Below are 142,999 nucleotides of genomic sequence, written 5' to 3'. Positions count from 1 at the left end.
CTGCTTTGATGTGGAGGTCCTTGATAAACTTCAGCAAAGTGGCTGGGTATAAAATTAACTCAAATAAATCAGTTGCCTTCCTCTATACAAAAGAGAAACAAGCCGAGAAAGAAATTAAGGAAACGACACCCTTCATAATAGACCCAAATAATATAAAGTACCTCGGAGTGACTTTTAACAAAGCAAGTAAAAGATCTGTACAATAAGAACTTCAAGACACTGAAGAAGGAAATTGAAGAAGACCTCAGAAGATGGAAAGATCTCCCATGCTCATGGATTGGCAGGATTAATATAGTAAAAATGGCCATTTTACCAAAAGCAATCTACAGATTCAATGCAATCCCCATCAAAATACCAATCCAATTCTTCAAAGAGTTAGACAGAACAATTTGCAAATTCATCTGGAATAACAAAAAACCCAGGATATCTAAAGCTATCCTCAACAATGAAAGGACTTCAGGGGGAATCACTATCCCTGAACTCAAGCAGTATTACAGAGCAATAGTGATAAAAACTGCATGGTATTGGTACAGAGACAGACAGATAGACCAATGGAATAGAATTGAAGACCCAGAAATGAACCCACACACATATGGTCACTTGATTTTTGACAAAGGAGCCAAAACCATCCAATGGAAAAAAGATAGCATTTTCAGCAAATGGTGCTGGTTCAACTGGAGGTCAACATGTAGAAGAATGCAGATCGATCCATGCTTATCACCCTGATTTTCATGTTTTAAGAATACAGTTACAGTTGTTTGAAGGCTTTGGATTATGGTTATGTGTAGCTGTGTGCACATAAGACCAGCTGGGGCGGATACCTTGAAGCTGAGTCACTGGTGACTGATGTCAGTGTTGAGAGGGCAAGCCAGGGTTCACTACAAGAGCAGTGCATGCTTTTACTCACTGAACCATCCCTCCAGCTAGGAGTATGATTTTTAATTATAACCAGAGAAGTAATTAGTGTGTGTACCTTTCATATAAAGTAGTCCATTTTAATTCTCTTAAAGGAAGAAACCAGTGTGTGAACCTAGAAAATATGTTGGCGTTGTCTTTGCTAGTGAAAGAAAATGAACCATTTGGGCTGAGTCACCTAGACCCAGTTGTCAGGAAGACTTCACAATAAGGAAACTCAGGTGTGGAAGGCAGGTTTACCTTTGAACTAGTCCAAATTTATGTGGGCTATCCAGGACAAAGTTTGGGGATGTGTTGCATGTAATAGTTTAAAAAATCAACTCACGCTATTGCCAGCTACTCTCCAGCCGTGGCGGTCTCCTGCCCTCATGGCTATCCCAGTGCTGGGGTCTGCCCAAATTCCCACGCCACAGAACCCACTCATATTCCCAGTCATCAATCCCCTGTAGATAGCTGTCACAAATCCCTATAACCCAGTAAAATCAAAACTCCAGAGGCTTAATAAATTATCAGTCAGATTTACGTCAGTAAATTCTCAACCCACAAAACACCCACACCAGGAACTCAAAACTCAATTGATATCCATACAATCTGCCCTCTTAGATTGGACAAATTGCCCTGTGTCATTCTATGTTCTTTGAGATCCATAGTCACCTGTGGCTATTACAAGCCATGTGGATTGGGTTTGTCCTCTTCCTCCCATCTTTCATCTCTGACCTGCCTGTCCCCTGTCCTTTCTTTGAAGCTCCGTCCTACCTTCCTTCATTGCCCAATCACATGCTCTAGCCTTATATGTTACCCGCCCTTGCCTGCGTATTAATAGCAGTCCTAAAGGCTACCATAGCAACCCTGGGCTTGACAATCAGCTCTGTCGTTGACAGTGGTTTGGCCATGCTACCTGCTGTCTAACCATACCTAAGCAGGAAGGAATTCCTTCATCCATGAACAGTGATGGCAAGGGTTCCTCTTCAGTGTGACAGACTTACTGTACTTCTGACCTGTTTCTGTGCTGAGGCTGAACCCAGAGCCTTGGGCAAGTGCTGTGCTATTGTGCTGTATCACTAGCCCGAGTAAAAGTAAAATGAGAAAATTACTTAGAATTCTTAGTACAAGGCTTGGCCATGTAGAGGCTAGCACGAGTAGCACTTACTATCACAGATATTTTGCAGAGATCTCAATCTCCCAAGTTATAAGGTGGTATTTTTTTTCACCTGGCACTAGTGATGCTGTGGACTGGATGGTGCTCGATTATAGAAAACGTAGTCATAGAAAACACCAGGCCTGTTGGTTACCCGACAGGTGACCATAGATGGCTCTCCTCAAAGCACACTAGAGATTCTCACAGTCTTCTCCAGACGTTCCCTGGGAAGTGGGCAAAGTCGCCCTAATTAAAAGCCACTGCTCTGAGGATTTGCATCTCTTTTCCTTTGAGGAAATGAGAGATGCTCAGCCCCTGAACACAGCTAAGATTCCAACAGACCTGTAGCTTCCAAACTCTCACCCTCAACCACCGTTCTGCAGTGGGCACCACTTCGTTACAACACGTTGAAGTTTTGCATCTTGTTCCAACGTTTCTGAGGACGTTCGTTATGGGCAGTGAGGCCAAGATGGGTAATTGCATTTACTTTTCTTTCAAATCACATTTCCAAAATGATATGCGCGTATCAAGGCTACTTCTGTAAGTAGAGAGGTCAAGTCTCGGCTCTGGTTCTTCGTCGAAGCTTTGAGTGCTGAATTTATAAGTTGTTTCCAAGACTGAATTTTATGGACTGGTTTAGAGTTTAAGTGGGATTCTTGATATTGTTGGAGCTCCCAGAGAGAAAGGCCACCACGGCAGTTAGCAGAGGGGTGGGGTGTGGGGGTTCAGTGGGTTATTCCTCTAGGTTTGGAATGCTGTTCAGTGTCAAACCAAGTAAATTATAGCCGGGAGCTATGACACATTTGAAAGGACAGAGCAGGAAGTAAGTGTTCATCGAGAATCGTCTGGTGTGGGAGATACAGGACAGAAAAGATATTCATGGCTTGAGGAAAACAGTGTGTAGCTCTGCATCCTACATGTATGCTACCATTTAAAAATATGCTATTTTAATTGTGTGTGGGTATGTGCACACTCGTGAAAGTCAGAAGAAGGTTTCAGATCTTCAGGCATTGGAGTTAAAAGTGGCTGAGGGCGCTGGGAATGACACCCAGGTCCTTTGCAGTGCTCTTTTGGGCCCTCTCTCAACCCTGCTTGCATATTTAATACATCAGGAGGATACCAGTCCAGAAGTTAGAGCGAAAGATTCGTAACTCTCAAATGCATGTGATCATGGTATCAGCTGTTTTCCCTCTTAATTTTTCTTAGTCTTTGTTGACATGAGGGGGTTAAACTGAGGACATTGCTTATGCTAAGTATGTACCCTAACCAAGAATCAGACTGTCTAAGATGTAGCCCATGGTGTATAGACTGGGTAACATTTAGAAGTGATATGACTTGTCAACCTGCAGTCCTGTGTCATTACCATAGGAACAGCACAGTGGTCAAGTCCAAAGTGCTGTGCCAGTCCTGAAGAGCAGGTGTTTTGGAAGGAGAGGAAGTAGTTCAAAATACATACTTAGGTATGTGGACTGGGTTATGAATAGCCTGAAAGTATGGCTGGGAAAAGGATATGTTTCAGTAAAAAATTAAAATAATGGTTTCTTTTGTCCCATGCTAGTGTCGGCCCTGTAGGGCCACATGGCATCTGTGGGACAGCTTCATCTCAGTCAGCAAAGCGCCTCACCTGATAAGCTCCATCCCATCTCACACTGCCGACAGCTACTATCTTAGCCCTGCAGCAGTCTCTCTACCCATCTAGTTCCCAAGGCAGTCACTACCACGCCAGTTTCATACAGAGACCGCCTGTCTCTCAGTTCACTTACGGTGGACTCAATTGAGTTGTTCAATGAAAGAACACACCACACGATAACCTCTGATCCAATTGGTAAGATATACTTTGCCCATCTAGACAGCACAAAATCCCGTACACACCCACCCCTTAAGAATAGTCATAACAACCTGTACCTATGCACAGAGAAGAATCTTAACATCCACCACCATGTTCTCCCAGCTCCTCATCCTCACTCCTTTCCTCTCTCTCCTCTTCTTCCTCCCTTATAAAACTTCTGTTCCCACATCCCTTCCTTCTCGGCCAATGACAGGCCTCATTCTATCCTGTACCTGTCTTCCTGCATAATGACATCAACCTATAAGCATATATGACTATCTTGTCCTACACAGGCAGGGGCCAAATCTATGAGCATGAAGGCTTTACATGCATCTGGGAAGACCGGAGTTGGCTCAGAGGTTAGAAACACCAGCTGCTCTTCCAGAGGACCTTGGCCAATTCCCTGCCCCCACTTGGCAGCTCATAACTGTCTAACTCTAGTCCCAGGGGATCCAATGCTCTTTTCTGGCTTCCTCTGGCACCAGACATATATATATGTATATTTATATGTAGATATGTGTGTGTGTGTATAGCGAGAGAGAAAGAGAGAGAGATGTATATGCATGCAAAAACATCCACATATATAAACTAGCTTTAAATTTTTAATGAAAAAGTATATATATTTGGAAAACCCTTTCATTGCCTTAAAGTTTGGAAAGACATCTCTAAGGTCCAAAGTATGCATTTTCACAAAAAAAAAAAAAAATAACCAACAAAAAAAAAAATCAGGTTTCTTCCTGGAGAAACAATGTGCTAGAGACAACAGCCAACACAGAATACTGACTAAGATAGCAGAAAAAGAGCCAGTCATCTAATTATGTAAGAAATCAGTATTTGAACAAAATAGAAAAAAAAATCTAGGCATTGTAATTAAGATGGGTTATTAAAAATCTATTCAAGTTAATATTAAAAATGTGTAAGACTATTCATAAGTGAATCAAAACCATAGTGATAGACTATTTTTTAACCTAGAAAATAGAAGAAAATAATCAAAAATTTCAGTTTACTTTTTAAAACCTTCTTTTATAAAAGAAGGTTATTCTTTTATTATTTGTTTATAGGGGTTGCACACATGGAGGTCAGAGAACAACTTACCAGCATTGGTTGTCCACTTTCATTATGTGTGACCCAGGGATTGAACTTGGGTCCTCAGGCTTGGCTGCAGATGCCTTTACCTGCTGAGTCATCTCATAGGCTCTCAATTACATGTTGAACTCCATAACGATGTATGAACCATCTTTTCCTTTTCCCACCCCCTGTTAATTCATTTGTGCTGACAGCAAAGTCAGACTCTACAAAGTCAAAAACACGGTGCACTGTTAGTTGACAGAAGAGGAACAAATTCTCTTGTCCCCAAGAGACTGGCATAATTTAATTTATTTTGAAACTGGGAGATTCCATTACTGAGGACTGGAGGTGAATAGACAGACATGGCACAGTATTCCAAAGTGAATCTAGATTTGGGCAAAAGCATTTTTCTAGGAAATATAGGAAGCGTGAATGGTTCAAAGGGTTAAATGACAAAGGGGAATTTTTATCCCAAACAAGGGGTAAAAATCAGACAAAAGGTTAGGACAGTGAGTGTCCCTGCTTCTCTCTGCTTTGTTTGCCAGATATTTAGATGCCTGACTCTCAAAACCCTGCTAGTTGTCAAGTTTGCCCCCACCTTAAGGAAGGTGAAGTCTGCTTGGAAATGAGTCTCCCACCCCATGCCTGCAGCTGTTGCTTTCAATTCCCTGCTGACTGACGAGTGATTCTAATCAGCTGAATACTTATAAGAACAATGTGCAGGGTATTTTTAGCCATGCTTAAAAATAGCTCATACCTCCTCGCTCTGCACTGGGCCAACGGGCACCGTGGGGTGTTCTTCCTTAACATTCAAAATGTATCAAAATTACTTCTATATTACAGCTGCTATCTTTAATACTAATTTGCACCCGGGGGTAAGAGAGAGAATGCTGACACCCTGCTTATCATAAATAGGCCTTTAATAAACATTTTAGTTGTGTGTTAACAAAATGAATTTTGATATTAAAAGTCTGTTGGAGGGGCGCTTGCAGGGAGGAGGGGTTGGATGAAGTTGGGGAAGCCTGATAAGATTGGGTGGGACTAGGACCAAAATCCACTATGCACACATATTAAGTTGTCAGAATAGATTTAATTTTGGAAAGCTAGTGGTAATCCTAGGTGTTACGTAATATTCATACAGATGATGACTAATTGTAGTATTTTTTTCTATTTACACGGTTTTAGAATTATTTTCTTTTTATGAGTGTTTTCACCTGCATATATATCTGTGTCCCACATGTGTACCTGGTGCCCTGTTAGGCCAGAAGAGGCTTCCAGATACCCCTGGAACTGGAGTTCTAGATGGTTCTGAGGTAGCATGTGGGTGCTAGGACTCAAACCTGGGTCCTTAGGGAGAGCAGCCAGTGCCCCTAACCACTGAGCCTCATGCTTTGTAAGTTCAACAATGTAAATGTAAGTTGCTACAGATAACACAACTCATTTCAAACACTTCAGCTCTCATGGATGTAATAATTAGTAAGGTCCTTCATACGTTAAAAACACAAATATATCTGGGCACCCGAACTCATTTAATGATAGAAACCAGGTCTACCGAGGAGTTGGTTTTATACTTATGAACACTGAGAATGGAATTGCAATATTTCCAATTTCACAGAGACAAATAAGAAGCAATAGCAGAAGCCAGAGAGATGGCTCAATGGTTAAGGACACTTGCTGCTCTCGCGGAAGACCTGGGTTTGGTGCCCAGCACCTACCTGGCAGCTCATACCATCTGCAACTTCAGTGCTAGAGTACTTGATGCTCCCTCCCGCATCCAAGCAGGCATTTGGTACTCATAGCTTCATGCGGGCAAAATGCTAATTAATACACATGAGTAAATAAAGAAGCATGGAGCAAGTCCCGAGAGTGAGTTGTACTATAATGAGCATTAAGTTATGATAGCACCCAGTTTTAACGCTAATGTTTTATTACTGCCGTTATATTTCATCACTAGAAGTCCAATGTGCTATCCATTGCACCACAGAGCCCCCTCTGTTGTTAGTTTTTTGTTTTTGTTTTTTGTTTTTTTTTTTTTTTTGGTTCTTTTTTTCGGAGCTGGGGACCGAACCCAGGGCCTTGCGCTTCCTAGGTAAGCGCTCTACCACTGAGCTAAATCCCTAGCCCCCTCTGTTGTTAGTTTTAACTTGGCTTTCTCATCCTCCTTTGGATTGTTGAGAACTGCTTTAAACACTGTCTTGAAATCCAAGTGCAATGGATAAATATATCGAGAAACCACACTAGTCATTCTAAAACGCTCAGCTAGAGTCCACGCCTCCTCCAGTTTCTTCTCTAGTCGTCTCTCTCTCACTTGCTGCCTGCCGATGGTCCCTCCTCTGTCACTCAGTCGCGTGGCCGCACGCTTCACTACCATCAGAAATACCCACTCCTCTCTATAAAGTTACCTTGGACCATTGGTTCTCTGACCCCAGAATTCAGCACCGAAACGGCTAGGCTATTAGTCGATACCGCTCCTGGCCCAAAGCACCACGACTTGGGAGGGGGGACTTTGGGTCGCTGTCAATATGAAAATTGCTATTTCAAAATCTAAACGAAAGTGAGAGAGCAAAAGACAATGGCAGCAAACAGCCCCTGGACTGTCGAGCGTGTTGCTCCATACTACATGCCAGGGGATGCGGGACTCCCCAGGACAGTAACCTCTACTGAGGTTGGCACTGAGGCCAGCGCCAAGTATTGCTGTGGAATATAATATAACAAAGACAGTTGTAGGTATGCCAGGAAGGAGCACAGAGATTCGGCAAAGATAACTTCCGGGACGGAGATTCGGCAAGGATAACTTCCGGGACGGAGATTCGGAAAGGATAACTTCCGGGACTAGAATTTAGTAAAGCAGTGTCTCCAGGTGACATTGAGTCTCAGAATGTGTGACACGCCCACTGTTCTAGGCAGAGCAGATATCAGGGAAGGAAGAGAAAATGGTCCCAGTCTGATGTGGGCTATGAACCTGGGAATACTGAGCCGGTGACTGATTATTATTAGACGACAAGGCTGGTGGAGGTGCTGAGTTTATGACTACAGAGCCTCATCGTCATTGGCGAAATTGGAGTGTTTCAGTCACACACAGGCCTTTCACAAATCTGCAGGGGATGCCGTCCATGTTTGAGAACTTGAATGTTACAACCTTCGGGCTCACTGGATTTATAAAAAACATATTCCCAATGAACTCCAAAAGAGTGATATTAACGTGTTTCATCATGACATAAATATTTGGCACTGGACAGATGTCTCAGTGGTTAACAGCACTCATTGCTTTTGCTGAAGACCCTGGTTCAATTCCAAATGCTCCCATGACAGCTCACAAGTCTGTAATTCCTTCCAGAGGATCCAATGCTGTCTCCTGACCCTCATGGGCACTCCATGAACACGGTGCACAGGAATACACGCAAACAAAACACTCATACGCTTAAATGAATGACTAAAAGTACAACATGAATTTTGGGAGGAGGGTGGAAGGGATATAGTGCTTGTGTCTAAGATTCTCAAAAAAACCTATTAAATAAAAACTAAATTATTTTCATCTACAGCAAAGCTTAAGCTGTAAATAAAAATACAAACATTATCTTTCTCTGTTCATGATCAGAGGGGCAGCTGCTCTGGCTTAATAGTGGATGAAAACACTTGACTCAAAAAAGAAACACTTGAGACCCAAAGGAATGGACTTCCCTAGAAGGAGCCTAATGGTCCTGCCTGGCAAAAGTGTTGTCAGTCTTCTTCCAAAATGACACCATCAGGTCTCTGCATTTTCTCTTCTTCCCCTTCACTTTGAATGTTTTCAAATCCTCGATGTTTTCCCTGAAAGAAATTCTCGCTGTCTTTTACTCGTGACAGTTAACATTTTACTCAGGACTGGTGACCAGAAGGTGCCCAACTTTGTTTTGGAGTACCTCTATGTGAAGGACTTGCTGTGCACTAGGACGTGAGTCGGGTGCTGGTGAGGGGGTAGAAGGCCCAGTGGAGAAGAAATTCTACTGAGATAGTTACACAGTGAAGCAATTACAGCGGCCATTACAAACCACACAGCAAGGTAATGATGAGAGACAGTGAGATCTGGGGGAGAACGTTCAAGTCGCTAAAAAAAGAGCCTTTAAAAGGTAAAATGTTCTGTTTTAGGAAGCCACAAAAGGCTCTCTCCTCTGAGAGTGCAATGGACTCAATGGTAAAAGAAAGGGAGATCATCTGAGGCAAAATGCACCTTATATGCAAAGAACATGAGGTATTCCAGAAAGGAGTCATTGTGGAAAGAATTAAGGGGAAGACCCAGGGAATCAGCCATAGAAGTATACCATAAAAGCTTATAAGGTAAGAAAATAGCAAGGATCATAAACCTAAAAGAGTTTGTGGCAACTAGGATTTTGACTGTTAGTGGGACCTGGTTGGATCTGTATTTTTTACAGAGCACTGTAGTGGCTGAGCAGTTCCATGGTGACAGAGGCCATATAGGAAAGATAAGCAAGTGAGTTTCCCAGAGATGGCCTACTGTTCTGCATGGCTGCGGTGGCTGCCCTCTGGAGAAGCATGGCCCCAAAGACTTTGTCCCAGGATTGCTTCTCACTGCTGATATGCCTTTCCTGTCATTATCACATAACCTAATGATTCCTGAACATCAGCCCAGCCTTCTGTGAAAATTTCCTGCAGATCAACATGAAGATGAACTCTGTTGAGTTAATGCTAGATGAATTAATGACATTATAGCATTCTTGATTTGAATGAGATAATTTTAGGAGGAAAGTGTAAGGAGATGGTTTTAGTTGTTTTGCCAGAAAGAAGTAATAAAGTTAGAATCAAGAATAGAATGTGGTCCCTCCTCATTGAAAAGTGATAAACACTAAATAGTAAGAAATACAATGAGGTTTCATAAATTACACTAAGAAGAGAAATAGGCATGGTACAGATTTGTGATCAAGAAAAAAACATTCATTCTAGGTCAGGTCCAAGGATGAGGCCACAGGTGTGCACTGTGATAAAGCAAGGCCATGTGAAACTGTTGCTTTGAACTTATAATGAGCTTATAGAATGAAACACTATTTTGAATTTGCCATCAACATTCTTCTGTAACTCCCCTTTTGTGTAACATTTTATCTATGAGGTAAGTTTCTAATGAACTTTTGTCTAAGAAGGAATAAAAAAGCTGAGAGAAAAAAATGTTCTGCTTCATCTCCAAATATATATGTACATATATGCATGCATATGTATGTATGTATGTATACACACACACACACACACACACACACACACACACACACACACACGCACACGCACACGCACAGGCATCCCTGACTTTCTTTTATTTTCTCTCTGGTTCATTCCAAACTTCTTGGTAACTAAGCCTTTTTTTTCTTAATCCCCTGCTGCTATCAGCAGGAGTTAAATTGCCAGAAGCCATCAGCTTTTGGCCACAGAATAGCAAAGCATTAAGGAAGGTAGAAGTTGTCAAAAGAAAGCAGGTTTTGGCCATGCAATTGCTGACTCCATACTCCTCATCTGCCTTCCTCAGGGAACTGGATGCTGGGAAGCCCCTCCAACCCCCACAGACCATGGAAACCATCACTAGGGTCCAGGGACACACTACTGACTGAGTCTTAGATTAGGTCAGAAGAGCAGGCAGTTCTCCTAAACTAAACGGGCAGAAGCCAGTTTAAATGACACAAGTAATGGTCGAGTCACAGAAAGCTGAACATCAGATTCTGCAGTTGAATTTCCTGGTGTAAGACAGGCTCTAATCCTGCCTTGACCCTTTCTGTGATGATTATCTCTAACTATGAACTTGGCACAGGGAGTTGGCCTGTCTCTCTGTAGATTACTTGATGTGAGCATTCAGCCTACTGTGGGTGGTGCCATTCCCTATGCAGGAAGTTCTGAGCTGTGTGAGAGTAGGAAGAACACAAGCATGGAAGTGAGCCTATATCTATTAATTCTCTCTGTTCTTGAATATGGATGTGAAGTAACCAGTTGTTTCAAGCTCTGCTGTGATGATTCCAGGAATGATGGACTGAAACCTGGAATTGTGAATGAAACAAAACGGAAGCAAAACAAAACAATACAAAGTATCTAACTTACCCCTGGTTGCTTTTTGTCAGAGTATTCTATCATGGCAACAGAAATTAAACTGGGGCAGCATTTATTGACCTTTGCCTTGGGGTTGTCATCTAGGTAGGACTACCATGGCCAAACGAATCTCCCAGGACTGCTGTGAGGACCAAACACTTAACAGTCAAAAGATGACCAATATATTGCTGGGCACATCTGATGCTCTAGAAAGGTCTAGTGGTATTAACTGATCCTGGACATTGTAGCAGGGAAAGGAAGAGCCTTCTATTTCTGAAGTGGTAACAGTTGCATTCAAAAATGAATGAACTTAGGAGCTTTAGATTCTAAAGGCATAGGGTCCTTTTAAACAAAATTGTAACAATCCATGAGAAGTGACTGCAGGCTTGCCTAATAGGAGAATATGTTTTTATTATTCTTCCCATAAAATATGGTGGGGGAAAAAGACACAAAATTCTACTCAAAACCTGTGGGAGCATAACGGCCTGGAGTTACCAAGGAAGCGAGCTTCAACCCTGGATGCCTCAAATGTCAGAAGTTGGCTACCTCTGCTTTCCCAACTTGGCACCATAAAGCCAGCTCCCCTACCACCAAGCCTAGTAAGAATGTATTACCGTGAGAGTTATCAGGCTTCAGTCCTTGCTTGACCTTATCAGGTTCCACACAACACACCCTATAGTTCCCGAGCTTGCAGATGAAGCATCTTCCAAGCACAAAGATCCTGGCCACGTCCTCAGGGTCAGAAATACCTCTCAACCTCCTGCACCACCCAGAAGTGAACCAGTTCTCTGAAGCTGTTCCCAAGTGTGTTCTTTGCCTGGACACTCATCATCATACTGCACTCACCTGAAGCTGACTAAGCTTCCCGTCCTCCTGTCCTGCCTGGTGTACAACTGGCCTGGCCACCCCTAGGGAGAATTGGACACATGGCAGCAGAGACCCAAAGAGAAGAGTCAAAGAAGCTACCCAGTCACCACAGAGACAAACCTAGCATTAAAGGATGCTCCTGGACGTAGAGCTTTGAAAACCTATGGTGTAAACTATTTAAATAACGACTTGAGGTAAATACATTAGTTGCTATAATTCTTGACTGTGAATGCGATATGGTCAAATACCTCAAGTTCCTGATTCTCTGGCATCCCCAAGATGGAGTATGGCCTGGAATGTGAATCAAAAAAGCCTTTCTATTAAGTTGCTTAAAATTTTTCTTTTTACATCTTGTGTGTGTGTGTGTCTGTGTGTGTGTGTGTGTGTGTGTGTGTGTGTCTGTATCTCTCTGTCTCTCTCTGTGTGTATTTGTTTCTTTCTCTGTGTTTGTCTGTGTGTGTCTCTCTCTTGCTCTGTCTCTCTTGTATATGTGTGTGCCTGTCTGTCTATCTCTCTCTCTGTTTGGTGTGTATGTCTCTGTCTTTGTGTGAGTCTGTCTCTCTGTGTCTGTCTGTCTGTCTGTCTGTCTCTTTCTCTGTTTGGTGTGTATGTCTCTGTCTTTGTGTGAGTCTGTCTCTCTGTGTCTGTCTGTCTGTCTGTCTGTCTCTTTCTCTGTTTGGTGTGTATGTCTCTGTCTTTGTGTGAGTCTGTCTGTCTGTGTCTGTCTGTCTGTCTGTCTGTCTGTCTCTCTCTCTCTCTCTCTCTGTTTGGTGTGTATGTCTCTGTCTTTGTGTGAGTCTGTCTCTCTGTGTCTGTCTGTCTGTCTCTTTCTCTGTTTGGTGTGTATGTCTCTGTCTTTGTGTGAGTCTGTCTCTCTGTGTCTGTCTGTCTGTCTGTCTCTCTCTCTGTTTGGTGTGTATGTCTCTGTCTTTGTGTGAGTCTGTCTCTCTGTGTCTGTCTGTCTCTCTCTCTGGTGTGTATGTCTCTGTCTTTGTGTGAGTCTGTCTCTCTGTGTCTGTCTGTCTGTCTCTATCTCTGTTTGGTGTGTATGTCTCTGTCTTTGTGTGAGTCTGTCTCTCTGTGTCTGTCTGTCTGTCTGTCTGTCTGTCTCTTTCTCTGTTTGGTGTGTATGTCTCTGTCTTTGTGTGATTCTGTTTTTCTGTGTCTGTTTGTCTGACTGTCTATCTGTCTTTCTCTTTGGTGTGTGTCTGTGTGTGTGTCTGTTTCTCTGTGTCTCTCTCAGGGTGTGTGTGTGTGTGTGTGTATGTGTGTGTGTGTGTATCTCTGTGTGTATGTGTATGTGTGTGTCTGTCTGTGTCTGTCTTTCTCTGTATATGTGTATGTGGGTATATATATATATATATATATATATATATATATATATATATATCTGTGTCTGTCTGTCTGTCTGTTTCTGCTTCTCTCTGTCTCTCCGTGTTTCTGTCGCTCTGTCTCTCTGTATGTGTATCTGTGTGTGTATGTGTGTGTGTGTATGTATCTGTGATGTATGTCGTTTCTTTGTCTGTCTGTCTATTGTGTGTGTGTCTGTGTTTCTCTTTATATGTCTGTGTGTATTTGTCTCTCTGTGTCTGTTTCTGTGTCTGTCTGTCTCTCTCTGTATATGTGTCTGTCTCTGTGTGTGTGTCTGTCTGTCTGTCTCTGTCTCTGTCTCTCTCTTACTCTGTGTGTGTGTGTGTGTGTGTGTGTGTGTGTGTGTGTGTGTGTTAACATATGTGGGTAGAGCTCAGAGGACACTTGTAGGTGAAAGGTTCTCTCCTTTCACCATCAGACAAGTGATGGGTTGTAGACTGTAGGCTGTTAGGTCTGGCTGAAAGTGCCTTTGGATCTCACTAGCCCTCCAACTGCTTTTTCTCAGGGTCTCTTATTACAGCAACAGGGAAATCAACTAAAGCATGAAGTGACCAAGACAGGTAGCTTTGTATCTGCTGAAGAACTAGCACAAGAGATCTTTAAAATCATCACACGAAAAAGGAAAGACAGAAATACAGGGCATTGCTTTTATTTAAAAAAAAACTTTGTTCAATTTTTTTGTTTTTATATATTAATTCATATATGTGCAGTAGTAGTAAACAAAAGGAAAGAGGCTACCAATTTGAGAGAGGGTGTGGGCTATGGGAAGGGTCGGAGGGAGGAAGGGCAAAGGGGGAGGTTATGGATTAAATTTCAGTTTAAATAGTCAATACAACTTAAATAGTCAATACGACTTAAAATATAAGGGCAAAGGTACTCTTTTCCTTACAGTATTTACATCAGAAAACCTGTAATTGTGAGTACTTTATTTTAATATAAAAGTTTTATTAATTCTTGGAGAATTTCACACAATATAAGAATAAACATCTTTATTCTTAAAGTCTAGACTTTAAAAAAAAGCAATAAAATTCACAGGGTAAGTGTGTAAATGAGACCAAATGGTAGCAGCACACACCTCTGGCCCCAGAACTCTAGATAGAGGCAAGAGAATCACATGTTTGAGGCAAGCTTGAGCTGGAAGAAGGATGAAGACAGAAATCTAAGGCAGGTTAGAATGTTCTCTTCCTACGACTCTACATACAAACCCGCTGTCCCTCCTCTATCAAGGGGCAAGTGCTTGTTTTCAATAGTTCCCATAATTTTAAGTAATTAAAATAGAATTATTTATTTCTGCCATGTCTCTCATACACTCATGCGCGTGTCAGCTGTGGAGATAAATAGGGTTTTGTAATCGCCGATTCCTGAGACCCTGACCCACTCCTAGGTCACCTCTGACTCTAAGCACATTGAGCTTTGAGCTCTGAATTTACCACACTCTTTATGTATGTCTTTGTTCATGATAGTCCCTCTATCTAGAATTCTGCTAAGTCCTGTTTTTTTTTTTAATCTCCACTCTCAACTTAAATATGATTTTCTTAGGGAGGTAATTCTCGATATTCTATATTGGCTTATTTCTATTGTTTCACATTCTCGTGAGCCTTGAATTCCACTCAATACCCTCAAAACCTGTTATGGTTTGGATAAAAAAAAAAAAAAAAAAACATGTCCTCCACAGGCTCCCATGTGGGGTATGGTTGTCCATTGATGTGTGTTGAAGAAGCGATTGGATCATGAGGTCTCTGACCTAGTCAGAGGGTTAAATCCTTGATAGAACCATGAACTTATGGAAATTGTTGCTTAAGATCGGAACGATAAATAATTCGCTTTCTTCGCAGTTTTTAAGATGTGCAGAAGAGACAATATTTTACACTCTAGAATGTGTCACTGAGATGTAGGCTTTGTATCCTCTGCCTCCAGGCATCCCGTCATGTCCTTATCAATACCGCATTTCCTACAGAGCAAACCCTTCGTGAAAGCCTTCTAATGTCATCCTGTTATGACGTGGATGAAGCCCACACTCCCGGCTTTCTTTGACTGTTCCTTTGATCTCTCTTCCTTTGGTTCATCTGCTCTCTGTCTCCTATCATCTCCACTCGACGTTCACTAGGACTTGAGTTCCAGGCATGCTGGTTTTCCTTCTGTCACTGTGAGAGTGGAAGCCTTTGTGACCACCTCTCTCAGATCTTCAGGTACTCATTATATCCTTGTTCTGACATTATTTCCTGGCCTCCACAGATCTCCCTTTTCTATCTGGTGTCACTGCTTGCTGTTTTATAGACTTCGAAGGGAACATAGTGGTGCCTGACCCACTGTGACTTACCTATGCTTCACAAGATTAAAGTCTCTGTGTCCACATGAGAGCAGAGGCTACATTTGAGTGACAACATCCTGGGCCACTGGACATGGTGGCACAGGGAGGTGGATCTCTGAAGTCTAAGGCTAGTCTGGTCTACACAGTAGGTTCAAGGACAGCCTAGACTTTAGAGAGAGACCGTGTTTCAAAGGACCAAACAAACAAACAGAACTAGAAAATATCCTGGACCACAAGAATAGCGCACACAATATATGCTTCATTAAAATGTCCTGGATCACCCAGGACATACAGGTGGATCTAATCAAGCCTCGGAAGTCCTAAAGATGGACAAGAAGATTCCACCACCTCTCAGCCAATGGTGCTTTCCTAAGTGCATCTGGTGACCTCTGCTGGTCTAGCTAACACAGAATCAAATGGAACCTTTGTTAAGCTCCACTCATCCTCTTTTCCCAGACTGGCAAAATGCTAACACTGCTGTGAAAGTGGGACTCAGTGTCTTTTGAGCATCCTGTTTCCTCTGTCTTTGTCAGGACAGTTCCCGTTCATCTGCCAGCTCCTTGTTTTGTATTTTTCATATAAACTTCATAGTTTGTAAAGGAGAGAACTTTACTTGATGACTATTCTTTTCTTTGTCTTCCTTTCTTTTTCTTTCATTTCTTTCTTTCCTTCCTTCTGTCTTCTTTTTCTTCTTTCTTTCTTTCTTTCTTTCTTTCTTTCTTCTTTCTTCCTTTCTTCCTTCCTTTCTTCCCTTCCCTTCCTTCCTTCCCTCCCTCCCTCCTTCCTTTCTCTTCTTCTTCCTTCCTTTCTTCCTTCCTTTCTTCCCTTCCCTTCCTTCCCTCCCTCCCTCCTTCCTTTCCCTTCTCCTTCCTTCCTTCCTTCCTTCCTTCCTTCCTTCCTTCCTTCCTTCCTTCTGTCTGCCCAGATTACTGCCACTCTGTGCATATATACATCTAAAAGATGAGACCTCATGTCAATGATATATATGTACTAGTGAGGATATAATTGGCAGTAATGCTTTACACAGTTCCATGTCTCTTGATCTAAGTGACAACTTTGAAAATGGCACTCACCACTGACAAAGCAAAGGTCCGGCAAAACGTTCTCCTCACATCAAGAATAACAGTAAAAACTGTTGCTCAGAGGGCAGCATTAGGACATGTCCTTGAACATGTCAGAACCTGACATGAGAAAGTAAAGGAGGAAGTGGGAATTTTTTTAAAAGGTAATCAAACTAGGGTGGGGGGGTGGCTCAGCAGTCAGGAATGCTGACTGCTCCCTTGGTTCCCGGCTCCTACACACAACCTGTAACTTCAGTTCCAGTGGATCTGAAGTACTTTTGGACTGTGTGGGCCCTCTCATACACACACATCAAGCCACAAATAAAAACAAAGCAAATGTTTTAAAAGTTCAAAACAGCATGAGTGGAAACGTTAAAACAACCATGAGATGCTGCCATTACACTTTTGAAAGCTGTTATGTTTACTTTATGTACCGTGTGTTTGCATGTATAATTTGCTGAGTTCAAGCTAAAAGGCCATATGTATTAGGCATAACCAGGACCACTTAGAGATAATCATTAACTTTGTCACAGAGCCTCCTAGCCTGTTGGTTTGTCTTTTATTCACAGGCGTGCATATGAATGGTTACAGACGAGTCAGTTTCACTGTTTGCGCTACTTTATATCCTGGTTATATTATGTGCTTTCAAATATGTTTGTCCATCTCGGGTCATCTCTTCAAGTATTTTAGGTAATTAAAGACTCATAGTATTATACTCAAAATAATTTTTAAAAAGAGAGTTTCCTCTCACTCCATCACCCTGCAATGGTAACCACTGCCCTCGGGGAAAGCTTGACTAGATCTTTATCGACACTTTGTAACCAAGGCTGAGTATTTCCCAAGACTCTTCTACAAGCCATTCCCTAACTTCTTTTGAAACCTCATTCCTCTGTTGAGCACACTGAGATCTACAGGAATTACTCTGTATCATTTGGTTAGGTTTAGTAACTTAGAAGACACTGGCAGAAGTCTTCTTCTCATACAACAGAGAAGGCTGATTGGACCGGACCCCACTAGACACTGATTCACAACTGAGCACTTGATCTTAGTGGGTAGCCCTGTGAGTTAGCTCTCTGCAGCCTGTTCAGTGCTGGAAGAGCCAGTCTCCAGTTGCTGAGAGCACAGCCAACCTAAGGCCTGCCTCCTCCCTGACACCACTTTCTCACTCCTTGTCAACATGACCTTCTGTTCAGTTTTACTGGGATTTGTATTTGCAGAACCCTCAGGGGTTAAGTCAATATGCACAAACAATTTCTTCAAAGGGACAGCCATGCCGAGCATTCGGCTCACGGGCACACAGCTATATACTATTGTAGTACTCGATTTTCTCAAAATTTATTTTATCTGTTTATTATTATTATTATTATTATTATTATTAGTAGTAGTAGTAGTAGTAGCAGCAGCAGCAGCAGCAGCAGCAGCAGCAGCAGTAGTGTGTGTGTGCATGTGTGTCGTAACAGAAGTAGGCGTGCAGGTCACAGCATATATGTGAAGGTCAGAGGACACTTTGTGCATTCAGTTCTCTCCTCCCCACCCCGTTTCATAAATTCTATGGATCAAGCTCAGGTCCTCAGCCTTGCTGCAACATCCTTCACCCACTAAACCAACTCACCATCCCTTTGACTTGATTTTTAAAGTTAGCCGTACAGGCTTCTCTGTCAAACTTCAAACAAGTAATTATTATACAGTTATGTAATTGCATACATGTTCATAGGTAAGGAGGAGAATTGTTTTAATGTCACTGAATCCTAGAAGACAAACATATATTCTACTCCATTCCCATAGGTTTATTTATACTACACAATAAAGTATGACTTTACTCACCTTGAGTCATTAAGACAGGCTTAAATACATTAGACCAATCTGAATAATGTTGCTAAAAACATAACCCAATTTTCTATACTGTATTAACAATGTAGTTTTTGTGAGAATTTTAAAAGTTCTATTTTTAAAGTTTTTAATATAGCGTTTCCTTTGTGGGTGGTATGGGCTTGTGTGGACAAGCTTGTGCCACAGCACACATAGGAAGGTCGGGTGACAACTTGCACAAGCCGGCGATCTACTTTCTATCCTGTGGGTCCCAGGAGCAAAGTCAGGTCGTTAGGCTTGGTAGCAAGCTCTTCTATCTGCGGAATCATCTCACTGGCCTGAATTCTTAAAATTCAAACAAGAAGAATATTTAGGGCAATGTTAGGGTAGAAACAAAAGGGTGGCAGAATGGGTTCCCTCATGCACCCTGGCGGTTGCGCTCTCTTGCTGGTTCTGGCTCCAGCTGCCATTGGAACTAGTGCTAATTTACCTCAGCCGCTCCACGCTGTCCCCATCGACTTTCTGACCTGGTGTCTGTGAGCCACTCCAACAGGGCACCCTGTCAATCTGCTCACCCTCACTCACAGATCTCTTGGTTTCCACCACACCAGGCACACGCAGCCCAAGTCTGTGGTACCAATCCTGCCACCATAGACTCTCTTGAACTCAATTAAGTTGCCACATGAAAGAACACACCACACAATATCCTCTGATCCAAACCATAAGATAGAACTTGACCACCTAGACAGCACAAAATCCTGTACACATCTATCCCTTAAGAATAGCCATAACAACCTGTAATATGTGCAGAGAGGAATCTTAACATCCGCTGCCATGTTCTCTCAGCTCCCTATTCTCGCTCTGGTCTCCTCTGCCTCTCTAAAACTTTCTCCTGCCCACCCTTCCTTCCCATCCAATGATAGGCCTCGTTCTATCCTGTACCTGCCTTCACCTGCATAATGACATCAACCTATAGGGCAAGTATCAATTTTCTGAAGGAAAAAAGGCATAATAGCTTAGGCGTGCTGATAGCAAGCTAAACTTGTAACAGACAGAGTTAAAAGCTTTGTAACTGTCTTTTGGGACTATTAGTGTGTGGGGTGGTAGTGTGTGTCTGTTCATGTGTATGTGCGATTGCATGTATGAGCAAACACACCAGCACATGTAGAGTTGTACACTGACAAATACAGAAAAGGCAGTGTAAGGCACTTACTGATGATGTAATGTTGGTGAAAGTTCAGAGCCCAGCTTCTTCTGCAACTTTCCCCCAAATTTCAATACTTTCCTGACCACTGAATTATGAAATGCTACCAATCCTGTAATACTTGACATTTAAAATCCACAAATGTGACTAGAATTAATTTCTCTTCAGTCTTTGAGATTGGTAACCAATTTATAAACCACAATTATATTCTTTTATGTGTTATACAGGAAGATCCCGTTGTTTATGCTTTCATATACAGGAAAAAGTGCAGTATTTGAGGATCAAGACCTAGCCTCTCACCACAATTCAGTTTGTATGTTTAGAACAGAATAAGTGGGAATAAAACTCGGAGTTGTAGGTAAGGAGAGGTGGAAGGAAGATAGCACATGCTGGGGTAGACTCTAGGCACCGCCTTGCAGTCTGTGGAATGCCGCTGTGCCTGAGGGAAACTCCTGCTTGTGTTAAAATGATAAAACAAGCATGCAGAGAGTGTAGCGGTTTGGTCTAAAGGTCAAAGGCCAAAGGGCTGGACTCTTGTCACTCTTCTTCTGTCCTCTGGCTACCTGCCCTGCTGTGAAAAGTCAGGTTTCACTTGCGATTTTTTGGGTGTCTGTGTGGATTATAACTGTGAGGCCTTGCCCTCTCCAGACCTGCCCTGAGCACAGCTTCATCTATCTGTGAGTTCATGTGACCTCACCTTGCTGGTTCACCCTGGAGAGGAGATCCTGAGACTGACACCCCTCAGCTCGTGCCCAGTGCTGACTGCAGTCAGCTGCAACCGGTCCCCTTCGGCACCAGACACACAGCTGGACGAAGAATGCTCAGGGGCCGCTCCTTGTCTGTGACGTCCCTTGGTGGGCTCCCTGCATGGGAAGCTGAAAGACTCCCCGTGGAAGACTTATTGCTTTTTGAAGTTTCCTGGGAAGTGACCAACAAAGGTTTGTACTACTCCTAGCGCTCGCCCTGTATGGGCTGGAGCCACAGGGGACCTCAGTGGTCATGAACGGTCGTGGGGGGCAGCACAGGCTCTGAGGATGTCTGTAGGTTGTAAAACTCTTTTCAACAGCCAATGAAAACATAAACCTGCGTGTGGGGTGAAGCGGGAGAGAATTGGAAAGGGTAGTGAGGGCCTGAATATACATGTTGATGTTAGAAATGTAAAGGAATGTCAGGGGGAAGTAGGAATTTAACAGTTATTGTTTTGTCTGAGCATTTTCCTTATGAATAAAGAGAAAATTCTTTTATTAGAGGAAAAGCTGTATGTCCTCAGGACTAGTCAGAAATGTTACCTCTTGCTATGTGGCAACCTATGTGATTTTCCTAATAGAGGTATTTATAAGGTTATGTGAAGCTAAAGTATTTTTTATTGAATATTTTTTATTTACATTTCAAATGTTATTCCCTTTCCCGGTTTCCCATCCATAAGCTCCCTCTCCCCCTCTTTTATGAGGGTGTTTTCCCTTCCCAACCACCCCCACTTCCCCTGACATTCTCCTACACTTAGGGGAGGGCTCCAGCCTTGGTAGGACAAGGGCTTCTCCTCCCATTGATACCCAACAAGGCCATTCTCTGCTACATGCAGATGGAGTCATGAGTCTGTCCCTGTGTACTCTTTGGATGGTGGTTTAGTCCCTGGGAACTCTGGTTGGTTGATATTGTTGTTCTTATGGGGTTGCAAAGCTCTTCAGCTCCTTCAGTCCTTTCTCTAACTCCTCCAATGGAGACCCTGTTCTCAGTTCAATGGTTGGCTGCTAGCATTCGCCTCTGTATTTGTCATGCTCTGGCAGAGCCTCTCAGGAGACAGCTATATCAGGATTCTGTCAGCATGCACTTCTTGGCATCAGCAATATTGTCTGTGTTTGATGTCTGTATATATGTGGGCTGGATCCCCAGGTGGGGCAGTCTCTGAATGGCCATTCCTTCAGTCTCTGCTCCTAACTTTGTCTCCATATTTCCTCCTATGAATATTTTTATACCCCCTTCTAAGAAGGACTGAAGCATCCGCACTTTGGTCGTCCTTCTTCTTGAGCTTCATGCGGTCTGTGAGTTGTATCTTGGGTAATTCGTCCTTTTGGGATAATATCCACTTATCAGTGAGTGCATACCATGTGTATGGGGTGTGTGTGTGTGTGTGTGTGTGTGTGTGTGTGTGTGTATGTGTGTATGTGTGTGTGTATGTGTGTGTATGTGTGTGTGTGTGTGTGTGTGTGTGAGAGAGAGAGAGAGAGAGAGAGAGAGAGAGAGAGAGAGAGAGAGAGAGGAGAGATCAGGCTACCTCACTCAGGATGACATTTTCTAGTTTCATATCTTCCAGTTTAACGATGTCACATGAGCTCACAGTTTAGTTCTATTTGGCCTGGCACTCACAGATTCAAGTGCTGGGATTAAAAGTGTGTGCCATCATGCCTGGCTTAAAACTCCCAAGGGAACATTAACAGGTGGATAGGTTTCAAAGGCCGAGTTCTCCGGGATGGTACAGAGCCAGGCAGAGAGATGAGCGGGGCGGGTGAATGGTAGAAACCACCTTTGCAACCTGAAGATGGGAGCTGAGGATGAGGAGGATTCTGCTTCTTCCTTGCGCCTGTTGAGGGTCGGCCTAACGTCAGAGTTGGAATTATATTTGCTGAGGCTGGGGAGATAACTCAGTCAGTAAAATGCTTGTCTGTCAGGCATAAGGACCTGGGTTCCATCCCTAGAACTCGAGTGGAAAAGTCGGGTGTGGCTGCAGATGCCTGTCAGGGCCAAGGAGGTGGAGACAGGTGGGCCCCGGAGTTTCACTGGCCAGTCAGCCTAGCAGAAAGGGTAAACTTCAGGCAGGTGAGAGACCCTGTTTCACAAGTCAAAGTCAACGGGACTTTGGTGACCTCTGGCCTAGATGTGTATGTGCACATGCGCTCACATGTGCACCCACAGGGACATGTACCCACACGTGTACCACGTGCACCACGCGCACCATGTGTGCATACATACGCAGGATTGTATTTGAACTCTGTCCTGGTCTCTGCCTTACGCTGACTGTTCAAAGTTCCCCGGTGCACATTTAGAAAATAAGTACAAGAAAGGTCAGCGGTGGGCTCCTCTGGTTAGGAGCCCACAGATGCAGCTCAAAGGATGAACTGTCTTCTGTACTAGTGAGAGGAGCAGAGAGGACCAGGCTTAGCACACAGAAAGAGAGTGTTATGTACACAGCTCTTTCAAATACCCCTTTCCACTCACCATTTCTGTCTCTACAATTTCTACATAAGGCCAGGACTCTTGGGAATGGCGCCACCACTACTACACATGAGGCCCAGAGTCTCCCCAGAGGGAAAGGTTTTCTCTGCAGAGTATGCAGGAACTCCCAGACAGAACTTTTGGAGGGAGAAGGCTGGGATGGGGTTAGCACTGGGAATCAGTCCAGAAGACCCGTGCACGGCCCTTGACTCAGCATGACCCTTCTTCCTTCTCTTCTCTCCATTGAACAAACATAAATAGGGAGTTAGCATGAATTGTTCATGAAAATTGGAGTCTTGGGGGATCTTTTGTGACATGCATGATGACCTCGCCTCTGGAGAAGTCCCTAGAATATAGAACATGTTTTTTAAAATTATTTTTAAAATCATTTTATTTTTGCTTATATGTACGGATGTTCTGGCTGCATGTGTGTAGGTGCGCCTGTGCGGAAAAGGCTAGAAGAGGGTGTTCGACCTCTTGGACCCGGAGTTACAGAGGGTTGTGAGCCGTCGTGTGAGAGCTGGAGTTGTACCCGAGTACAGCAGCAAATGGTCTTCCCTGGTGAACCATGTCTCATCACCTGTTATTGGCTTTAAAAGTGTCGTCTACTCTTGTTGACATCTCCAGCATAAGTTTAATATTCTCAACCTAAGTTTTGTTTAAACAATGAATCTAGTCATCCCTCACAAGTCCTCACTACTGTAGCACCTTTTCAAAATCTAGCTTGAGCCTGTAGTCCTGTCAGTTTGTGGGTGTGACATTAAGCACCTTAGGGATCACAAACCAGCCTCTCCTGCTTCATAGCTGAGAGGACATATGGGGGACACCTGGTGACCCCACACATGGCGAAGAGGGGAAGAACATTTCCTCTGGTGAGAACACACATAACAACTAAATACCTAAATATGTGTAACAACCAAATAACAACTAAATACATGTAACAAGTAAATAACAACTAAATACATGTGACAAGTAAATAACAACTAAATACATGTGACAAGTAAATAACAATTACATAACGTAACAACCAAATAACAACTACATACATGTAACAACTAAATAACAACTAAATACGTGTGACAAGAAATAACAACTAAATACATGTAACAAGTAAATAACAACTATATACATGTAACAAGTAAATAACAACTGAATACTAAAATGTTCACTGTCTAAGAAAGGGTTTCAAAGATGAAAAACTTTGACTTAAGGTAAATAGAGATTTTTTTGAAGCTTCGAGGAAAATCAAAACAAAACAAAAATCTTAGGCTATCTAACTATCACATACTTCATGAATAAAGAGAATACAGAGTGCCTCTGGCCATGCTATGATGATCTGTGGCAAACAAAGAAGTGTATTCATATCCAAGAAAACAAAATAGTTTTTAAAAGGCTTCCTTTTTATTATTAAAGTTTATATGTAGGAGTACTTTCCTGTGTGTATATCATTGTACTGTTTCCACGAAGGCCAGAAAAGGGCATCTGGACCCCTGTGAATGGAGTTACAGGCAGTTACGAGCACATGGGTTCTGAGAAACAAACAGGAGTCATCTGCAAGAGGAAAGAGTGGTCCTAACCCCTAAGCCATCTTTTCAGTCCCACAGAGATGTCTGAGGGATGCCAAATAATTCTCTAGTGTGAGGAATTTACAAGTGAATGACAGAAATGTGGAGAATACAGCAAGGGAAGGGATTAGAGTTATTAGATATTATTCTCAAAACAACCTGTCCTACCGTGCACACCAGCCTCAGGTGCACACCAGCCTCAGGTGCACACCAACTTTAGATGCACACCAGTCTGAGGTGCACACTAGTCTGAGGTGCACACCAGCCTCAGGTGCACACCAGCCTCAGGTGCACACCAGTCTCAGGTGCACACCAGCCTCAGGTGCACACCAGCCTCAGGTGGTTGCTTTCTATTCATTCATCCATTTATTACTACAACCATCTCGCTGTTATTTAATAAAGAGCATCAAGTGCTTACTAGATGTCAGGTACTTGGAGGGTAGGCAGACAGGCTTGAGCAGTACAGAATTGATTCCCGTTCTCTGAAATGCGCAGACTTACAGGAAGATGGGTCACTGCTGTGCGTTTCATCATCCAGGGTGATGAACATGAGGGCAGAACAAGGCTCTAGACTTACTGGGTGTTGATGGTTAGGGCAGAATTCCCGGCCCAGTCTGGTGTTAAGGGAAAGCTGTCTGGTGGAGACATTTATGCTGAGACCTATGGGCTGAATCACTAGGCAAAGACAGTGAAGGAGGCAACCAAGTAGAGAGAGTGGTGTGTGTGTGAGAGAACTGCACGCCCACGACACATGGTGTGTAAACCAAGGCGCACAGTGTGCCCTGTTTATAGACACGAGAGAGAAAACAGGAATCTGTGCAGAGATTGGAGATAAGCTAGGATCAGATTGTGAAACTTCTGATGAATTATTACCTCCAAGGAGATAAACCTAATATCCACAAATGACAGAAAACACAGTGTTTATATGCTGAGTCCTGTTTGTTTTACTTATGATAATCTCCAGTCGTATTGGATTTCCTGAAAGTTATATCATCCCGTCCTTCACTTCTAATGTGTGTTTTCCATTAATTTAATTTGTTCTTTGACAATTCCATACATGTACATTGTTTACTCTCCCCCCACTCTCTTTCATCCCCCTCCTACCCCACCATCACTCCCCATCCCTATGGGTTCCTTTCCCACCTGCGTGCCTCTTTTTGTTTTGGTTTTAACCAGGACTGTCTGTGTGGCCATGAGTTGAAATATCACTGGAGATTCATAGGCTAGCTTTTTGGTACTTTGTTTTTTGAGATGGGACTTTCACTGGCTTGATGAAGCCAGACTACCAGGCCAGGGAGACCCGGGTGTCTGCCTGTCTCCACCTTTCCCGAGATGGAAACATAAATCTATGCCAGAAGTCCTCATGCTTGCATGGCAAACACTTTACTAGCTGGACCTTTTCCTCAGCCTAACGTAAGACTTTTTCTGAGAAGAGGACCTGGTAAATTTTCTTTTCATCAGATTTCCAGATAGCACTGGGATTGACGTAGGAACAACTGTATATTTGAGACATGTCTATTTAGGTTTGCTGCTTACCGTAAGGGACTGGTGATTCTCTGTTGAACCAAGTTTCTTACATACTCCTGATACTAACTCCTTATGAGACTAATAATTGGTCGTTGTCTTGGACAAGCCTCTGCTTACTCTGTCCACCATTTCTTTGGCTGGTTGGTATGAGTTTAGTTGTTTCCTGTGCTTTGAGGGTCTCATCCCCAGAACCTGCTCGCCTACTCCACGGCTCTGAAGACTGTCCTCTGCGTTTCCTTCCGGCAGTTTCCGCTCTCCAGTTCAAGCACCGAGTTCATCTGGACTGAGTTCTGTGGAGAGCATTCGGTCTAGCTCTATCGCCATGTGTCCACTTTTCCACCCACTTCCCCACAGAATCACATCCTTCCCCATGGTGTGGGCTTTACAACCTCAGTTGGCTGCCGCTGGTGGCTGTGTTTCTAGGCTTGCTATTCTACTCCATGCTGGGTTTTGACTACTACATTTCTGTAAGCCAGGAGGCATAGCGCAGGCAAGAGACAGATGAACTGGCTGTAGGAAGCTGCCCTGAAGACAGTCAAAATGAATATTAATTTGAAGCCCATGGTCTAATACACATGGACATTCTAACGGCTATGGGCAGGCTATGGCTGCAAGGGCTGGAGAGATGGTCAGAGTTCAGACTATCCATTGCTCTGCTTAGTACCAATGTCCTTTCCCAGCACCCACCAGGCCAGTCACACTGTCTGTAACTCCAGGGCCAGGGTATCTAGTGCCCTCTTCTGGCCCCTGAAGGCGGTGCACACAAATGACACATGCATGAAAGCGAAACTCATACAAATACAATACAGATAACTCTGTGTGTGTGTGTGTGTGTGTGTGTGTGTGTGTTGTGTGTGTGTGTGTGTGTGTGTATAAGGAATTTAGGGCTTAATAGCATTTTTTTTCCTGAGGAATGAAGATGAAGGAGCTGGATCCACAGAAGGGGAGAAACAGTCTGAAATCCTTCTATTCTTATGGGCAGGGCTTTTTTCCTCCCCCAAAGGAAATATATTAAATTATATTATGTTAGGATGTGACCTTTAAACTAGGTGTGGAAGTGCACACCTTTAATCCTAGCCTTCAGGAGGCAGAGACAGGCATATCTTCATGAGTTTTGAGGCCAGCCTGTTCTATATAGTGAGTTCCAGGACAGCCAGAGCTACATAATGAGATCCTGTCTCAGAAAAAAAAGTCTTTCCTCAATTGTGAGCTTCAGACGGTTATCTTGTGAAAACTGCTTCAAGCGTGTTTATTTACATTCTAGAGCCACAGCAGCTCTTTTCCTGAATACAGCAAGGGATCTTATCTTGCTAGCACCATGGGCGAGCACCAGGGTTTGTCTTTTGACTTCTTCGCACTCAAAAGACATTTTCCCCGGCAGCAGAGAGTTCACCCAGGTCTAAAGAAAAATTCACAGATGGCAATCGCAGCCACCATCGGTGACTATTAATAAGATTTACTGACATAAACTTGACTGAAATTAAGAAACTAAAGGTAAAAACGTTTTTCGAAACCTGTATCTGATCAACTGAAACACCCGAGACGGCAGTGAGAAATAAACTCTTTTCAGTACAGAAGAGACAAGGTAGCTCTTTCCAACCAAGGGCTGGGGACAGGTCTCCCTGGCTCCTGTCGGCGAGGACTTCCTAAGTTGTTCTGTTGCCTACAGAAGTGCAAGGACGAATTATCGAAGAAGCTGTCCTGGTTGTTTCCATATTCCAGTGGCCAATTACTGATGGCCAGTGCAGGAAGTCCCCTGCCCAGTTGCCTGGAGACCTGCTTTTGCCCGCCCCCTTCCCTCACATCTGTTGCCCAGTCTCACCTCAGTTCCAAGACTGCTATGTCCCCACCTGCACTCCGCCCACACTTCAGCTCTGCTTTAACCGCAGCGCCGCCTGAAACCTTCCTTGCTCTGATACCCACCTGCCTCCTAATTTTTCATTGTTTTTAGCCAACCGTTTGTTTGTTTGTTTGTTGGGTTGGTTGGTTGCTTTTGAGAGAGGGTTTCTCTGTGTAGTCCTGGCTGTCCTGGAACTAACTTTGCAGAGACTGGCCTCAGACTCAGAGAGCTACCTCTGTATCCTGAGTGCTGGGATTAAAGGTGTGTGCCACCATGCCTGGCTTCTAGTCACCCCTTTAAGTGATATTATTCTTGCTCAAATATCCCCTTTCCCGTTAAGCCACATCCCTGTGTGTTTGTGTGTTTGGTGTTTGTGTGTGTGTGTGTGTGTGTGTGTGTGTGTGTGTGTGTGTGTTGCTGCAAATCAAACGCAGGGTCTTGCATATTCCAGGTAAGCTCTCTTCCACTGAGCTAAGCCACCTTCCCAGACTCATTAGCCCCAACTTTCAATACTTCTCTTCCAATCTGTTGTTCTGAGATGAACAGCATTTTCTTCTCATCTAGCAGGTTCAAACTGAACCTTAGACCAGTTGAGTGGCTTACTTGGTTCAGTCTAAGTTTTTCCCATTTCTCCAGCTTTGCAAACGATTCTGCACTATCTCCATATACGTATCTTCTTCCTGCTTCCCTGGGACAGCTTTTTAGATGTTGACATGCTACAGTCAAGAGCGTACATTCTCTCTAGCCTTATGTTTCAATCATGGTAGCAGCAATGTCAGAGGGGAGGGGGAAGCAAACAATAATTCTAGGGATCCAGTGGGCAGGGAGAGCCATCACATGCACCTGAGAATTGGCATTTGCATCTGTGGCTTGACACCAGAATTGGGTCAATCACCCTCCATCAAAATCTCCCACCTCTTTCCCTGGTCAAAGGCGCCGTGTTTGTGCTATAGAAATGGACTGGTTCCTTAGCATTAGGAATCTGCAGAGAGTGTTACTTAGATCAACTAGAGCCCCTTAGAGGGCCACTACAGTAGCAGAGTGGAAGGGGAATGCCCGCTGAGGACCTACAGCATGGCTGTGCCTGTATGAACTCTGGCACTGAACTGTGAATGGCAGTTGACAGTTCTTCCCTCCAGTCCTCTCTACACAGTTCTTGGAACGTCTGCTTAGCCACACTGCCACGATTGCATGCACTTTGAGTGGCTTTAGAATAGGCTCAGACTGCACTCCTCAAAGCACACCAAATCCCGTCCTTTAAAGAACGTTAAGTAAAATGTCACTTGAAGTAGCACGGTAACGGATAGGATCCTTCTCTTGGTTTGCCAACTGGAATAAGAACAGAAAGTTCTCTCCTCCACAGTTGGGGGCATCTGTACTGTGATCCAGAGCAAAGCCAAAACCACAGCCAATGAATGGGGAGAGAATTACTTCCTGATAGGTCCGTATTTTGAGCATAATGTGAAGACTCAAGTAGAGCCATGCGAGCCCGCCAACGATGCCGTCAGAAAAGCTGTGGATGCCATGAACAAACATGGCTGCCAGGTAAAAATTCCATCTGTCCCGTTCCTCCGTGACTCTAAATGGACTGTTACCAGACAGCAGGCCACACACACCTTCCATCAGCTCAGGAGAGAAGACTCTCCACCTAGTTGGGGGGAGAGATTGCTTTTTCTCACACTGAGTGTGCAGTTGAAGCACCTCATGAAAGCTAAGATTCTCTGACAGGACAAGGAGATGGGAGCCCCAGGAAGACGGAGGGTTGATGCAGTCTTGAAAGAGCTGTGCATAAGTTGAGGCCAGAGTCGTGGGGGTTGATGGTGTTATTCAATGGCGGATGACAGAGCAAGCTTTCATCCAAACTCCTTTCATATTAATTCCTTTTCTGTTGCTGTGATGGGGGCTGGGGATGTAGTTCGATGGTAGCGTGCTTGGATAGTATGCATGAGGGCCTGGGCCTTACGTTAGATAGAGCCATACTCTTGTACGAAGTCAAATAATATATTCTGTTGCTATGATAAAATGCCCTGACCAAAAGGGAGCTAGTGAACAAGAATCTGTAATGCCAGGAGGAGGGGATCAAACAGTCTTTTTTTTTTTTTTTTGCCTCCTTGGGAACAGACAAATATTCAGGCAAAACACTCAGACTAGCCATGTGGTAGCAAAGAGCCAGACTGGGTTACACAGCAAGGTGCTTCTCATGCTATGAAGTTAAAGACAGTATCTGTGAGCACAGAATCACAGGAAGATAACAAGGGACAGAAAAACAGAAATCACATGATCCAGACGCTTACCTTTCAAATAACCTCACTTAATGAGGAGCAGCATCTGGAGAAGGCACCCAGGTGGATGGGCACTCCCTTTGGCTTCAAGTGCAAACATCAGCTGCTATCACAGCTGTGTGAAGCTCTACTGGCCAATCGATGACAACAAGTTCCCGAGAAAAAATTCACAAGAGGAATTATCTCTTTGGCATCACGGGTTTAGTCTGTGCTTAGCTGTCATCATTGCTCTGGGGGTGTGGTGAGGACGGAATATCATACTGATGGAAATATGGTTCAGAGGTTGCTAAGTTCGCAGACACAAGCAAGAAGCAACCAGGAGGGGCTTGGAATAATAAAATAACCTTCAAACGTCCCCCATTCTAATAGTTGTGAGCTTTGTGGTGCAAAAGATGTTTTCTAAGAACAAAAACAAAGAACGTAAGCAAATTTTATTTTATTTTATGTAACACAGTGCTAGAAATCCTAGCCAGACTTACAAGAGAAAGAAACAACAGGTATCCAAACTAAAAAGAATAAAGCCAGCCATCACCGTTTAAGATGGTCTGATCTTCCATACAGGAAACTCCAGCGATAACACCAACTTCCAAAGGCTTTCAACATTTGAGCTTTTGTTTTGGGGGAAAGATTTCACATTGACACACAGACACTTGGTCCGCCTTTGTTTTCTTGGTTTCTTTCTTGGGGCTGTGATAAAACGTTCTGACAAAGGCAAGGGAGAAAGGTCTTACTTGACTTGCAATTAAAGAGGGACATGTTTTGTCAGGGCAGGCAAGACAGGGCGGCAGGCAGGACAGTCATGGCGGCAGGAGCAGGAGGCTGGCTGATCACATTGCACCTGCACCCAGGAAGCAGAGAGTACACAGGAAGTGAAGCTATAAAAAATCAAGGCCTTCCTAAAGCGAGATTCTGCCTTCTAAAGCCTCCATTGTCTTCCCAAACAGCACCATGAGCTGGGGCCAAGTGTCCGAACAAATAATTCCGTAGAGGATATTTCACATGCAAATCATATCCCTCCTCAAATAATGGCTATGTCTTTAAGCCCAAATATATGCTCTTCTCTTACAATGTGTGTAATACGATGGTGGCTATGCTTTCTTTCTATGTCAGGTGCATTTTGGAAGATGGCTGATAGAAGGGAGTCCGTATGTGGTGCTTTTTGACATCAGCTCCTCAGCGTGGAACCTGGACAGGTGGAAGGGAGACTTCTGGGAAGCATGTGGCGTTGGCATCCCTCACGACGACCGAGAAGCCAATGACATGCTCATATTTGGGTCTTTAACTGCCTGGTTCTTAAAGGAGGTACAGTTTGCAGTATGATGACCGAACAGAGGGGCAGCCCACTGCACTAAGGGTCTGGCAAAGACCCAAGAATTTGGAGACGATGCTTTTACTGATTGTCATAATGCATTTTAAAAGAATTTCAAGGAAACACTTGCCATTCCTAAACTATGCAACAGAGCAATCTTTGCAACAGAGTAGCAATACTTATTCCTATTTATCTTACATAACATTTAAATGGAATCATGTATATAAAACACCCAGTGAGGGCTGCCTTTTCTGGCCTCAGTGGGAGATAAAGCATTTAGCTTCACGGAGACTTGCAGTGCCAGGGTTAGGGGGTACCCTAGGGGGCTTCCGCTTGCTCAGAGGAGAAGGGGAGGGGAGATGGGGGAAAGATTGTGGGAGGGGAACAGTGAGTAGGATGTAAAGTGAGTAAGAAAAAAATTAAATTAAAAACAAACAAAACCACCTGGCTATATTGCCTGCTCATGTAAATAAAATCCAAAATATTTGTATAAAAGAGATTACGTCATGCAAAGTGCATATAAATTCTAGACAGCAGGAAAGACTTGAAGCATTCTGTTTTGTGTATGTATGGAGGCAGGTGCACTTACGGTGGCTTCTTGATATTCCCATTATACACTAAAGGCTGAAGTGGCCTCGGTAACCACTCAGGAGAGGTCCTTTGCAGTTGAGTAGCCCAGTGGAGTCTAGAGAAAGAGCACTGGAGGCCAGCGCTAAATGAGCCCAGAATCTATTCTCTCAGCCCCTCAAAGTACAATAGTAGGGTTTTCTCGAACATCCCCCATCACTTCCAGATGGTAACACCTAAGCTGGAAGCCAGATGTGGAGGAATGAGACCCCAGTGGGGAGGGCAGCTAAGGATAGAGCAACAGATCTGCCGTGATATAGTACCTACCAAGGGCTGGCTGGAGAATGTGGCCATCAGCTTCTTGGTAGTAGTAGAGGGAAAGACAGGTTAGCACTTTGGGGAAAGTCTGTCGTGGTGACAGATAAGCAGTTCTTTGAAACAAGTGAGCACACCAACTCTTCTCTGTAGTCTTCCTGCCTGAGCCGGGGCCCCAAGTTAGAGACCAAAACCAAAGCAGTGTGTATATGTTTGGTATGAGAGAGAGAGAGAGAGAGAGAGAGAGAGAGTATGTGTATGTGTGTGAGTGTGTGTGTGAGTGTGTGTGCATGTGTGTGTGAGTGTGTGTGTGAGTGTGTGTGTGCATGAGTGTGTGTGCAAGTGTGCCTGTGTGTATGTGCATGTGTGTGTGAGTATATGTGCATGTATGTGTGAGTGTGTGTGCATGTGTATGAGTGTGCATGTGTGTATGTGTGTGCATGTGTGTATGTGTGTGAGTGTGCATGTGTGTGTGAGTGTGCATGTGTGTATGTGTGTATGTGCATGTGTGTGTGAGTGTGTGTGCATGTGTGTATGAGTGTGCATGTGTGTATGAGTGTGCATGTGTGTATGTGTGTGTGAGTGTGTGTATGTATGTGCATGTTGTGTGAGTGTGTGTGCATGTGTGTATGAGTGTGCATGTGTGTATGTGCGTGTGCATGTGTGTGTGCATGTGTGTGCATGTGTGTGAGTGCATGTGTGCATGTGTGTGTGTGAGTGTGCATGTGTATATGTGTGTGCATGTTTGTGTGAGTGTGTGTGTGTATGTGTGTGTATGAAAGAGAGTTTAAAAGAATCTCACTTGGGTGGACTCAGTAGATTCTCTTGATTTCTTCAAAAGTATTGCTTCTGCTATTCAGTCATTTACACAATGAACATTACTATCAATTGAATGCTTATTCAAATTATTGATAGTATAGCAAATATTACTCTTAATAATACTTATATGTATTATGGATACATGGGTCAAAAATAAATATGACCCATCACTACAAGGGAGGATTAAGACATAAAACAGATGGACTTGGCCATCTCATCGGTGAATCTTACTCTCTCTTGCTAAGTTTGCATGCTCCAAGTATATGCCCCTTTGAGAGAGGTCAGACTGACAGGCCTCACATTCGTCCTGCTGTGGGCAACCGTCAAGACGGAGCATCAACAATAACTTTTCTAAAGCCTTTTTCTCCTGATACAGGTGACGGACCATGCAGACGGTAAACACGTCATTGCCCAATTCCATGAATGGCAGGCTGGAACTGGGCTGATCCTTTCTCGTGCCAGGAAACTCCCCATCGCCACAATATTTACAACCCATGCCACACTGCTGGGGCGGTATCTCTGTGCAGCAAATATTGACTTCTACAACCAGCTTGATAAGGTAAAACACCCACCAGCCCCCCTCAGCCCCTTCCTTTCAGCTCACTGAAGCCCAAAGATGAAAGGTATCGATCTCTGCGTTTGAGCTAACAACCACATGGCAGCTATGCCCTTTCAACTAATCAGAATTCATGGAGCAGCTTCCCCTGGGTGATAGAGGTGGAGGGGGCTTAACTTTGCTGAGTGCAGTGAAGTGTAGAGGCCGAGAGGACCGCATTCTGCTCCATCTCTGGGGAAATGGATCCAGATGGGCAGAACAGAGATGCCATGTGTGGTCTGGCATAGGCTCCTGTTCCTTCCTGAATCGGAGGTCTGATAATTGACAGAGACCTGGGCTCTGTTAGCTTAGTCTCCACTATTCTCAGTGTGAGCTATTTATGGGCAAGCGCTGTGGGCAGGTGCATCAGCTTCTTTCTGCAGTTCTGCAGCGCATAGGTGAGGGCGTGCTTCCAGGGCCACGTGAGCAGCTGGCTGGCCCTGGAAGTGCAGGGAGACATCTGATGATGTACATCCGCTCATTTTACAGATTGCACTTCTGTGACCCCCAAATCATTCCGTTTTAAATCTTTCTTCAATTTTCCACTAGTTAGGTTAGCACAGTCAAGTTTCTTTTATCTTTTGATTTCACTTATGTGTCTGTGTGGGTGTGTGCTATATGCGTGCAAGTGCCCTTGGAGGCCAAAGGAGGCCATCGAGTCGGGAACGGGAATCACAAGTTGCTGTGAACTGTTCACGTGAGTCCTGGGAATTGAACTCGGGTCTTCTGCAACAGCAGCACGTGTCTTTAACCACTGAGCCATCTCTCCAGCCCCAGAGCATCTTTTACACTGTGACACTTGTCAGCAAGTTTATTAAAAGCACACATTCGACTGCCATAAATTTAAAAAAATGAATATTAAATATCCACTTTACTTATTCTACTTATCAACCCAGTTTAGGGCTTAAAGGTTTGGTTTCATCATTAGGGAAAGCTGGAAGCTGAAAATTAGAGTTTTTAAAAAAAAACCTTCACAGCATTAAAAGTTCTGGGATGCTGTGAATCAGAATGTTTGCGTCCGTAGATGCACATTCATGAATAGTAATGGCAGCTTGGGACGTTCATGCTGCTGTCTCACACTCATTTGGGATGCTAGAGGAAGCTCCGGAAAGCCTCTCACTGTGCAGACAGCAGCGTTAATGAGATCCGCCGCGTACCAAAAGGTCAGCCCGTGCGTGCTAAGATCCAGCTTTAAGGAAAGTCAACAAGGGATTCAGAAAGCGAGGAGACCAAGAAGACCTTCAAACTATGCATGGTAACAGTCAGCCAATGAGGGCAAAGCAGCCACGGGTGCGGAGCACCACGCATCAGCCAATGAGGGCAAAGCCTCGCAGCGCAGGTGTCCTGAGAAAGTCAGGCTTGGATCTTAGCACAGTGGAATCCTTCATTCTGGACTGCTGCGTGGTCTTATAGAGTAACAATCAATATGATAAGAGTAGTTTCATTTAGGGACCGACACATCATAGTACACAGATAGATTACAACGAGCCCTTTGATTGGAGGTAATAGTTACGTCATGATGCCTTTAATGACGGTTACATATCTCAAGTATGTTCAAATATACGACATCATTCTTGTGAAGTGTTCTGCCAGCCACTGTGGATAACACATAGTCAAAAAAATATCAAGCTTTGAGGTAAATTCATAAGCATTTTTTACAAATCAAGATAGATTTAGGCAATATTTAAATATATCAAATTATGCACCTCAAGTAAGGCATTTAATATGTGACCCTGGGCACGTTTCCTGACGTCTGAAAGGTTCCGTTTCCCCTCCTGTAAAATGAAGACAGAATGCCTGACTGAGTTTTAGGAAGATTAAACACAGCGGTGAACAGCAGCGCTGAACAATGCTGAAGATGTCCAGTGGCTCTGCATCCACATTGATCTGTTTTCCTCTTAGACACTGCGGGTGTTACAGGAAGCTTTGTGAGATGTGACACTGGTTGAGTAAAATGACAGGCTCATTAAGGACGTGGTTTCTGGGTTTTGTTTGCTTGTTAGCTAAAAATATCCAGAATGCACTGTGAAATCTCATTAAAAAAATATGGTAAAACGTGATACCAAGCCAGGCCGTGGTGGCACATGCCTTTAAACCCTGCACTGGGGAGACAGATGCATTCTATTTTCTCTGAGTTCAAGGCCAATCTGGTCTACAGAGTAAGTTCCAAGACAGCCAGGGCTACGGAGAAACCCTGTCTTGGAAAACAGACAAACAAGCCAACCAAAGCCAAAAGCAAAGCAAAACGAAAGGGCAGATGAGCCCACAGTCTGACATATTTTCCACTTAAAATGAGCTTTATTTAAATTGACTTGGAAGGAGTACGGAACCAAGAAAGAACAGGAAGTCACTCAGCTTGTTCTCTCTCAGAAAATTAATTAGAACATTAATTATCAAGGCTTCCATTGTCAAGTTTACTGTCATATTTGTTTTGTTTCTTAACGTTTAGTTTTATTTTATGTATACAGGCGTTTGGCCTGCATGTGTGTCTGTGTACCATGTGTGTGCCTGGTGCCTTCTCAGGCCAGAAGAAGACACCGGTCTTTTGGAAATGGAGTTGCAGACGGTTGTGAGCTGCGGTGTGTGCTAGGAACTATACGCTCTGTGAGACCAGCTAGTGCCGCTCCTTACCGCGGAGCTCTTATCCAGCCCCACTTTTGCTTTAGTAACATTTTTATTTTATTTTATGCCTCACTCTTTATGGGAAAATGTAAGAATCCTTGGAGGCTAGAATTATCCTTACACTTACAAACTCTGGGATAAGCACACATGTGACAAATATAAAAATTTTGTAGGCGATGAAACAGCCGTTTATAAGACACGAAAGGAACAGTGCTTCTAAAAATACCAATTTTCTACTCTAGCAAGTGGCTTAATATGCACTATTCTTTAATAGGGTCTTTATAATTTTAATCAGCTTTGAGGGAAACCTTGGCTTGTGGAGAGGGTCGTGTAAGGATCGTGTGTTTGTTTTCAACAGTTCAACATAGACAAAGAGGCCGGGGAGAGGCAGATTTATCACCGCTACTGCATGGAGCGGGCTTCCGTGCACTGTGCGCACGTGTTTACCACAGTGTCAGAAATCACAGCCATCGAGGCGGAGCACATGCTGAAGAGGAAGCCTGGTAATGACGGAGGCTGGGTTTGCCACCCTAGTACATGCAGCACGCTTGCTTAATGGCTGTGATCTCACCCGCGGTTTCCTAGTTGTCACATACCACTTGGGTTGTCTAGAGCGGGTTCTTCAAGAAAGAAGCAAGCGTTGTCAAACAAAACAAAAACAAGTGAAAACAAGCCCGAGGACAGAACAGGGGCAGCATGATGGACTGGGCTGCGTTCTTTTCCTTTCCCAATTTTCCCTTTGGATTTGGAGTTGTCTCCATCTCTGTCCTAGGGTTTCTACTTGGGGATGAAAGGGTTTGCTTCAGCATACATGTCCGGATCACTCACAGTCCATCATTTTTGGAAGCCAGGGCAGGAACTCAAGGCAGGAACTGAAGCAGAAGTCATGGAGAAATGCTGCTTACCGACTTTCTCCTCCTGGCTTGCTCAGCCTGCTTTCTTATACCACCCAGGAAGGCCCGGAGCTGGCCCCGCCCACAGTGGGCTGGACCTTTCCATGTCAATCACTGATCAAGAAAATGCACCTCAGAGCTGCCTATAGACCGATCTTAATAGAAGGATCCTCTTAACTGATTCTCCCTTCCCAGATCTTCTAGTAAACAAACAGAATTCAACTATGCTCATGTTCATTGGCTAACAATGACCTCATTTCTCTGTTGGTCTCTGTCCCTAGTGCCCTTCTTTAAGATTATGCATGTGCTTGGGCCTCTCTCTTCCTCACCCTGCCTCCCTCTCTCCCAACTCCTTTGCCTTGAAAAAGTAAACCACAGCTGCTACTTCATTTACCCAATTGCCTTTAAAAGAAACTACGAAATTCAGGGGTTTATTTATTTACTTATTACTTTATTACAACTCCTGGTATTAAAGGTGACAGAGAGTGCATTCCCACTCAGGAAAGAGCTGCCATTGGGATTTTACTTTGCTTTTCCAGATGTGGTGACTCCAAACGGCTTGAACGTTAAGAAGTTTTCTGCGGTGCACGAGTTTCAAAATCTCCATGCCACATACAAGGCCAGGATACAGGATTTTGTTCGAGGTCATTTCTATGGGTATGCTTTATTCAAAAACAAAACTTCGGGGCTACAGAGATGGCTCAGGTGTGACAAACACATGCTCCCCTTGCGGAGGACTAGAGCTGGGTGTCAAGCACCCACATTGGGTGCTCATAATCACTTGTAAGTCTAGCCTGGGGAGAGGTGCAGACAGACACACCCACACACCACACAGACACACACATACCACACACCACACACACACACATACATACCACACACACACATCACACACACACATACATACCACACACACACACAACACACACATACACACACCACACACACACCACACATACCACACACCACAGACACACACACCACAGACACACACAGCACACGCACTACACACACACAACACACACACAACACACAACACACACATCACACACAACACACACACACACACACACACACACACACACACACACACACACTTCATGATGTTTCTAAGCATTATCGCAAATGCTCCTCTTTCCCCAGCTCCCTTCTGCATGAACGGACTTGCCCCTGTGAATGTTGTTGTTGTGTTTTATCAGAAGTTGCTTTGTTCTGTTTCAGCCACCTGGACTTCGATCTTGAAAAGACGTTATTTCTTTTCATTGCTGGGAGGTATGAGTTCTCCAACAAGGGAGCAGACATCTTCCTAGAATCCTTATCCAGGCTCAATTTCCTCCTAAGGGTAAGAAAGCTCTGGGCTGCTGCAAAGGTTCGAGGGAAAGGTCTTTCAGCTGTCAGGTGTGAGGAACTAGCTTTCAAGAGGACATTTGATTTTGAAATCTTTTCTTTTTCTGCATGCTAGTTTCTTTCTTTTTTTATTGGATAGTTTGTTTATTTACATTTCAAATGTTATTCCCTTTCCGGGTTTCCCCCCTGCTTTGATGCTCCACCCACCCACCCACACCGGGGCATGGAGCCTTCCCAGAATGGATCAGCCAGTAAAGGTGTTTGCTGCCAAGTCTGATTTCCATGCCAAGAACGCACATGATGGAAAGAGAAAGCGGGCTCTCAGAAGCTGCCCTTGAAGCACAGCTCAGATGTAGCAAAACATTTAAAATGACAACATCATTCTGGGAGTGACTCTGCCCACTCGGTTTACATACAGAGTCACAAGTCATCACGTGTCAATACTTTAAAGGACTTATCGGAATCACAATTTTGTACTCTGCATGCTGTATGTTAGAAAGCCATTTTAATCGTCATTATCGTTAAAAAGCTAATGAAACAATCTAGGCTTTCCCGAATTCTATTATTATCTCCTTAAAGCTTTGGATAAATAGATTTTTTTCCCCTTGTTTAGCAAAGATGTTACACCAATTATTCTGAAAGATTTCCTAAAACTGCAGTATAAGAAAGTGATTAGAAATAATCCCACCTGCCAAAAGATTACAGTGAAAAGGATTATTCTTGTATTATCTTTTCCATGTTTCCTGGAATGCATCCATAGAGCACGCTTTGTAAGTAGGCTCATAGCTGTATCGAACATGTTTCATGTTTGGGGCCATTATTAATAAATTCATCCGTACAGTTATTAAATGCCCACTTTGCTTGTAGGCATGAAGTAAACAAAACCCGTTTTTATGAAGTTAGAGAGAGAAGACGTAATACTTGGAGAAATTAAAATACCCAATGTGTAATTTCTTTGATAGTGGGTGGCTGCCACCTGCAGTAAATGTCACATCCTATGACTTTTATAGATTTCCTGAGTGGACCACATGACTGACGGGAAGATGTTCCAAACTCGGGACATAGTCTTATCCTTTGACCTGATGAGGACATTCATGTGCTCACAGTGTTAGCTGAGCGTATGCTCTCACGCCAAAGCTGTTTGATCTTTGTGGCTGCTGTGGAAGAAATGCTAGGCTTGGGCATCTGTAGGAAAGAACAAGAAAGCATAGATTTCAGATGTTTAAAACTATACCAGCTTAAATGTCATTTTTGATTCTAACAGGTTATGGGCACTCAGATAAAACATTACACACACCCTACTTCCTTAGCATCAATAGAATGAGACGAACCACATCTATTGTGTGTGGTGATTATAAGGACCGAGGTCAGGTGTGTATTTAAAGTGCCCCCAGCACAGTAAAGCACGAAGCATGTGATTGCCCCTTAACTTGAAGCTTAAAGGCCAAAAGGCATTGCATGGATCATCTAGACATGTAGCAAAATCGTTAAAAATATGTTAAAAGAAATGTTTGCACAAATCAAAATGAGTACATTTTAAAGAGTTAGGAAAAGAGGAATCAGAAATAAATCCTCGTTAAATTTTGAATCTTAACTTTTAAAGGTATTTAATTTTAAAGGTAATTTAAAGATCATGTCGTGTGTGTGTGTGTGTGTGTGTGTGTGTGTGTGTGTGTGTGTGTGGTGTGTTAAAACCACAGGGAAATACAATGATATGAGTAGTCATCATTGTCTGTCTTAAATGGCCAACGTGTGGAAATACTCACTCCTGACAAATCCTGATTGGAAGTCAGTTCCAATTAAAACTGAGAAGTCTAGAGAAGCCATCTATCCTCACTCCATGGTTCCCAGGCCAGCGCACTCTCCCCCTGACACGTGAAAACAGTTTTCCAGGTGTAACGTCCACATGGCAATGTTTTTTGATCTTTGGTAGGTGACACTGCTGTGTTTTCTAACCCTCCTCAGATGCATAAGAGTAACGTCACTGTGGTAGTGTTTTTCATCATGCCTGCCAAGACAAACAATTTCAACGTGGAAACCCTGAAGGGCCAGGCGGTGCGGAAACAGCTGTGGTAATCTCACATTTGTCGACCTCCTCAGGCCACACGTGAAGGGAGTTGCGCCTAAGTGTGTGACCTCTGAGCTGTGTCCTCCAACGTCCTTTCTTCCTTGATGACTACAGCATAAAGATAGCGTTGTTCTCCTGGTGCTAGCTGCTGTGTTAGCCTGTGCAATGCTTGTAACGTGGTGGTTGGTACTAGGGAAACTTCCTACAAACAACCATAGAATGGATAGATATCTATAGGTGGGTTTTGAGGATGGGCTGGATATATTTCACAGACAAAAATTAAAGTGTATATTAAAGCAAGGAGATGAGTGTAATGACTTCCTCTACACTCAGCCCAGATCACACAGCAAACATTTCACTAACTTGTTCTGTCTACACCTCCATTCACTGACCTTCCCTACTTTCAACCGTCCCCAGTCACCTCAAACAGAAAAGAATTCCAGCTCTCTCTGCACTATCAAGTGGTTTGTCCAAGCAAGGTAAATTGGGCAGTAGGGAAATACTAGGAGAGAGACTACATTTTAAAAGACTTGTAACTTCAAGGAACATGAATGAGACCAAAGCACCTTCATAGCAGATGATCTCTTAGTTACCTTTCTGTGGCTGAGACAAAACATCATGATCAAAGCAACTATAAGGAAAAGTTTAATTAAACATTCACAGTAGCAGAGGGTTAGAGTCCATGCCGGTCCTTGTAAGGGAGCATGGAAGCAGTCAGGCAGGGTGCTGGAGCATTAGCGGATAGCTCACATCTTGATCCACAAGCATGAGGCAGAGAGAGCTAACTAGGCATTGCATGGGCATTTTGACACCTCAGAGCCCACCCCCAGTGACTCACCTCTGGTAACAAGGTCACACCTCCTGCTGCTCCCAAACAATTCCACCAACTGGACACCAAACGTTCAAACGTATGATCTTAGCTGGGCCATTCTTACTCGAACACCCCAGATGAGTATGAAAAGTTATGATTCCATCTGAATTAGAAACCTTTCTGTGTCAAACAGGGACACTGTGCACTGTATGAAGGAAAAGTTTGGAAAGAAACTCTACGATGGGTTATTAAGGTAAGCACTTAACAGCCATTCTTAACCTGTGGGGCTCGGACCCTCTCACAGGGGTTGCATATCAGATATCCTGTCATTTATTTACATTATTATCCATAACAGTAACAGAATTACAGTTGTGACATAGTAATAAAAATAATTTATGGTTGGGGGACCACAGCATAAGGAGCTATATTAAAGCATTGGGAAGGTTGAGAACCATTGCTGGTAGAACAGAGTACACATCTACATTTAGGGCTTTACCATTCACAGGCCACAATTTGGACACTTTCATGCACTTGTTCCAAACATAATAGGATTTGCAGACATTGAAAATGTCGTGTCATATGAATATTATTAGCATTGTACTTTTCATTTGTCAATGTCAGTAAACAGTCTGTACCTAGGAGAGAGACCACGGGTACACGTGCACACAGATCCTTATTCAGTGGTGAACTCATTAATATGTCCGTTTGAAACTGAGGGAGCTTTTGAGTTCGAATATATATGGACTTAATTTGATAAATGCATGAGAAATATTTATGTAGTAAATCTATGTTGATGCCTTAGTAAATACATTATTACAATAAATGCCTGACAATTAGAGAGTACTTGACTAGATCCAGCCATTTTTATTTTTCATATTGTTTTCACCACAGAGGAGAAATACCCGACATGAATAGTATTTTGGATCGAGATGACTTAACAATTATGAAAAGAGCCATTTTTTCAACTCAGGTAAGAAAAATGTAAAGTACCCAACATCGCCCATGATCATTAGAATCAACTTAGGCAATATGGCCTTCTTTCCTATAAAGAAATGTGCTAAATTAGGAAATTTCAAATCTGAGGGTTGAAAAAGATATTCTCTTTCATTCTGTTTACATTTGTGGCTGTGGAACAGGGTGTGTGGGAACCAGAGGAGAACTTGAAGGACTTGTATTCTCTCTTTCACTGTGTGGGTCCCAGAGATGGGACTTAAATCATCTGTTGGGCAGCAGGAACCTTTAACAACTGAGCCATTTTACCCCCCAGGAAAAAAATCCACTTGAATGAGTTTGTATGTGGTTTCATGAGTTGTTTCCAAAGGATTCTTTTAAAAATCTAGTAAAATCTGTCTTTGAACCCATTTACAGAATTTCTTTGAAGCAATATACTCAGTTGAGAAACTGTGTCCATTATAACAGAGGACCTTGTGACAATCTCCAAAAGCTCAGAATCCACACCACAGTTGAGAAGACGCCAGCGCTTCTCTGAGGAATGGAATTGTTATTTTTTTAAAGATTTATTTATTTTATATATATATATATCTATATATATATTTTATATATATATAAATATGTATATTTATATATATATGAGCACACTGTAGCTGTCTTCAGACACACCAGAAGAGGGCATCAGATCCCATTACAGATGGTTGTGAGCCACCATGTGGTTGCTGGGAATTGAACTCAGGACCTCTGGAAGAGCAGTCAGTGCTCTTAACCTCTGAGCCCTCTCTCCAGCCCATGGAATTGTTATTTTAAAGTGTATGCAGCATATAGACATGCATGGCGTCCTCTGTTAATAGTGTGGTTTGCTAGACAGTTCCAGTGAATCACGTTCATCTAGCATGAAGATTCCAAAGATTCTAGGTAAATCCAGAAGGAATCTTGATGCCTGAGCCTTTCATAGTCGCTGCAAGGAAGGAACAGATTTCTGTTCATGGTCTGGGAAGAAAGTTCTGGAACTCTTTCTCTTCCTCTGAAACACACAAAGCTTAGTCATGTTAACCAGCATCACCTCAGAGGCTGAGTACAGTCAGGGTGCACGAAATGTCAACGGCCTTTTGCAGAAATGAGTCACACTTTCTCATGCTTTTCACCTCGCATGCTTTCTTCTCCCTGTTCCCTCAGAGACACTCTTTGCCTCCTGTGACCACTCACAATATGATCGACGATTCCACGGATCCCATCCTCAGCACCATTCGACGAATTGGACTTTTCAACAATCGCACAGACAGAGTCAAGGTAGAACTAATTGGTTTGCTAGGCACTGCTCCGAAGTCGTGCAGAATAAGCCGAAACAAGGGCTCAGTTGGTGAAGTGCTTGCTGTGCAAACGTGAGAGCTGGAGGTCACGCCTAGCAGCGTGCACTTGTAGTCCAGTGCTCGGGGGAATCCAGGGGGATCTCCCGGAGCTTACTAGCAAGCGCCCGGGTTAAATGAGCTCTGGGGTAAAGAGGGACCCTACCTCAAAGAGTTACATGAAGAGTGTAGGATGATGTCATACAGGTGAAGGCAGGTACAAGATAGAACGAGGCCTGTCATTGGACGAGAAGGAAGGATGGGCGGGAGAAAAGTTTTAGAGAGAGGAGGAGACTGGAGCAAGGAGAAGAGAAGCAGCAGAGAGAGAACATGGAGGAAGATGTTAAGATTCCTTTCTGCACATGAATGAATATTCTTAAGGGATGGGTGTGTACAGGACTTTGTATGTCTAGATGGGCAAGGACAACTGGACAATGACGTGTAGCGATCATTTAGAGTAGCTTTTCTAAACATGCCTTGCGCTCTGCATATGCTCCGATGCAGAGTAGCTGCTAACTCCAGATACCTCGGCCTTTTCCAGGCTATCATATTGTTACAGGGGACTCCAGTTGCTGTGCAGACTAGAAGGCCTTGAGGAATAAAAGCCAAGTATGGTAGGAGGCAACCGCCTCTGGGTGAGAGGGGATGGCAAGTTTAATCAGGACATGAGTGTTCCACGATCTCCCTCCCGGGAGCCTCGTTTCCCTCAGCTAACTCGTGTGTGGGTGATGAGTGACCCACCCCCTCGTTCCTGGTCAAGTTGGGAACAAACTGACAAAATAAGACAGAGGTCAGCAGATGGAGAACCAAATATAACCCATTGGGGAATAAGGCTGGAGAAGCCTTGGGGCGGGAGGTGTCTAGTATAATGTGAAAGCAGAAACAGGTGAGTGACCTCTCTACCCTGTGACCCATGATGCGGAGCTGAGACCGATGTTAAATGCACAGAGTAGAGTTTGAGCTACAGACAGGAGGAAGGAGGAAAGCAGAATCCATGTTCTTCACAGTTTATCTTTCCCTCTATCCCTGAATTACAACACAGGACTCTCTAGTATTGAAATAAACAGAGTGTAGATGAATTTTTTTTTTGGCTTTATTTTCTTCATCAGAACTTTCTTCAAAAGAACTCTCTTTTTAGGTGATTTTACACCCAGAATTCCTGTCCTCCACCAGCCCCCTACTACCAATGGATTATGAAGAGTTTGTCCGAGGCTGTCACCTTGGGGTATTTCCATCATACTATGAGCCCTGGGGTTACACGCCAGGTATGTGATGTATGTGGAGATTGTGGGCAAATTCTGATTTGGTTGCGTGCTGTTTCGTGTGTGTGTGTGTGTGTGTGTGTGTGTGTGTGTGTGTGTGTGTGTGTGTGTGGTGTTAAGATTGATCAGAAATTTCTATGGTGGCTTTGTTGTCCGTTTGTTTAAAAACGATTTGGATTGGATCATTTTGGGGGTCAATTTAATGCTTTGCAGATTCCAACCTAAGAATAGGGACACCACCTCTGTTAGTCCACCACAGAGGGGTTTGCTGCCTCCTAAGTGATACCCACAGCCTGGTGCCTCACTGTGGTCCAAAGAGGAACACGGCGTTTTGTGAGGATTGCATACCATTTGGTAATCTCTACAGATCTCATTAATGTGAAGTAGGAACCAGATGTATAGAGCAAGTATAAAAATTGGAAGTCTTACCATATGGTTTCCTACAAGGTATTTCAGAAGAACACATTTTAAACACTTACATCAATTTTGTGAAACAAAAGTCAGCCTTGAAAAACCCTCTGCATTGTTGTCTTTCAAAAGATGGGTAGTTTAAGAGAGCATGCGTCTGGTGTTGGGTAAGGCATGGTAGCCAGTGCCATACAATATCAGAAACTCTGCCACCTCTAGGTTTTAGCTTCTTCTTCTTCTTCTTCTTCTTCTTCTTCTTCTTCTTCTTCTTCTTCTTCTTCTTCTTCTTCTTCTTCTTCTTCTTCTTCTTCTTCTTCTTCTTCTTTCTGATTGATAGTGAAATCTCAAATCTACTCTGTCATTTTCTCTTCTGGTCCCTAAGTGGTGTGGTTACTATTAGCAACAAGAGTGATGGATTTACATTTGTACTGAAGCATCTTATTAAAAGAGAAACATGGGTTAGAGGCACAGGTCGGAGGTAGAACACGTACTGATGATATGCAAAACCCTCTCTGCAATCCCCAGCACCACAAAATAAACAATAAATTAAAAAATAGACATTTTGCCTGTATTCCAGAAGGAAAGAACAAGGTAATTGCTTTCTTGTGTCATACATATTGGTAATAAGAAATACTTTTCCTGATTTAGGTACAATTCCACTTATTTTAAAGCAAAATGCTAAAAAAATTATTAACTATAGCTCAAGGGACAGCAGAGGCCAGGTAAAGGGGAAACTATAATTAAGAGAACTTTCACAATGCCTATCCATTTATATTTTTCCTGTGTGTAGTTGTTTTGTCTGCATGCATGTATGCTTGTAGCACATGCATGATATGCCATCAAGTATCAAAAAAGAACGTCAGATGTTCTAGAACTGGGGTCAGAGATGGCTGTGAGCCTCTGTGTGCATGGTGGGAACTACACCCAGGTCCTCTGAAAGAGCAACGTGTGCTCTTAACTGCAGAAGCATTGCTCCAGCCCCCAGGCCTATACTTTTATTCTGGAATTCTCTAAGGAGAGAATACTGTAACCCTCAGAGCATGAGAGAGGTTCTGCTGCTGGTACTGTCCTCCTCTCTTGTTTCACTGCCATCAGATGACAACACGAGGACCCTGTCGTACTGGGATAAGCAAACTAGAGAGGATTTGCTTTTTAATTTTTCCTTTTCTTTATTAGAATTTTCCTTTTTAGGTGATTTTGCACCCAGAGTTTCTGCCAGCCACCTGGGCAATCTGTCAGCAGTAGGAAATTATCAAAACTTTAACAAAGTAAATATGACTACTTCTTGGAAGTTGACATAAAGATGCATCTACCTAGTTACTTTGTTTCTTTCTCCCCTATAGTTCTAAAATTTGGTGTTACTTATATGTTTTGTTTTTTTCTTCTCTCATACAATACATCCTGGCCTAAAGCCTCCCTGCCTTCCACTAATTCCAGGCCTCCCCATTTCTGCTTTCCCCAAATCCACTGCTCCGACATTTCACTTAAAAAATGGCCTCCTAAGGATATCAACCAAGCATGGCATATCAAGATACAACAAGACTAGGCCCAAACCCTCACAAAAGGCTAGACATGGCAAATCAGTAGGAGGAAAAGAGTCCCAAGGACAGGCAAAAGAGTCAGAGACAGCCCCCACTGCCACTGTTAAAAGTCACACAAAAACTCCAAGATAAACAACCACAACACATATGTAGAGGACCTAGGTTAGACTTATACAGGCTCCATGATTGCTGCTTCAGTCTCTATGAGCTCCTATGAACCCTGCTTAGTTGATTCTGTGGGCTGTGTTCTCCTTGTATCCTCAACCTCTCCCTTCCTCCCCCTCTCTTTTGGGGTTCCCTGAACTCTGCCTAATGTTTGTCTGCGGGCCTCTGCATCTTCTTCAATCAGCTGTTAGAGGAAGTGTCTCTGATGACAGTTGGGCTGGGTATCAATGCTATGTGTAGTAGAATATCATTAGGAATCATTTAATTGACTGATTTTATTTTACTTATTTATTTTTGGACAGTTGTGTTTGGTTTCTCCCTAGGTCTCTGGGCCATCCAGCTCCCTGATTCCAGCCATCTAGGCAGTGTCAGGCATGAGTTTCCTCTCGTGGAGTGGACCTGTTACTGACTGTCCACTCCCACAAACTCTAAGTCACCATGGCCCCAGCGCATCTTACAGGCAAGACAGGTTGTGGGTCGAAAGTTTCATGCCTGTGTTGTTGTCCTAGTCCTTCCTCTGTATGCCTACCCGCTCACAGAGGATGGCAGTTCAGGCCCCACATCCCCCATTACTAGAAGTCCTCTCTAGAGTCACCCTCATAGGTTCCAAGAAGTTTCCACTGCACTGGGTACCCACCCACATTTCTCCCAAACACCCCTGAATCACCAATTCCCTTTTACTTACTCTCTCTCTCTCTCTCTCTCTCTCTCTCTCTCTCTCTCTCTCTCTCCTTCATTCCCTTCCCCAGCCTGATTCTTCACGTTCCCATCCCCAATTCCCCCAGTCCACCCACATAATCTTTTACATTTCCTCTGCCCAGAAAGATCCATGCCTGCTTGCTAGAGCCTCCACATTACTTAGCCTCTCTGAGTCTGTTATCCTTTAGTTAACAGCTAATATCCACTTATAAGTGAGGACATTTGTCTGTCTTTCTGAGTATAGGTTGCCTCACCTAAGATGATTTTTTTCTAGTTCCATCTATTTGCCTGCAAATTTTATGATGTCATTTCCCCCCCCAAAAGAGCTGAATAGTAGTCCATTGTGTGAACGTCCTACATTCTCTTCATCCATTCTTTGGTTGAGGGGCATCTAGGTTATTTTTGATCTCTGGCTATTATGAATAAGGCTGCTATATTGAGCAAGTGTCCTTGTGGTAGGATAAAGTGTCTTTTGGGTGTACGCATGAGGGCGGTATAGCTGGGTCTCATGTTTCTGAGGAACAGCCATAATGGTTTCTATAGTGGCTGTACAAGTTTTTGCTCCTGAAACGGAGGAGTGTCCTTCTGGCTCCCCATCCTTGCCAGCAGGGGCTGTCGGTTGTGATTTTGATCTTGGCTATTCTGACAGATGTAAGGTGGAATCTCAAAGCAGTTTTGACTTGCACTTTCCCGATGACTAAGGATGTTGAACTTTTCTTCAAGTGTTTCTCAGGCATTTGAGATTCCTCTGTTGAGGGTTTTCCCTTTAAATCTGTACCCCATTTTAATTGGGTTATTTGGTTTGTTGATGTGTACTTTCTTGAATTCTTTGTATTTTATGGATATTAACCATCTGTCAGATGTTTGAGTCTATTCACACTTTCTTTCCTATCAGGTTCACTGTGTCTGGTTTTATGTTGAAGTCTTTGACCCACTTGGAATTGAGTTTTACGAAGAGTAATAAGTATCAGTCCATTTGCATTCTTCTACATCCGGATATCCAGTTAGACCAGCACCATTTGTTAAAGTTTTTTATCATTGTGTATTTCAGGCTTCTTTATCAAAACTCAGGTGTCCATAGATGTTTGGACTTACATCTGGAACTTCAATTCGATTCCATTGATTTCATCCTTGGTTTTGTTAATTTGGATATTCTCTCTCCATCTTTTAGTTAGTTTGGATGACCGTTTGTCTATCCTGTTGATTTTCTCAAAGAACCAACTCTTTGTTTTGATAGTTCATGGTATTAAGTTCTCTTTGTTTCTACTTAATTGATTTTAGCCACTGTTTGATTATTTCTCGCCATCTACTCCTCTTGTTTTTTCTTGTTCTAGAGCGTTCAGATGTGCTCTTAAGTTGTTAGTAAGAGTTAGTAAGAGATCTCTCCAATGTTTTCATGTCTGTGCTATGAGCTTTCCCTTAACACCATTTTTATTGTGTCCTCTAAGTTTGGGCATGTTGTTCATCCATTTTCATTGAAGTATAGGGAGTCTTAATGTCTTTCTTACTTTCGTCCTGACCTAGAAGTCGTTCAGTAGAGAGTTGCTCAGTCTCCACGAGTCTGCGGGCTTTCTGTTATTGTTTAATCCGTGCTGGTCTAATAGGATGCACGGGGCTATTACACAATTTTCTTTTATCTGTTGAAACTTGCTTTGTGACCAAGTACATAGTCGATTTTTGAAAAAGTTCTGTGAGGTGTTGAGAAGAAGATATATTCTTTTGTGTTTGGGTGAAATGTTCTGTAGACATCTATTATATCCATTTGGTTTATATCTGTTAGCACAAGTATTTCTCCGTTTATTTTTTGCATGGATGAACTGTACATTGGTTCGAGTTGGATATTGAAGTCTCCCACTATCAATATGTGAGGGTCATTGTGTGTTTTATGCTGTAGAAATGTTTCTTTTACAAACATAGGTGGCCTTGCATTCAGGGCATAGATGTTAAGAATTGAAATGTCATCTTTGTGGATCTTCCCTTTGGTGAGTATGGAGTGTCTGTTGTTTTACATCTCTTTTGATTAATTTTGGCTTGAAGTCTATTTTGTTTGATAGTAGAATAGCTACACCAGCTTCTTCTTAGGTCCATTTGCTTGGAAGCTCTCTTTCCAACCCTTTACTCTGAGGTCTATCTTTGCTGTTGAGGTGTGTTTCTATTATGTAACAGAAGGATGGATCCTACCTTCACATCCATTTTGTAAGTCTGCTTCTTTTTTATTGGAGAATTGTATCCACTGATATTAAGAGATATCAGTGACAAATGGTTGTTAATTCCTGTTATTTTGGTGGTGGTGGTATGTATGTATGTGTGTGTGAGTCTCTCTCTCTCTCTCTCTCTCTCTCTCTCTCTCTCCATGTGTGTGTGTGTGTGTGTGTGTGTGTGTGTGTGTGTGTGTGTTTCCCTCCTTTTGTTTTTGTCAATGTGAGATTATTTCTTGATTTTTTTATGGGTGCATTTAACCTTCTTGGGTTGGAGTTTTTTCTCTGTAGTGTCTTCTGTAGGGCTGGATTTGTAGATAGATGCTGTTTACATTTGACTATATCGTGGAATATATTGTTTTCTCCATCTATAGTTATTGAACTTTTTGCTGGGTATAATAGTCTGGGCTCATAACTATAGTCTTAGAGTCTGTAGCACATCTGCCCAAGCCCTTTTGGCTTTTAGAATCTTCATTGAGAAGTCAGATGTACTTCAAATAGGTCTATGTTACTTGGCCCTTTTCCTTTACATCTTTTAATAGTCTTCCTTTGTTCTATATGTTTTATGTTTTGATTATTATGTGTCTAAATGACTTTCTTCTCTGGTTCAATCTATTTGGTGTTCTGTAAGCTTCTAATACTTTCATAGGCAACTCCTTCTTTAGGTTAAGAAAATTTTCTGCTATGATTTTGTTGAAAACATTTTCTGGGCTTTTTGCTGGGAATCCTTTTTCTTTTCCTGTTATTTGTATGCTTGGTCTTTTTGTAGTATCCTGGATTTCCTGGATGTTTTATGTCAGGAAATTTTTAGATGTAACATTTTCTTTGAATGATGTATCTATTTCTTGTAGCTTCAACATCTGAGATTCTGTCTTCCATCTCTTCTACTGTGTTGGCAGTGATGGCATTTGCAGTTCCTGTTCATGTCCTTAGAGTTTTTCATTTCCAGAATTCCCCCAGTTTTGTTTTCTTTATTGCTTCAATTTCTGTTTTCTTATCTTAAATAGAAGATAAGAACTGTGTTTTTCAACTGTGTTTTTTCTTGGCATTCTATAAGGAAGGAATTTATTCATTTTCTTCAATTTTTCGTTTGTCTTTTCCTTGATTTCTTTAAGGGCTTTATTCAGTTCTTCTTTTAGGACCTCTTCTAGAATCTTCATAATGTTGGTTTTAAAGATTTTTTTCTCTTTGTTTCATCTGTGTTGGAATAGTCAGGGTTTTCTGTAGTAGTACAGCCACGCTCTGTTGGTAACATATTGCACTGGCTATTTTTGATTGTGTACATCTGAATTTAGAAGGATTATAGGTCTAGGTGTCAATTTCTGGGTTTGTCTTGGTGGCAGGGGTATTTTGTTCCTTTATCTCTGTTTCCTCTCTTTTCTTCTGGCCTGTCAGGCCTGTGGTTGAGCAGGGGTCTCCACCCAAGTTGGGGGCTGGACTTCTGGTAACCACTGTGGTCTCTTGTCAAGCAAGGAGTGTCTGGCTGGGTTGAGGACTAGGGTTGTAGAGACCTGCATGGTCTTTGATTCAGTAGGAAGTCTCCACCTTATTGTAAGCTGGAGTTGCCATGGCTAGTGTGGGCTCTGCTCCAGCAGGGAGTCTCTGCTGAAGTTGGGCCCTGGTTTTCTGGCATGACCTTTGTTTGGACAGGGGGGTATCTGCTGGAATTGGGGCCCAGGGCATAGCAATGATTGGGGATGGGGTGGTAATACTGGTTCTGATAGAAACAACAGAGAGGGTTAGTCATCTTCTCACTTCTAAACTGATAATTGAAGAAAGAAAATCTTTCCTGTGTATAATTTAGCCTCCTCATATTACATCATCTCTCTATTTATTTTATAATAGTATTAAATAGTGATGCTCTAACTGTAGAAAGCATTCATTAAAGTCAACTGTGCTGGCTATTTTTTTTTTTTTTTTGGCAACTTGACACAAGCTAGTTATTTGGGGAAAGGGAACCTTGCTTGAGAGAATACCTCTATCAGATTGGACTGTAAGCCAAGTCTGTGGGAAATTTTCTTGATTAATGATTGATATGGGAGGATCCAGCCCATTGTGGGCGTGCCAGGCCTAAGCAGCTGAGCCTGGGTTGTATATGAAAGCAGCCATGGATAGTAACCAGTAAGCAGTATTCCTCCATGGCCTCTGTTTCAGTTCCTGCCTTCAGGTGCCTACTGAGTGTCTACCCTTATTCCCTTCAGGATGGACTGTGAGATATAAGATGATATATATCTTTTCCTTTCCAAGTTGCTTGTGGTCATGGTGCTTAGTACAGCCATATGTATGTGTGTGTGTGTGTGTATATATATATATGCTAAGACACCAGCACTGTGCTTTGAGAAAGCTCGAGAAACACTTTATTAAATTCATTCAAGGGACATACATTGAGCTTTCATGGTTCCCTGGTTGTTACTACAAAATGTATTAGTAAATTATTTAATGAGAAAAAATAGGTTTTTTTAAACTCTCATGGCGTTTTAGGCAAAGATGAATGCATAGATCTATGAATTATTCCCAGGAAGAGTTCCAAAATTTTCAGTAGATTTCAAAGAAGCTGTTAATCCCCATGCACTCTCCTTCCGCCACCCACTAAAGGTTAAAAACATCGCTGTGTAGCTGCAGAGCTGGGCCAGGAGGAAAAACTCCAAACAGAGGAGAAAAAGCTTTTCTAAAAGTGCATCACACTGCACCACACCACGTGTAACAGGCTCAACCTTTACACCCATCTCCTCTCAAGAACCAAAACCATTTCTGTAATCAAAGAGATATAGATTATTTGTTTAAAATGCAGATGTTGGATAGGGAGATGACTCAGGAGTCAAAACGTTTGCCATGCATGCCTGGGGACCAGCATTCAGATCCCCAGCACCTTCCAAAGGCCCCAAGAGAGTGGCCATAAGCCTGCTACGTTAGCCATACCAGCAAGCTCTGGCTTTGATGGAGGGACCGTGCCTAAATGGATGAGGTTGAAAAACACTCAAGGAAATTTCCTTGATATCAGGCACTACGGGAATGTGCACATTCACACCCAAATGAACAAAGAAAATGTGGCTATCTTTAAAAGAAGGATACTTTTAGACGTAGCTGTGCAGAAAACAGGTTTTGTTCAAAAGGGAAGGGAAGACTTAGACCATGAATTCCCTGCAAGCTCAAGAGAGTAGCAGGTGTGTATGTTGAGATTACAGGAGCAGAGAACTTGGCTGTATCCGAACACAAACTCAACCCGCTAAAGTCGCAAAGCAGAGTCCCAAGCGTGGAACAGAGCAAACCAAACCGGAACTAGCTGGCTGGGCTCAGACAGCAGAGAGCAGCGGGTACCAGCAAGAGCTCTAGGACTGGACGTCTTGCTTCTAGTCCCAGCTTTGCCGAGTGCCCCGGTTCTGGGAAGGGGCCAAGTCACAACCACTCCCCGTGCTTTAAATTCTCACCTATCGGTGTGGGATGACGTCAGTCACACTCCACAGGGTGTTTCGAAGATTTTCTGTGCCATGGGTGTAGATGAGAGTAAAGATCGCTACATCCAGTCAGGCAGGACCTTTCTCCTCCACATGCATGTGAGGATTGGGAGCGGGTCTGAAGCTCACTCTTTGTCCATTCTCCGGCAGCCGAATGCACAGTGATGGGCATCCCCAGTGTGACTACGAACCTCTCTGGTTTCGGGTGTTTCATGCAGGAGCATGTGGCTGACCCTACCGCGTACGGTGAGATATTTTTTCCTTCCCATTCTGACTTCTGGGTCTTCACTGTGCATACCTCTAAAGCTGTCCTGAAATGAAACAAGAGTTTGTATTCTTGTTTAATTAAAAGTGGATTTAAATAGAAATCCACAGAAAAGAATGCTCTTAATATTGAATATACTTCCCCTAAGAAGAATTACCAAAGGGCAGACCCTGAGCAAACTTTAACTTATTTCTTGATGGTGGTGATAGGGTCTTTTAAGTCCTAGGAGCAGTAACACAGTATTGGAGTATACATATTGGTTCATCGGTAGCAGCAGGTCTCAACCTGTGTATCCAAGAACCCTTCCACAGGGGTGTCATATTGGATATCCGGAGTATCAGATCTTTATGTTATGATTCATAACTGTAGCAAGATTACAGCATAATTTTATGGTTAGAGATCACCACAGCATGAGGAACTGTATCAAAGGGTCACAGCATTAGAAGGGTTGGGAAACACTGCATATAAAACACTTTTATTCTTTTAAAGATCCGTGTATTGAGGTAGAAAAAAATCACTTATTTAAGACTGTAGGAGAATTCTCGGTTTTTCGTTCATGTTGCTTAGCAACAAGAAAATTAGACCAGGATTTGCTCTGTCTGTGCCTTGGCTGTCATGTCTGAAGAAGGCAGCTCTCGCTGTTAGGTTTAGAGGTTGTAAGTGGGAGGACAGAGTTGGGGAGAGGGGACCTGGTGTTAGATTCCATCTGGTGGTTCTGGTTAGTATCAATTAATTAGAGAATTACTGACCCAAAGAGCTTGATATTTTGCCAACACAGCAGATCTTGTCTTCAAGATCTTTGGGCCTGCTGTGTTGGCAGAGGGTTGCTGGTAGGTTTTAATGATTAGAAGATCATAGGAAACAGACTGGAGAGATGGCTCAATGGTTAAGAGCACTGGCTGTTCTTCCAGAGGACCTGATTTCAGTTTCCAGCACCCTCATGGCGGCTCACAACTGTCTGTGATTCTAGTTGCAGGGGAAGCAACACCTTTATACAGATATGAAGACAGGCAAAGCACCAATACACATGGAAGAAAAATAAACAATAATTTAGTAAAGATTATAGAAAACAACATTTGGAGAGGAAAAGATAGAGTGAAGGTCGTTTGTAGCTAAGGCAGGGGACTGATGGCGGGCTGGTCGTGGTCTTTGACAGAGCCTGAGGAGAGAAAGAAGAGAGGAGCAGTGTTCCTTGGCTCCAGGTTGGAAGTTGTGTTCTGATGTGTGGTGTGTGTGTGTGTTCTTCAGGTATTTATATCGTCGACAGACGCTTCCGCTCTCCAGATGATTCTTGCAACCAGCTGACTCAGTTTCTCTATGGGTTCTGTAAACAGTCCCGCCGCCAAAGAATCATCCAGAGGAACCGCACCGAGAGGCTTTCAGATCTTCTGGACTGGAGATACCTGGGCAGAGTAAGCAAGTTCCTCAGCAGTGTGGAGGAGCATGCCGAGGTCATCATGCAGGATGGAAATCTTGCCTCTAGTCACAATATATAAAATCAGCTCGGTACCATAAACTGAAATTGCAGGGCTTCATTCCTGTACTTTTTTTAACTGAATGCGATTTCTCAAACTTATAAGCCCAAGTCTTCATGGGTTTAGATATCCGTGGTATCAAGTCCATCAGGATGTAGCACAAACCTGGCCAGTGCTTAGCTTGATTCATAACAGGTATTGCTTCTTAGAAGGGGGAATAAAATACTCACAGGAGGAAATACAGAGACAAAGTGTGGAAAGACAGACCGAGAGAGAGAGAGAGAGAGAGAGAGAGAGAGAGAGAGAGAGACTCTAAAGGAAAGGCCATCCAGAAACTGTTACACATGGGGATCCAGCCCACATGCAGTCCCCAAACCCAGTCACTATTGGGGATTCCAAGAGGTGTGTGCTGACAGGAGCCTGATATAGCTGTCTCCTGAGAGGCTCTGCCAGAGCCTCACAAACACAGAGGCAGGTGCTCACAGCCAATCACTGAGCTGAGAACTGGGTCCCCAGTGGAGGAGTCAGCTAAGGTAGCTGAGGGGGTTCACAGCCTCCTAGGAAGAACAATGATACCAATCAACCAGATAACCCAGAGTTCCCAGGACTAAACCACCAACCCAGCAGTACACATGGAGCGACCCGTGGCTCCAGCTGCATATGTAGCAGAGGATGGTCATCAATGGGAGGAGAGCCCCTTGGTCCTGTGAAGGCTGATGCCCCTATGTAGGGGAATGCCAGGGTGGGGAGGTGGGTGACAGGAGGGAGTGGGTGGGGTGGGTGGGGGAACACCCTCATGGAGGTAAGGGGTGGGGATCGGGTAGGGGGTTTCTGGAGAGGAAACCAGGAAGAGGGATAAATTTGAAAAGTAAATAAAGAAAATATCCAATAAAAGTAATAATAATAATAATAATAATAATAATAATAATAATAATAATAATAAAGAAATGCCTTATGGAGTTAAAAAGAAAGGTCAAGAGAAAGTACTTTGCTTGGTTTTTTTTTTTTCTTCTTTTTTCTTTTTTTTGGAGCTGGGGATCGATCCCAGGGCCTTGCGCTTCCTAGGCAAGCGCTCTACCACTGAGCTAAATCCCCAGCCCAATAATGCAATTATGATTTCAACAATGGAGGGTGGAAAGGAAACTGTTTGTGAATCCAAGTAGAGACAATGACCCTTTACACCTGTGCAGTGGGTGTGCCAACCCCCACTTGTCCACCTATCTTAAAACTGAGTGATTTGATAACAAGCAAAGTACCTTAGCTTTCTTCTAGTGTGCTTTTTGCATAGTATTGGGTTCTCCTTGCCAAGAAATAGATGCAGCCACCTGCTGAGTGTCTACACCCAAGAAAGATGCTGCTCACTGTGACCTAAGTAGTTAATGTCACCACCTCGTTTGAACAGAGATCATGAGGGTCTGGGCCTCAGAGGTTCTGTTCCTTACCTAGGTCTGGGCAGGGTTAGTGTCCAGATCTAGATACTTAAAAATGAAAGCCATTTTCAGTCACGTTTGTACTCAATCCACAGCTCAGCTTGGCCAGCACAGCAGATCTCCCTCAATGTTTTACAGTATTTCTGGGCATGTATATCGACAGCTAATAATATTATAGATGGTCATTTCTTCATTTGTTCTCAAACTTAGTACCCATAGATGCCCCAACTTCATATATACAGCTAGCTACTGGTCAATGCAATGTGAGATAGGGTAAAATATTACACGATAACCCACAATAAGTTTTACATATCAGTTAATATCTAGATAGGCATTTCAGGCTTAGAAACATAGAACTTTATATCATAACTTGGTTATTGACATAGCTAATGTGATTTTGATGTGCAAAGTGGTTTTCTCTTGACAGTATTACCAGCATGCCAGACATCTGACACTGAGCAGGGCTTTTCCAGACAAATTCCACCTGGAGCCCACATCCCCACCAACGGTAAATACTGACTGTGTTGTTTGCCTTTTACAAAAATGACAATTCTTATTTGGCAGTTCTAACAATAAGTTTGAATCTGGAAAGTAGCAAAATAGGCCAATAGTATGCCTTTCTAAGTGTTGAGTCAGAGCGAAGAACTGAGGTACACATATGTAGATGGCTAACTCATACCATAAGAGAAGTATGTCTTCATTACACCTTTCTCTGCCTTGGTGTTTGGAGGCTGTGTTACTCTCCGATTCTCCTGAGAGCTATTCGACAACAAAGCGGGTTGGTCTAACAGGAGGTAGCTCTCTATCTAGGGAAGTGTTTTAATTTAGAATGGCCACTTGGCAAGAGGAAAATAGAGAAAATTGAAGCTCAGAGGAGGAATTGGAGCCGCTGAGTGTTTATGTCCCATTCAGCACAGCCCACAGGAGTCGTCTTCTAATGTCCAGTTAGACATCTCTATCAGTGACACTAGCCTAGCCCACACACGAGCTCTTCTGAAGACAGGAGATGGCACACGCCCTGAAGCCGTGTCCAGGCTTTTCTCTTGAGCATGATTAGTCTCTGCTGGTATCCACACACTGGCCCGAGGACTGTGCCTTTCAGCCTTGCACCCATTGGGGGACACTTCAGAGTGAGGAGACGAGATATCCTAAGGGCGTGCACCCTTTTGATATTGCAATACTGCATTCTCGTGTACACTTGAGAATCATGCAATCAAATTGACATTTAAAGAGAATAAAGAAGGAGATCTTATGTTAAAGAGAAGTTTGCAGTGTTGTATTGAGCCACATGCACAGCCATGCTTGGCTTCATAGCCACAGGTGGAGCATGGATGGCAGGTTGAACACCTGGGTCTACATTGTATATAAGATCGCCGTAGGTACACACACATATAGTCTCAGTTATTCAGATGGCTAGGTCATGAGGGTTATTTAGATTTGTTAGTTTAAGGCAAATATGAGCAGCAAGGAATAAGTCTGCCTTAAAGAAACAAGGGTACAAACACACCAACATACAAACATATCAACATACAAACATATCAACATACAAACATATCAATATACAAACATATAAACATGCCAACATACAAACATGCCAACATACAAACATACAAACATACAAACATGTCAACATACAAACATGCCAACATACAAACATGCTAACATACAAACATATCAACATGCAAACATACAAACATGCCATCATACAAACAGGCCAACATATAAACATACCAACATACAAACATATCAGCATACAAACACACCAACATACAAATATACCAACATACAAACATACAAACATGCCAACATACAAACACGCCAACAACCAACCGACAAACAAACAAACAGAAAAGACCCACTTTGTTCAGGGCCTCTATGTCCTGAAGGAGCCTCTTCTGAGCATATATCCACAAATGGGTTTTTAATATTTTCACACCTACTATGCTCAGTGTCAAGGGTCATCAGTTTCATCACCACCTCCCCGAAACCATCCATCCACATCACTGGCTCAGCTTGAGTCCAGCTGCGCTCTGACCAGGGCTCTCAGGCAAGAGTCATTTGTTCTACAACAATTTTACTGAATAACCCAACACCTAGCCCACCTAGCTTTGATTTCTGGAAGAGATAGAGAAGGACTAGTCCCAGAGGAGGCAAGAGAATCCCTCTTCTTCCTCTGCACATTCCAAGCTCTGCGGTTACCATGTGAACACTGGGAGGGTTGGCTGCCTCATTCATCTAAAGATGCACCTTCACTTCCCACCTCGCTCTGTCCACCCATTTATATTTTATTCAATTAGTATTTAGCTCTTACTCCTAAGTGCTGGTTCAGCTCTTTTTTAAAGATTCCTCTATGCTTTCACACATGACTCCAATGGATTAGATCATCGCCCCTGCCTTCCCCACACACACCAACTTCACCGTTTCCCCTCCTCTTCCTCTTTGTCCTTTTCCTTCCTTCTCCTTCCTCTGACCTAGGGAGACCAATTGGAGCCACTTATATACACGGGAGTATAGGGAATTAATTAGTATTTTACCATAGAAGGATGGGAGTCATTCAGCCCACCCCTCTCTGAGGAAACTGTCTTGAGCTGATTCAGGTCACTGAGGGAGTGACAGTCTCCTTTGGCATGTGGCTTGTGGTGGGTTATTCATGACACACAGTTGATGTCCATCATGGCTGTGTCAAGTGAGCTTTCTCAGTGACTCTGAGCTAGCTGGGCTGTGTCACGCGACCATGTGGTGTTTTGTTATGGAATAAAATGATGCAGCTGGTACAATCTCAGGCATCCGTAAGGACACCCAGCCATCCAGATTCTCTCTGGTGGTGGCTGGTGGTAGCCTATGTCCTGGAACTTTCTCAAAATATTTGAAAGATGACAGAACAATACAAGTGAGACTAAAGAAAGACCCTGGGGTTGTCACAGATCTGGAACTGACTTCCATGTACCACGTACATGCTGTGGCCTCCAGCAAGTCATTTGCTTTTTCTCTGTCTGTCTATCTGTCTGTCTGTCTGTCTCTCCATCTGTGTCTCTGTCTGTCTCAGAGGGGAAACAGGAAGGACAAATTTGCAACAATATTGCTAAAATATTAGATTATACAGTTTACAATTATATACAATTATTGTAGACAGTATAGCACTCGATCCACTTTACTGCTTCATCAAAGATACCTGCATGTTTAAAGAATCGATCTTAACGGTGACAGTACCAGCATCAAAGTTCACAAGCACCTGAAGGATCACAAGTGACTACCTAAAGACAATTAAACCAGCATTGGTACTGCCTGCATCATTGAAAACCAAGAGGTCAGAGGTGGACCAGTTAAGCATCAGTTAAGAGTGCTTGCTGCTCTTTCATAGAACCTGAGTTCAGTTGCCAGCATTCCTCAAGGAGGAGTAATCCCTGTTGCTTCAGCCCTGGGGATTCTCATCTGGTATCTGTAATCACCTATTCTCTCTCTCTCTCTCTCTCTCTCTCTCTCTCTGTCTGTGTGTTTCTGTCTGTCTCTCTCTGTCTCTGTCTCTATCTCTGTTTCTGTGTGTGTGTCTGTGTGTGTTATACAATGTAATTAAAAAAACTAAAGACCATTACATTAAGAAAGATAAAACCAGCCAGGGGTGTAGGCAAAGGCAGGTGGAGCTCTGTGAGTATTGTGTGTTCCAGGACAGCCAGGGCTATAGAGAAGAGGCCCTGCTTCAACAACAACAAACAAACAAGCAAACAAACAAACACGAAAACAAGAGAAAACCAAGAAGTCTTTTGTAACATTTGTGCCTCATTTGTCTTTGGCAGACGGATGGCTTTAAGTATCCCAGGCCCTCCTCAGTACCACCTTCCCCATCAGGATCCCAGACTTCAAGTCCTCAGAGCAGCGATGTGGAAAACGAAGGGGATGAGGATGAGAGATATGATGAGGAAGAGGAGGCTGAGAGGGACCGGCTAAACATCAAGTCACCATTTTCCCTGAACCACATCCCAAAGGGGAAGAAAAAGCTTCATGGAGAATATAAGAACTGAGCTCAAATGAAGTAAGGATGTTTCTCTGAGCATTAAATTCCTCTAAGAATCACAATAGAATCTTTTCTGTGCCCATAGAGAATGGAGGAGATTTAGTGAATTACCATTTTGTAATTTGGTCTTCTAGTCCTGTTATCCTTGCAAATTTAGAAGTGAGGAGGATTTTTAAAGGGGCAGGACTGGAGGCATTTTAAAGATGGTTAATTTATCTGGACCTGGTAACTCAACACCTGTAATCCTAGCACTCAGAAGGCTGGGGCAGGAGGATTGTCATAATTGGAAGACCAGACTGGGCTATAGAGAAGGACCCTATGTTAAAAAATAATAGTTAATGTAAATGATCAGAAAAATTTAGCTACTGATTTTTACAGCATCATTATCATAATCATTTGATTAATGTTTATGAGGCTTCTCTATGCCAAACAAGTCTCTCCCAACAGAGATAGAATCATGACTATGATTACATGACTCATATTTTAGATAACCCGAGGCTTTGGTATTCTCTTGTCATGTGCACTGAAACCATGAATTTCTATCTCACTCTGCAGATGATTCCAAATCCACAAGAAAATGAGCTGAGCCCAAGTCCATCCCTGATGCATACCGACAGATATTTACAGAATGACGTCGGAAATCTAGAATCTGTGTCCAGATCACTGATAGTAACTTGTAGCCACCGACATGTGTCACCGTACTGTGATGGTACTTTTGTTGTCTAATTGGAAATTTCAATCTGTTATTGATAATAAATTACCAAATCTAAATGAGTCAAGTCGCTGTTTGTAGATCTTATTTTCTTTGATAATGTCCTACTTGAAATGTTTCAGAAATCAGAATAGCACGTGAGGAGGAGTACTTGTTGTGAATAGTGCCTGGCATCACTGAAAGTGATCTTAAAAACAAAACAAAAAAAAGTAGAAAATGAAGAAGTCTGCTTAAACGTAAGACCTACTTCTCCAACATGTCCTGTGGTCATGTAAGGGGATGGTTGAATGATTATGAATGGAGTATGATTGTGCATAGGCCGATGGGTGTCAAATCTAGTGCAATCTAAATTGACACAGCATAACAACAGACCCCAGATTCACCCAGTTCTGTCTTTCATAACTGACTAGCCTTTCAGTGTGTCAGCCGCACTGCATAGTGATCAACTCTATTGCTGTATCCGTTAACCTTGCTCTGAATATGATCTGTGGAAGAGTCAACCTTCCTAGAGATGAGTTGTTGAAGGTAACAGTGGGAAAGGCACAATGTCACATGGTTGAAGACCAAGGGGAGGCTGCCATCCAGCACCTGTTTCCTCATAAAGTAGAAACATGGACATAAACAATCAAACAAGCCAACAGAGAAGAAGGGACATGAATTACATAAAGCTAAATCCTGCTTAAAAAACTCCAAATATGATAGAACTGGAAGCATGGCCTTTGTAAGGTGTTTAGGTCATAAGGGTATAATCTTTAGGAATGGTGTTAGTGACCTTAAAAAAGTGCATGTCGAGCTGGGGTTGCAGCTCAGAGATAGATTGCTTGTTCAGTCACATGAGACTCCAGGTTGAATTTCCAGTACCAAAATAAGAAGTGAGGAAGGACAAAGAAGAAAGGAGGAAGGGAGAGAGCAAGGTAGGGTGGGAGGCAGAGAGAAAGGAAAGGAGGGAGAAGGGAGAGGAGAAGGAAAAAGATGAGGGGCATAAATTGAAAGAGAAGGCAGAGAAGGAAGAGAAGGAGGTGGAGGAACAGGAGGAGGAAGAAGAATGTGAGGAGAAAGAGGAGGAGGGGGAAGAAAAGGAGGAGGAGGGAGAGGAGAAGGGCAGGAAAAAGAGGAGGAAGAAAAGGAGGAGGGGGAGGGGGAGAGAGGAGGAGAAGGAAGAAGAGAAGGAGAAGGGGAAGGATGAGGGGTGATGAGGAAGAGGGGGAGAAGGAGGAGAAGGAGAGGGAGGAGGAGAGGGAGGAGGAGAGGGAGGAGGAGGAAAAAGAAAAGGAGAAGGGGGAGAGGGAGGAGGAGGGGAGGAGGAGGATGAGGAAGACAAGGAGGAGGAGGAGGAGGAGGAGGAGGAGGAGGAGGAGGAGGAGGAGGAGGAGGAGGAGGAGGAGAGGCCCCAGGAAGTCCCCTTGCTTCTATCACTTAGAAGTGTAGTCATAAGAGAGCCACCTATGGGAAAAGATGCCCACCATAGCAGACATCCATTCTGTCACCATGGTGACCTTATACTTCCAGAACTCTAAGAGGCAAGTCTGTTTTTGTTAACCTGCAGGCATTTTGCTTTAGCAGTCCCAGCTACCTGAGTCCACCACTCTCCTTCTATGGCAAAGTCACTGTGAATAGAGCTGGTTTTACCCACACAGCTATGCATCTTAGGCCTTACAAATGTTACGCTGAGGGCTTTTCAAAGCACCAGGAGGACTTTCCTGGAGGAAATCCCAAGAGGCCTCATGGGAGGGGCCCAAGTCTCTATGGAGTAACTTGATGACTTGGCTGTATCTCCACACAGTGGTTTTTAAGAATTAAATAAAGTCAGAATTGAGCTCTTCCTAGAAGAATCCAGGCCCCTGGAAAGACCTCGTGTCTCCTCTTTCAGGACTGCAATGGTGTTGGGGTTTGGAGAGACAGACAATCAGGAGCCAAGGCTAAGGTAAGGGGTGATACAATGAGAGAGAAGGCACCTGCGTTGTGCACAAAGTGGTTGGACATCCTGCAGAGATGGGCCAGTCCGTGTGCATGTGTTGATGTCAGCAATTCCCACGTGAAAATACAGGTCTTAAACATAAGCAATTTTCGATCCACGACTTCATTCATTTCTTTGTAGAAACAAAGAGAATTGGCAGCACATGCTGTTCTAGCTAGAAAGTAGACTTTCCTTCTGTTCGTGTTGGAGTTTGCTTACTATCGTTAGAGAGTGGGGCTTCTAAGATGTTATTAAAAGCTCTGGGTGTGAAGCCCAGAACGTACAGTGAGCATGCACAATGCCTGGGTTAAATTCCTACTGTAAACAAAAATTCAGAAACCTATTAGTCTTTAAAAGTGATTAATGCAGTTCTTTGAGGTCTTGGGGACTGGGCCATCACACCAGAATGTGTTGTTAGGAAACTTATGCATTCCTCCTGTTCTGCCTCTGTCTCTGGATTCTCTTGTCTTCCACTTTTCTCCCCAGCTATGCACTGGGTTCTTCCCAACACTAGAGAGATGCCAGAAATATGTTCTTGGACCTCACAGACTTTCAAAGCCTGAGTTAAAATAGACATTTTGTTTTTCATGACAAATTACCAAGTCTCAGGTCATCTGTTATATCAAGGAAAACCCAACAAAGCCACATCCTAGGAGGGTTGAGACGTTTTTATCAAACCGGAGAAAGGGAGCCCTAGAATTAACCATCACATCTGTACTGCAGAGCATTTAAGGAATGTGAGGAGGAGGAGGGTGTTACTTGAATAGCTACTGTTACTTAGATAGCCTTTTAAAAGCTACATTACATCTTGAAACATCGGAGACCATATGGGGCAGCTATGAGAAAAGCTACTTTGTGAGCTAGATGGTAAAAGCAGCTTTGGAACAAAGAAACTATTTAAATGAGCAGTGTGTGCCAGCCTGTCCCCCATCAGTAACTCCATAAGCTGGGTATGGGAGTCTCTAGTTAAGCCACTTCAGTGTTAAGTCATGACTGGTGACAGGTGCCTGTGATGATGCCACTCACACTTAGAGCTTGAATAATTTTTGAAGGAAGCCAACAGTGCATTAACTTGAGTATAGTTTTATTATTTAATTATGAACTGAGAAGCAGACAAAACATATACACATGGCTTTGATTACTTCACACAGTTGGGTTAAAACATCAGATTACAGAAGTATTTACATAAAGATACTGTGTAGTTACAAGGTAATAGCTGTAAGCTGAGGACAGTAAGTATCACTACTTGTCACTTGTGCACTTATTGTTAATGACTCTGAACTGAGTAGGTAAGAAAAAAACCACCCATGGTGAGCATGATATAATTCCAAAATAAGTCCAAACAAGTCAGTCTCCTTGCTATAGGGATCTCACTCCCAAATTCCACCATTGTGTGCATGTTCATGTGAATGTGTGTGTGTGTGTGTGTGTGTGTGTGTGTGTGTGTGTGTGCATGCATACGTGTGTGCATGGAAAAGTACATATGGCATGCACATGTGTCATAGGAATGCCTTAATGTAAAGTCATGATGGAGTACCTTTCAGCTATAGAAAACGGGCTACCTCTGAACCCGAACAACTGGTTTGTCCCTTTTTGTGCCATATGCTCCAGCAAACTCTTCCAATACCATCTGCTTATATGCCGGTATCTTAAGGTCCAAGTTTCTATGTGGAATTCAGTTAGATCTCTTAGGAAGACAAAGAGGCTCCCGGTCTTGGGTCTTCACAGACCTTCCAAGGGTTTGAGCATCACTGAGGGTCCCCATCTGAGCAGTGACAGAGATGTGTTTTTGTGGGAGCTTTATAAGGGCATCTTCTCCTCGCCCCCCTCCTTAATTGACCTCTCCAAGATGAGTTACAAAGAGACATACTATCCACTCCCTTCCTGATGTACCCTCTCTCTTCCAGGGGATAGGAAAAGGAGGAACAACGAGATTTACTGCTGAGTGGCACCAAAGGCAAGAGAGAAATGGGATCAGAAAACAAACAGCCAAGATCAAGATAGGGCCTGACTGTGGGAAAAGAAAGAACATTTCTGAGTCCTAAGCCTTGACACGTGAAAGGCCCTAGGAGATCCAAGCCTATGTAAGACATGGGTGATGCCAAGCCAACGCAGCAGAACATGGTGGTGTTCCAGCCAAGAGGTCCATGTGACTAAACCTAAGGGTGCAGCTGTCTAAGGGGGAAGGGAGGGTGCAGGGGCCCCTTTCACATGGTTCCGGTTTTCATCATGACTAGAAGCACACTTGACGACGGCCTACTGCATTTTCACCAGTAAAAGCGTCTGTCTTCCAGGAGTTTGCTTTTATCAAAATCCCCTCCTTCATCTGTAAGAAAGAAAGAAAACAATTTAAAGTGAACACACAGTCTTGGCTTTAGAGAGAAGAACAGAACTTCAGGGAATAGACTTTTACTCCTCAAGTTAAACCAATCGTGGTCAATGCTAACAACGACTGTTTTACAAATACCGGTTTGATTTGTTTGGGTTTAAAATTTGCCCCCACACACTGGCACGCGGCTGGCTATTCACATTTTTTTTATCCAGTGTGTAGGTAGCCGAGGGTGTATTTGAACTTCTGATCCTCCTGCCTCCACTCCCCAGGTCCCAAATCACAGACATTCAATCCCACGCTTCTTTATATCGCACTAGGGATTGAGCCCCAAGGCCTTGTGCTTGCTGGGCAAACACTCTACCAACTAAGGTACATTCTAGCCCCCCAATATCCAGATCTCTATGGTAAATTGAGTGTGATGTGGCAAGTATAACGTATACCTCTTTGGTATAATGAGGCTGTATGTCGTGCTCTGATTAACATGCCTCCGGTCTAAACACTTGACATCATACCCATTTACTTGCATCAAAATGGCATGCCCTGTGCCTCCTGCTGGTAGATCTCAGGCATGGGAAAGATGACATGGGAACACACTTGAAGATATTCCCTCGTCACGTGATTTCCTCTGGGTAAGCACTGAGACGAAGGCAAACACACCCGTTGGTCGGACGCGGATGCAAACATGTCAGGCCTAGAGCGTCTCATAAAGATTGGATAGTAACAAGGTCTCAGGGCCCTATATACAAAGTACAAGGGGTGAAACCTGAGGTGGGGGTACAGAGGAGGGGCCGATGCAGCATGCGTGCCCTAGATTTTAATTTCCCAAAGATTGCCTTCTAGATAATGCAACGTTCCCTCAGCTACTCACAATATCATTTGAATCCTGGCCTACCGCATTTGCTCACATCTTTGGAAAAATAATAAATAATGTGGTTCTTTCCTGGAGGGAAAGAAAATGCGGGCACATGGATGGATATACAGACGCATACACGACCACAGGTAGCTGAGAAACAGAAAAGCATCCCAGTACAAACTCCACTGGAACCTAAGTTTATGGGAAAAGAGACATTTAGATGATACCTAGAGATTCTGCAGTGAAAAAATATTAGAGATAATGATTGACACATGATGCGGGAACCCAAAACTCCTCCATTTATTTTGGTTAATAAAACGTTGCTTCTTTAGCTCATCTCCAGACGCAAGCTACTCAGAGCATGTCAGTCATTAGAGCCAGCGAGATGGCCTAGCAGGGAAGGGCGCCTGCTCTCAAGCCCAACGACAGACTGATTTCGGGTCCTGGAACCATCATGGTGGAAGGAGAGAAGGGACTCAAAAGTTATCCCCAGACAACCTCACTCGGTGTGGCATGGGTTTACACTGAGGTCGTGAAGTTCCAAAGACCCAGCTGATCCATGCCAAGATGCCTCAAGTCTACCCGTTCTAGCTGCAGGGATGGAACAGCTGTTTGAGGATTATATCTACTCCTGGCTTAAAGAGGCTGGACAGAAGGTGAAAACAACCCAGGATTGCAGACAAAGCGGCCTCTGTCTATTAGGGTGAACCGTGCCTCCTGCTGTGTGCCACAGGGAAGGGGGGCGCATCAGAACTTTCTTTTGGCTTAATTCTGAACGGTGAGCAGTTGGATTTTGATTATTCCATATTTTTTGGCTCTTAATTATAAAACAACGAAACCGACTGGAGCTCTTTTAGTTTTAAAAGTTCTATTTAGTGGAGGCAGGAGGATAACATGTTCAGGGCCAGCCTTTGCTACATAGCCAACCAGGGGATACATATCCATTATATTCAAAACAAACAAACAAAGGTTACTAACTGTGGGCTATGGTTCATGAAATTCATATACAACATCTCATCAAGGTAGTGTTTTGTATTCTTGGGACTCAATGTACTAGGAAGTACACCGGCCTTTACTGAACAAGCATTTCTGTGGGTTTGGAGAGGGAGGCATCAGTATGCAAAGGTCCTAAGTCCAGAAGACAGAGAAGCCACCACCCCGGCACCTTTTTGTGGTTTTTCCAAGGAAGCCAGAAACAGGGCTGCAGCCTCTGGGAGAGTCAGCAGTTGAAGATTTGGGTTTCGTCTTTCTGGAGAAACAGAAACGTGCTCACCCTTAATATTCATATAAACAAAGAAGTATTTATATATTCCTGCCAATTAGCTCTGTAAATAAATTAGCATTCAAGTATTTGTGTCAGGTAAGTATTCCTGTACATGAATCTTACTCTGCTGTGGGAGACTAGAAAAACTCTGTGAAACAGAGTACACTGTGTACTGATATAAAAAAAAAAGTTAATTAAATATTTACCTTGCATTTCATTTACTGCATTCACGTGCACTCTATTTCAAATTTAAGTTGACAGATGACACAGCCCTGATCTAGCACAGACCATGAGTTTTAATCAGAAGTAGCAGAAAGAGAAGAAACATATTCTACCCTAAAAAATAAGACCATTCACACTGCAAACCCAGAAACGGAACCGGAAGCTCGCAAAGGATCTGCTATGGGGATGCTGAGCTGTGGTGAATATCTCTCCAAGTAAGTATAGCTTTTATTCTTGGAAATCTGTATACAAAATTCTACCAAGATTACTTTTCCTTCTTTTTAAACGGCAATGACATGAAATTCATCAAGGAAAAAAAATGTTCCTGGACCTATTTCTTAATTTAATTTTGTTTTTGAGAATTTCATACGTGATGAGTACTGATTGCATGGTTTCCGCCCTCTCTGTCCCCCAACTCTTACTGTGTATCCTCTGTAATTCATATCTCTCTCTCTCTCTCTCTCTCTCTCTCTCTCTCTCTCTCTTGTACTCTCTCTCTCCCTCCCTCCCTCCCTCTCTCTCTCCCTCCCTCTCTCCCTCTCTCTCTCCCTCTCCCTCTCTCTGTCTCTTGCTCTCTCCCCCTCCCCTTCTTCCCCCTCTCTCCCTTTCTCCCGTCCCTCTCTCTCTTCCCTCTCCCTCCTTCACCCTCCCTCCTTCCCCCTCCCTACCTCCCCCTCCCTCCTGTACAGCTGATGAGCTGGATAGCTTATCCAGAAGTTGTCCCCTGAAGAAAAGCGATCCTCTCCCCAGTCATTCATCCCTGGCCCTATTTTTAATAGCTTTTACTTTATTGAGTTTGTTTTAAAACCTTTGGTAGCTGTTTCTACTAAGTTAGGAGGGAGATACACTTGAAACGTCTTTATTCTTTAATAGTAATTGGTATTTAGGAGTAAGGCTCTTTCCAGAAATACCCAGGCTTCCTGAACCAACATAGTCTCTCTGCCCTACGTCTGCACAGCAGACCCTGCCAGTCTGGGGACCCAGGCTCACCAACTGCCTGCTAGGGGATAGGGCAGGTGGAACCCCACCGCAGGTGCAGCGCTCACTGACCCGCAGTGCTCACTGACCTGGAGGCGGCCGGTCTGCAAGCTCCTTCCTGCGACTCTGGTCTGAGATGAAGCGGTGGCCCTCTGCGGGGGAGACGCGGACTGAGGCGGATAGCTAGACCCCAGGACCGGGGAGACCACAGGTTCCCGCCAGCCAGGCCACCCGGTGGGACTTGCCTGTGTCTCTCCCTTTCCTTCCCCGCCCCCACCCTTCCTCCCTCCCTTCCTAACTTTTGTCAAGATCATTAGAGGCTTCTCCAGTCCCAGACACCTTGTTAGCGCACAAAAACAGTAGTTCCCTAAATTCAACCCACCAGCTTTCCCCTTCAATCTCTCCCTCTCTTTTTCCTCTTCCTTCCTTCTTATTGCCCACTACTCCCCTTTCCTTTCTCCTTTCTTGGATCCTTCTCCCACTCTTTCTTCTTCCCTCTTTCTACCCTCTTTCCTAGACAGGATCTTAGTTTGACCTGGAACCTACTATGTAGACCAAACTAGCCTTCCACTCACAGCAGTTCTCCTGCCTCAACTTCGAGGGTGCCAGGTTACCCCAAACACCTCTCCAATGGAGGTTTCCCGGCCATCAGAACCCATCTTTGTCCCACCTGCCCTCGCCTACCATCTCTGTATTGTCTGAGATCCTAACTTTTTACTGCAGCTAGCTGTGACACTGTCTCCCCAGGCTCTTGGCTCTGGGGCTTCGAGGAGTCCCCGGAAGTCTCCCATCAACCTCGGTGAAGACAATAAAGAGTTTGGAACTCACGTGCGCCCTTCAGATAGAGCATGGCTTGGGGAGTCCAGTTCCTCTTCTCAGAGAGTCTCTGTAGGGCAGGGAGGAGAGAAGAGTAGTTATCACAGGGCAGCCGGTGGGGGAAAAAAAAACAAAAACAAAAGCAGAGGCTGAACCCCGGGTTTGCATTCTCTACATGCAGATTACCTGCGGAGCACCGCTGGAGTTTTCCAGAACAGACAGCACCAGGAGAAGGGCCAAGGCTGCCACGGCCAGGATGCTCGGCCCCTATAAGACACAACCAAACACAGGTTCATCCAAGTGTTGCTGCTTTTTTTTTTTTAATTTTATTTTTTGCTTTCTTTTCAGACAGGACAGCAGGCCCCTTACTTCACTATATGATCCCACCTTCTAGTTAATCCACAAATAATGACTTTAAAAACTAGAAAGATATGACTTTCATAACTTCACCCAAATAAAGAATTGGGAAATGAGTTCTTCTATTCAGGAAAATCAGACAACTGCACCATTTAAAGGCACTATTCTTCAAATGTCCAGTCACTACAGTGTTCAATACATATAACCCAGATAGAAAAATGGACGATTTGTAGAACAGCTGGAAAGATGTCAGGTGCACATCTGCTGCTTACCTTCATGTTCCCACCCTGTCCAGAGCCGCGAAATCTGTCGCCCTACCTTCCACTCTTCTGATCCTGTTACAACCCCGGGCTTTAAAAACGCCTTGTGTTTGAGTCTGCACATGGGGAAGAAGACCACGGGTTAGCTTGTCAATCTTCAGGACTGAGCTGATCTGATGACTCCTCCGGGGAGGTCTAATTGACAGAAATAGGACAATGATTGATGAGCGGATATCATTTGTTCAGGAACTGACCACAGCAGCCAGGAGACATTTCTGACTGTATCAACGCCGTCACCTTCGCTTTTCCTGTTAGCTGCCCAGCGCATTTTACCATCGTGAATGAAACAAACCATGGGTGAAGATGAATCACCCCTGTGAGCACGAAAAGGTTAGGGTGCCTCAGAGGAACTTGACAGCATTCATTCATTCATTCATTCATTCATCCATTCATTCATTCATTCAAGTGTCCATCTAGTCAGTGATTTAACAAATATGTGTTGAATGTCTACCTCTTACCCCTTGGTCTCAGCTACTCTTCTCGTTAGGGGAACTCTCTCTAAAGTGCTGGCACCATGCTTAGTAAAGTAAAGGCAGCCAAGATGACATGACAGGGCAGTGCTGGGTTATCTTAGGGGGAGTAAAAGTCAAGGAAATGAAGATTCCAGGGAATTTGGAGTTAGTATTCCAGTTACCCATTACAGAGAGAGAGAGAGAGAGAGAGAGAGACAGAGACAGAGACAGAGACAGAGAGAGAGGGAGACAGAGAGAGACAGACAGAGACAGACAGAGAGAGAGACAGAGACATAGAGAGACAGAGACAGAGAGAGAGACAGAGACATAGAGAGAGACAGAGACAGAGAGAGAGACAGAGACAGAGAGAGACAGAGACAGAAAGAGAGAGGGAGACAGAGAGAGACAGAGACAGAGAGAGAGAGAGGGAGACAGAGAGAGACAGACAGAGAGAGAGACAGAGAGAGAGAGACAGAGAGAGAGACAGAGACAGAGAGAGACAGAGACAGAGACAGACAGAGAGAGACAAAGACAGAAAGAGAGAGGGAGACAGAGAGAGACAGAGACAGAGAGAGAGAGGGAGACAGACAGAGACAGACAGAGAGAGACAGAGAGAGAGACAGAGAGAGAGACAGAGAGAGACAGAGACAGAGACAGAGAGAGACAGACAGAGAGAGACAGAGACATAGAGAGAAACAGAGAGAGAGGAGAGCGAGAGCAAAGAGCTTGGTTTATTTGAAGCAGAGGAAGGCAACTGTGCAGTGGGGGGCATAAGAAGGAAGGGTACTTGGACCTGATTAGTACATATGAAAATGGCCCCAAGCAAAGGACTCTGACTGAAGGCTAGAACGGAGAGATAGAAATGACTTTGGGGGCTGGAGAGATGGCTCAGCCGTTAAAGGCTAGGCTCACAACCAAAATATAAGAAATGACTTTGGATGTGGACTATACAGGACCAGCAGATAAAGCAGCCATGAAAGCTAAGGATGTTGCTTAGAGTTTGGCTCCAGCATGGGTAAAGGAAACACCTTAGAGGAACCACGGAGACTTCCTAAGAAAGCAAATTATGAACACACAGAAATAAAAATGTGTATCAGACAAGCAAGTAGAAACATAAGCCAGGTGACTGGCAATGCCTGATTTAGGAGCCCAGCAAAGAGGCCATTCGATAAGCCTCTCCCTTTCTAAACAACGGAGTGATCCACCGTACAAACTGAAAGAATTCTAAGAGCTTGAAGGTGGGAGAGAGATTGGACATGAATGATGCTACCGCAGGAGGACTGGGCAGATCTGTGGAAGCAAGCACTCAGGAGCAGCACAGGTAAAAGTCCAGGCAAAGAGGTGAGGGCAGAGCCATCAGAAACAAACAAGTCAGTGACACTGAGAGCCCACGGGGCGGGTGACATGGCCCAGCAGGTAAAAGGTGCTTGCTACTGAACCTATCTAATAATGTGAATTTTATACCTGGGACTCACATGGTGGAAGGGGAAAACTTACTCCTGAAAATAGTCTTCCGACTTCACACATGGTGTTGTGTGTGTGCGCGCGTGCGCATGTGTACAACACGAGTGTGTACATCTGGATTTATACATGGTGCTGCACTCATGTACACGTGCGTGCTTGTGTGCCCATGCAAGATGTGAGGCAACAGCTAATGGATTTGGAAGTATGCTGCTGTCTGAAGGCAGAGGCAAAATTTGAGTGGGTTAAATTTCAAATCAAATATGAGAGAATCAAAACAAGCACCCACAGCCTGCAAAAAAGTCATTTTAAGGAGAAGAAGTAATGAATCTGGGTAGTCTGAGGTGTGATTTGTGGAATTTCGATGTTACTGGCTGGAGGTGTTTTCTTCTTTTGTGCAGAAGACAAATGTCTCCCTACCTTGTCGATTGCCGCACCTCCTGAGCTTCCTCAGCATGTGTTGTGTTTGATGAAGTATTCAGTTAGGGCACACAGAGCACCTGGTACAGCATGGCAGTAGACAGAACTAGTTTCTAGAGCAATGCTGGAAATGTTAGTGGATCAGTGCTGGGGTGTGATGACCTCCCCCGTGTGTCTTTTTGTTTAGATCAGTTAGGTTTGCCAAGGATCCAGTTCCCTGAAGGAGGCAGCAAAAGGGAATGTGGCATTGGCAAAGGCAATCAGGGCCAAAAGCTGTTTACTTTGGCAATTTCGCCCTTTCTTTAACTCTTTGCTATTCTGGAGCCAAAAGTCACTGACTTCTGGTAATTTAACTCTTGATGACAGCAGGAGATTAAGAAAAAAAAAAAAAAGCTTAGTTAATTGGGCTCATTTCTCTCTAGCTCAAGGGCCCCTCCCTCACCTGACAAGAGGCTCAGAGTTTGTTAACTCTTTGAGAGGCAGAGAGTAAAAAGAAAAGGAAGGAAGGAAGTCAGTCACACCTCCCCATGCCCTTACACATACACATACACACACACACACACACACACACACACATACACATACACATACACATACACATACACATACACATACACATACACATACACATACACATACACATACACATACTCTGGTTGGCCCTGACCCACCTGTTTTATCCATTTTACAATTGCACATGCATATATCTATATCTACACACACACACACACACACACACACACACACACACACACCTACATACATATATATAGGCAGATGTATATACACATGTACATATATACATTTCATGGATGGAGCAGAGCCCAAAAAGTCAGACTTTATTTTTTTTCTCTCAGCATTTTTATACCTCCTTAGACAAAAGTTCTTTATAAATTACCTCATAGATAAAATGTTACACAAAAGGGGAGTTACAGAAGAATGTTGATGGTAAGTTCAAAGCAGTGCTTCATCCTATAAGCTCATTATAAGTTCAAAGCAACAATTTCACATGGCCTTGCTTTATCATAGAGCACACCTATGGCTTTATCCTTGTGCCTGACCTAGAATGAATGTTTTTCCTTGATCACAAATCTGTCCCAAGCCTATTTCTCTTCTGTGTAATTTATGAAAGCTCATTGTATTCCTTTCTATTCAGTCTTTATCTACTCTTATATGAGGAGTGGGCACATTTTATTCTTGATTCTAAGTTTATTACATATTTCTGGCAAAACAACTAAAACCATCTTCTTAAATTTTCTTCCTAAAAATATTTGAATCAAATCAAGGATTCAATAAAGTCGTTAATTCATCTAAATAGCATTAGTTCATGAAAGTTCATCTTCATCTTGATCTTAAGGAAATTTGCCCAGTATGAGCCCATTTTGTATATCTAAATCTCTGTCTGTATATTGCATGTATGTATGAATGTATGTATATAGTTTGTATGTATACAGTATGCATATATGTATATGTGTGTTTTGCCTGCATATATGAATTTGGGGGTTTTTAAAGGGTAAATGTTATTTGGTAATTCTGGGAAATGAGACTGAGATTCAGATGCTAGATGTTCAGTTTGATCATCGTTTAAGGATAGGACAACTGAGGTTTGGGGAGGGTCATAGTTAATTTTCCTGCTGCTGGGTGTCTTAGTTAGGGTTTTATTGCTGTAAACAGACACCATGATCAATGCAAGTTTTATAAAGGACAACATTTAATTGGGGCTGGCTTACAGGTTTAGAGGATTATTATCAAGGTGGGAACATGGCAACATCGCAGCATCCAGGCAGGCATGGTGCAGGAGTAGCTGAGATCTACATCTTCACCCGAAGCAAGCCAAGAACAGACTGATCATCCCCAGGCAGCTAGGAGGAAGATCTCCAAGCCCACCCAGACAGTGACACAAACAAGGCCACACCTTCTAATCGTGCCACTCCCTGGGCCAAGCATATGCAAACCATCACATTGCATATGCAAACCATCACACTGGGATACCCCAGAAAGCAATTAAAAAGAGAAAGTGTTTATTTTGACTTACAGTTTCAAACCTGAGCCCATCCTTGTGGGGATGTCAAGGTAGCAGGAGCTGAAAGCAGCGGTTACACTGTATCCACAGAGAAGCAGAGAGCAATGAATGTTTCTGCTTAGCTCACTTTTTCCTTTACACACAGTCCTGGGATCTTAGCACAAGGAATAGTGCCACCCACAGGGGATAGGGCTTCCCTACTCAATTAACCTAGTCAAGATAGTTACCCGAGCCTGGCCCCAATGGATAAATCTACATCACAGCTCCTGCGTCTATGCCAGGGAACATTTGTGAAGAGGGATAAGAAAGACTGTGAGAGCCAGAATAGCAAAGAGTCTGCTGGGAAAGTCTTCCCAGTAATGGGACAATAGTAACACCAATGGACCTGCTCACAGACAAGGGGAAGATTTACAAGGTCCCACCTCTAGACAGAACTATAGGTAACCAGTGACTGCAAGGAGAAGACGTGGACTCTCCCAGGGATGAGCCTCTTTATTGGTTGTCTAATTCTGAGTGGTCAGTCTGGAAACCATTTACATGAAACAAGAAAAATAGATTCAGTGGTGTGTGTGTGTGTGTGTGTGTGTGTGTGTGTGTGTGTGTGTGTAAATACGCACACATATGTATATAACAAATATAATATAAAAAGGCTAACAATTTGAGAGTTGAAGACATGAGAGGCAACTTGGAAGGGTTGGAAAGGAAGGGGTGGGGCAAGGGACATAATTCTATTTCAATTGAAAATGGCTATGGTCTTTTTTTTTTTTTAATACAGGAATAACAGAAAGGTAACCTCCCACACAGGTGTGCCCAAAGGATCCTCTAGATTCCTCAAGTTGACAGTTGATCATCCATCACAGCTAGTGAATGACAATAGAGAATCATTCATAGGATTCATAGGAATTCATCTTTAGAGATTTGCAGACTTTTCCCTGTAGCCAGCAAAGCAGCCAGAGCTGTTGATGCCATGGCTTGCTCCCACTGTTTCAGGAGACTGATTAAAACCAAGCACATGGGGCTGAGAGCTGGCCTCATGGGTAAAGCCCTGCTTCAAGCCTGCAGGCTGGAGTTTGAGGCCCAGGTCCCATAGAGTGACCTCCACATGTGTGTTGTGGAACCTGCTCTCACAGGCATACTCTCAGACACATGCACACACACACACACACACACACACACAAACACACACGTGCACACATGCACATACACACCTGCATACACACATACATGGATACACACATGCACACACATATACATGCACACACATATACATGCACACACACATGCACGCACACACATGTGACAAAATAACAAAAGATAAAAAAAAACTATAGAAGTTTTAGGAAGAGGAACAGGAAAATGAATCACCAAGAGAAACTTTTGATCTTTGGGAGGAATAAGAATGACGCTCTGTTAGTTATCTGGTGAATCCATAAGTGGGTGTTTTACGTCAAAACTGCCATTTTCCACTTTGCGGAAGAGATGAAGGGAAGGGCGATGACATGTTATCAATATCTCTGTCACCCCAGGCAGCATGCCAGATGCTGCTCTGAAAGGCCTGGAGGAGGGCACTGCCCCCAGGAAGAGGCTTCTGTTAAATCACCAGGCATTAATGACAGGTGCGATTCTGAACCATGAGAGGGAGCCCAGTTGTTTGGTTGAAAATATGATAGGTCAAAGCGTATTGAATTTTCTTCTGCTGACAGTATGAACAAACACGTTGTCAATCAGATAGGCTCCTATGCCTTTCTTTAAGGTGTGTTCATTAGTGACCATTTAGCCTTCATCACTAAGATAACTAGGATTTTGAAACTTGGTTCTAGGATGCTGTCTTAGTTAGGGTTGTGCTGCTGTGAACAGACACCATGACCAAGGCAAATCTTAAACGTACATTTAATTGGGGCTGGCTTACAGGATCAGAGGTTCAGTCCATTATCATTAAGGCAGGAACATGGCAGCATCCAGGCAGGCATGGTTCAGGAGGAGCTGAGAGTTCTACATCTTCATCTGAAGGCTGCTAGCAGAATACTCGTTTCCAGGCAGCTAGGACGATGGTCTGAAAACACACACCCACTGTGACACACCTACTCCAATGGGACCACACCTCCTAATAGTGCTACTCCCTGGGCCAAGCATATACAAACTGTCAGAGATGCCCAGATTCCACTGTGTAAAGTGACATCCCCTTAAATTGTATATATTTGAGTTGGTCGGATGCTCAGTCAAGGTGCGGTTGTTTCTGAACTAGTGCTTACAATATCACTGAACTTGAGGCTCTTCCCAGTCATGTACGTGAGAAGGGCACTTAGGCGTTTCCAGGAAACTGCCTAAATTCTGAGATTTTCCGATGCATGCCAGCTAATGACTCTCTGGAGCCGGAAGAATAAGAACTAAGGCTGAGCAGAGCATTACCAGGCCACGTTGTACTCAGGGCTGCATATTTCCTGCACTACCTGTGTTGAAACGTACAACTCCTGTCATCCTACCCAGAGATTAGCTGGGGATCACTGGGCCCTGTAGTACCCTTTCCAGTGCACATGGAGAATGTCTTTCTCTGCTTTTTACAATTATCTTTTCAGTTGGGTGTTGCCAGTCGAGTTTGCTAGGGTTGCCACAGCTGGGCTTTTGCATTAAAAATCCAGTCACAGGATCACAACAAGAAGGCTCGAGGCTTTGACTGCTCTCATTATAAGCAGTTTCACATGCCAGAGATTGAAGCACACTGATATTTTCAGATATATTCATTTAGGGAGCAAATTTCCTTGATTACTTTCCCTTTAGAAGAATCTTTATATTATCAACTCTAATTACTATATAATCATTGTAATTACATATATCACTGAAAGGGGCCAGATAAGGCACTGGTCCCTTTATTTCACAATGGAAAAGAGGGTGACCTGAGAATCAATGATTCACACCATCTTGTAGATGTGAAGAGAGACCTTTATTGTCCTAGGTGGCATCTGGCTTTCCTAGAGAGGAAAGGCTGCCCTTGGTCATTCCTCCTCTCCAGTAACAAGGAGCCTTGTGTAAAAGTAGGGTGTGAAGTAGATTTCTGCAGGGTTCACTGTTTACCTCATTCATATTGTGGGTGACAGAGACCTCTGCTCCCACAAAACTGACTTCAGCACACTAGCGGGTGAGGGGACAGCAAGAGAAGAGCTGGATAACTCCACTTACATTGGTTTAATATTTATTTGCAGCTATGGAATGCAGTGGTGGATATACACCTTAAGAAACAGGAGCCTTAAGAATCATTTGCTACTGAATCAGTGTAAAAAACGTAAAGTTCGGTGGCAAGGACCCAGAAGATCCAGCTGTCTTGGCTAAGCGGGTAAGGAGGTAACAGGAAATGTGCTGGTGGCACTGAGGGCCTCACAACTGAGAACTGTCACAGCAAAGAACTGCAACCAGCCAGTGACTTTCCACATCCTACCTCAGCGAGCATCTGGTCCCTGGACAAGGTTTGGGAGAGGCACTAGATCAAAAGTCTGTCTGTCTGTCCACCCGTACATCTACCCACCCACCCATCCATCATGTATCTATCATCTATCACCAATGAATCATCTGACAAGGTAACATTTCATTCTTTAACTCAAGTTGGTCCTGAGCTCTTGGCAATCCTCCTGCTTCAGCCTCCTGAGAGATGAGATGGATACTTAACAGTTTCTACTGAGAACTGACTGGAGTCAAGTTTTAACACAGGACACAGTGTATCCAGGTTAGTGATGCACAGGCTGTGGCTGTGTTTTTGTGTGTGTGTGTGTGTGTGTGTGCTTGTCACAGATCTCATGGTGGAAACACTATAGATGACAACTTGCTTCTTCCAGGCCACATTTTCAAAAGAACCCAAGCAAATATTTTAAGTCCTTTGAACTCAGAAGTTAATCTCCACTCCTCACTGCCCATCTTTTACATTCTGTAATTAATGGCAGCATGAGAACAGCTTTCCCTGAAAAGCCCTGACTACCTGTAGTGATTTTAAAAAAAAAAAATCAAGTGAGCTTGTTACATAAGGAGCAGTGACAGTTCTGAACCTTGAGGTTTACATGAAACAAAAACCAGAAAACACACACTACAATAAACACCTTATTATAGCAAAAGAAAAAAAAAAACTCCTGAATAAATGCCGACAACTTTTTTGCCCTCCAAAGATAGAGAGGGACCACTGGGACCAGCGAAGGAGACAGCTGTGGGCAGCGGAGGGTAATTTCCTGGACTGCTTTTGACTGAACTGTGGAACACCCTTTGAGTGGGCTGAACCATCCAGCAGTGACCCCGACGGACCGTAGACGAGTGTATCATCTATCCGTGCTGCAGCCCTTCGCTGCTCTCGGATCTCAGCTTCTCTGGTTTTTCTTTCTTTTCTTTTCTTTTCTTTTTTTTTCCACATGGGAAGGTTTAATGAAAGAAGAAGAGCCGAAGAGGAGAGGAGTAAAGTCCAGGCATGGTGGAGGAAAGTCGGGGGTGGGATGGGGAGAGAAGGGACAAAGGGGAAGAAGGCAAGAGCAAGAGCTTCTCTGGTTTTTCAACATGGACTGCAGCTCTCCAGGAATCCAAGCCTCCCCCACCAGATTGGATCTCAGGCATCTAGACTGATGGACAGAGGAGCTCCAGGATTCTTCCCAGTACAGACAGGGATGGTTAGGCTGTTCCCTACAAGCTAAGTCGATTTCAAGGCCTTGGCTCATTCTGTGGGTCCTAGAGTCTAGAGAACCTGAATGTATGACACATATCGGAAAGGAAGCTCAACACTCCTGAAGGCTTGAGCGGAAGAAAATAAAAGGCTTGAAAGTCTCAGATGTCTGCACATTCTTTTGCCAGCACCTGTTTTGGGGCAACTCAGTATGTTTGGAGGTGTTAATTAAGAATTCCTTATGGATAGGGCTTATGATATGGCTGGCCTGTGTCATGGGCTTTAAGTGTTCAAGTCTGCTGAATAACCCAATGCTCAGCGGACCTTTGAGTCCAACCCGTTCGTTTGCTTCCCAAAGCACTTACTTGGCCCTGCTGTCCAGAACTCAAAGGTCCTGTCTGCACCAACATGCCAGAAGGAGTTTGACATTTTTAAAAACAGCATATAGCTCAAGGCAAGGAATATTCGTTAACATTTATGAGTGTTTTGCCTACATGTGTGCGCACTGCATATATGCCTGGTGCCAGAGGACCCAAGGGGACACCAGATCCCTGGGACCTGCAGATACTGAAGGTCCAGAGCCTCAACATAGTTGTCAGGAACCAAATCTGGATCCCTCTAAGAGCTCAGAACTCCCGAGCCATCTCTCGATCCACTCAGAATTCTTTTATACATTTAAATAGCTTCCAAATGTGTTTTCAGTAATTTAGTTGTTATATGACTGTATTTAAGCAATTTGGATATAAAAATGTCCAAGGGCATTTTTTGACAGACAAAATTGCACAACGCCCAATTTTTAAAATAAGGTAGGCTATTTTATAGTGTTACTTAAGCTTTAAAACTCCAAAGATAAACTTGACCACCAATGAATAGAAAAGTACCCTTTTATTGAGGTAAGACAAATGTATTTACAATATGCCATTGTTAGAGTATATAATTTGACCATGAGACTTCTAAAGCAGCTGAATTCCAGAGAATTCTAAGGGAAAGGAAACATTGAAGTCTGTTTCTGTTACAGAAGATACATTTGAACATGACAGAAACACTTAAGGCTGAGTACCGGACCTTGTCCTCCATCTTGGGGGAATAATCAAAGTATGTTTTCTGTTTGCTTGTTTTCTGTTAAAGACAGAAGGCTCATTTCAGAAGGGAGTAGGGTTGAGGGAACTCACAATAGGGCTTCCAGAAGTCTGAGGGCTGCTTTGTTTAAAAACAGAGCCTCATGGTTCTGACAGAAAAACAGCGTTGCCAAGCAGTCCCAGGTCCACTGTAGATTCACTCCAAACTGAAAGCCACCTCAGCCCTCTACCTTTCTGAGGACTAGGAACTTCTCATGTCTTCTCAGGTCCAGTGTTTTCTGAAATCAGGCTGCTGAAAGGGGATGCTTGCTGTAGTGCAAAAGCCACTTTGATAGGGTCATGTCTACAAAGGAGTTAAATGGCAGACTCTTGCTCTAACAGGCGTGATATCTAGCCCCTGTCAATCATAGAGGCCAAAGCCTATTATAAATCTACAGGGCACCTTACACGGGCCAGTTCTCAAAGCACAGCACTGACACTTCAGGAAAGGTATGACTTTTTGAGGAACATCAGACACAACGCCAGGTCTTTTATTATCCCATGAGCTATTGAGGTAGGATTCTCCACTTATCGAGTTTTCACAGGTTACACCAAAGTTGGATGCAAGTACCAAACACGACAGTAATCCACAAGAACGAACCATCCCACTACAAACCAGTCCTTCCTTCCTTCCTTCCTTCCTTCCTTCCTTCCTTCCTTCCTTCCTTCCTTCCTTCCTTCCTTCCTTCCTTCCGTAGATGGGCAAGGCTGGGGATTCTCCTGGCACTGAGAGATTTAAGTGAAAACAACATTGTAATGTCCTGTAGAAATGGTCTGTAAATAAATACAATTTCCATTATGACTTTGTGCATTAAAAAGCTTAGAGACTGTTACAAATAAACAGTGCAATCATCAGTAAGACAAATCGTGCTGTGTCTGACCAAGGGCTCCTATGTCCCACAGGAAAGCCAACACCTCAGGCGAGGAAGGAAATCACCATTGTCCCTGTGGGGAACTGGCCACAGATGGGAACAGCATGCTTCCCCAGCATGGTGGTTAGGAGAAGCTACAGCCGGTTTAGTTATAAAGAGCGAGCTTTTACATGTCAACAGGGCGTCTTCCTTCCTAACTCAGGTGCGGAACAGCAAGGGAAGCAGATACGGTGCATGCTGATTTTTGGATATTACAACAAAGCTGAAAATAAGAGGAAAAATAAAGATTAAATAATTAGCCCTTCTCACAGTCACAGAATAAACCTTTCACATGTTACACACCTTCAAGGTCACTGTAAGTCATGAAAACAAGGTGAGAAACTATGGCCGAATTTCATTATGAACCCAACAAGAAAAACTACATCATGGCATGGGAGGACGCATGTGGTGTGTGTCACTTAGGATCCCAAAAACTGATTCCAATAGTCTCTGTAGCAGACTACTCCATGGTCAGAATGCTCTCTGCTCAGCTTCTGCGTGGGACAGATTGTATGAACACATCCAGGCCACACTTGAGAGATCTGAGCTTCCGGAGTGTTATGGAGTCAAGAAAGAATGTGGTCAGCTATGATTAAGGAAGTAACAGCTCAGAATGACCTCCGTGTATTTAAAAAAAGACTAGTTCATATTTTTATCTGGCTCCAAAATATTAGGATTCAAAAGGACCACAAAAGTTTTATTTTATCCATGTTTACAAAAAAAGTGATTCACACATGAAACTGGGCTTCCTTGGGCTGATACATGGAGACGACATAATCCAATCCAATCCAGGCATCATTAGAAACCCAGCACACCTAGATAGATCTGGGCCATCACAATGGACATCATAAAAAAAAAAAAAATCAAATGCCTAGTGGTGTTCCTGAATCTTCTAAAAAACAGTAACAGACACCATGTTGTCTACGAACGACCGTCTCACACGTTGCAGCAAGACTAAGAGACAGCCGTCTGACGTCACTAAGCGTTGCAATAGGCCGCGCCCTCTCCATCTTCGTTCAGGTCTCCGACCTCATGAGCCTGCTGCCGCTTCTGCCACAGCTGTCGGGACTTTGGAGGGCGTACGTTTTAAACTTCTGTAAGGAACTTTATACGCTAGTTCGTGAAATTTAACTTTGTGCTGAATATTCTTCAAAAGGGTTTTATAAATAATACAGTATTTAAATTCTTCAGTTCCCTCGTTGTTATACCATATTGTTGCTTTCTCCGACCTTGTCTACGAACTGTAAGGAGAAGAAAGACAGAGTTAGAGGGAACTCAAGCATTGCACAGCACTGACTGAGCCCTTTAGATGCTGGTTTAAAACATCCAGTTTTGCAGCATTTGCAGGAATTCAAGGCATGACTGACAGTCGTTAACTGGATGGTGCCCACCACCATCTTCTCAGATGTGTATAAAATTTTTTTTTTAAAGTCGCTTTTGCATGACATGTTATACACATGAATTTAAGGGTGAAACATGAAAAATGCAACACAATGAGTAAAATAATAAAAATGACACTGACACTGCTAGCTCAACAAAAAGAAAAGACTGAAATGCCAGCCACTCATGCAGTAATGACCCCAATAAGATATTTCCACTGACCATTCCTGTGGATCTCTTCTGGGCCTATGTGGTCTTTGGACAAACAGATTTAACTCAATTAAGTTCAGTAATTAACAACAGCTATCAACTAAAAAGATGTTAACTGAGCATTCTGGACAGCATCCTGAATGGGCAAAGACTGAAACACTCAGTGTTGCCAATGTAAACTTGTAATTTTCAAATAAGAACTTCAACGAACACTCATGTAAATGGTTATTAACTTTGGCTATCTGAAATCAGAAAGTCTGTCTGTCTTCAGTATCCCGATGGCAGTGTACCACGCTCAGTGGCAATGCTGCAATGGAGAGCACTGTGTGATAGCCAGCAGTGCCTCTGCCCTACGCTTTGCACTGCTACTTAGGCAACGACTGCAGATCCCTGGCTGCCCATGTACACAATCACAACAGAACTTGTAAGCGAGTACAACTACAGGTCTAAGTAAATCCATTCTCTGTAAGAGTCTCTACATTGAGTTTGGTAATAAGGACGAATGGAGCCTCGGTGCACCCCACCCCAAGCTGACATACCAACCTTTGAAATGATCATAAAGAGGTGACACTGTGGAGTCACAAGAACTTTAAAGTAAATTTCAATGGTTAAAAAACCCCAAACACCATATTTGTTCTTCACAGGTTACTGCAACTACCCAGGCTGTATCCAGAGGGCTCTTCTGCCTCTGAGACTGACATGGTGTGGAAAGGTTGGACTCACAGGAGTGCTCCTCCTTCTACAAGTCCTTTTTCTCTCTGCAGCTACTAGACAGACTCAGCAAGCCTTTTAAACGCCTCTCGGGCTTTCACCCAGTTGTTCTGCATGATCATGCCTGCGGCGGCGGCTCTCACGGGCTGCTCTGAGCCCGAAGCACCGCCTCTCCCAGCTGTCTCCAGCATCTCTGTAGTTCACCACTTCATTTAGTGTTCAGATTGAGAGAAACAGCTAAGAGGGAGTCATCTGGAGCTGTCATCAGACTGATTGGGTCTGACATCGGACACCGGCACCCTTCACTCATTCCCTTGGGGAAAATGTTTGTCATTTTTATCCTGAGTGGCAGGTGTTATGCTGGGCCCTGGGGAAGAATGGCTAAAGCCATTTACCTCTGCCCTGGAGGACTGTGGTCACAGGTCTGGAGCTCTCATTAAAAAAGGTAAATGGTATGACAGAGGTGTGTACAAAGAGGTTCTGAGAAGCCTCTGAGACCCCACAAGAGCTGGCAGTCCCCATGGCAGGTTAGTCTCAAGCATCCAGAGTACACCCCGAATACAGGAAGGGTTTCACCTATCAATTCATAAAAGTAGCTTAGCATTATCAACCCGAATAACATCAAAATAGAAAACAATACTAAAAATGTCATGTTCAAACAAAATGTCAGGTTTCATAGGTCTAAGAACGACTGGTTTCTGGTTTTCATGGTAACCAGGATTCATGTGACACAATCATTTATACCATAATTATGCGATCACATCAATGATGCAAACTCCCAGGGAAAAGGCTCACAATCCACACGTCTGGGTGGTTCTTACAAATGCACAGCTAAATGTGTGACTACTTACTGATCTGATTCCAGGGAGATTCAGGAGGGATCCAAGGACAGGCACTCTTCTGATAAAGCCAACCACCACTGGGAAAAAGCCCCTAGGAGCAAGACAAGGCAGTTAGGCCTCAGTGCTCCACCAGGAGGAGCCAACCACCAGTCAAGTAAGAGGAGCACTTGACTCACCAGTAAACCATTTGATCGCTGGTAAAATGGTGCCCAGAATATAATGGGACCTAGATGTGCTGTGATGAGACCACAGGCTTTCTGTTCTACTGCTGAGGACAGAAGCAGAGGGGAGGACCCAGAAGAAGGGGACTGTAGAAAACCAGGAACACAACCTGACAGTACACCTACCAGTGGGGAGGCTCACATTACGTCAGTTTCTGGTGTGGATACATGCCCACTCAAGTGACACGGCCTCTAATCAGTTTAACTGTGGATCAGTGAACCCACGAAACAAACACAATTTGCGAACGCTCTAGAAATAAACTGCATCTGGGTCTTAAAATGCAGTTTACAGGGATGAAAGTACCACAGTGAAGGACGGTCAGTAAGGGCCAGCTTTAACTCTGAACCCACAGGAATGACTATTATCACCACATGAGAACAGCTCAGATAGTTCAACTAAGCACATGCTTCAAAGACATGGAGGTTGCTTTCTTAGCAGTACTAAGCTCAAATGGATATTTAAAGGTATCTTTAAAAATACAATAGGTGGTGTCACATGCTGGTGCTGAGGGTTATATGTATTTGGAAAAAGAACCACAAAGACCTTTGACTCTAGATCTCAAACCAAGACTCCCGCAGAACAAACCAAACCCAACAGAACCGCAAGGGTTTTACTAGAAGCTTCTTTAAATCAGTAAGCCAATGTATTAATGCAGTTTACCAAGAAATGACGGCATGTCATTCTACACCGGCATCAAGGGCCAACTCTGATCTTTCGGCCTTCGTCTGTCTCTGTTGTCTTTATGCTTTTCCCACTTCAAATGGCGAGCAGGCAGCGTTTTCTCCTAATTTTATACTGTGTACCAAGCCTGAGCCTTTGTAATGTTTTTTTCTATCTCCAATTGTTCTTTCCTAAACGCACCCTACCTTTTTCCACTAGTGTGTATGTGAGCATGTGTAGCATGCAGCACATACTATGACGCGTGGAGGGCAGACATAGACAGCTTATGGGAACCAACTCTCTAATTCCACCACCGTAGGGCCTGGGGATCCAACGCAGGTCTGTCCTCAGCTCTGTGGCAAGCCCCTTTCGCCACAGAGCGCTCTCACTGGATCCTGACGTGCATGTCAGCCTGAGGCCTATTCTCCCAAAATGCCTTCCTGGCTCAACTGTTTCTGGCTTACAAATCTTTTGCGTCCTTCCCTAACTCTCTGCTGCAGACGCTGCTCTTTAGCCTAAATCTGGTAGACAATAAGCACCTCAGAGAAGTCTGCAGCCTCTTCTGGCTCGTGGCCCACACTCCCATGGGGAACTGCTCTCCTTTTTTCAGAACAAACAACAGCTTTCACAACTCTGCCTGAGCCCGTCAGTCAACCAATGTCTCCATGTGTTTGGCTTACAAGATGAGCCCTGCTTCATTCTTTAAGACTCAGCTTATCCAAATATTCCTTCTCTTTGGATAAACTCCTCCCTTACCATGCTCTTAGAATATTCTGTGTCCTTCCATGGTGACATGACATTATCACTGCATTTCTGTGATCTTTACAGTCTGCTTTCCATATCAGAACTGGTAGCCCCCCTCAGACAGGTTTGGTACTTAAGTCATTTTTATGTTTAGGGGACACTGTGCCTGACATTTTGAAAATAAAAACGAGCAGTGTTTCTGAGCACTGTCTTTTCACGCATGTACTCTGTTTTCTGGCTAACTTGCAGTGACCGGCATTTCCAGTGAGTTCAGTACTAGGTTTCTTACCATATGTGCTGCCGATGGGAAACAATTCACACAACAAAACCACGGTCCACATCCTACCCATCCTGTTACAAATAGCAAACCCTGTATACACCTTACCAAGGGCAAAAATGAATTCTGTAGCACTGGAGATATTTTATAAATTCTTCATTATCTCACATAGGCAGTCATTTACATTTAGGAAACTGCCTTTGAGTTGACTGACTTAAACTTATAATAAAAACAATGTAAACAGTGGCCATTCAGGAAGTGAGTCTCCCACACTAGCCCAACTACCTACCCCGGTCTCTGCAAACGTTATCTGAGACACTGGCTCATGACAGAAAAGAAGGACCTCACCTGAACAAGAGAAAGAATCCGTAAATTTCGAAGATCATGCCTATCAAAGGCCAACCAATAAGGACCACGAACACACCACCCAGGAAAAATCCAGTGGCTTTCACTTTGTGCTTCTGGAAGAAGAATCTGAATGTTCTTTCTAGACCAATTACAAAAGCCAAACCAGCCACAAACAGAACCTGGGAGAGAAAGACAATGCAACACACTGAAGGTTAAACACTGCAGAAGCCAGGAGACAGCTCCCTGGTGAGGGCTTGCTTGGTCTTTGATGTGCACAAATGCCAGGGCCTTGCACTTATGCCCAGCAGCCACAACAGGGAGTGGGGAGCGTGCTGATGCCCTGGCTACCCTCACCGGCCTCATTCTTTGTCTACCTCCATTCAAGGAAGGAAGGAAGGTGAAATGGGATAAGGGATCCACAGCTACAGCAGGTTCTCAGCTTGACTGGATAGGAAAGAAATGGCCTGTTTAAGCAAACAGCTGGCAAGTCATGGATGGCCAGCCTGCTTTAACTGTGTCCCTCCAATGTACTTCCTGATTCTACAATTGTCTCTGGGGTGTGGAGGTTTCTATGATGGAAGATTTGGGTGATGCAGACAACATTAGTTCAATGTGAAGCTCAGGAGAAGAGCCCAGCAGAAGTGATACGTGTGTGGATAAGAGATTATCCCTGAGCTGGTTACTCCCTCCCTCACTGTGTGTGAAGTACTCCCCCATTAGCTTTCCTCAGGAAAAATTACTCCTTACCAGTACATACCAAGCCCACCAGCTAAGTGTCACATCCCCAGACAGCAGTGCTGTTAATACCACCAGCTTAAAACAACAACTTTAATACCCTTTCTCTCTTTAGTTAAAATAGGCCACAGACTTCAAAACCATCTAGCATCGTGCAAGGACTTCTCCACCTGCTCCTAAGGGATTGCTTACTTCAGGAGCTCCTGTATGACCTCCAACACACAGATAGGGCAGGAGTTCCTGCACGACCTCCAACGCATGGACAGGTCAGTACACAAGCAAGGGAACAAGGCATGTTGTTTCGAAGGAGGTCAGTTACCGCCACAGCCAAGTATTCAAGAAAAGAGTAACTGACATTTATTTACCTGAGTGGGGCATTCGAGTGCAGGTTAGAGGCTATCTCAGAGGAGTTAGGTTTCTTCCTTCATCACGTAGGTTCCGGGTTGGTTGGTGACAAGCCCTTTACCCATCGCACAGCAAAACGACGTACGTTTTAAAAACTTTTAGGTTACCAAAAATCTGTCTATAGAGTTTAATCATGCCTTAGACATTCTCATTAAAATATTTTCATAAGTTTACTATGGCAAGGGGCTAGCAAGTCATCTTTCTTTTACATTTTGAGACAGCACCTTTTTCTGTAGCCCAGGCTGCATTAAATCTGTGGCGATCCTACCTCAGTTTTCTGTGTTGAGCTTCAGGCCTAAGCCACCATGCCTGGCTGGGTCAGCTGCCCTGATCTCCTATTCAGGGGTAGCACTCATCTAATTCCTTGTAAACCCCAGCACAAACACTATTAGAGTAGTAAACCGGTGAGAACCTTCTTGAGCCTATCTGCTAGTCACACAGAGTCGAGGGCTTCACTGGTGCTGCAAACAGTAAACTTGACAGTCATTTCCTACCACTAAAAGGCAACACGTTCCTAGTAGAAAAAACTCATGAGAATTTAAAAGGCACATATTCAAAGACTTACATTTCCAATCGCCAGCAGTGCTTTGTCAAAAAAGAGAATCATTCCAAAGAACAGGAAAAACACTCCAAATCCTGTTAAGCCCATGCCAATTTCTGCAACAGAAACCACATGGTTAAAGACAAAGAAGATCCAGGCCCCCGAGGACCCCACAGCCCCAGCACAGAGTGCTGCAGGCCCCAGGACTGCAGGCCCGGTTCTTCCAGCATCAAGATCTTTACCAGGGTGAGGGAGCACCACTGGATCTACAGCCAAATGTAAGTCAGGAACAGAGGAGAATGCCCAGTTCTCAGGCAGGAGAGGAGACAGGCCTAGATTCTAAACCTCTGCTTATATATCATTTACCTCTTAAAAACCCACTCTGGCCTTAGACTAACACGCACAGGCTTTAACTATTTATCACCTACAAACTTTACACTACTAAAGTCTAAAGTCTAAAACTAGAACCTGGAATCCTAACCTAGCTTACACGCTTACTTCTTTACCTAGAAACTAACACTTGTCAACCACTACGAGAGACCAAGGGCTGCGGTAGGTACTGAATTCAGTGGTGCAGTTTAAATGAAGCCCATCCTGCATAAAAATGCTGTATTGGCCTTGTATTCCCTAGGCATTCGTTACCTTTTGTGTGAGGCCAGACTCACTCCCGTGAACGCCAGCCACCTCTCAGTCACATGCTTTAGCTGTTAGAGGATGGCTTGCTTTGTTTTGTTTTTTTTTTTTTTTTTTTGTTTTTAAAAAAGTCGTTGTTTCCTGACCTGTTATTATTTTCCCTTCAGCTCTAGAGAGCTAAAATCCAGGCCAGTTACAACCCGCCCTCTCACACCAGGGGTAGGGGAGGGACAAGGGGAAACAGAGGGTCTGAGGAGCTGACACTTTATTACCTTTACCTTTCTACAGCTCCATGTCCTAAACTTTTTGATATATCTTCCATTTTGATTCTAAAATTAGTCTGAAAGAATTTACAAGCCTATTCTAATTTAAATGTATTTCAGATGCAAATACCAAAGGAATACTTTCTTGTTCAAATGTCTCAGGAAAATTTCTTAAAACAATTATTTAGGTGTTAGACTCTAATTTCCTAGAGAAAAACATGGAGGAAGGAGGAAGTGAAACTCTAGTAACTAGTACTTAGGAGCAAATCATAACAGCCCAGTCATCTGCATGTGACTACCTTCTAGTTCACAAATTATCTTAATTAATCAACATCCAAGATGTTCATTTATGAAGGAAATCAAGCTGGTAACATGCTTGTTGTATAAGCATGACAACCTGAATTCAGATTCCCAGCATCTAAATAAAAAGCAGACGTGGTGGTTCAGGCTTGGAATCCCTGAGTTGGTGAGGCAGAGACAGGGAGTTTGAAGCTCACTGGCCAGGCAGTTTAGCCAAATCCGTGAGCTCCAGGTTCAGTGGTAGACCCTGTTATCCGCATGTACATACATACATGTATGAGTGAATGATGCAGAATGATTGAACAAGATCCCAATGTCACAAAGTGCACACACACATACAAAATAAAAGCATCCCTCAAGTTTAAAGATAATGGGAGGAAACTATATGGAAACAGTTCCTGTGCATCTCTAACTTGTCAGGAGTCAGGCACTACGAAGAACTTCCCAGAGAACATGCAACCCTACCAGCATCACTGGAATATAGTTAGAATCACATCACTTAGGGTTGAAAGATAACATATAGAGAGGAGATTTAAGCTGCCCCAAATCAAACTATGGCTAACTATCTAGTCTATTTTAGCCATTATAAATATTTTTACCTACAGTTAAAAAACATACTTATTAAACTCAAGGGCACTGGAATGTGTAAAACGTAAGTGATTTAAATTTAATCGTAGTCTAGAACAACCCAGTAGGTACCAGACCTTTTAAGAGTTAGCTGCAGTGGAAAAGATACCCCCATGAGGCTCTTCACAGCTCAGTGTGCCCACGGTGCCTCAGGATTCCTTTAACAAAGTTCTGAGGCACCCAGTAGCAACACAGACTCCAGTTTCCCATGAGCAGCCATTCCTGGTTGCTGTACACAAGCATCAGGGTGGGAAGCACCAGGTCACAGGCAGCAGGGAAACTCCAGACCTAGTCTTCTCACTCCACAATCCTACTACAGCCACGGTTCATGAGGTGTGGGTCAGAAGGGGACAGCTGCCTGTGGACTCTTTTGCCACAATGGCACTGGTCCAATGCTGCCAGGAATCCCCCATGAAATGGGTCAATCCCTCATAACACCCCTTTCTCATCTCCACCTTTTCCTTTGTCCCTGTCCCCATCCATCTGCAAGTTCTCTGAAGTCAAAAGGCCCACATGGTGCAGTGCTCATCCTGCCTGAATCATACTTGGGAAAACATAATCTATTTTTTTTTCTGCCCATCAAAAATCAAGCTTGGTAAAAGCAACCTGAGATATTAGCTAACATAAATAAAAGGCATACTGAAGACATTTTCTAAAGAAAGACCAGTTCAGCCCACTGTCAATCACAGCTGACATCTTAGTGATGTGGGCACCTTCACAGACTGAGAGCAGGCCCGTCCTTCCTCATCGCACCCTTTAAGAAACAGAAGAGTTCCACTAAGTAAAACAAATACCACAGCAGCACTTTACTTAATTTGACAATCCAGGTGTAAGCTGGGAGCTGCCCCATTCCATCTCCCTGAGTAAGTCTTGTCATTTCTTTAGGCCCTGCTGGGATGGGGAACTGGACTATAGTATCTTAAGCCAATCAAGAACTGTCATCCACCCAGCTCTGCTCAGAGCTTTATCAACCTCCTCACTTCTGAAAGCCATGACTCATGCTGGCACCTTTCTGGGATGCTACGGGTTCAACCCAGCAGTCAACAAAGACACAGAAACAATCTGAATTTGACTAGCTCTGGTTCCCTAACCACTGGCTGTAACTTACCATCTCACCTTAGACCACAAGTGAACATCACAGAATTCCCATCCCAAGAAATCTAGTAAAATGAGGGCAAAGCAGCTTCTTCTGCCCCAAATCCAATTCCTCACTGTGTTAGTTTTTTGTTGGAGAGAGATGGTCTCTGCCCTGTGCACAGGGTAGTTCATATGCCACAGACTTGTACCATCCCAGGATGTGGATGTTTACATCAAGTCTTCTCAGAAGCTAGTACTACAGTGAAAACAACAAAGGCTTCTGAACCAGTAATCCCAGGACCATGTCTTTTTCTGCCTTTGTGTGTAACTGAATATCTTACATGTTCTAATTCATAAATGGTCCAAGTCCGCTTTCCCATGCTCGTGTAAGAATTAAACATGTAAGTACTGAAAACTGCTCTTCAGGAGTATCCAAGTTGGTTTCCAGAACCCATACCAGGCAGCTAAAAACCGTCTGTAACTATAGCTCCAGGAAGATCCTCTCTCTCTGGCCTCCACATGCATGTTAAAGAAAACCTTAAGAAAATAATTAAGATCATTCTCATCTATATAACTACATGTTGCAGTAAACATGTCCATAAGACTGTTAGTAGTGAGAGTAGGGGAAAAAGGACACTTTTATTTCTGACTAGAATCAAATGAGCCTGACTGGACCAACAGACAACACCCCTGGGCTAGAGAAGGCAGCTGTACAATCCACAGTCAGACAGAGTGGACTGCCAGGGTGTGGAGGGAACCATAAGGATCTGTTACATTCCAGTGTGCCACCACTTGAATTTAAATCTTCAAACTCCACTTGAGAATAACTTCAAGGAAGGTTTTTGCCTCACTTTCAGTGCATCTTGAAAATCTAAGGTGACTATAGAGTTTAAAGAAACAAAGTTCATGGCGATGAGCAAAAGCGAGGCAAAAGATGTCAGTCATATCCATAAAAAAAATCTTTAAAAAGCAAACAGCTTTAAATAGAAAAAATAATTAAGATTGGCAAGAAACGGTAGAAAAGTGGAAAACGATGGAGCCAGGGATAACGCTCGGCTAGTCTGTAGAACACATGGCTGGGATGCTCTAATCTCTGTGGCCACTAGAAAGGCAAGTCTGTAAAGCTGCTCAGAGTGATGATAGGCAGCGACGGATGCCAAAATAAAACACGCCACAAAGTACAGCATACAAGACTAAGAAAGAAGTCCTTTAGCTGTAGAGACAGGCAGGATCGTTCATGCTTGTAATCTCAGAACTTTAAGAGACAGAGGCAGAAGGATTACAAGTGGGGAGGCTACCCCTGACACAATGAGCGCAAGGCCAGCCTCATTTACCTACAGTGTGATCCTGACTCCTAACCCAGAAATCTAAAACAGCAGCAGCTTCAATGCTCTAAGCATAAAGTGACTTCAAAATTAGTAAACTTGGCTGAAACTTAAACGGGCGGAAAACAGAAGTCCTTGCAAGTGAATTCTAGATGGGCTGGTAACAGTAGTGTCTGATCACCGCTCTCTACGCCCCCAGCCACCCCAGCCTTGCAGGAGCCTAGGCGCAGGCGGACAGCCCCATTCCCGCCACCCTGGAAACTTGGTCCGGCCGCGGCTCCGTGAGACAGAGCGCCGGTGTCATCCGGGCAAAGGCGGCGGCGCCACTTGAGCCGGGGCAGGTCCGCGGTCCACCCGTCGCGGCCCCCTCCCTCCCGCGGGCCGCCGCCCCACGCCGCGCTCGCTCCATTCATTGCGGGGTGGAGCAGAGGCTGCGGCGGGAGCACCGGCCAACGTGGGGACCCGGCAGCGCTTACTCTGGGTATCCGTGAGGGAGATCATGGCGGCGGCGGCGGCGAGAACCGCGGTGCCTCGGGGCCCACGCTGCGAAGCCTAGTCCAGAGAAGAGCCTCGGCGACGCTACCCGGGCCCGAGCCGCCACGTCTTCCGGAAACACGCAGCCGCCGCCGCCGGGCCGCAAGGCCGAGCTCCATTGGCTACGGAGAGGCCAATAGCACGCACTGTTGTTCGGATGTGCGCCTGGACGCCGCACCACACAGCAAATCAGAGAAGGTAATGACTTGTGATTGGTGGAGGGGGCTGATCCGGAAGGGTGGGCGCTGCGGGCGAGGCGGCGGGAAGGTTTTTACACGCGGAACAGCTGACAGGTTCGTGGCTGCGCCCGTTTCGGCGCGTGGGGCTGCGGCTGTCTTCGGGGGGTTTAGGAGCCGGGCGCCTCTGCCGTCTGCCGACGGTTTCAGGAGCCCTGGCCGCCGCGGCATGTGCTTCTGCCTCCTGTGGAGCCGGCGCGGTGGAGGGATGCGCTCAGGGTTAGCGTGCGTTTTCTTCCCGCACTGATGACCGCCGACCTGGTTCACGCTTTTGACTGACCGACCTTTTCGTAACTTAATTAGTTCTTGGGTGTATTTCGTGCTGAGATATCTTTTGCTGCGAATTTACCTAATTTGGGCAATGGGCAGGTTTTTGGCAGCAAGGTCCAAAGAAATATTTGAAAGAGTGGGAGGAAATGGATTTAGATCGTGTCTCTCCTAAGGGAAGAGGGAGAGCCTGTTCTCAGGTTCTGGAAAAGACTTTTTTGCTAGGCTGTTTACAAAAGTGGAGAGTATCAATCTCTGCCCTGTTAGAGGATCTTACAGCCCATAGACCGAATGTTATCACTCTAGGAAGTGTAAGTGATAAGAAGATGCTCTCATACACGAGGAAGGAAGAGTCTTGACTTAAACCCATCCTTAAATGTCCGATAGTTTTGTCCTTACTCTTTAATCAAGGCTTGTCTGTCTTAACAGCCTTGTACAGGAAGGGTACAAATTCGATAAAGGAAACAGTCCAAGTGAGAATAGATGTCTGCACAATCTGTCTTTGGAGAGCACTCTTATATTTAGCAAAAATATAAAATTAAACAAAATATAATGTTCTTTGTTTTTATGTAATGGTGACAGATGATTATTAACTGAGCAAAACAGTTTATTGACACACTGAGATCCTGACTCCTGATCCAGAAAACTAAAACATCACCCCTAATAAAAGCCAGTGTTCTAACTGAGCGCACAGTGACTTAGCAAACTCAGTTGAAACGTAAACAGGTAGAAAACCTAAGTCCTTGTAAGGGAATTTTGGGCAGGTTACTAACCTACCCAAATAATTACTAAAAACACAATATTAAGTAAAATATGACATGCTTTCTCATTTTGTTTTTATGTAATGGTAACAAATTGTCATTGATCAAAAATAAAAATGTTCGTAACAGTTCAGGGAAGTGACTATTCAGGCCTAAGCTTTAAACCATTAAATTTTAATATAAATCAAGTTTTCTTCCACTTTTAACTGTCCCAGATTCTTTTAAGCCAGCAGAGTACTAGTGTGCTCCCCATCCCCATCCCCCTCTGCAAGTGAGCAAATTTTACAGAGAAATGGAATAAACTCCCTGCAAAAAAAAGAGAGAAAGTTCTGAAAATGACCTGCTTAGAATACTAATTTCTTTTAAGGATGCATTTAACTGTAACTCTCTAAAGCAAGTGCACAGTGAACTGCTAAGTGGTTTATTTATTTATTCATCTATCCACTTATTTTTAAAAATCTATCCTACTTCTTGTTTTTACGATGAGTCCCGCCAGGCACGGCCGTGCATGCCTTTAGTTTCAGCACCCGGGAGGCAGGCGAGTTGAGGCCAAGAGTCCTGCCACCCCGGTTTTTAAGGCAGAGAGAAAGACATAGAGGATCAGTATGTCAGGTTGCTAAGGCACATGTGATCCTGGCGTTGGAACTATTTAATATTCTGCCTGTTCGGGGAGTGTTGTTGACACTCTGTTTGTTCTGTTTGGCACCAACATCTATAGGATTTCTTAAAAATTATATTGCTCTATAAAGTATGTAATAATGCTCATTGACTGAGCATTATTGATATAATTGATTTTGTTTGATTGGTGGTGCTAGAGATTAAACTCATGACCTTGTAGAGCTGAACATGCTGAAGCCAAAAGGCAAAGCAAGCAGAACTAAGACATAAGAGAGTGGAGAAAGACGTGTTTATTGCCACCAGGAGGCATGGAGAGAGCTTCCGGAATCATTTGACAGTGGTGCTCTCCAGGAACAAAGGGAGAGAAGTGGTTGGGATGACTGCTCATGTTCGTGTGGGGCAGAAACACTGGGGAGCTTCCATTCCCCCAGGTACTCAGGCTGTACCATAACAGTTCTAGCTGCCAGTAATGCACACACGGGAAGTGCGTTGCACAGGCCTCTGCCCCTGAAGACACCCCCTTTGCCCAGTCACTAATGCCCGTGCATGCTAACAGGGCCCCTGCCGACCTCGACAGTACTGCTGGTGGACATGTTACCATATTTGTTCTCTCACTTCAGAAGGACGTTTGGATCTCCGGTTCAGTTTTAGAATGGCTTCCATCCCAGGTCAGTGGATGTGGTTACCCTTTGTGTATTACTGTTTTTCTACTTCGATTTGCCTTTTGATATAAAAAGTTAGAAAAATCTTGATTCTAGAAATGATTTTGTTAAGGCTACTTTATTTTTATGTACAACAGAATTTCCCACGTGAGTACTAGTAAGCAGACAGGTCATGGGTGATCAGAGCGTCTGCACTGTGTGACTGCCATTGCTGTTCATCTCCAGAACCTTGTCACCACCCACATGTGGGCAGGCCCATAAAACTTGTACTTCCCCCCTCCAACCCTGGAGAGTTACTGTTCTTCCTCTCTGAACTTGACCTGTTTGGGGACATTATACACAGGGGTGTTTGTCTAACCTCATATGGCATTATGTCTACAAGGTAATTTGTGTCAAAATATAAAGTATTTTTTCCCTTTAATGCCAGTGATGTTCCGTTGTATGTAATGTGCTGTGCTATGTTTTGTGTGTCTTTTTATTTGTTGTGGAATAGTTGATGTTTTATTGTTTTTAACCAAATATGACAACTTGGATTTTTAAGTGTGCACTTGTGTTTGTGTCTGTGTGTGTGAGAATAGGTGTATGTGTGCGTGTGTGCGTGTGTGCGTGCGTGTATGCCCATGTGTGTGTGTATGTGTGTACGCGCACACATGTGAGAATATAGGTATATGTGTGCCACAGCATTTGTAGAGAGGGCAGAGTCAGGTCACTTTCCTCAGGCTATCAGGCAAGCCCAGCAAACATTACCTCTCACTGGCCTTATCTCTAGTTCTTTTGAGTGTACCTAGAGTTGGACCCACTGATGAATGGTAATTTTGTGTTTGATGTTTCCAGGAGCTGGTGCTGTTTTGCACAGTGGCTGCATTTTATGTTCCCGTCAGCAGTGCGTGAGGGCTCAGAGAATGCTTTTGATTGATGTCTAGGAGACTGAGAACATACAAGGAAGAAAATACAAGTCACTCATAACCCCACAGCTCCAGTTAGCATGAACACGAATCGGCATCAGCTTTCTTAGCTTTCAACCACATTTTTAATGATTTGTACGGTTTTGGGATGTGATTAGAAAAAAACAAATATAGACTCCAGATGTGGTACTAAAACTTTTATGATTTAATAGGTTTTATTTCTTCCATTAATTTATTCATTTTACATTCTCCCACTTCCCTCCTCACACAATGCCTGAAATGTGACATTGTTTTAAACTGACCTTATTTGACCTTTTGGTGTCTCTGTCTCTGTCTGTCTGTCCCCCCGCCCCCTCTGATAACATAAAAAGTGCTACATTGGACCCATTGGGATCTAAATCTTTATATGGCCCTCTGAGTAGTGCCTTAAGTTCACAGAAGCAGTTAGTGCGTTATTGACCTTCCCCAGATCAGCTCTCACTGTGGTGATGTGTTTCCCTCCATTGCAGGTTTCACGTGTTCAGACTATGCTGAAATATAACATCTTGCTCTTGGTTCGATTGATGGGTGTCTGGCCAGGGCAGGAAACTTTTAAACTAGGGTGGTTTTCCAGTTTTTTTCTGGAGTGTAGTGGTTATGGCCTGCTGCATGCTACCATACAATACCAGTTGGGAAACAAGATTGAGTTCTTTTTAGAAAAACATTCAGAAGGGTTTTTTATCACTAGACACCACACATCGCACACCACACAAACAGGCATACAATGTTATAGTTTGCCTAAGTGTTAAGTGTTGGCTTTGTCTGTTCTCACATCCTGTAAGTTGGTAATCAGTAGTAATAATTTGTTTAGATCCTTTATTCTTGGTTAAGATGAGACTAACGGTGCTGCTGAACAGAGGTACAGTGTGGGTGCGATTGGATTCCACATCTATTTTACCTGCCCTGACTGTAGATCTCCCATGGGCTATGGTTTAAAGCTAATGAAATAATGGAGCAGATCCATTTTAAGAAGTTAGTCTATTTTGTCTAGTATTCTGCCCATTCGTTGACCCATACTTGAAGCACCCTCTGAAATTGACTCTGGCTTGTGGCTTTTATTTGGTAGGAGGAAATCATTTGTTAATTTCAGGTTGGCACATTGTTAGAATATCTACATGTGAACCACAAATTTAGGAACACTGGTTGGCGTATGAACCACTCTCTTCAACATGCTCTTGAGGTGGAGTAGCAGTACACGCCCCGTGCTCTTGGCCATGCTCTCCTCCATGGGTTGTTGATGTCATTCACTGAGTGTTTGCTCTCACCTCCTGCGACCTGTGTCGTAGAGGTGAGCTTTGGAAATAGTAGCATTTTGAGAAAAGTCTCAGCACCCAGATTTTCATACATTCTCGTTCATCAGGACTTTGTGTAGGGGTCACAAGTGCTGACTTTGATGCGTGGGTTGACACTAATACCTGGGTCAGGCAGAATTTGATCAGAGAAGCAGAAGTGCCAAGACTATTGAAAGGATTTACTGCAGTGATTAACCCTTACTTGACCGTGGGAAGTAGTTAAGCCTTCTTTCTATGTTGTCTGTGGGATTAGGTCTGAGGTGTCTGAAAGGCATGCAGAATGAGAAGAGGTCTAAAATGTTGAGAGCAAAGGCAAAATAATCTCTTTGAAGATGGTCTGCTAGTTCTTATCACATGACCCACTCTCAGCTCTCACACAGTTTGGAAGAAGGAGGAGACTGTCACTGTCCTTGCACACAGCCTGGCTGTAGGTTTAGAGAACTAAAGGAGAACAGGCTCTGGAGGCTGTTCTGAGGTTACCTCACAGCAGTTCATGTCAAGGTGATTAGCCCTGATCTGACCCTGATCTAGATATGTAGATGCGGAAAGAAAGGTTTTCTGTTTCAGTTCTAAGGTCAGTTCTCTAGCACTGCTTAGAGAAGGGGATGCTGGTCAGTATGGTTCCACCCTGGCTAAGGCAGCACAGCATGTCCCTCCCCTTGGCCTCTGTTACTTAACTTACAAATGAAGGCAGTGGTACAGTCATGCTTGTGCCATGACACTCTCCCTTGTACAGCCGCCCAGAGAGATCACAGATTGATTTACTCATCTCAGTCACAGCCTGACATAGGAGGTTAACTACTAGTATTTTATGTTAGGTGTTTGGGTAATAGGAGAGGAACTAAGAAACTAAAACCAGAAAGCTACAAGCCTGGCCAAGAGGCAAATCACAAAGAGCAGGAGAAAGACATGGTGTGCAGATCCCATTCTTGGTGGTCAGTGGTCAGAGTTGGTGTTCAGAGCTGTCTTCTCCAGCTTCCTATGTGAGCTGTATCTGATTTGTTTCTGTGTGAAGACTAACCTTATTGGTATGCTTATTAGGGGTGCCATTGTCACTGTGTAATAGCTTAATCATAGAAATATATGGGGATGGTGAGAGGTGTCCCATGGACCCCTGTTTCAGACACAGTCCTACCATGTGGTAGTGACCCACCTCCCCCTTAGTAGTCGCGGTCACTTTCCTCAGTGAGCTCAGCTGCCTCTTGCCTTTGATTTCTAGTGTCTGAGGGCAGGCCATTGGCTTCCATCTTTTGAGCAACTGTTCTTTTCCTTGGTAGAAGCATCTTCTCCTTGATACCTAGATCCTCAAGATCTAGTTTTAAGGGTAGTTTAACTAGCAGCTCTCTCAAGAGTAGGAGGAACCCTGCTTCTTACTGTTGTGAATTGAGTCTACAGGAGAGGTATCAGTACTCAGTGATGTGGAGCAGACGTGTGTGCATGCGTGTGTGTGCGCGCGCGCGCGTGTGTGTGTGTGTGTGTGTGTGTGTGTCTATTGCACCCTTTAATGTTATAGTGCATTATATAATTTTATAAGGTTATATTGGCACTATAACTGATCTTTTGAAATGACTTTTTGTTACTCTCTCAGGATAGCTACTTCTAAACATTGAGGGGCATGATTTGGTCAGTGAATTCCCTAGAATTTCATGTGCTGTGCTGTGAAGTAGTTTGTGCAAAATATGAATGTGGTCCACAAGGCATTTTGTAAATGGCAGCGTTTCAGAGGAGGCAAGCCCGTGTGCAGGGTGAAGGCCGTGTGCGGGGTGGAGCCCGTGTGCGGGGTGAAGGCCGTGTGTGGGGTGGAGCCCGTGTGCGGGGTGGAGCCCATGTGCAGGGTGTCTGTACACTGAGTGACTGAGTGAGGTACTTGCACCACAGAAGGTCCCAGTGTCTCGTCAACTCTGGTCTTCCTCTTAAGAATGATGCCACAGAGGAGACTCAGTGAGGATGTGCTGTCTGTAAGCTGGACGCTGACCAGATTAATCTCAGTGAATGGATGTTGGGACTGAAGACTGGCAGCTTGTTCTTGCCCTTGTACAAGAATGGGCTTGGCTGATTTCCAGATGGTTTTGTCCACTAGATGAATTAGCATTTTCTTGATTTATTATTAGTGGGCCCCCACAGAGGACACAAGTAACTTCCCAGTTATGCCCATGTGGATTTCCTACACAGCGTTCCCCAGACCCTATTCACTTTCCCAGGATTTCTCTCTGCCCAGCCCTAACCACCCTCCAGTTTATCCCTGGCAGTGGATCAGTATGCATTTGTACCCCAGGCACCGTGAGAAGCAGTACACACCCACACAGGGACTGCAAACTAGAACTCTCTCCGAGTTTCTGCTCAGGGCTCCCTGCAATAATCCTGTTCGTTTTCAGACGGGCCAGTGTGTCACACAGTCTTCTCCAAGTTGAGCCTGGATTGTTTTTCTTCTTCAGTCTACTAATAAGAACCTAGGTGTAAGGAACTCCCTGAGAGATCAGCGAGTCATGAGGATGGTGAGGGCAAAATGGGCTTTACCCTTTGTGCTTGCCTTCACTTTGGACTTGCTCGAGCTCACTTTTCATACGGTGCCTCCATTGCGGTCCTGGCAGTGTGCCTTATGAATTGATGTGCTAGTGGTAGGAAGCACAGGTAACATAGTAACCTAGTTTTTGGAAGACTTGGGCTAGCCACCGCAGATTTCAGAAGGAAGGTATTAAGCATCTGTAGAAAATGTGGGCAGCTAGGTGTAATGCCACACATCTGTAATCTCAGTATTAGGGAAGCCGAGTGAGGAGGACTATATGTTCAAGGCGCGCCTGTGTATGTCAGAGAGACCCTTTCTCAGAATACAGGAGGACGGGCTGTAGGTTAGGGTGGAATGCTTGTGTGGTCTGCCTGAGGTCCTAGGTCAGCACTGCAGAGATGAAAGAGCAGCGACAACAGTTACAGAGCATGGGAGGGGGGCATGTGCTCGGGCCGGCATGTGTGGGCTGCACCCTGAAGGGTAAGCTAGAACTCAGGAGGACAGCTTGAGACACTTGCATCAGTGTGCTGTCACATCCAGATGCTGTGTCCTGTTGAAGAGCCAAGACCTCAGTCACATACATTTGCGAACAAACCTACCCCAGAGTTCCAGGAGCACAGAGAAGTTGCAGCAGGAACTGCAGGAGCTTCTGACCCACGGGCACAGGGGCACCAGCAGATCCCTGACATGAGGGAGATGCCGGAGCACCTGACCCCATGCCTGGCATCCCAGTGAGAGCCTGGTGCTGCCTCATTCTTCCCTTCAGATGATGACCACAGATTTTATCCCCTGAAGAGATTCATCTACACTGGTTATTCAAGCACACGTGGTACCATTAGCTTTAAAATTTCTCTCACTTCCTTGATTTGGTATCGAAAGGAGCCTTCCTGTGACTTGATACTTGAGTCAGTACTTGACTTGGACAGTGGAAGTGCATCCTGGGACTGCATGAGTCCGCAGCCATGGTATGGCAGAGCAGGTCAGCACAGCACTGTTCCTTGTTTCACACATTCCATCAGCTTGCTTGTGATGATTGGCAGGCTGTTCTCATGCGCTGCACCAATCCAAACATGGGGGTGTTTGTGAGGCCAGTCGCCAGGTGACTTGCTTGCAGATTTAGGGAACTGTTAGACCAGTTCTGTGTGACATAATAAGAATGACATAATAAGAATGGTTGGGGATTTAGGCCCTGGGTTCAGTCCCCAGCTCCGGAAAAAAAAAAAAAAAAAAAAAAGAATGGCAACTGTCATTTATTATACGTTTAGCTTCTGGCCAGCGCCTGTCAAGAATTCCCTGTGTGAACCACTGAACTTCCCCAAGTACTTTGGTCTCAATAACTGCATATTATGGACAGTTGGTAGAAGGGGACAGTGGAGGTAGAAGGGGACAGTGGAGTGTTGGCTGGTGTTCTGCTGAAATCATTTAGCTGGGAAGGGGACTAGTCCAGGTCTCTGTGTCTCTAGAACATGTCCTTAGCCCTCTGCTCTCCTACTTTTAGACTTGTAATGTAGAAGGGATTCCCAGAAACCAATAGGGACCTCACACTGTTCCTTCTCTCTTCTCTCTCCTCTCCCAGCTCTAACGGATGAACTGGAGTCTGTGTCCAGTGAGCTCCATGCAGTTGACATCCAGATTCAAGAACTTACAGAGAGGCAGCACGAGCTCCTTCAGAGAAAGTCAGTCCTGACAAAGAGAATCAAGCAGTGCTTAGAGGACTCTGCTGCCGAGGCGAGCGGCGACTGTGACACGTCTCCAGCTGCATGGAGTAAAGAAGGTTTGCCAGCCTCCTGCCTTCCACAGCTGTAGTCTAGAAAGAAGTCACCCGTGGATCAGTGCATGCTGGAGATGGAGCTCTCTGTCGTGAGGGGGACTTGCAGGCAGACATTCTTTACTCATCGCTATAATACTTTATGTGTAAACTTGAAATTTGGGGTTTTATTTTCTCTGCATATGGTCTTAGTAGCAAACATCAGTGTCAAAAAAAAGAATATGAGCCAGATTTTTCAGCATTAACTAAAACAAAAAGTTAACCAGACCTACCCTTTGCCATGAACAGACCCCACTCCTTGTGGTTTTTGTTGTTGTTGTTTGTCTTTGAGGCTGTTGTGAAACTTCCGAAGACCAGTTTGGCCTCCAAAGCACAGACCTCCGACTGTCTCCTGAATGCCTGGATTAAATGCATGTGCCACCACACCCGGCCCAGAACAAACCATGCTTAACTTAAGATCTTGAGTGAAGAGCTCGATAGATGGCTCAGTGGTTAGGAGCACTGATTGCTGGATCTGTTCCCAGCTTACATGGTGGCTCACAACCATCTGTAATCCAGTTCTAGGGTATACAACACCTTACTCTATTAGTCTCTGACGCGTCAAGCACTTACATGGTACACAGACATGTGTGCCGGCAAACACCCAGCTCTACTTACAGTTAACATTGTTGTACAAACATTTATGATTTAATGGAATATTTCAGAAATTACAACTTTATATGTGTGTGGAGACTCTTTTCGGTACTGGTCTCTAAATGCAGAACATTTACACCCAGAGTCTAGAGTTTAATTAAGTTCATTCATGCTTGGCGTTTCAGCTCTGAACTCCTGAGTCACCACTGACTTGTTCCTGTGCCTGGCTGAGCACCGCCCTCCTTCATGCATGCTAATTCTCAGTTACTGGCACTGGCTTACGTTAGGTTCTGGTGTAGTAGTCATATAGCGCTCACTGTGCTTTGCTGTGACTACTTAGTTACACTAATTACAACACTGGTAAATGTTTTGGTGGCTCACAGATATTGAAAGTTTTATGTACTTGTGTGATTTGTATATATTCTGGTAGCTTCATGTGGAAAGTGGCTGCTCACATCTTATTGTCAGTCTTGATCCTTCCAGTCTGCTTAGCTTATTTTTCTCTTTGTAGATTTCCCATGGTCCGGAAAGGTAAAACATGTGCTGCGAGATGTGTTTAAACTGCAGAAGTTCAGACCTCTGCAGCTGGAGACTGTCAATGCCACCATGGCGAGAAAGGACATCTTTCTTGTCATGCCCACAGGAGGAGGGAAGAGCTTGTGCTACCAGCTGCCAGCGCTGTGCTCAGACGGTACGTGACGGTTAATGTGAGTCCGCAGACTGCTTTCAACCCACTTGTTATCAGTCGCAGGTATTCACTACCACGGCTCCATGGGAGAAAAGGCTTATGTGTGGATGGAGAGAAAGGGTGCAGTCAGGGCTGGGCGTATAGAGTTCATGGTGCTTACAGACATTCAGGTGGGCTGCAGCGGGAGGAAGCATGGGGTGAGATGATAGCTCTGGGCCAGGTGAGCTAGCCTGCACTATGCAAATCCTCTGAACCCACCAAAGTGAAGTGTGCACTCTCAGGTGGCATGGGAGGAAGGAGGGCTCGGAGGGACACCTGAGGCTGAGAGGAGGAGGACCTTGCAGAAAGCTGAGGTAGACAAGCACTGGAGGATAGTCAGGGCTAGGAGAGGTGGGAGGGTCACTGACCTGTGATGGCTGCTGGTAGAAGACCACACAAAACCAGGACCTGTAAGTTAGGTTAGAGGCTGGGAATAGTCTTTGACCCTGGCTATGAATTTACGTAGAGCTGGCATGTGACCCAGACAGCAAATGTGGTGGTGAGTGACTAGAAGCTGAGCTTCTGAGGGTGGGGCACTCTGGGAAAGAGTGGCTATGAGGAAAGGAGAGCAGTGTTAGTCTGTCTGATGTGCTATAACACACTGTCTTAGACTGGATAATTTATAAGTAATAAGTTTATCACTCACAGTTCTGGAGCCCCTGGAGGCCAAGACCAAGATGGCAGCAGATTCGATGTCTGGAATGGACCTGTTCCTCAGATGTGGCCCTTTCTTGCTGCATCCTCATATCATAGGGCCAGTCCCTTGTTCCTTGTTTATTGGGACATTCATCCTAGGCCTCACCCTTCCTGCCTGATCCTCTTAACCTAAGGGCTGTGCTCGTCAGCACTGTCCCAGTGTGTATTAGGTTCCAACAAGGAGTTCAGGGTTCAGGATTCAGACCACTGTAGGCATCTTGGTTTTTGACAGATAGGGACATGACCTGTTTAAGTGTATTGAGTGCCTGTCCCTAATGAGGAAGAAGGTGAAAGTGTGGGAAAGAGAAAGAGAGTAACAGACAGGGCAAGAGCCCTTTAAGGTCCCCGTGTGAGTCAGTATATTTCAGTCTGCCTCTCTGCCTGTAAGGAACAGAGTAGAAGTGGAACTGTCATTTCAGCAGCACACAGCAGCTCGCACGTGAAGACTTCCTTCAGTCACTGCCCTGCTCACTGGTTTGCACTCAGGCCACCGATCTGATGTTAAAGTGAAGGCCACATGTGCCTGCCATCCTAAGCACCACAGGCTATGTTCTCTTGGACAGCTTTGAATAATTTTTCCCTGATAAAACAGCCTAGTGTGTATTATTTCATTGAGATTTTCTATACTGGTTGTTAAAGAGGGTAACAAATTAAAAATAGTAAAATGTATTTCTGCAGGATTGAAGAAAGGTAGAAATTTATGTTTTCTTTTAAAACGTACTTATTATTTGAGTTTTTATGTATGAGTGTACGTCTGTGTCCACATGCCTGAGCTCAGAGGAGGAGCTCCTGAAACTAGAGCCACAGATGGTTGTGAATCTCTGTGCTGGGAATTGAATCCTGGTCCTGTGTGAGACTCAGCTCTTAACTGCCCAGCCATCTCCCCACACAGTGGTTCTTGTGTTTTACTTCACTTGCCTTACAGTCATCTTCCTTGGCCATTTGTCCTGCCCGTCACGTCCCTTGAGTTGGTAAATCTGCACCAGCAGCTGCCTGAGCGGTGACAGCCTGGCCGGTGCAGCAGAGCGACTGCTTCAGCGCAGGGCACTGGCCTTGGAGAGTTGACGTAGGTTTGGTTTGTTCTCTCTCTCAGGTTTTACACTGGTGATTTGTCCACTCATCTCTCTTATGGAAGATCAGCTGATGGTTTTACAACAGTTGGGGATTTCAGCTACTATGTTGAATTCTTCTAGCTCTAAGGTATGGGAGCATGGTTTGGAGTTTCAGATGTAAAGTAATCTTAACTGATGTGGGATCCTCACCTGCATCTGAGTGTCCGGTAAGGTATAAACTCTAAATACCATGTTATGAGCCTGGGGCTTCTGCTCACAGCTAGCTCTGGACACTATTTTTGTATGCCCCATGAATTAACAATGCCTTTTTTACTTATAAAGATAAAAGCAATCCATGAAAGCTCAGTACCTCACGAGACAGGAAGTCGTAGGGTTTGGGCTCACTGTCCTTGTGACCTTGTTAGAAGCAGCAAGCTTATTCCCTTAGGTACTGCTTCGGTCCCACAGCAGCCCAGCGCTTGGTGCTCATGGAGACTGCATTCCACATGACAGCCTTTCTCCCGTCTAGACTTCTGAGGGCGCATCTGCTAACATGTTTGTTATGTAGTATAAAGCAAGGAGGGACTGGGAAGATGGTTCAGTGGGTAGTGCTTGCAGCGTGAGGGCAACCTGAGTTTAATTTGGGGACCTATGTGCAAACTGAATGATAGTGGCTCCTGCCTGTGTTCCTGGAGCTGGGGAGGTAGAGACAGGAAGCTCCCTGGAACTTGCTGACCAGCCGGCCTGGTTTAATTGATGAGCTCATGGCTCAGTGAGAGATTGTATCTCAGAAAAGTAAGGTGGGGCATATAAAGAAGGAAAGTTCACTCTGATCTGACGTGACTCCATGTAAACATGGACACATGTGTATATGCATCATACACACACACACACTAGCAAGGAAGGATCTTTCATTGTGCAATCCATTAATACAGAAGACGAGTCACTAAGAGCACACGTGTGTGTGGGGACAGACTGTCTTACCTTATCAGCAGGACAGACCACTTCCAGGCTGTTCCTTATAAATTCTCTTATGGAATTCACAAGTTATGGAATACACAAGTGGTTGCCATTCTCCATCAATCCTCGTAACCCCTTGATTTATTCATATGAACAAATCCAGGCCACATGTTTAACTGTACATTTCTCAGTGTATAACTTGTATTGTTGTTTTACTTGTTAAACTGACTTGTGTGTCAGTGGAGTAGGGCGTGAACATGCCACAGTGCACACACAGGCGGAGGCCAGAGGACAGGGAGTAGGACTCACTCTCCTGCCATGTGGACCCTCCTGAGGATTTGACTCAGGCAGTCAGGTCGGCTCCTTGGCCTGCTGAGCCATCTTGCTGGGCCCTGCACCTCTAATGAAGAGAAAAGTGAAGCACAATGCAACACTTAGCATTCTGATTAAAATATTAATACTTATAATATTTAATGGTAAGTGTACCCAAGAGTCTACATATTTAAATGAGTATTTGATAACTTCATTAAATTAGCTATAATTAAAACAGCTAAATGGTTTTGTCCATGGGTGTATAATTATAAATTTAATGAGTGAATTTGTATGGCCACAGCTACTGTATTTGGTTCACATTTTGGGTTTTATTATTAACAACTTAAAATTATACACATTGTTTATTGGAAAATCTTGACATATTCATGACTCTTCCCTTTTTTGCCAAGTGACTAGTTTTTATCTTCAGCACTCTGGATGTGGATCACTAGGGCACAGCTGTCATGGCTTACCCGGGGATGGGGCTTCATTTTTAGTGAGCCAGCATCTGCTTCTGGAAGAGCCCCAGGCTACTGCTCTTCTGTTGCCTTTTAGTAATGAACACTGGTTTTCACTTAGTATCATGGTCCATCGACTTGACTCTGCTCTGAGTGTCTACTCTGTCTTTCATAGGAACATGTAAAATGTGTGCACACTGAAATGATGAATAAAAACTCCCACTTAAAGCTGATTTATGTGACTCCAGAGAAAATTGCAAAAAGCAAGATGTTCATGTCGAGGCTAGAGAAAGCCTATGAGGCCGGGAGACTGACTGGAGTGGCGGTGGATGAAGTGCATTGCTGCAGTCAGTGGGGACATGACTTCAGGCCGGGTACGGATGTGGGGTTACTTCTCCATCTGCTGATCGCGGTAGGCGGGCCTGCCTCTGCTCACTGTCCACTCATGGAGTCGGTGCTCATTTCCTCTGCCTCCATTCATTAGTGCAGCATCTCAGCCACTTGTTACCCGTGAGAGACAAGCCTCCTCCCCAGTTACATCTCTAGCACTCCGGACCCCTTCTTGACTTTCCTGGTCACTGAGGAATCTGTAGGACTTTAAAGGTATTCTCGTCTTCCTGGGTTTCCAGTGTACCACCCAGCTCCGAGAAGCTCAAGTGTGATGAGATATTTTAGTAATGCTTCAGCTGCCAACCTAATCCCGAAGACACCCTAAAGAAAGTTACTCAGCCTTGTTTTATTAAACAGTCTTGGCTAGGGCGAGTGATTGCCATGCAGAGTCCCCAGGACCCATGACGCTGAGTCCAGCAACTCAGCACCCCGTGCAGGTGGGAGGGACGGTCCCGGGAAGCTGGCAGGCCAGCCTGCCTGCCAGGTGTACGCAGCACAGTAGCAGCAGCAGAAGAGACCCTGCCTTCAAGTAGATAAGGAACCAACACCTAACGTGGTCACTGACGTCTGCATGGATGTGCTCATACACAAATGCTACATACATGCTCATACATACATATATACATACACGTTATTAATTACTATTATTGTTATTGTTTGTTTTTTGAGATAGGGGCTCTCTGTGTAGTCCTGGAACTAGATATGTAGACCAGGCTGGCCTTGCACTCAGAGATCTACTTGCATTTGCCTCCAGTGTGCAGGAATTACAGGCATGTGCCACCACACCTGGCTACAAGTTTTAATTTACAATTCCTATCCCCTGACCTAGCCCACTTTTCCTTCTGTGACTTTTCACTCTCAAGGACTTCTGGGTCAGCTTGTTCATCTATCATGGGTCCCATGTTTTCCCCGGGCAGTCTCTAGGTTGTCGTCATGGTCTCTGCTGCATTTGTCCTGGACTGTCACCTTCTACTAGCCCACATCAGGTGGGACGGGTCCCTTCCCTGCTGTCTACACGGCTGTGCGGCTTTGTACCACAGATCAGCTTCCCATCAGTAGCCACTTAGCCCTTTAGCTGTCCAATCCTTCCGGTAGTCCTACCTTCTCCCTTGCTTGCTTACCATCGTGAAACAAACACATGAAAGGAAGTGAATTTCTTACTTTCCAATTTTTTGTATGTTTCATTTTTTCCTTAAATACTAGTGTTTTCTAGAGTTTTATTCCATCTGTCTTTATCTTTCTTTTTTTTACATTTCTTTAGTGACAGGATCTTATGGCCCAAAGACTGAGATAGATATATATTACATGTGAGTGTTTTGCCTTTGTGTGTGTATATCCACCTTGTGTTCCTGGTGACTGAGGAGGCCAGAGTGTTGGCTCCCTGGACTGGACTGAGCTACATGTAGGTCCTGAGAATGGAACTCAGTTGAGCAACCAGTGATTTTGTCTTATCCATGCTGTCACTGCAGCTCAGCACTGCAGGCATCTGATGTGGGCCTTGAGATAGGATTCCCTTCATCCAGTGTTTGCCTGTTCCAGCATAGTCTGTGCAGTGCTAGCCAAGGCTGATTTCTGGAACAAGAGCCTGTGTGTTCTTTGACTTTCGACTTGTGTGGTGACCCCTTGAACCTTATCAGAGTCCAATCAGCTGGCTGTGTTGTTCACAGCTTCCAGGAAGTCTGCTTTCTTAGGAGGCCTTCTTGAGAATGCAGGCAGAAGTCAGAGGGACTGAAAGTGACAGGACTTTTGTAAATTGATTATAAGGCAGGCTCTGCACAGCTGAAGGAAGAACTGAGCATAGGGAAGTCAGAAGGGGAAAGCTGGAGGACCAGTGGTGACCTCAGTACTTTTCTGAGCACCAAAGGACAAACCAGAGCTGAGAGGGTCATACAAAGTATCAAGGGGCTCGAAGTGGGGAAGAGCTCTCTGTGAAACCGTGACCTCAGTGTAACATCTGTGGAGCCTGCTAAGGCCCTAGCAGAGCCAGTGTTGGTTGTCAAAGCTTGTGTTGGGAGAGGAGTCCAAGGAAGAGTGGAAGAGACCAGGTTGGCTAGAACTTGTAGGAAGATGTTCAGAGACAAGCAGCACTTGCTACTGTACATGGAACGAATTCTGGGAAGTAAAATTCCTGAATGGATTGGACAGTAGACCATACCCTGTGATCTGACTCCCCTGAATGGTGCTGGGTAATTTTCACAGTGACTGGTACTGCTGTGTGCTGTGCTCCTTCCTGACCTGGTTAGTGAACTTCTTTGTAGTCTTCCAGACCTGACACAAATGCCATCTCTGAAATCTACAACTCCCTAGGCAGTCACGCTCTCCTCGGTGGTCACAGGGCTTTCTCTTGACACCTAGCATTTCCTACCACATTTCTTTATCAGTTTCTTCCAGACATTTTAAGTACTGAAGGGGTATGAAGGACCACTCTTGTCATGACTGGGTGTGTGTGGCAGGTACGAGTCTGAATGGTGTCTTGGAAGCAGGTTCTTCCCAAAGTGGCTTTACCACTACTTGTCTTCTGCTCTGAATTGATACTCTGAATGGTACCAGGTGGTAGGATTGCTGACAGCCACACAGATGATTGATGGCTTCTTCTAGCTGTTTGCAAGTCAAGTGTTCTGATTATCTCACTGTCTTTTTTTTTTTTTTTTTCTTTTTTTTTTTTTTTCGGAGCTGGGGACCGAACCCAGGGCCTTGCACTTGCTAGGCAAGTGCTCTACCACTGAGCTAAATCCCCAACCCCTTATCTCACTGTCTTGTAAGCCCGTTGTGCAGAGCTTGACAGCATGCCTAGTGTTCCTTATTGCATGACCTTTACTGGGGCTATCATTGCTATTTACCCCAGATAGAGAAGGTAAGGACAAGTCCAGCTTGGTAAAGTGATGGGACTTTCATTACTTATAGGTACATGAGTGACTCATGAATGCTGGAGTCCTGGGCAGAACTTATAGGCAGTTACACTATTGGAGAGCCTCCCTTCTCCCACTAATTGCTTACTTACATAACCTCATAGAGATGCCTTTTCAGTCATGTGAGTTTCTTGAGCCTGAATGGCCTGCCAGCAATGTTTCGGTCAAGAGTAACGACCTGCATAACACCTGCTTTCATAGGGAATGAATGTGACCTCTGTCAAGAACATTATTTCTGAAGAAAAGTGCAGCAAAACTTCTGAGTTCAGGAAGCACCAAGCCTTCAAATTTGTTATAGCCAAGTCTGCAAGTAAAACAAGGTGGCTGTCAATCTGTGCTGTTAAGGATCTGACTTACTCTTTCTCTGAGGGACAGACAGACCATTGTCATCTTTTTCAGATTACAAAGCACTCGGCATCTTGAAGCGCCAGTTTCCCAACATCTCACTGATTGGGCTGACAGCAACAGCAACCAACCATGTTTTGAAGGATGCACAGAAAATCCTATGTGTGGAGAAATGTTTGACATTTACAGCGTCTTTCAACAGACCAAATCTCTACTATGAGGTACACAGGTTATACTTCTTTACTGTGTTTATGACATAATGACAGTATAAACAGTTCTAATGTCATAAAGTAATTATTAGGACATTAGTAAAGTAGTGCTTTAGTTTCTCTGTGACTTGTACAGCATAATCTCCATTAGGCTGAATAGAAAACAATGCTGTGATAAATGATACCGTCTTTTTTTATACAATATGAGCGAATAGGGTATATTTGCTAAATTCTTTCTTGCACAGGATTGAGAGCAAGGAGGGGTGATATCTGTGTGACTGAGTAATGAAACTATAAACACACACTAATGAGTTTGCCAGTATTTCCCATGTGGGTTTCTCTGATACTTGAAGGTAAAATCTCCCAGTGGCTTTCCAAATCCTTTCAATCTGTTTTAAGGACAGATGTAATCTTTGCATTGTCATTACATCCATACTGTGCTTCATGGTTTTATTAAAGCATCAAACAATAAAAAACCCCCATGTTCACAAGTTACCTGCTGTTTATATGCCTCCTCGTCTCCGGCAGATTATGATCTGAAAGTCAAGGAGACAGGCTAGATACAGGCAGGGATGAGTCATATGGGCGAGAGTGACAGGAGGAGACACTACCCGAGAGGGAATCACACCTCAGAGGTGGTTTGCACGTACAAGTTAGATGACACTGGTGAGTCTACTTTTTTTTTTTTTTTTTTTTTTTTCCGGAGCTGGGGACCGAACCCAGGGCCTTGCGCTTCCTAGGCAAGCACTCTACCACTGAGCTAAATCCCCAACCCCTGAGTCTACTTTTTTATGAGAAAGCTTTTTGCAGGTTCGGCAGAAGCCCTCGAGTGCTGAAGACTTTATCGAAAACATTGCAAACCTTATTAATGGACGGTACAAAGGAAAGTCAGGTAATGCTAAAAGCAGATCAACTTGGGGAACCTTTTCATAGAGTTTATGAAATGACATGATCCCTCCAGTGATAGATGACTGACACCAGAAGATGAAGTCAGATCCATTCACTTGGTCTAGTAGGCTGTCTGTGACATCCGTGTCTCGTTGGAATGCAAGCTGCCTGCTTTGCCTCCTGAGGAGTGGATGGCAATGCTGAGTATTGTTGACAAGTTAGTATCTGTAGGGTACTGCAATATTCTGAAGAGACACGGGACACATTACCTCACAGGAAGGGCGCTGTCCATACTCTCCAGGTGAGGGGGGTAAAGTTGGGAGCATCTGTTTCTGAGTTCCAGGACTAAGGATTTCACTGGCGAGACTGAAGCCTAGTATCCCTTCAGCACTGTCCTCAAGGTTGTTTGTAGAGTGTAATGGTATGCGGCTGTTTGTCCCTCCTGGAGGGTGTGCCTACAGCCTTTTGCTATGGCTACTCCTGGAGATGGGAAGTTGAACCACACCAAGGCAGATTATTCAAACCCAGTCTTCACATCATCTTATGGAACTTCCATCAGTTTAAGAAGTGCTGTGTAGTGGGATAAAGTTGCAGAGAGCAGAGGTCTTGGGAACCCCAGGTGGTATGAGCTGGTATGAGCTGGTATGAGCTGGTATGGCTCTTTTATGTTTCTGACAAGCTGTATATCAACCTAGGATTATGCCCACCAATCGGTATGTGCTCAGAGGCTTGGGACTTTATGACTCCTTTCCCCTTTCTGCCTTGTAATTGTTCATTGTCTTGAGCCTGTTACACAGTAAACTCCCAGCAAATGTGACCTGCATATGTATCTAATACTTGGCCATCTTTTACCTCAGGAATCATATACTGTTTTTCTCAGAAAGACTCTGAACAAGTCACCATTAGCTTACAGAAGCTGGGGGTCCGTGCAGGCACTTACCATGCCAACATGGAGCCGGAGGACAGGACCAAGGTTCACACGCAGTGGTCAGCCAATGAGCTTCAGGTTAGCATATGCAGTCTGGGAAAGCCTGATCTACCCTTAAAATATGTAAATGACTTAACTAACTGACCAAATATTAACACATTTTAGGTGGTAGTGGCAACAGTCGCATTTGGCATGGGAATTGATAAGCCTGACGTGAGGTTTGTCATCCATCATTCAATGAGCAAATCCATGGAGAATTACTACCAAGAGAGTGGGCGTGCCGGTATGTAGGTTCGACCAGGAGTAATCTCAGGAGGTTTTATCGAGGACGTGTTTAAGCATCCTGAGGGTTGTTTTTTTAATTGGTTATTTTTTATTTACATTTCAAATGTTAGTCCCTTTCCTGGTTTCCCGTCCATAAGCCCCCTATCCCATCCCTCTCCTCTTCTTCTATAAAGGTGTTCCCCTCCCCAACCAACCCCCTTACCAGAATCCTGACTTTTAATACTTGTTTTTAGGTACTAATTTTTAGAACGAGTCTTTTTTAAAGTCATATTTATACTTATTCTTACATTCTGTTAGGTTTAAAAATTGTTTTCTTGTGTGTTGTAAAATATGTTCATGTCTGCCATTGAAATTTTTACTTAGTGGATTCATTCACATGTACAACCAAAATAAGTGAACTACTCATGACAGTTGTTTTTCTATCTTAAACTGATCTGTGATGAGCCTCTGTATAGTCATCTAACCGGCCCCTCAGGGTAGCTCTTGCAGATTAACTTCACATAGGAAACTTACAGCTCCATTGTGAAGCTCTTTCTGCCAACTGACATGTTTTTGCATGTTCTGGGTTTTTAAAAGCAATGACGCAATCCCAAAATTCCTCAAAGCACAGGTCGAGATGACTGGAGAGCAGACTGTATTCTGTATTACGGCTTCGGAGACATATTCAGGATCAGCTCGATGGTGGTCATGGAGAATGTGGGACAGCAGAAGCTGTATGAGATGGTGTCATACTGCCAGAATATCAGCAAGTAAGCCCCCGCCTTCCTGTACTGTGTGCTGTGTGAGCCCCCTGCCTCCCTGCACTGTGTGCTGTGTGGTATGGCAGCTGCGTGCACTGCTGGAGAACACTGGAAATGCAGGCGTCTACAGTGGGCCAGCCCTGGGCCCCTCCTGCCTTCATCTTAAAGAGACACTGTCTGTTAGGGGTCCCCAAGGCCAGGCTGTTGAAGGTTATGCATCAAGAAGCCCCTTTCCTGGCTCTGCTGCTTAGCTGTGTATAGTGACTGGGAAAAGGCATCCGGGAAGCTAGGCATTTCGGACTGAAGTTCAGACAAGTCCATTCACCCTGGTTATGAGTCACTGACTAGTCCAGGGCGGGATCAAGTTTCTCATTAGGAAATACATGGCAGTCTCTGCTTACATCACTCAGGGCCCAGAGGCCCTGGGCCTCGACCATCCTGTGCCTTATTACCTGTCACACAGAGAGCTCAGAAGTGCTGGCAGTGACCTGCCAGTGATAAAATGGTATTTGCTTTCCACCTGATGCCTCAGTAGTCAAAGGAAAGGAGAAGGTGGAAATTTCTTTAATGGTCCAGGAGACTGTTTTCAGATTTAGCCTAAACTATAAGAACGTACTTCATCATCAAGACAGTCTCCTTACAGTGAGGCCGACCACTTCTGTAGCAGTGGCTCTCGCACTGCTGGTAGAGCAGGAGACAATTGAGATTCCTTCGTGGGTCCACTGTAGTCAGGGTCCTTAAGTGGCTGAGGGAGTAGAGAGGTCAGTTTGCTGAGAGAAAACTGAGCTCACAGTTGATGGCTCTGAGGGTGGAGGGGGACAGGAACCAAGGAGTATGGGCAGAAATACTCTAGAAAGTATTAAGGGCACAGAGGTTAGGGCTTCCAGAAACATCCAGCCTGCCATCACTTTTACTTTGACACTAAGATTTTTTTTTTTTTTCTTTTCTTTTCGGAGCTGGGGACCGAACTCAGGGCCTTGCGCTTCCTAGGCAAGCGCTCTACCACTGAGCTAAATCCCTAACCCGACACTAAGATGTTTTGTACACATGGTGAGATAAAACACTTGTGTGGTCCTGGTCACTACATCTGTGGGACTCCTGTGGCAGCAGTAGAAAGCCAACAGGATATATATGTACTCCAGAGCAGAGTCTGAATACTTGGTGAGATGAGTAACTTCTCTCCCGTGTGTCTGCAGGTGTCGCCGTGCGTTAATAGCCCAACATTTTGATGAAGTGTGGAATGCAGACGCCTGTAACAAAATGTGTGACAACTGCTGTAAAGACGACTGTAAGCTTGTTTGTTGTTTTAGGCTCTTGAGAGGCTAAACGCAGTGAGGGCTTCATTGGGAAGGTTAGACTCTCCAAACAGATTCAAAAGACAAACTGATAAGAATTAACAGACTCAAAAGTGATACAAATCATTAAAAACAAAGCTAGGTCAAATGTGTATGACACATTTTATATTGCTATCCTGGAGGCAGCACATTTTTAAAGAAATGTTAGAGTTCCTCTAAATAGAAATACTGTTACATAAGGAAAGACAATCCTTAGTATTTCACAGTCTGTCTTGGTCAGTGGCTTCTCACAGTACAGGGTTCCGTGTTTTGTGCTGTGTTCTTGAGAAGCTGGACTGACCACGGTTCCGATGGTTCAGTGGATGGTCTCTGCACTAACTTGACGGCTGCAGATGCTCATTTACTAGTTCAGAAGGCTGTCTTACAGAGACCACACTGACATGGGTCCAGCATGTAAGTCAGGATGCTAAGCCCAGTACTTGGGGCCTTGGACTTAGGATGTTCTCTAGGAGCCCAGCCTGGCTCTCACAGTATGAATGAATGATGATCAGAATGAGGTAAGAAAGGGAAGAGCACTTGGTTCTGCAGTGCTCACCTTCCAGTGACAGCTGACAGACACTTGTTACCAGGGCACACTTTGGTCTTTGATAGTCAGGTCATTTTCTTTACATCACCCCGATCCTTACATGTGTTTTAGGGACAGAATTTGATCTGGTGATAGAGCCTTGAGGAACAACACCCTGGTCTTAATTCTGAGCACATTTAAAAAAAAAAAATATGTGTAAGGGGCCTGTCGTGCTTACTGAGCCAGTTAAAGCAGAGGTGGCTTCCTGCCCTCATCTTTAGATCCCAGTTGCCCACCATGTCTGTCCTTGCAGCGTTTGAGAAAAAGAATATAACCGAGCACTGCCAAGCCCTGATCAAGATTCTGAAGCAGGCAGAAGGACTGAATGAAAAGCTCACCCCACTGAAGCTGATTGATGCTTGGATGGGAAAGGGAGCAGCCAAGTTCAGAGTGGCTGGCGTTGCTGTCCCAGCCCTTCCCCGAGAAGACCTGGAGAAAATCATCGTACATGCTCTCCTGCAGCAGTATCTCAAGTACACAGCCCATTTGTCTTCTGTGTCTGTTTCTTCCACTGTAATTGGAGCAAAGTGAACAGCTTCACAGTTATTTGATGTGAAGCATTATAGGAAACAGTTTATCTAATTCTTAGACTTTGATCACAAAGTCAAGAAGGTTAAAACAAACCCCAACCTAGTTCCTTAACTAGGTCTTTGTGCTGGTCTAGTGTTTCTTAGATCAATGTTTTAAAAATATTTTCTGTGACTCCTTCAAGTTTTCTGTGGCTCTTTTTTTCCACAGGGAAGACTACAGCTTCACGGCTTATGCTACCATCTCGTATCTGAAGGTGGGACCCAGAGCTAGTCTTCTTAGCAACGAAGGCCATGCTGTCACTATGCAAGTGAAGAGGTCCACACAGAGCAGCGTTAGGGTAACTGGCTATTCATTTTCAGTGTGTGCCTGAGGCCTGTGGGCTTTTCTGTAGTTCTTTACTAGGTTTGGTTAGACACAAATGATGTCAGTTTTCTTCCTATGTTTTGATTTTATAAGTGTGCAGGGCTTTAGACTGGCCCAGTGTAGAGTGGGGGGCTGTAACCGCTTAGAATGTGAGGACTGCAGATTAAGTCCCACGAGATACTTCCCTTGTAATACTGGATGGAATCTGTTCTGGTTAAGAAGTCTGCTGGATTCTACTACTGTGGCTTAATAATAGAAGTCCTTTCTGTGACCCTGAAAACCAGAGCTCCATCCTGAGACTGATTCCTGCCCTCTAGTGGAGGAGAGGACCTATTTCTGTGGACTGTCTTCTGACATCGATGGTGTGCATATAGGTACACTATAAACAAGTCAAGCTGTCCAAACCAAGTCTGCTTCCCAGAGGCAGCAAGCCCGTTAACTGAGTGCTGTGGCAGCCTCTGGGAACTGCATGCCCTCTTCAGAGTGCTTGCTATGCTGGCATGGGCTCTCCCTTTACAGCATCCTCCTTTACTAAAGACAGTTGCCCATATTTGAGTAGAAATGTGTAGCTTGGAACCAGGTCCCTTAAGGAGTTGATGATTCCGAGGGGGTGTTCTGGGACTGCTAAGCTCATGAGAAAGCTGTGTGGCTGAAGGTTGGTTACCAGGGTACCACTTTGTCATTCTGTTGCAGGCTGCGTCACCTGAAGCTTGTGAAGTGGATTCAAAGGGGAAAGAAAAGAGCTCAGGTAACTTCCAGAAGTCTAAAAACAGGCTTCAGCCATCTGGCTCTAAGAACACAGGCGCTAAGAAAAGAAAACTTCATGATGCTTGAGTGTTACTTAATCTGACACAATGTAACTGCTTATGTGTGTTTATGTGTGGGTCACTTTTATAATCAGCTATAATTTTTGAAACAACTTTATGTTTTATACATATAAAGCTGTTATTTTCAGAGCTTACTTACATAATAATGAGAAGTACAACTTTCATGTAAAGTTGTCTAAACATGATATATCTGACATTAAGTCCACGTAGCTTTTGTAAGCCCATTTGCCTTGCTGTAACTAGCTGTTATCTTCTGACGTGACTCTCCTTTAAAGCAGTACTATGCTGACATGGGCTCACCTTTCCAAGTGGGTGACATTTTAAGCTGAGCAATGTGGATGACTTCTGGTGAGAAAAGCTGCTGTTCTTGTTCAGATAGAAACAGTAAGTCGACAGTAATGAATGTATCAGCAAGAAGGCTCTGCACAATCTGCACTCTGATCTAAGTAAACCGAGACAGCAAGCCTCCTGAAACCCCAGCCTTACTATGATGTTCAGGCAAACAAAGGATCTGGTGCTTTGTATGAGTCAAGGTTTATTGTCAACTGTGTACTAGGAGTGTTCATCTGCAAATCAGTCATTAAATGGATCCATCCTAAGGATTATTTTCTTTCTTTCTTTCCAACCTGGAATCTGGCTTCTGCATTCTCTACTGAGTGCTCGTTCACTCAGTGTGGTTGTTCGGTTTCCCATGTTTTCTCCGTATTTTGTGCTTTGTATTCCTGAAGAGATTCCAATTTCAGTCAAAATAATCCTCTATATCGATATCTGGATTTAGCAGATCCTCCCCGTATGATGAAAGGTCCATTTGGTTTAAAATTAAATTTTCAAATGTCTCCTCCAAGTCAGTTTCACCAATTAAGACAGCTCCCATCATGCGTCCGTTGTGCATGACGACTTTGATGTACTCCTGTCCCCTGGTGCACCTCAGCATTAACTCGTGGTCCACACCCAGGCCTTGTGCGTTGTATTTGCCTAGCAGCACAACCTGAAGCAGAATGGAGATCGTCTTTCTGAGCAGCTCCCTCCAACTCCCACAGATAACAGTGTCCAAGTTATCTAGGCCATGTCAATGTAGACAGAAAAACCATTCCTTACAGTTACAGTGGGAGGGGCCCAAAGAAAGCATTTAAATGGCATGAACAAACTATGTAGATAAGACTGCCATGCAGCCTACAGTCATATTAAAAAACAGCCAGTGACTATATTCATCATTAATAGTTTTAACATTAATAAAAGTAGAACATCTATGTGGATGAAATCTTTATGAATGTTAGAGCTGTCTCATGAACGAGCTACACAAAATGAGCCCATGTTTTCCTAGACTCATGGCTTAGAGATTAAATGGGTGTGTCTGTGCGTGCGTGTGCGCGCGTGTGTGTGTGTGCTCGTGCCATGGGTGTGTAGGTGCCCATGGAGGTCAGAAGAGGGTGTTAGATCCCCTGAAGTTGTAGGTGGCTATGAACTGTAAAGTGGGAACCGGGAACTGAACTCAGGTCTTCTCAAGATTAGCAATAATCACAGAGTCATCTTTCCCGTCCTTGAAATAGCATTCTTGACATCACTGGAACTATAGGTTGCCATACTTTCAAGTCAAAAGGATATCCATTCCCTTTACCACTTACCTTATAGTTAAAAAATTTAGTGACATGAGCAAACAGTTCAAAGCTGAAGTCCATGTCAATAGGATGCCCCATAGTAGCTGCAGCCATGCACTTGGCTGCATAGCACCCCATCTGCCGTGCCTGCGTCCACAGTCTCATCTGAAACAGTAGGAAATGGTACTTCTGGTTATCATCTGAAAGAGAGGGGGGGAGAGAGGGTGTGTGTGTGTGTGTGTGTGGGGGGGGGCACATTCGTGAGCAGGAATGGGGTACACCCATGCTATGGTGCACACAGGAACGTCAGTAGAGGCCTTGAGTCCTTGACTTCCACTCTGTCTGAGGTGGGGTCTACTTTGTGGTTCTCCCAGTGAGTACTCTGGCTTAGCTGGCCTCCTGACTCCCTAGGGACTCCCACCTCACAGCAGGAGAACTGGGTTATAGTAGCTTGTGCTGAGTCCAGCTTTTACACGGATTCAAGGAACTCAAATCTCTGGTCTTCATACTTCTGTGGCAAGAGCTTTTATACCCACTTTAACTACTTCCTCTGCACTAAAGTTTCAATCTTATAAATTCCCTTAAGTGTACTTCCAGGGAGTCTGGGGTTTGTTCTAGCTAGTGTTATCTTTAGTGGTCACAAGTGGACACCAGTCAAGATGGTATTCGCTAATTCTAGCATCAAACATGAAGGGATAATAACCCAACTGTATATCTGATTAATTTCACTAATAGAATGAGGATTTTAGGTGTTATGAAGTGGGACAAAATGTCATCAGTCTTTACTCCAAAGTCTGTCGTATACCCAGGCCTTTGCTTCTTGGTGACAGTGAAGCCTCTGAGCGGACTCTGGTCAGACAGACACAGGTGGACTTCAGGCCCCGACTCTCACAAGGCCTCAACCTCTTTATGACAGTGCTTGTCTCTCCTTTATTATGTTTTCATTGCACTTTGCAGAGGTTTTCATGTTGTTTTTTTTTTTACTCTCCTGATACAAGACAGAAATCGTACTATTGGGAGTGACAGGAGAGTACTAATAAAGCGTTTACGTATTTAACTTGTCTCAGCTTCAGCTTTTTCACCTGAAATAAACACTAACTCTGCCCCACGGCTACTGGGAGGACAGGCTGGCTATAAGCGATCGGTTCCCTCTATCTGTGTACCCATGTGGGATGTGTACCTAATGCTGACCTCCTGTACGGATCCCAGCTGCAGCCTGAGCTCTGGGCACCTCCTGTACAGATCCCAGCTGCAGGCTGAGCTCTGGGCACCTCCTGTACAGATCCCAGCCGCAGCCTGAGCTCTGGGCACCTCCTGTACAGATCCCAGCCGCAGCCTGAGCTCTGGGCACCTCCTGTACAGATCCCAGCCGCAGCCTGAGCTCTGGGCATGTCCAGAAGACAGTGTCTGCTTGTACTCAGTCTCTGTAGGGTTTGATGACACAGAGTCTGCTATAGAGCAGCAGAGCACAGCACAGCCAGATGGCATCAGAAGAGCCTACAAAGCCACAGCACTGGAACTACCTGGCAGGTCTCTCTGACCTCTGACAGCCCGACGCTGTCTCCAGAGGTCATAAAGGAGAGCTGAGTGACGAGGATTTGAAGGGATCACAAACACTTCATAATATTTAACTAAGTTCAAAACTTCATGTCTGGCTACATTCATAGCTATCCTGGGTACAAGCCTTTGGGCCATGGGTTGGACACACCTAACTGAGTTCATTGAGTCTGCACTGTGGGTTAGCATGTAAAACCAGGAGATTCAGAATAAGGGGTACCCTTATTTTGAGCTACTTTCCCCCCTGTATCAAATTATGACAATGATATAATTGCTGTGGACAGGTTAAGCAGAAGAGAACGGTTAATGCCTACAACTTTATAAATTAAAACCATTTCAGTTTACTGTAACACTAAGTGATTTTAACGTGGGAATCTCCTTATTCATCAGAAATCTGCTCCAGTGGCTTTGGATTTAAAGTAGAAAAGCTGGAGCAGACAACTGGACTCCTCAGTAGCTGACCTAGACTGACAGACACGTGGTTCTACATGCAGGCTCACCTGCTGCCAGACTGGGCTTGGCGGCCAGCATGCAGTACAGATGTCTCCAGCAGCATAGATATCAGGAAGTGACGTGCGCATCTGCTCATCTACTCTCAGGCCGCCATCTTCTCCTAGGTCAAACTAAACAGTTTTTCATTAGCATAAGGATGACAGAACCAGACAGGACTTTTCATTCTAATGAGCAGGGCAGGCCTGCACGCACTAACAAACGCCAATCTCTAATCAAAAAGGTAAAAGGAGCTACGGGAGTACACAGACCTGGCCGGACTGTCTAGGGATTCAGTTCCTACCCAACAGATCTCAATGTCCCAGAATTTCAACATTAAGAATATTCAATAGTTAATGTTTACCCCAACCCTAATCAAAAGAACATTAAGACTTCAAAAGCTAAAATGCTTATAGAACCATCTGTAAGATTTACTCTTGAGAACTCACACAGGTCAGTCTGTCACCAACCCCTTGATAAACTGGACACTGGCTCTAGATGATCTTAAGCTGGATGTTAACTGCTTAAGGATGCGAAGTAGAAGAGAACACTGTGAGTGGGGTGTTGCTGCTAAATTCAGTTACAGTTACTACTACAATGATGGCTGTTTAAAACCTAGACACTGTAAAGATCAGGACTGTAAGACAGGTGAGTGGACAGAATTCACCTTACATCGTTTCCATGGAGAAACGGCTGCACATTTGGGGTGACTCCTGTAGCGCTGACAAGGAAATCACAGCCGTATATGCTGCCGTTCGTCAGTTCCACATACACAGGCCACATTTCTTTAAAGAAAAGAAAAAGATGCTCAAGTGTCATCTCTAGCAGTTAATCCACAATATCATGTGAATGACAGAGAAAAGGCAGACGGCTTCAGAAGGCCGCTTTATTTTCCTCTGGCTTGGACAGCTGAGTACAATGACAAAGTCTTGTGCTTGGCAGCTTCAAGCATGATCCTCTAAAGGAGACAAAGCACCGTCCTTTGGACGTGGGCATAGAAATGACCACTTTCTAACATACTTGTGAAGCAATCTGATTAGCACTTCTTGTCACTGAGCTCTTAATCCTACTCTTTCTTCCTTTTTTTTTTTTTTAAAGATTCATTTTATGTTTGTGAATACACAGTCCCTTCAGACATACCAGATGAGAGCATCAGATTCCATTACAGATGGTTGTGAGCCACCTTGTGGCTGCTGGAAGTTGAATTCAGGAAGTGTTGTGGTTTGCCCTGGAGTTATCTGTATTTTGATGCTAATTCCACTGCCCCAAGGACAGCTGCCTAGTCACATACTCAGAACTCAGGTGACTTCACCAGAACCTTCTCCCCATTGAATCTGTAAAGTACAGGTGAGGGGCAGGAACAGGATAGAGCGAGGCCTGTCATTGGAGGAGAAGGAAGGTGGGCGGGAGAGAAGTTTGAAGGAAGAGGAGGAGACGAGGAGAGAGAAAGAGAGGAAGGAGAGAAGCCTTGGCAGGACAAGATGGCCGGTGATGTTAAGATTCTGCTCTGTGTATTTACAGGCTGTTATCAATGCTCCTAAGGGATGGATGGTACCGGACTTTGTATGTTTAAGTGGGCAATTATATCTTACCAATTGGATCTAAGATTATTGTGTTGTGTGTTCTTTTATGTGAGGGTTTGAGTGTAGGAAAGTGTGCGGCTGGGCTGTTTCCGCCAAGATATCTGGCAGATACCTGGAGCACCGAGGTGTAGACCCAGCGGGGTAAAAGACAACCATACTCTCTTATTTTAATATTTTTACATCAACAAGGAAGAGCAGTCTCTAGTGCTGAGCCCCCTCTCCAGCCCCCACCTTTCCTTCTGATGTTTCTCCTCACTGTTCAGTCTCTGGACTCTGCCATCCGTTTCCTACAGAGCACTGCAAGATTCCAGAACATGGCTGCCACAGCAGTGTTGGTTACCCACAGGGCTGTGTGGGATCCTCTCCTCACTACCACTGCAGAATGCGTCCCAAACACAGACTTTTAAATTTAATATAGAAGGCATGTTACTTAGGAAAGCTATTTTGTTTTGATCTGCAAAATACTGACTGACTGATTAGGTTGGGTTATGATGGTCCAAATACCATCAACCCAAATAAAACAAAGTTACACAACATGGAATTTATTAGGAAACATACCCAATAAGTAGTGAATTGAGGGCCTGTAGTTACTGATTTTTTTTTTTTTACCAAATTTTATATGAAAATGTGCAGTTTAAAATATACCAAGATTAAGTAATTTTTCCTTTACCTTTATCAACTGTAACTGACTTATGGTGATCCTTTGGAAAAGCCAAGGATTTTTTCTTCATAATCTTAAACTCCTCTTGAAGGTAGATTTTCTTTACTTCACATTTGGTTTCAATGTGAATACTGTGAGAAAACTGGAAGCAAAATAAATACTGGTCAGCATGATTCAGACAGTGCCATGACGTTTACACTGACAAATGCAGTACTGACACTTCCGAGCAAGCCTCCCAGAGTCCGAGTGGAACAGGAGTGAGCAGGAGCCACCCAGCACTGGAAGGCAAAGCAGGACATGGTGAGTGGAAGCGGGGAACCTGGAGATGCTCCACAGGGCTTCAGTCTGTATCAGCCTCCTCACTGAAGGACTCTCAACAATTCCAGTAATGGTAAAGTGCAATCTCAGGAGACCCGCAGATCCAGGAGGAGCCACTGCATGTCATTTCTGTCCCCAACTAGATACCCCCTAGCCAGCTCCTGTCCACCCACTTAAACCTGAAAGTTTCAAAATCAATGCAGATATATTTACATTCCTGAAATACTGAATGACAGCTTTTTGTGTTAAGATAAGTGATAGCAAGTCATCTGCTTGTTCAGGTGAAACAGGAAGTACATGTTTGACTCCACCTAATAGCCTTTGTTCAGATCAGCGTGAGCACCTACGTGACCTTTAGCAGAAGACCAAGAACTGTGGTTAGCCATGTAGTCTGTATGTAGGTGTGTCCAGCTCTGCAGTAAAAAGAAGGCTGAACAGCTTAGACAAATTTCATATTTGCTATTTTGGGTGGCCAACTGGGACAGTGGCTTTGAAGACCTTCCCTGCATGGTATACCTTAAGTCAAGTGACACAGAAACATACCTCCTCTGTTCCTTTCAAAGCCAAGCCTCCATGCCAGTCTGGTCCAAGGGCACTGCCCACATAATCGGCTTTAGATTTGGTACTGGTTTCCTTTTTTGCTTCTAAGAAATGAATACAGATTTTAAAACTGCTGGCAAAGACTCTCGAAGCCTTTGTGCAGTGTCCTGATTCTCACACGCAGGCAGGCAGCATGGTGGCCCTGTCACTCTAAGCAGCTTTCTTCACTGAGTGCTGTGGCAAGGTCACAGGTGGCCTTGCACCCCGTCGTCTGTGAGCACCCAGTGTTACATGCTTGCTAATTTAAATAGGACGGAAATTAGCTATTAGATTTTGAATTCTGTCAATTGGTATTGTCTCCAAACTTTAGAACATTCACTTTGAATTTTATAAGTCAAAAACTTGTTGGAAGAGTATTAAATTAAACTAGTGAGTGTTCTCAGTGGATTTGGTAGGAACAGTCGTGCTCAGCAGGAGGAACTGTTTTGCAAATGGGCTGATCAATTATTTAAAATTCCCATTTACAGTAAGTGTATATTTTCTATTTTTAATTAACTTAAAAAAAGAGTTGTTCAGACTTTATTTTATTTTTCCTTTCGAGACTGGGTTTTACTCTGTAGTCCTGGCCAGCCTAGGACTGCGAGCCGCCTTCTGTGCTGTGACTAACAGCATGCCCCCATGCTCTCTTACACTTTAAAAATGTGACCGGGTGTTGCCCGCTTGTGCGTCTGTGTCTGTCCCGACTTGTGCTCCAGTTCCCTCAGAGACCAGGCCAGGCTGCTAGGTCCCTTGGAACTAGAGTTACAGATGTGGTGGACTTCTCTGTGGGTGCCGGGAATCAACTGTGGGTCGTCAAAGAGCAGTAGGAGTGAAAGGTCAGTACTTACACCGACCATCTCTTCAGTCCCTATGTATTTTCTAATCTGAAATTTATTCCTGTCTCCGGAATACTTTTTACTGAGTTTCCTTTCCGTTTAAAATAAATGCAGTTTTTCACCTGCGAATGAACGAGGTGAGCACTTGCCTTCGACTGTGTAGATCGTTCTTTTGTGTGCAAGTTTAGCCTCCGATTTTTCAGACAGGAGCCTGGAAGTCAAAAACTCTGCTGCGCCCGCATCAAAGAATGTATTTCCAATGGCTTTATCCTTTATGGCCCAAATCACTTCACAGCCTTCGACTTCATACCTAGGAGGAATGGTACAGTTTCCTGTAGGAAAAAGTCAGGGAGAAATCCTCCAAGTAACAACTGCTCTGTGCAGCAGACACGGACTGGATAGGGGTGTGGGTCACTGAAGGACGGTAAGAGTTAAAGTAGAATGAAGCAGGCTTTGGGGATTTGAGGGGTCACCAGCACTTTACTTGGATGCAAAGGAAGCCGTAATGGTAGATGGATGAGCATGGCCTAACAGAACTGAAAACACTGCTTTGTCTGTGGCTTTTCTAGATGTTCATGTAAGAAAGCTGGAAGGAGATTTACAGGCTAACATCTTCATGCAGTTGTCAAAAACTATCACCTGCTTTTAAATTCCCAATATTCACCAAACTCGAAATTTCTTAAGATGAAAATATTTTGTATGAAGGTGTTCTCATTTCTTCAAAGCACGAATTAAGATGTAAGAACTCACATCCTAACCAGCGACAAACTGGGCTCTGGCAGCCAGACAGGTAATGTCGAAACACTGAGTAAACGATTGCTAAAGGTACACATGGCCATCATTAAACAGTGTTCACTTTGTGAGTCAAGCCTGCCCAGGTCAAACACATTCTAGACCGTGTGTGTTTGGGGGACATTTCTGCAAGTTGGAGTCCTACAAGAGCTAAAGTAAAGTGTGCTTTCTCTTTGAATATAGGGTGGAACATGCATGTTTTTTGAGATGTGCTTTCTCTTCTGCCAATAGTCCTACAATCTAAGAGGATCCTTCAGTGTTAGAGACATACTTACGCCAGCTCCAGAGCAATGCCACCATTCCCGACAATCATTATTCTCCTGGCTTTTGTAAGCTGTTTCTGAAATTCCTGCGTTAGGAAGAAACAATGAGGTAGCATTTGACAGTGTAGAGGCATCATTGATAATATGTGAATCATGAGTATTTTAAGGGACAACAAAATAAAACTTACTCCCCTGTGCCAGGGCCCTCGTTCCCAATTACCATAATGGCCTCACCTTGTGCCTAGGATGTCACTTGTGGTTGTGACAGCAGCACCTCTCTAGAGTTCCCTTGCCTTTCTGTCACATTTTAAGGCTCTGTGAACCACAGCAAGACACTGTCTACATGACCACACACCCAGTTATGACTGAATCCTTTACTTTTGGCAGGCAGGCCTTGGTTACAGGCTTCCCCAGAGTCCCTCAATTCCTGCAGTTCTGGGGACTGAGAAGCAGGGCACATGGACTAGGAGTGTTGGTTTAGCTGCTACTGACAAGATTACTGGGGGCTACTTAACCTCCTGTGCCCTGTGGTGCACACTAAAAGGAACACAGGCACCATGTCTTCCTGTGTTTATGTAAGCATGATGGGACACGAAGTCCACAAAACTTAAAGAGTAGCAGGGACAGCAAAAGTCTAACACTAACTGGGGAAATGTTACCATTTTAGGACAGTTCGTGCCTCTTGCACCACCTTTCCTCATGCTACCTCCTCCCTCCCCCCCACCCCCCGCTACCCCCGACCCCGGAGCTCCGAGTAGCCTAAAGCCCCCTTTCTGGCACTTTTACAGGTACAGGTGTTCCCTGCTTTAGAATGACATCAGAACAAAGATTTCATTGCTCCCCTCTGCCATTAAGTTCCTATAAAAACTTACATCATGGACTAAAACTGACTCCCAGTTCTCACAGGCCTTAAGCAGGGGCACAGAGATGCGAGGCACACAGGACACACGGAGTATTTATTTACCTCAGAACCGTGGTTTTCAACCTGTGGGTTAGTCGACCCTTTCACAGAGATCGCATATCAGATATTTATGTTATTGATTCATCAGATTCCAATTCTGAGGTGAAACGGTGTGATGGTTAGGGTCCCCACAGCACGGGCCACAGCCACAGAGGGAGGCTGGGAAGCACTGCCTTACAGTAACTATACACAGGGAGCCCTCGGTAGTTACCCTAGCAGAGGGAGACCATCCTTTTCTCATCCTCCTCCCAACCTGTGACACAGGTACTGCTGTCTAGATTGACCCATCTTCTCTGCAATGTTCAAAGAAACATTAACACAGACCCCCCAGTGCACACCACCCACATGCACTCCAGTTAATATTACATGCCTTCCCTCCACCCACGCAGCTGTCTTTGTAACAAGGTCTCCTGGGAGTCACACAATATCCAGGGGCGTCAGTGAGCTCATGGACTAGAAGGCTAAGCGGAAGCAGTCACAAACGCACTATTACTGTGAGCCTGACTTCATAAGAAGCTGCTTGGCTCTGCTGAAGTTTCCTCTAAGTTCTCAAGGAACTAAGGCAACAGGAGCCCGGAAAAAATCGTTAGCTACTTTTAAGAATATGGATCATATAAATGAAAATAATCATGTCCTTGTCGGGAGTGGGGATGAAGCCAGAAAGCTTTGGGAACAAGGGGTGAAAAACCCTGACAGAATTTAAAGTGAAGGCTGCCATGCTGCCTGGAAGGAGTCCAGAAGAGTCTGCACTTTTTATAGGGCAGAGAAACAAGCCAAGCAAGTCCTAGGATTCCATCCAAAAAGACCTTGCAGATATTATTAGTGTATTTCTTACTGGGGAATTACTGGTAAATCTAAGTATGATTTACCTGGAAAAATGGTTGTTACACAGTTTAGTTGCAAATCTCACAATCCCAATACGGAGTGATGAGCATGTGCTAACGTGAAGGCCAAGCACTGTCTGTGTTTCTCTGAGCCTCAAGCCCAGAGAACAGGGCATTAGCTTAGGCTGAAACTAGTAACCATTAGCAAAGTGAACCTGGCAGGCCTCTGAATAATGACAGGTCAGAACTGCCCTCTTTATGACATTGTAGGAGTTAACAGTCAGTGAAGTATTCAATTCCCAAGGAGAACTCACTTTCCCTTTCACAGACCCAACCTTAAGACATTACCTGAGCACTGTCTGTATCACGGATCCCCAGTACATAGGGATTTCCCTCGCAGATTAACTTTGGCTTAGCTCCAGCACACAGGCAGAGTTTCTTATACACATACTCACGGCCATCTTCTGTGAAGATGCACTGTAAACACAGGGCAAGAAAAGCAGGAGGAAAAGGTTTACACAAAAGCAAACCATGATCTACTGGAGGCTGCCTCTTGGGGGCGCTCCACGCTCAGAGTGATTACAGCTAATGGAGGGGGCGATAAGCATGGGCCATAACTTATGTGGAGAATACTCAGAGGGAGACTAGGCTTCCTCCTCTGAAACAGAGTCTTGCTGCATGAAGGGAATCTCAGGATCATGCTGACCTCAAATTAAAATGATCTTCTTCCTCCCGCCTCTGAAGACTGTGATTCTAATTGTATTAAACCTTAGTAATCTTTATATTTGTACTGGGTTCAAGCGATCAGTGCATATTGAAGTTATAATTTGTCTTTTTAAAAATAAAATATTGTCTTAAAATAATATTTTTATTATTAAGTACAAGTAACGATAGATTTAGCAGTATTTCCTAGCTTTAATAGTGAGGATTTTACATGTGTGCAACTTTTTAAAAAATGTGTACACTTAAGAAAATGCTTTTGCTGTGCTTTTTTGAGGCAGGGTCTCATCCAGCCAATGCTGGCCTCTAATTTCTTGTGCGACTGAGGATGACTGTCCTGATTTTCCTCAAAGTGCTTGCATTACAGCTGTGTACTGGGCCTGACCATGGAGTGTTGTGTTTTAATTCAAGTGAAAAACATGCTAACCTCAGAAACTAACTCACCATGCTTTAAAGTTATGTCAACATTAGTGAGTCCCTTAATGTGGGATGAAAAACCAGCATATAGCTGTACCTTTTAGAGGCAAACGACTGAAAGTACTTGCCACTATGAGAATGTGGACAGTGACAGGGTTCACATCTGTGCCAGGTGTGTGATCTGTAAACTCCGGCAGTCACAGCACTCACTCCCCACAGAGGCTTTTATTACCCACAGTACTGTTCACAAATGAGTGACCCCATAATCCAACATAGTGCAGCTCATACAGAAAATCCATACCAGTCTTCCTGCAGAATCTGAATGGCAAACAGAAGGCAGAGTCACTGACCAAAGCTTTAAACTAATTCACATTTAGGTGGGTTAAAATGCAAAACTATGCCTTTTAATCAGCTATTGCTAACTTTTTGGAAGTAGCTGTGATAAGCTGGCATAGTGGTGACACATCTATTGTCTCAGGACCGAGAGACAAGGCAAGAGAATCAGGAGTTCAAGGGCGGCCTGAGCTACACGGGAACAAAAGCCCGAATTCCTATAAACTAACAGGAGACATACGAGAGACGGAGACTGGAATCACACGGGATGCTTTTGCATATCGATGGGAGACATTCTGATTTGTAAGTGTCCCTATCCCTTTAAGAGCTCACTTCCACTTGTAAAAATAACCAAGCTATCATCTAGACTCTGTCTCCATGACAAGGAATACTCACCGTGATTTGGAGCTCAAATGTTTTGCCTTTCATGGAACAGGTCGAGTTTCCTTTGTTTTTAGTGAATCGTGTTTTACTCATAACTTAAGAGCTGCTTACAGGAACAACTATAAACACCCTTTTCCATCCTTCCGAAAGCTCACATGTAGATACAGCATCCCTGAGACCTCTTACCTGTTCTCATGGGTGAGGAGGAACAACGTCTGGAGGAGTTGATAAGCTGGCTCAAACCTAGAGCCTTTCCCAATGATACTGTCCCTGCCAACCTGGCAACTGCAAGTGGGTTGTAATCTGAGCTTGGCCAAGAGCAACTTGTCCCCCTCAGTTTATCCTCAAATTAATGGTAGATGTGTCTCACTTAAACTACTGTCCACACTTCTGTGATGTCAAGTGGCTATGGAATAAACTGGTATCACTCAATCTTATTTACGTCCTCACCAGCCTCCTTTTCCACGATCTGATAATCCCTCTGACTTACCATCCATCTTTCCCATTTCCTTCTGTGGGGTCTACAGTCCTTAGAATGTCCTTTTCTACTTGCAGAACTCTTAAGTCACCATCTTTAAAGGCCCAGCTCGAGCCTGTCATTCCCTCTGTGAAGTCTTACCGCATCCCAGCCCTCCCTCCGAGCTTCGTGGTGATTTCGTGACTGTGCCTTGTATACACTATTACAATGCAGTCTGTTGGACCTTGTGGACCTAGGATCACAGGTTTTCTATAAACAGCATCAGCATCTGAGGTGTGTAAACTGAAGCCCAGAGCTCTTCCTAACAACGCCTCTAGCCTGTACAGTTAGGGGCTTAGGTAATGGTGGCAACAGAAGTATGCTTAGAAGAAAAGAAGGAAAACCTGGGGTTAAGACTGCAAACCTCATCTAACAAAAAAAAAAAAAAAAAAAAAAAAAAAAATTCTCACGTGCTTGTCACTCTTCAGCTGCTTTACTCCAGATTCTATGACCTTAATGTTGGGAAAGCGATTTTCCAGCATGGTGCTTGGCTGTTCTTCAACATCAAATTCTTCCAGTACTTTAGACACCTTTATGAAAGCAAACAGACTTTTAAATTCACATTTTAAGGAGCTATTCCTTTGTCTGATACAGTACTGTTTCATGCTTGCAAACAAGGCTAGCCCACGGCACTGTTGTGGGGTGATTTCTTAGGTCTCCCAGAGACCCACGAGGTAAAGGCATGGCGGTCTCGCGGAGGTGGAACCTACAGCAGGAATCTTTGTAGGCTCTTTGTAGAGGAATACCAAAACTCAGTGCCTCCTCTCCTCTCTGCTTCTCAGCCTACGCACAGTGGGCAGCTCTGTTCGACCACACACTGGCTGTGATGTTCCAGCTTCTCAGGCTGGAGAACACAGAGCCACCTAACCATGGGCTGACAGACCCCTTTCCTCCTCTTTCGTCCCTGAGGTTGACACTCTCTGGCACTTTGTCAGGTTGATAGAAAGTGGATTAGCGCATGCATTATGCAGTGGAATGAGCTCAGCTGTCTGTCTTGACACGCTTGTCCTTTCTTGTTGTTGTTTGGTCTCGAAATTTAAGCTAACACAACTAACGTAACCAGTGTTTAACTGAACAGATGATCTATCTTCTTAAATATATTTTAGCTTCTCCACTCTGTTTGCCATAAAACGGTCATCTTTAGACCCCTCTTTCCTGTGCTTTAAAACCATCACTATCCAGCCAGGGGTGGTGGCACACACCTTTAATCCCAGCATCTAGGGAGCCAGGGCAGGTAAATCTGAGTTTGAGGCCAGCCTGTCTACAGAGTGAGTTCCAGGACAGCCAGGGCTACACAGAGAAACCAAGAAAAAAACAAAACAAAACAAACAAACAAACAAAAATATCCCGACCTCCTTGGACTCCCTCTGCCCTTTCAAGCTGAGATTTCTGGGCGCATTACTCATCTACTCAAACCCTTTCCTTCTCTGCTGCCACATCTTCAACCACAATCCTTCAGACCCTACAGAAGGATCGAACTCTCTAGTTTGTGTGATGGAACACAGAACCCTGCAGATCAGTGATTAACCTTGGCTGCATTTCCAGCATTGCATGGAAATCTGACCAGACGGCCTTTGCAATATGCCCATTTTCAGGAGTTTTTAACATTTTTTTTTTTTAATTTTCAAGGTACCTAGAGACCTATATGAATGAATACACACAGTGAGATTTGCCTTATTAAGAGATAAAGTTAAACTTCAGAATTTTCTAGTTCAGTTAAAAGTAACTGTGTCTAATATACATTGAACATAGAGACTTTTAATGGAAAGAAAAGCTTCAGACTTCTCAAGACAATAAACTCAGTGAAAGGGCAATGTGTTACGTCTTTGTAAACACAGTTAATTGCTACACAGTTTCTCACCTGTTTGAAGTTTGTAACTGCTTTGATAACAGGAGAGGCTGTGACCAGGAGAATGTCTTCTGCGGGGAAATTAATAGCCAGCTGAATTTTAAACAGAGAGAGGAGAAATAACATCAGGCATTATTGAATGAGTGTGTAAGCAGTAAAACTTCAGTGTTTCGCATGTAAAAACGTGTTTTTCTGAGTGCTGTCCACAATGGTACAGCACTGGTAATGGCAAACCCTTACAGTGAGAAGGTGAGCAATGCGGTCATGTAAAACGTGAACGAAGACCTGAACATGTAAATCCACTACAGCAGACCTTTGGCCGGCTTACTCTGCACGCCAGTTTAAAGCTGTACAGCTGATTTCAAACTGCCTGCTTCCATTCATTTCAAACTGTTTTTACCTGTCTTCACTGAGAACAAAATTAAGGCAAGGCTCTAATGTGAAACAGAATCTCAGGCTGGAGAGATGACTCAGTGGTTAAGAGCACTTGACTGCTCTTCCAGAGGTCCCGAGTTCAATTCCCAGCAACCACATGGTGGTTCACAACCATCTGTAATGGGATCTGATGCCCTCTTCTGGTGTGTCTGAAGACAGCTACAGTGTGCTCATATAAATAAAACAAATAAAGGGCCTTGCCTAAAAAAGAAAGAAATCTCAGCAAGACTCTTTCCATAGCCTTCGCACTCCCTCTCTGATATTCAGGGAAGGCAGTGCCATTTTAACCTTAGCTTATAACTTAACAGATGCAAAGACTTACCAAGCAATTGCTTATTTCTACCTTTGCCCCACACTTTGGAGGGGAATCACTTGCTCATCTTGGATTCCACTCCCTTGCCTGTTGTTCCCCACGGCCCAGGAAGCCCAGCATCCTCAGACCACATGCCCTTAGGACCTGTAACAATCCTTTGACTCCACCTATTTGAACTTCCTATATTTGACCATATCATCACACTATGCCTTTGTTTCCTTTCCATACTCTGAAATCTACCTTCTATTTTCATTGTTGGATCAAGTCCTCAAAACTTTATACTCCTAAGAACTGAACTAGCTTCCTGCTTCATACAGCCTGCTTCAACCATTTGTCCTTAACATACACCACACACACTGTAGCTAATCGCATTTGTAAAGCTTTCATTTGAACACTTCACTCCCCAGCTCAAAACCACCTATTTGCAGACTTTCATTAAACACAAAGTCGTAACAGCCTATGTGGTCTGAGCTCTGTCAGTCTTCCTTGCTTCTGTCCCTTATCAGCTTCACTGATTGCAGTTCAAGTTATGCTTTTCTTCCATGCAGGCTACACTGTTAAGTCTTTAGAGAAGTTAATTTACCCCTTAAGTCACTCCTACCAGTAACTCCTACGATGAAGTTAACAGAGTGATGACGTGACTTGTTTTGACCACTGAACTTGGAATATGAACTCTTTACTTGGGTAAACATAAGCTACCCTACCCAAGTTTAAAAACTCGACTGTTTCTGGTGACTTCTGTGGATGGTGATCACGACAAAATAGTTCTTTTTGTAATACGCACAAGTAAACACATCTGATTCATTTGTTTATCATAATTAGAAATTCCTCATCTGTAGTCCTTTGCCACAAACTCCTGCTGCACATGAAATCTTATCTTTGGAGTTCAAGGTTACATCACAGTTATTAATGACGTGGCCCCTATCAAGAAACTAAATTTCATGTGTGAAGGAAATCTGAAAGGTGGGAGAATTTTCTGTTCAAATGCCAAGGCTTCCTTGCCCATTTTGCACACCGTTCCGCCCGGAGTCTGGTCTGCCTTTGGATCCCTAGCTAATCAAGCATTTTCTACTCCCCGGTCCATAAAAGCTCCAGCGAGCAATACGCGCATCCCAACCAGCTGCGCAGCCGAGGGGGCGTGGCGAGGGGCCGGAAGAGAGACCCGCGAAGCGGTCCGCCCGCAATCCCTCCCGTACGGAGCCCGCGCCGACGAACCTGCTCGGCACACGTGACGCCAGCGATGCCGCCTCCCACCACCACGAATGTCCCTGCCGGTCGCGCGGCCTCCATGGTCCCCGGGGGCTGGCGGCTGACTACACAGGAGAAAGTTCCAGCTATTGTCTACCCGGAAGAGAAGCTGCTCACAAGGCTACTTCCGGTACTAAAGCCACTTCCGGTGCTCTGTCCACTAGACTACGGGTGCCCGGAAGCTCACACTTAGTCCATATGAGTATTTCTCTAATGTCTTGCGTTTGAAAGTCTGGAGGTAGCCTTTCTAGCTCTTAACACGCCCGCATCTTAAACTCTCAGTGACTGAGGCTACCTTTAGAGGACCTTCATGCGACCCTCTTCTTATTCTGTGGGTGAAGAACACGAGGCCTCTGGAATAGTCTCGATTGCCGCCCTTCACCTACCAATGGGATATTTTCATTTGTGAAACTCGTTCTTTATGACAATAAGTACTGTTGAATTGTTGAAGACGTTAGCCTCCAAGTCCCAATTCTGAACTCAGTAAAAATGTACAGGTATACCAGGCACCCTACTCCCCCACCCCCAATAGCATTTCTTAACAGAGTTTCTTGGTGTTCATTTGTCTGAGGAATGGCGTTGAAAAATGGCTGGGTTATTCCTGTGTAGTATTCTCTATCACCTTGCTTTTAACCTTTGTGGTTGAAAGACCCCCGGAGTGGGGAGACCCTCACTCAAGTCTCGGGATGACGCAACCCCCCAAGAACTCACACAAGACCGTCCTTGTTGTAATCACACGAGGTTTATCGATAGCAACCAGTGCACTGGGGTCGAGACTCGTATCCCACGCAGGGGCAGTGGAGTTCGACCCCGAGAGGCTGGCAGAAGAGGTTTTTAAAGGGAGAAACCACAACCTGAGGGGGCAGGGATGGCGTCATAGAATAACAGTGAAAAATCACAAGGAAGAACTCTGTCCCCCAAGATTGTTTCCTAGGAGAAGCTGTCTCTTACTTCTCAGATTGTTTAACTTCATGGTCCGCTAGTTCTTAGGAGACGTTGTTTCCTGCTTCTCAAAATTGTTCTCTAAGATTTATGGTCAGCTAGTTTCTGGGAGAAAGCTGTTGAGCTGGTCAATGTAATTATCCATTCTATAGCCCTAGGAGAGGCTTCTTGGAACATACAATTCTGGGGCCTAACCTGTTTTTTTTTTTTTTCCCTGCTCTAAACTTTGTGTCTAGGGGGGCAACTTTAAAACTTTTATCTTTCAGTGGTCTCGTGCCTTGTCTCGCTTGGCGTTTTTATTGTAATATTAAGGTACTTTCCAGTCGTCTCTGTCTAACACTGGTAGTTTTTGATGCCTCTTTAATTCTTTAAACTTTGAGGATAGCCACTTTGTTTAACGGGAAAACCTGTATATCTATAGGCATGAACTGCTTCTCCTACTATTCATTGTGCTTTATCTACCAAGTTAAATGTGAACAGTTCAACGAGTGATTCTACTTTCTGTCTCTAGTTTAAGTAGCATGCCTGGCAGGAAAACTGTGTGTTCTGTTCACTTAACCTCTAATCTCCATCTTTTTACAGTAGACCATTTGCCCTCAGCTCTGAACGCCACCGCGGGCCCGGGGTCTGCTGCTTTCTTTCTTCTCTAAGCACACACAGCATTCGCTTTTCACAACTCCTTTTCCTCATTAAGCTGCTGCTCCTTGTCAATAACTTTAATAACCGTAAAATGGAGAAAGGAGTTGTCTCTATGTAGTCCAAAAACATGAATTTAAACCTACCCCACTTTACTTCATCCCCACTACACCGAAGCCGTAAGCTCCTTAATACTAACCCACCTATTGTTGAACATAAGTTATATTAAAGTCACAGCAATGTATTGTGAGTAGCTCTAAAATGAAGGAACATCCTTCCAATGTAGTAAAGTCAGCATTCAGTTTGAAGAAGAAGTCACAGATAAACGTCTTTCTGACCTACGTGTTTTTTGTTTCACTTGTCTTATTCAACATAAATAAAAATATTAACTAATATTCAGACTGTATTCATTCATCATTTGCTATTAAACTTTATTTAGACACAAGAAAAACAACAACTAAAACAGGGACTGGATGGTCAAGAATAAAATAACTAAAACAGTGAACGGATGGTCAAGAATAACAAGAATAAAATTATTGAGTACTTTAAATATGTGGCATATTTAAATGCCACATATATATCATCTATCATCATCTAGTATCTTATATTTAATATATAAGTATATAATCTTCATAGGTACCGCCCACACATGACACATAGGCATGCATTCAGGCAAAACACTCATATGCAAAATAAAAAAAGTAATTTTTAAAATAAAGGTATACTGGTCAGCTGCTAAAGAAAATTACTCTTTTTTTATTATTTTATATGTATGGATGCTTTGCCTACATGTATGTATGTATGTATGTATGTATGTATGTATGTATACCATGTGCATGCAGTACCAGCCAAGGCCTAAAGAGGGCATTTGATTGTCTGAAATTGGAGATGTTTATGAGCTGCCATGTGGGTGCCGGATGTTCTGGAAGAACATCTAGTGCTCTAAACTACTGAGCGATCTCTCAGATCCTCCTCGGTTTTCTTAAGAAGTGCAAGTGCATGTGTGAAGGCCACAGCTCATACCTGCTGTCATATTTGTTCACTTTCCACCTTAAGTTTGGAAGAAAGACCTCTCCCTGAACCAAGAACTCATCAATCCAGACTAAGTGAGCTCCGGGGACCAGCCTGTCTTCCCCCAACCTTCGCCCTGAGTTTACACAGCTATATTGTGTAAACACCCAGCTTTGGGGTCTGGGGATACAAACTCAGGTCACCACGCTGTCACAACAAGCACATTATCAACCTAGCCATCTCTGCAGTTCCTTCATCCTCAAACCTGTCTCCGCGCAAGGTCGTACATACATACATCATTGGGAAAGACTGCAGCAAACAGACACAGCGGATCGTGTTAGGAACACAACAAAGCAGTTGGCACATGAGCTCACAGAGGTTATAACAACCTGGAGGGGAAGGTAGACAGGAAGTCTCGCCCACTAGTGGCGGGATTCTCAGTAATTGACAGCTGCAAAAGACAAGGTCAGCTTTCTTTGAATGTGTGCTTCATTGTGGGCCCAACATGACTCAGTAGATGGTCATACACCCAGGGATACGTAGGCCAGACTAATAGGACTTACTGGGTTTAAAAAGAGAATGAAGCAGGTGGGTATGAAATGGTGAATGGGTGGGTCTGGGAGGAGATGGGAAAGGGGGGGATGTGAGCAAAACATATCGGAGTTGTTGAAGAGTTAATAAAAATAGGTGCTAGAGAGGTGACTCTGCGGTTAAGAGCACTACCGCTTCTTGAGAGACCCCGGAATCAGTCCCCAGAGCCCACATGGCAGCTCGAAATCCTCTGCAACTCTAGTCCCAGGGTATCCAATGTTGTTCTAGCCTCCATGGGCACCACATGCGTGTGGTGCATGGACATGCACGCAGGCAAAATAGCGGTGTACCTGAAAATAAATAAATATTAAAAAAAACCCAAAAATATTTAATAAGAAACATATGTGTTAGACAGGAATAAATGAGAACAAAGCACATAATAACATGCATCGATATGCCATCTTAGTATTGCTTTTATGCTAACTCAAAAATTAATAGCATCTATAATCTACAACAACAAAATAGAAAATATGTAGATAATAGTAAAAACTTCATAATCAATATTAGACTGGTAAATTTTAACATAAAAATGCATACAGGAATATGTGTGTGTGTGTGTGTGTGTGTGTGTGTGTGTGTGTGTGTGTGTGTGTGTGTGTGCATGGGCACGGTTGCTCAGGCACGCATGGGTTTTTAAATAAATGTTGTATAGAATGCTCTCAGTCACCTCTGCCCTGGGAGAAGCATGGTAGTCTGAGGTTAGTGGAAGGATGCTTCATTTGTCATTGCACCACACCACTGAGTCAGTCCGCACCGGCCTTCCAGTCACTTGAGCAGGAACGCTTTGGAGTTCATTGAAAGCCAGCCCGAGTAGCAGGTTGGTACAGTGGTTCCTCTGGCCACTCCTGTCCTTCGTTGATGTTCTATTCTCTGCCCATCCTCTGCACTACACTGTTTGTGTCTCCTCTAAGTTCCCTTGACAGAGATCACAAGACCTGGAAAAGGGGAACCAGAGCAAGATCTGGTCAATGGCTGTTTCAGGTAACAGTGTTCTTCTGCATGTGAGTGTTTTCCCGCATTAAGAGACAGATACTGAATTTTAGAAAATGTCTCCATTTTCCTCTTGAAAATTGTGCTGGATAGTTTATGTTGTCAACTTGTTAAAAGCTAATGTCATCTGAGAGAAGGGAGCCTAGATTAAGAAAATGCCAACGGGGTTGACTAACCTGGGACCCTGGGGTCTCACAGAGACTGAACCACCACCAACCAAAGAGCACGCATGGGCTGTACCTAAGCCCCTCCCCTTTGTAGCAGATGTGCAGCTTGGCCTTCAGATGCTTGGATCCCCACACAGTGGAGCACAGGTTGTCTCAGACTCTGTTGCCTTGCATTGGATTCCCTTTTCCTACCTGGACTACCTGATTAGGTCTCAGTGGGAGAGGAGGTGCTTCGTCCTGCTGGGACCAGATGTCCCAATGTGGGGTGGTACCCAAGGGAAGTTCACCCCTCCCCAAGAAGAAGGGGAATGGGTAACGGGGGAGGGGGGACTTGTAAAGGCAGGACTGGGAATTAAGGAAGGAGAGGGATTCAACTAGGATGTAATGTGAATAAAATTAAATTATGGACATAAAAGAAGAAAATGCTTGCATAAGATTGGGCTGTAGCTAAGCTTGTAGGGCATTTTCTTAATTAGTGATGGATGCCCTCCATCCCCATGGGTGTTGTGATTCCCTGGCTGACAGTCCTGGGTTCTTAAGAAAGCAGGCTGAGTAAGCCATGAAGAGTAAGCCAGTAAGCAGCACCCCTCCATGACCTCTTCATCAGCTCCTGCCTCCAGGTTCCTGCCCTGCTCGAGTTTCTGTCCTGACTTCCTTAGACGATGAACAGTGAGGTCTAATCAAAATAAACCCATTCCTCCCCATCTTGCTGTTGGCTGTGGTGTTTTAACAGTAATAGTGACTCTAAGACAAAAATATTTTCAGGAGGTTGAGACACTTGAATTTTAGGTGTCCAAAAAATTTATCAAATCAGTTCAAATACAGTAGTGTTGATTCACGCTGAGAATGCCAGACCCAAAACAATCAGATTTTTTTAAAAAAAAAGAAAGAAAATATTTTCATTTTGAAACAGGCACTTGGAAATTGATTTTTCTAAAAGCAACAACGACTGGCTGCTTACTTGCACTCATAGGGTAACAAAATGTACTGTGGAAGACTGGTGTTTTTCTGCCCGTATTCCATGTCTGTTCCCCTCTGCTTTGTCCTACAGACGTGTTGGTCACTCAGGAAATGCCTGTCATCTACATTTCAGCCCCCTTCAAAACTGAAGACATAACAATCGGCCATTGTCAAAACTTCCAGTCCCTTTGGATCTCAGAAACAGCAAAAGTCTGGCAAGGTAAACAGACTGATCTCGGGTTAGAGTATCCACGATGGTGAGGCTGCACCTGGAGCAGCGGCAGCCATCGGGAACCAGGTTGCTTCTGTTAATCCTTAGATTTACAAGGAGCAAAACAAAACAGTCCCACAATTTTGAGCCAAATGTGAAGCATGCTTTTAATTAAATACTGGCCAGGAGGTCTATCCCTGGATTCCCAGGGAATGGTTCTGTTTTGCAGAGGCTTATTGTGGCTTATTATGATTATCCTGGAGCCGTCTGTATTTTGATGTTAGTCCTGCTTCCCCCAGAAGGGCTGCCACAGTTAAGAGTGAACCACAAATTGAGGTGACTTCACATGAACCTTCTCCCCATTTTTAAAATAAAGGCTAAAGCCTGTGATTGGGCAGTGAAAGGGAAAGGCAGAGTCGAAGGTTCTAGAGAGGGGAAAGAGGAAGAAGAGACGGAGGGATATGGGGGGAGAGACGAGATGGAGGATGAGCGAGACAAGATGGAACCAGAAGGAGAAGATGATGGAACTGACCTACCTGGTCTGGAGAAGCCACAAGTAGCCAGGGACATCATAGACGGGAGATACAGAGTAAGGTAGGGTACGTTTGCCCAATCTAGGTGAGCAGCTCGAACTTATATCAATTGAGCTTTGTGCACTTTAGGGTTGGAGCTTTACTGTTATAAATCTGGCTGGTATATTACAAGTCTCTGGTGTTTCCATTTTATGGGGCTAAGAGGATCTGAGTGAGCAGTAGCTGGCTTTCTGCAGGTCAGCCCCAGGGAGTGGACAGCCTGGGAAGATAGGAGTGGCTTGGCAGCAGCTGGCCCCAGGAACTATGGGGCGTGGATGAGATCGCTGTTGCTGGTACTCTGCTGGTTTAGCATGGATTGATTTTTTTTAAAGCACATACTATATCTTATAGAGGGAAACCCCACAATTTACTACCTTTTCCATCAGGTCCAATCAGAGGCAAGCGTACCTTCTGACCTATTTTCTGCCTATGTGCCTTTTGCTTACATTCAATCATCTGGTACACATTTGTTTAGAGGAGTGAAAACATGTGGCTTGTTATTTCCCAAGAACTACAGCTCCCAGCATTCCAAGTTAGCTTGTCCTTGGGCAGGTGAGGCTTACAGGTTAACTTTGACTCTGAAGAATGCTAAGGGCTTTCAACAGCCTTACACCCACCAACTCAGGTCAAGACTAGGCTAAGTACCAGCTTTCAGCCTCGGGTCAAGGCTGGGCCAAGTTCCATTCTCCACCCACAGTTCTCTGGAGGAGCAGGAACATTCTTGAAAAACCTCAGAATGTACTGACTGTCACCTGACCCTCTGGTCCCAGATAAGAGATTGAATGCAAGTCCTATGCTTGCTAGCCAATAGATTCAAAGGTCAATATGCTTACCCAATAAGTTTAAACTGTAACCTTGCTGATGTAACCCGTATTCCTAAGTAGTATAAAAACTGCTTGTTATAGCCATCTGGGGTCACCTTCTAGTCACTGGCCATGAGGGTCTGATTGAGGGTCTACCCCAACATACTGGAAAAGTAAACCTCTTTCATTTGCATCAAACTCTGTTCTCCTGTCTCACTTGGGGGATCTCCGGTAGTTAAGACTCACTTCGAACCTTACAGTACTTCCTTCAAGTCAGAATATAGATAACTGCCAGGGACCATCCTCAGCTTAGAGAGGGGTTCTGAGACAAGGGCTGTCTCTCACCCTTTCAGAACCAAACAACTTGAAGTCAAATCGTGGGTCCAAGCTGGTGGCCTATGTTCTGCTCGAGACAGCTTTCCAGTCTGCTGTGTGCTCTGCTTTCTCTTAGAGATCTCCTGACAGCTCTCTCTCTGTAGATAACTTTCTCTTTGCTGTTCTCTGGTCAAGATCATTCTCCAAGCAGTTCTTTCTTGCTATTCTAAAAAATTCTCTGGATAGCTCATCTCTCGTAGATCACAAGTCCAGTCTTTTATTTACATATCGATTCTGTCATTTACTCCAGGTTCCCTTCTGATTATCCTATAAATATCAGCATCCCAGGACCCCATGCTCCTGCTTCTTAGGAGGCAGCAAGCACAGATACTTTTTTTTTTAAGATTGCAAAAAGCATTCTAAGATCTGCCTACCTCTGTCAAGCACAGACAATAAGGGTAGGGCCCTGCCCTGAAATTACCATTTCTACCACACCTAGATCTAACCTTGCTCTGTTCAGGTCAACCCTGAACTCAGGAATCTGCCTGCCCTTGTAAGCATAAACAAAATCTTAGCTGGGTGGGATCTCCTGCTATCACTACTCCTTAAATCTCTTTATCTCCTCCATTGATATTTTTCTGGCAAGTTGGCTCACAGCACAACTATTTTTGCCCCTCTAGCTTTGCGAAGCCCCTAATATAATTCATATTAGACCCTTATATTTTACATAGCTGAGAAATTATATATATATATTTTTTCTTTTTTTTTCTTTTTTTCTTTTTTTCCGGAGCTGGGGACCGAACCCAGGACCTTGCGCTTGCTAGGCAAGCGCTCTACCTTTGAGCTAAATCCCCAACCCGAAATTATATATTTTTGAACCCATGTTTTTAGAGTTCTTCTTCACAGCCTTAAGAGCTTCCCTGAAGGTTTATCATTTTGCTGAGACATTAGTCACATTTTTGCCTCCAGAACTCAGGCTGCCTTTGATTATCATAGACTCATTAATGTTAACAGGGGGACATTCCTTGAAGGAAGAATGTGAAAATATGTACATTATTATACAAAGAAGACTTACACCCACAGTAGCCATTGACACTTGCGGATGCCCTTGCCTTGTTGGCCCTGTTCTACAGCCAGCAATGATGTCATTCCACCTCTAGCAAGGCCATGCTGAACTTGGCAGATAACTTCTAAATTTTTACCACTAAATTTAAAGTTCAAGCTCAACTTGAATGCCTGATCCCCCAGCCTCCACCGACTAAGTGCTGGGATTACAGGCATTTAAAACAATTTAATAATTCTTAAAAATTTAATAATTATTACTGATGCGTATGCACATCCATATGTGCAGCCTATGTGCACAGTGCTTGTGGAGGCCAAAGGAGGATGTCAGATCCCCTGGAACTTGTTGTGATTCTCCTGACGTGGGTGGTGGAAACCAAATCTCTGTCCTCCTAACTGCTGCACTCTCTCAACCTGGTGGGTCAGGTTTTTAACTGTTTATTCCAAATGGAGAGTATATCTTCTGGAGAAAAACGCCATTTAATGGTGGGAAAGGGAATCACATTTCATTTTATTTTCTTTCTCTTTTTTCTTTTTTGGTGTATGTTTGTATG

At 44.1% G+C, this 142,999-nt stretch overlaps 5 protein-coding genes and 1 long non-coding RNA gene across 27 annotated transcripts; 2 read left to right on the top strand and 4 right to left on the bottom strand.

Annotated features, from left to right (window-relative positions):
- Positions 1–20,223: 20,223 nt before the first annotated feature.
- Gys2 (glycogen synthase 2) lies at positions 20,224–61,392 on the top strand. The gene is made up of 17 exons (NM_013089.2): positions 20,224–20,573; positions 29,144–29,325; positions 31,173–31,364; positions 33,449–33,631; positions 36,648–36,792; positions 37,722–37,839; positions 38,404–38,524; positions 40,495–40,601; positions 41,602–41,661; positions 42,300–42,378; positions 43,539–43,652; positions 44,847–44,973; positions 53,587–53,682; positions 54,950–55,113; positions 57,034–57,114; positions 60,401–60,636; positions 61,174–61,392. The coding sequence occupies exons 1-16, from the start codon at positions 20,453–20,455 to the stop codon at positions 60,623–60,625; spliced, it is 2,115 nt and encodes a 704-aa protein (NP_037221.2). The 5' UTR covers positions 20,224–20,452; the 3' UTR covers positions 60,626–60,636; positions 61,174–61,392.
- Positions 61,393–64,360: 2,968 nt separating this feature from the next.
- Spx (spexin hormone) lies at positions 64,361–70,397 on the bottom strand. Its single transcript, NM_001083933.3, has 6 exons — positions 70,382–70,397; positions 69,939–70,019; positions 69,765–69,822; positions 69,026–69,088; positions 67,638–67,721; positions 64,361–65,613 (listed from the first exon to the last, which is right to left on the bottom strand). Exons 1-6 carry the CDS (start codon positions 70,385–70,387, stop codon positions 65,555–65,557), a joined length of 351 nt encoding a protein of 116 aa, NP_001077402.2. The 5' UTR covers positions 70,388–70,397; the 3' UTR covers positions 64,361–65,554.
- A 9,887-nt stretch (positions 70,398–80,284) lies between these two features.
- On the bottom strand, positions 80,285–93,361 carry Golt1b (golgi transport 1B). 5 transcript variants are annotated; one of them, XR_015685700.1, is made up of 6 exons: positions 93,224–93,361; positions 88,547–88,638; positions 86,842–87,020; positions 84,600–84,681; positions 81,751–82,688; positions 80,285–81,670 (listed from the first exon to the last, which is right to left on the bottom strand). XR_015685700.1 is itself a non-coding variant. In XM_087658298.1 (6 exons), exons 1-5 carry the CDS (start codon positions 93,246–93,248, stop codon positions 83,074–83,076), a joined length of 387 nt encoding a protein of 128 aa, XP_087514424.1. In that variant the 5' UTR covers positions 93,249–93,361; the 3' UTR covers positions 80,285–82,688; positions 83,050–83,073. The 5 variants fall into 5 exon arrangements, 3 of the variants coding, with proteins under 3 accessions (XP_087514424.1, XP_087514425.1, NP_001107255.1); XM_087658298.1 differs by adding an exon at positions 83,050–83,082 and having other exon boundaries at positions 80,285–82,688; XR_015685701.1 differs by lacking the exon at positions 86,842–87,020.
- Positions 93,362–93,514: 153 nt separating this feature from the next.
- On the top strand, positions 93,515–118,110 carry Recql (RecQ like helicase). 17 transcript variants are annotated; one of them, XM_087657777.1, is made up of 16 exons: positions 93,515–93,574; positions 95,784–95,831; positions 102,144–102,341; positions 103,480–103,659; positions 105,485–105,591; positions 107,349–107,547; positions 110,872–111,038; positions 111,837–111,918; positions 112,772–112,920; positions 113,008–113,125; positions 113,738–113,876; positions 115,064–115,155; positions 116,041–116,260; positions 116,526–116,655; positions 117,375–117,429; positions 117,784–118,107. In XM_087657777.1, the coding sequence occupies exons 2-16, from the start codon at positions 95,816–95,818 to the stop codon at positions 117,795–117,797; spliced, it is 1,866 nt and encodes a 621-aa protein (XP_087513903.1). In that variant the 5' UTR covers positions 93,515–93,574; positions 95,784–95,815; the 3' UTR covers positions 117,798–118,107. The 17 variants fall into 17 exon arrangements, with proteins under 17 accessions (XP_087513903.1, XP_087513901.1, XP_087513906.1 ...); XM_087657775.1 differs by having other exon boundaries at positions 93,515–93,736; positions 117,884–118,107; XM_087657780.1 differs by having other exon boundaries at positions 93,515–93,736; positions 117,787–118,107.
- Positions 118,027–134,302, bottom strand: Pyroxd1 (pyridine nucleotide-disulphide oxidoreductase domain 1). 2 transcript variants are annotated; one of them, XR_015685500.1, is made up of 12 exons: positions 134,153–134,302; positions 132,202–132,282; positions 130,751–130,870; positions 128,318–128,446; positions 126,197–126,270; positions 125,279–125,439; positions 124,258–124,358; positions 123,406–123,538; positions 121,820–121,937; positions 121,164–121,286; positions 119,134–119,271; positions 118,027–118,496 (listed from the first exon to the last, which is right to left on the bottom strand). XR_015685500.1 is itself a non-coding variant. In NM_001004234.1 (12 exon segments), coding segments are annotated over 12 exon segments (1,497 nt in total). In that variant the 5' UTR covers positions 134,228–134,269; the 3' UTR covers positions 118,031–118,247.
- A 603-nt stretch (positions 134,303–134,905) lies between these two features.
- On the bottom strand, positions 134,906–140,709 carry LOC102549024 (uncharacterized). The gene is made up of 3 exons (XR_015687141.1): positions 140,230–140,709; positions 138,033–138,300; positions 134,906–137,655 (listed from the first exon to the last, which is right to left on the bottom strand). It is a non-coding gene; the product is annotated as an uncharacterized LOC102549024 (long non-coding RNA).
- Between the last annotated feature and the right edge of the window lie 2,290 nt (positions 140,710–142,999).

This window comes from Rattus norvegicus, chromosome 4, assembly GCF_021556685.1.
Source record: "Rattus norvegicus strain SHRSP/BbbUtx chromosome 4, alternate assembly SHRSP_T2T, whole genome shotgun sequence".
In the NCBI taxonomy this organism is placed as follows: domain Eukaryota; kingdom Metazoa; phylum Chordata; class Mammalia; order Rodentia; family Muridae; genus Rattus; species Rattus norvegicus.
The sequence above is the reverse complement of the archived record's forward strand: the minus strand, read 5'-3'. Positions and strand labels throughout refer to the sequence as shown.

Bases quoted from the DNA above. Each gene is read 5' to 3' on its own strand.
- Gys2 (NM_013089.2), top strand. From the start codon at position 20,453: ATGCTCAGGGGCCGCTCCTTGTCTGTGACGTCCCTTGGTGGGCTCCCT. The intron at 36,793-37,721 runs GTAATGACGGAG...TTGCTTTTCCAG, and splicing joins CATGCTGAAGAGGAAGCCTG to ATGTGGTGACTCCAAACGGC. The intron at 42,379-43,538 runs GTAAGAAAAATG...CTGTTCCCTCAG, and splicing joins GAGCCATTTTTTCAACTCAG to AGACACTCTTTGCCTCCTGT.
- Spx (NM_001083933.3), bottom strand. The intron at 69,823-69,938 runs GTAATCTGCATG...CCTGCCCTACAG, and splicing joins ACTCCAGCGGTGCTCCGCAG to AGACTCTCTGAGAAGAGGAA. The intron at 69,089-69,764 runs GTGAGTTCCAAA...TCTCCCCCGCAG, and splicing joins GCTCTATCTGAAGGGCGCAC to AGGGCCACCGCTTCATCTCA.
- Golt1b (NM_001113783.1), bottom strand. From the start codon at position 93,248: ATGATCTCCCTCACGGATACCCAGA. The intron at 87,021-88,546 runs GTAAGTCTTTGA...TTTCTCTCCCAG, and splicing joins CACTGCTGGCGATTGGAAAT to GTTCTGTTTGTGGCTGGTTT. The intron at 82,689-84,599 runs GTAAGTAGTCAC...TTCTCCTTACAG, and splicing joins ATCTCCCTGGAATCAGATCA to TTCGTAGACAAGGTCGGAGA.
- Recql (NM_001446324.1), top strand. The intron at 112,921-113,007 runs GTTAGCATATGC...AACACATTTTAG, and splicing joins GGTCAGCCAATGAGCTTCAG to GTGGTAGTGGCAACAGTCGC. The intron at 116,656-117,374 runs GTAACTGGCTAT...ATTCTGTTGCAG, and splicing joins CCACACAGAGCAGCGTTAGG to GCTGCGTCACCTGAAGCTTG.